This window comes from Phlebotomus papatasi, chromosome 3 (genome assembly GCF_024763615.1).
Source record: "Phlebotomus papatasi isolate M1 chromosome 3, Ppap_2.1, whole genome shotgun sequence".
NCBI classification, from domain to species: Eukaryota; Metazoa; Arthropoda; class Insecta; order Diptera; family Psychodidae; genus Phlebotomus; species Phlebotomus papatasi.
The window spans coordinates 84,210,226-84,332,121 of record NC_077224.1 but is presented as its reverse complement, the minus strand read 5'-3'; the positions used below and the strand labels follow the sequence as shown (position 1 = coordinate 84,332,121).

General features: G+C 33.2%; 1 protein-coding gene, 1 long non-coding RNA gene and 3 other non-coding genes across 7 annotated transcripts; 2 read left to right on the top strand and 3 right to left on the bottom strand.

The window, feature by feature from the left end:
* The first annotated feature begins 12,522 nt into the window (after window positions 1-12,522).
* LOC129806107 (inhibitory POU protein) lies at window positions 12,523-89,842 on the top strand. 3 transcript variants are annotated; one of them, XM_055854462.1, is made up of 6 exons: window positions 12,523-13,056; window positions 47,398-47,454; window positions 56,445-56,618; window positions 71,314-71,710; window positions 82,975-83,206; window positions 86,932-89,842. In XM_055854462.1, exons 1-6 carry the CDS (start codon window positions 12,931-12,933, stop codon window positions 87,119-87,121), a joined length of 1,176 nt encoding a protein of 391 aa, XP_055710437.1. In that variant the 5' UTR covers window positions 12,523-12,930; the 3' UTR covers window positions 87,122-89,842. The 3 variants fall into 3 exon arrangements, with proteins under 3 accessions (XP_055710437.1, XP_055710438.1, XP_055710439.1); XM_055854463.1 differs by lacking the exon at window positions 47,398-47,454; XM_055854464.1 differs by lacking the exon at window positions 47,398-47,454 and having other exon boundaries at window positions 86,938-87,591.
* On the bottom strand, window positions 74,918-74,988 carry Trnag-gcc (transfer RNA glycine (anticodon GCC)). Its single transcript has one exon. It is a non-coding gene; the product is annotated as a tRNA-Gly (tRNA).
* Window positions 75,271-75,389, bottom strand: LOC129808359 (5S ribosomal RNA). The gene has a single exon (XR_008752389.1). It is a non-coding gene; the product is annotated as a 5S ribosomal RNA (ribosomal RNA).
* On the bottom strand, window positions 75,686-76,414 carry LOC129806110 (uncharacterized). The gene is made up of 2 exons (XR_008752147.1): window positions 76,210-76,414; window positions 75,686-75,883 (listed from the first exon to the last, which is right to left on the bottom strand). It is a non-coding gene; the product is annotated as an uncharacterized LOC129806110 (long non-coding RNA).
* Window positions 76,772-76,890, top strand: LOC129808358 (5S ribosomal RNA). The gene has a single exon (XR_008752388.1). It is a non-coding gene; the product is annotated as a 5S ribosomal RNA (ribosomal RNA).
* Window positions 89,843-121,896: the final 32,054 nt, after the last annotated feature.

Genomic DNA, 121,896 nt, shown 5'->3' with positions numbered 1-121,896 from the left:
ATAAAAGATTTCAACCAGGAGCAGGTATATAATTCCTTATTAGCGTCCATTTTGGACCTTGTAACATACATTGTTTAACCTAACTTACTTTAACATTAATACATATTTTTTGCAGCTTCCAATCTTCTCAAATAATCTGCCCCTCTTCCATCTTCGTTCAGAATTTCTCCTCTATCTTCCCTCCCTTTTACATCCCTGTAGCACCCTACTAATACATGTCTTAAATCGTGTAACCAACCAGGAGCAGGTCCTGGTTGGTCCTAAACACAAGTAGATTTTGATTCTCCAATAGTGTCTTGGATAAAAGGTAAATGGAACTTTATTTGCACAAAAAGTCGTTGATGTTCGAAGAATTCAAATTCAATCTCGAATTTTCATAATAAATTTTCGAACAAGTTGGGGAATATTTATCAAATATCACACCAGAAAGCTCGCAAAAGAGTTACTCAGTGATTATGGAGTGCTTAAGTAATGGGACAAGAACAGTAAGTGTCGTTGTTCTGTTTTATTTCTCACAACAATGAAGACCGCCACATTTTGACACTTGAGCACTTCGAAATTCGAACAGGATATACCTTAGCCAACTTGCGGAATTATCAAGAAATAAGAAAGTCTCTGTTTTGGGTTTTCAAATATATTTTCGAATTTGTCAAGATCTACTTGTGAATGATAATACTTTCAAATTAAAAAATTTTGTTGGAGAGTAATGCCGGCTTCAGACCTAGGGTTTAGCCCAGTTCCCGAAAGTCTCAAATTTCAAAATAGTAACCAATTTTATTGATTTTTCAGTTTATAACAAAATCTGCCGAATAAAACGATCAAAATTACTAAACTTTATGTTCGGAAGCTGTGACGATTTTATATTAAATTTTAACCGTTTTGTGCTGAAGCTGTGCGCTTTTTATTTATAATTTGTAATTTATCCTCTTCATGTTGAAGTTATGAGTGCTTTACATACAAGTGAAATCATTTTAAGGTAAATTTGCGCGCAATTTGAACACAATATTAACCGTTTTATGCTGAACCAGTGCCGGTTCTGTGACAGCCTTTTTTTTAATTTAAGCTTTGCGGGTTTTATGCACAATTATGATCGTTTTTATTGAAGATTAATTTAAAAATAATTTATTTTGACTTTATTTTTTGCGTAGTTTGTTTAACGTAGTTTGTTTTAGTCTTAAGAAAGGATCGTTGGATCCAAAAGGCAGGAAATAAACTGAAATCTAACCACTTTTAAGAAAACAATGGCACATTTGCTTCTATAGCAAATGTACCATTTTTCATCCAATGCAGTTATTTTTGCAAAATTAATTCTCGTAAAGTCAACATCGCACTGATTTCTAACAGTGTAGCCCAAATACTAACACTAATATCATACTCCCAAAAATATTACCATGCTGGTAATGAGGGAAAAAAGTGAAATTGCAAGTGTATAGAATATTTATTATGTTTTGACGACCTTCATCACCATCCAAACTAAATATTTAACTTTGCGCCCGCAACCCCCTAAAAATGTCCCGTAAAATTTTAAAGCAGCTTTCACCTCAAAATTCTACATTAAAACCCATGGTGAATGAACTTGAATGTTTTGCAAAGTTCTTCAATATTTCGCTTAAAAAAAAAGAGTTTGCCAATTTGAAAATTCTACCCCATGAATATCTGTTGGATGAAGAATGACTTTCAGATTAGTCATGGTGAGAAATTTAGAATTCCATCATGTGGTGGATGGATTAAAAAATAAATACTAGAAGGGAGAAAACCTTCATTCTTTGGCACCACACGGCATGGAATATCTCTGCAAAAAAAAAAAAACTGAGTATTATTGATTTTATTTATACAATTTCTCCCTGAGTCTCATTGGAAGCTTTTGCATAATACAGCCACTTTGGCAAATTCTACTGTGCCATTAAAAATTAAACTCACATACGAGAAATTAAGCACAATTAGCAAGAAAGATAGGTTTTGCACCGTTTTGCAAGAAGTTGAACACCTGCGAAAATCCACACAGTCTATTTTCCACGATAATTGAGATGCAAATTGCCAGGGAAATTTATTGGAGTAAAAAATATTGTTTGCCAAGTGAAGTATTTTGCACCAATTTTGGAACACAAACTCGCTTGGTTCATTTACTGAGAAAGCAATACTGTTACCATGTGAAAGAAAAGATAAAATGTTTTAATACTTTTTTTTACATTTGAACCCAAAACATTCAGCTCACAAATGAGCTAATTGTAAATTAATTTACGATTTGTCTGTACCAAATAACGTTGTTAAATTATTTAGTACAGGTGGGTACTAAACTCAGGAAAAGATTATTGATTTTCCTTAAAAAGCATTTCAAGTAGAAGAAAATAACAATATTTATTGTAGATAAATAAATTAAATATTTGTACTAAAATTAAAAAGTGGACACAAAGAAATTAGGCTTAGATTTTTAGTACAGCTCAAATCTAATATAAGACGGATTAACCGTCAAGCAGCATTAAAAAAAGAAAACTTTTTATAAAGGCTTACAGATGCTAATAGAGTCATGATTTTTATTTAGATAATTGGTTTACTTGTACTAAAAAAAACTAGAGTTATGAAAATTATGAAGATGTAATAAACGTGTGATAAATACATTTGAAACTTGAAAACAATGACAAATGGTGCTAGTCCGATGAAAAAGAGGAATCTTTCACCTAGATATTTTTTTAGTACATGACTGCTCTCATGTGGTTCTGCGTAATCGCCTGTTCTTTGCATGGGTTTCTGTCACGACTGTTTAATGATTTTAGAACATAACTAGGACAGGGAAAAACAGTTGTAACAGGTACCGACATAGAGAAACGTCGATAACGCGGAATACATGAAAACAGTCATGTACTAAAAAGAATTCTTTGGTGAAAAAGTACCTCCTTTTAATTTTTCATGCACGGAGACCCTGAAACTGTACTCTTAATATTTAGAACATGCATGTACTACACTGACTCATTACAGGCTGTTTAAACTTTCTTACAAGGCATCGTAAAAAAATATTAGAAGTGTTTTCATAGCTTTTTTAGAAATAGCAAAATTAATTATGTTCGCATAAAAATCTTAAAAACCTCAGAGCCTTAAGTAATATCGCGTTTTGGAATCAAAAAAATCTTTGTTAGAGAAAATATTAATCAAACTGATGTAGGTATTTAAAACTTACCGACTTAACTATTTCGCATTCAAAATTTTCATGATCAGAAAGGTGTACCTGAGGCATAAGGAATAGTTTCGAAATTCATGTGATAATCTTATAAATTTTGTAATAAAATGTTCCTAAATTTAGAACCTTTTAAGTTACAAGTTTTGGTACTGCTAGAGTAAGATGAATAAAAGAAATATTTTACAGAATCTCAGATAAAAGGTTAGAAGAAGAAATTTCATGATGCAACATTTTTATCTACAATATTTGAGTTATTTCGTGATCTTGAAAGTATACAGTGTGTATATGTATCGTGTACTAAATCTTATTAAAAGTTCTCTTAAAAAGTCAAAGTGGAAAATTTGTAGAAATATTTAGGTTTACAACGTTATGCGAAACATTAAAACACGTCTTCATGCTCTCAGCTACATGTACTAAAATAAATAGCTACCTCTTGCATGTACTAAATAATTTTATGACATTTAAAAGTTATTTTAAGCGACGAATCTGGAAAATTATTAATTTTTCAGCACCAACGATTCATAATAGCTCCGGCACACCTTTTAGATCTGTAAAATTTCATGTGATCGAAATTCACATTCCTTTCTTTCTCAAAAGTTCTAGATATCCTAGTCTATCCTACACTTGCGTATTTTTCTTCTTCTTTTTTTTTGAACATCGCACCAAATTAAAATTAGTTCAGTCCAATTTTGAAAGCGAATGACTGGGAAAGACTTATGCACATCCTTTGAGAAAGAAAGAAAAGTGAATTTATTCTTTATGAAATTTTCCTGATCTTAAAGGTGTGCCAGCGCTATAAGAAATGTATTTCAAATTTACCGTGTGAAAAAATTGCATACATTTAGGGGAATTTCAAAAATTATTTATAAATGTGATCCTAATTGTAGAGTAAAGTGGTACAAGTTGGACAATAGTACAATTTGAGCAGGGCTTTTTTCTTGATAAATTTAGTACTTCATTTTTATGTGTATATTTTTAATGCTTTAGTTTCATAATTTGGTTCCTTGTACTTAAAAACAAATTTTGTACTGTATTTATCAAGAAAAACGCCATGTCCAACTTGTACCGACGAATTGTCTAACTTGTAACACTATGTCCAACTTATATCACTTTACCCTAGGCAATTCATATCATATTCTTTCAATCCGTTTTCACTTAAGCCGGAACTCTTTGTAATTTTTCTGAATTTACCACATAAAAATTCTGAATATTTTATATGACAATATCATACGGTTACAGAATCCCTTTAGGGGAAAGCGCGCTATCTTCGGACGATTTATGCTCCGCACAAATAATTTTTTTCAATGTGTAATAAATGAATTTGGCCCATTATAATATTATATTTTAATATGTAATATTTTCAGCTGAATTGCAATCGGTTAGCATTTGGTGCTCGCTGGGTAGCTGAAACAGGCAGACTTTCAGCTTATTTGCGGTCAGCAAAAATATGCTAACCAGTCAGCAGTTCTCGAACAAAGTGTTAACCGAATATTTGATTCTTCTCAATGGAACAGCTCCATTATTTTCTGCTAATCAACTTAAGCTTTCATGAAATGGACTAAATAATTAGTACCTTTTTTATCCTGTGGCATTCTTCATCTGATACACAAAAAAAACCGCGCCGTTTGAATTCAATCTCTCTGGCTGAGCAGAAAATCTCGCGAATGAAATGGTAATACAAAGTAAAACAAAAATCAGCAAAAGGATGAATAATTAATCGCGAAGAGTAGGTCTTTAATCTGATTGTGTGGTGATTTAACAATTTCTGCGAGATATTTCCCCAACATTGTTTCCCTCTCGCCAGTTTTCTTTTCCTGCATTTTCCATCTCACTTCAGCCGCCCGAAAAGCTTTTCCTGTGGAGCTTTTCTCTCCACACAATTTGGGGATTTTCTGCGATATGGTTTTTTTTTGGCTTGTTCCAGTGAGAGAACAATGCGAGGATGTTGAGAAGAATGAAGGAATTTTTTTTTCGGAGGAATTCTACCTTTAGGTGAGCTTTTTGGGAATTTTTTTTTGCATGGGAGCTTTTCAACCCCCCAAAAACACCCCCTTCTGGAGATCTTTCTTACCCCTGTTTGAGAGGGAATTGAAGTGAGTCCGATGTATGATGGTTTTTCACCCGTGAAAGTCCATTGGATATTTTCCACCACTTCCGGAAAATCTTCTATCCTTGTTGGATTGATAGGGTTAGGGAGAGATGGATAGATGTGAGCTTTCTAGGTGAAATAGTACACTTGTTTCGTGGTCTCTGTTACCCCTATGTTGTGGAATTGAAGATCCCAACATCAATGTTGGATGGTGTTTTCCACCAATCCTTAAATAAATGAACACAGCACAGGCGCTCTGACTCAATCTACAACTGAGAGTTCCGCCCTCGTGACGATGGTGATGGCTTCGTGAGGATTTTCCCTCGTCCAAGAGGGGTAATATTCACCCCCAGAAATATTATTCTGATGCTTGATACAAGAAAGAAGACCAACCTCCCGCGTCCGTCACTGTTCAAAACACCCGACCCTTCAGTCTCCTGGACAATTTTTTCCCGCACCTTTTCCTGTCCACGTTCACCCTCACAATGTCTCGAGATTTAGTTGCAATTGTGGTGTCTTTCGAGTGAGACATTTTAGTTCCAAAGCTCACACAGTTTATACCCCAAAAGAACTGATACAGTGCTAAAAATAAGCTGAAATACTGGTGAAGAAACCTTCCCATGGTGTGTGCAAAAATTCTCGTGATCACTCAACAAGATCTTCTCCACCCATTTAAGATCCTTTTTTTATTTAATTTTTGTTTAAATTCTCCTTTAAAAAAATACTTTGAACCACGCTAAAATAGCCTATCTCTCTCTCTCGACAAAAACCCTTCTCATGAATAAATCTCCTAGAACATCAGCTGACCACTCAACACACTCCCAAGGATTAAGTGATTTTTAATTGAATAAAAACGCACAGGGCAATAATTTGTGTCAGTGAGTCGTGGGGACAAAATGTTTTTGAATAAATAAAATGATAAAAATAGCTTTTTGGAATGTTAAAATGCAATTTGTCCGGTGGTGGTGAAAATTGAAAATAATTAATTGTCCCATGAATATTTCACTCAATGGGAGTCAACTTTTTTTTTATAGCTCTCATGACTTGTATAAACATTTCCTTTGACCAAGATCCCAAAGATAAATCAATCAAACTTGTCCAGTTTATCCAAGATTTACCGCATTAAGGGCTTTTGCGAATTCCAGCAGAAACATTGGCAAGACCTCAAGCCCAATTATCACCCAAGAAGCAAAATAGCTGCCTTATAGAACCAACTATTAAACAAGTCTTATAGTGCACTTTTAAAAGACTTACTGTGTTATCACACTTGCACATTTAAATTTTAATATGATTCACATTAATTGTCGCTGGTGAGAGTCCAAATGTGTAATTTGTGTTTTTGAATCATTTTATATTCAAAATTTGATCAATTTGTTGATAAAAAGGTAGACTTGACCCGCAAAATTTGATATAAATTGGTTTATAGCATTAATGCGAAAAATTAATGCGATTTTCTCTTTAATTTTTTAATGTGAAAAATATTTATGCTTTAGGTAATTTTAAACTTATTTTTGCAGGCCAAGTCCACTTCTTTATCAATAAATAGAAAAACCCCAAATATTAAGTGACTCAAAGACACAAATAACATATTTGGACGCTCACAAGCGACAATTAATGTGAATCACATTAAAATTTTAATGTGCAAGTGTGATAACGCCGTTAAAGTGAGTATTTTCTGTTGAAATTCCTATAGAAGCTTTTAAGATCCTTATGAGTGCGCCACTTTACTTATAGTAATCTCAGTGATGAAACCAAGAGCGTTATAAGCAAATAAAAATATTTTTGATTCTATAGTGCCTTAGGGGAGACTGGGGCAAAACTTGTCAAAACGCATATTTAATTCTTTCACGAGCTCTGAAAAAACTTATACGTTTTATAATGAGCATATTCTTATAGAAAATTTACTGCTCTACAACATTGCAGAAGACTATTTTCCTCTATCTCGAAAGAAATGTGATTTTCGAATAATTTTCTAAAAGTCGATTTTGTGGAGATTCTCAAAATTGCTTGGGCAAATTTTGTCAGTCTTCGGATAATTTGTGATGTTTTACTCTCGCAAGCGTTAAAAAAATATCAAATAGACATATTTTTATAGGAAATATATTCCTCTACAACTTTGTCGAAGATAATTTTTCTCTATCTTAACGAGAAATGTGCTATTGATATTTTCTGTAAGCCAAATATTCCAAAAATAGGGCTCAAAATTTCATTATTTTTTTATTTTACATAATCCTTCCACGAACCTCTTGAAACTTTGAAAGTTTAAGAAGGTTCATGGAGGCTATATATAATAAAAATTTCAAACCTCAGTCTCTTTTATTTTGGAAAATAGTGCATATTGAAATTTTCGTTTTGACAAATTTTGCCCCAGTCTCCCCTACTTAAGGAATTCAACAGGACTATATTAAGACAAAATTGCTTCTTGGGCAAACTCAAAATATTTTAAATTTTTAGTGAAAGTGTTCAAGAAGCTCCCCCAAAGAAATTATGTTCGGATGTATAATCGCATATTCAGTACAATTAGATAAACCGGGAATATAAAAAACGGTTAGGGTAAGATGAGGTAATTCGGAATCTATCTATTTTGGAATTGTAAGATTTTCTCGCTGATTCAGATAGCCAAAGAGAAAAAGAAAGCCACGAAGATGCACAAGACTTTATACTGGCTTCAGACTTAATGTAGGCTTCAGACTGGAGGTTTAGCTCTGTTCCCGAATATCTCAAAAATCTAAATAACAAGCAATATTATTGATTTTTCAAAATCTAATGGATCATTTGCCCTTAATATCCAATTCTAAAGAACAATTTCCCAAAAAATCGTGTCTGATAAGGAATTAGAGGAGTTAAGGCAGATGGTTAAGCCTTAGGTCCGAAGCCCGTATAAGGCTTAGTCATATGGCTTAACGGTTATAATTTCTTATCAGTCAAGATATTTTGAAAAATTTACCTCAGGATTGGATTGTAAAAGACAAATGACCTAATAGATTGTGAAAAAGCAATAAAATTGGTTGTCATTTAGGATTTTGAGACCTTTGGGAACTGGGATAAACTTCTAGTTTAAAGACCGCTTTAAGTGGTCTTCAGACTAGATGTTTAGCCCAGTTCCCGAAAGCTTCAAATTGCAAAATATCAATCAATTTTTTCGATTTTTGAAAATCTTGCGGATCATTTGCTCTCAATATTTAATACTAAATCAAAATTTTCCCAATAACCTTTACCAATAACTAGTTAGAGAAGTTAAGTCATATATACTACTTCGTTGTTTAGGGCCAAATTAGGACAGGGTCTAATTTTGCCACCTTTCAGACACATTTCAGACCTAAGACTTAGTCATATGGCTCAACTGGTCTAATTCCTTATCAATAACAATTTTTTGGAAAAATTTAACTTAGGATTGGATTATAAAAGATGAGCGACCTATAGATTCTAAGAAAAACAATAAAATTTCTCGCTATTCAGGCTTTTGAGACCTTTGGGAACTGGGCTAAACCTCCAGTCTGAAGACCGCCTTATACGGGCTTCAGACCTAAAGTTTAACTATCTGGCTTAACTCGTCTAATTTGTCATCGAGCACGGTTTTTTAGAAAATTGTTGTTTAGGATAGAATATTAAGGGCAAATGATTCATTAGATTTTGAAAAATCAATAAAATTGCTTGTTATTAAGATTTTTGAGACCTTCGGGAACTGGGCTAAACCTCCAGTCTGAAGCCGGCATTACATTCCATCAAACTAGATAAGTGATAAAATAATTAGTGAGTCCATTGCTTGCAGTTTACACGGTCTTCAAAACCTAGGTTTAGGTAATTGGCTTAAGTTTTAAAATTTCAAAGCAGTGTTTTCTTCGATTTCGTATTAGGCCGGACTTTCGGAAGAATTTTGACTTAGGACAGGATATGAAGAAAAGTGATCCATCAGATTTAAAAAAAAAAACCTATAGTTTTTTTGTAATTTGGGATACAGAATAATTCGGAAACTGAATTAAATAATGGCCTATCGGTTTGGGAAAGTGCCCAGTCCAGATGCTTCATTAGATCCGAAGCTTCATAATGACTAAATTTTTCCTATGTTTAAAAACTAAGGGAAAGTACCCATATGCGAAATCACATTTATTCAGAAACATAAGAAAAATGTAGTCATTACGAAGCTTGGGATCGTAAGAAAAATGGACACTTTCCCCTATTCATTTTTCTATAAATTTTTACGGGCACTTAATGGGTCAAGTGGTAGAGCACTCGCTCTGTGATGCAAGTGTCCAGGGTTCGAATCCCGTTTAAGTCACCTGGAATTTTTCTGGTGTTAAAGGTGTTCGGATTGCATCCAGTGAGCTTCACTGCAATTGATTCCACGGGGCATAGGAATGACAACCTCATCCCGTACAAGAAAAAATAATAATGCATGTCTAGAAATCCCTTTGCGGGAAGGCCTTGTTCTTTCATGGAATGTTGCGCCAGTATTGTTATTTTTATTATAAATTTTTACATAGTAACAGTAAACCTACTGGCAAGTTTTCCTCCAAAGACAATTCACTTATCACACTGATATTTTTTGAAATTGTGCATTATTTTTTAAAATACATTATTCATAATCCTCGCATGAATTTTTAAAACAAAATTCTGAGCAAATTTGTTTCAATCGAATCTGAATATTTTGTATAACTATCTTTAGAGACTTTTGCAAAAATAAAGTCTCCAAAAGCTTTTAATAAAATACTGAAATTTAGTATATCTCAAAATTTGAAGAGAAAGTAATAACTTTACCTTTTTAAATGATTTTTGACACAGCACAATTTTAAATTGCAGTCCAAGGGGTAAAATGATAACTTTTAGATAATAATGAATTGATAGTATCGATAAATCAATATCTGATAGATTTACAGAATAACAGATTTTTAAATATTGTTAAACCCCTGTTTGATACTGTTAACGCGTTAGTTATAAATTTCAATTTTTCAGAATCTACAGTCGATACTATCGAAAAGATGTTAGGCTATCACCCCAGGTGTTTATACGAAAAGTCTCCAAATCAAGAATTTACGTCAATTAATGCCGCTGTATTTTCAGAGTCTTATTTCTCTTTTAAAGTTCGAAAAACAATAAAGAATATTGTTAATTTATGAGAAAAATCAACAATTATCAGAGATAATTCATCAAGTCTCCAAAGTCTTGAAAATTCTGAAATTGAAAATTTTATTCTGAAAATAAGATTACTTAACCGTTAGCTATACGTAATTAAATGTACTAGAAAGTATTATTTCTCACTGAATTCTGATTGGCGAGAGATTAAAAAAAAATCAAAAGGTCATCTTAGCAAAGAATAGTGAGAATTGTGACTACATTGATATACGATTTCTTTCGCATATTTCTAAAGAAATCTGAGCCTTACAGTTATTTTATTTAATTCCACAATTATTTTGTAGAACTAAATTACAATACCTTAAAACCTAGTTTCTTTTAGAAATGTTTGGTAGATCAATATGACCGCAGTATGAGCTCAAAGTAGCCCTACATATCCATATGAGTCTTGAATAAAAGATCTTGTAGGATAAAAACTTAAAATTTTGGAGACAACGATTTTCTAGCACCCGATATGTCCGATCAGCAAAGGCCATTTTTAAGATAATGTATTAAAGCAAAGCTTATGAAAAGCAGGACTACAAAATCGGCTACGATTGAAAAATATTTAAAACTCTTTAGCTGTAATTAACAATTAATTTCAATTAAACGAAAGCACGTTACCTTCGGACGACTGAAGCTTCGCACAACTCATTTTTTCTAAGTCCTAATGGACTTATCCCATGATTCTTTTTAAGAAAATTGACACATAAAACTAGCTACTAAAACATAATATCATAATGCATTAAGTTTATTAAAGATATTGAAAAAAAATAATTGTTCGAAGCTTCAGTTGTGCGAAGGTAGCCCGCTTTCCCCTACCGTAGATGCGGCTAACTGTGCCCTCTTCCTGTTTGTAAGCTTTTCTTTAATTCTAGCACTTAAGGATGGTTTTATCGATCCGATCTGCCATGTATGATCCAGTCATGGGTCTGCCCATGTCTGCACCAGTCATCCATGGAGGGCAAAGTCACCATCGCCTACCATAAAGATGATAAGGTCTCCAAACTTTTAAAGCTTTTGCCATAAAAGATTCTTTATTCAAGAATAGTCCTAACATTTCATTGCCGTTAAAAAGAGGTTTCTAAAGACAAAATTGAAGCCTAAACGTTCTATGAATATTTTCACACATTTTTCCCCAACAAAAAGGGAAAGGAACGAGGTGGAAAATAGGACTTCATGCTGATGAATTCCAAATTTCTCTTGTGCAAACAAGTGGTCACGATCAAAACACATTTTCTATTTTACGTTCGATTAATTACCAGTCCTTTTTTTCCAACCTTGGTACTCGTGAAAAAGACTAGCTTAGAGGGTTGATGGGTGCTACCACCCTCAGTAGCAATTGATTAATTTTCCTGCAGTGTTGAGTGACATTTTTTTAATTTTTCCGCAATCTCTGGTGCGTTTGTCAATGCTGAGATTTTTCGCGTGTTTTCCGAGATCACGTAAATATTTTCCACCCTTTTCTTTTTTTTTTTTTGTTGGTGAGACCTGCAAGGCAGAAAATCAACTACGGAACGTACAAGAGATCCAATCAAAAGGCTTTCAATTTGTGTGGTTATGCAAAGTGGCGGGAAAATGTGATTTAACCATCCACATGCGCTTTTTCTTTTGAGCTTTCATTTTCTCAAGACCATCTTGTAATTTATGAGTTATTTTGCAACCAGGACGAACGCCAAGATACAGAAAGCTCCTGGTGAAAGTAACAGATGCAAAAAAGTTTGAGCTTGATGGTTTTGGAGAAAGAAAAAAGGGAGATAAAAAAGCGCCGGGTCTTGCGCGCAAATAAATTATTTACAGGACAAAAATAGTTTAAACTGTTTTTTACCGACGGGTAGAGAAACTTTTTCAAAGTTCCTTTTAACTCTCATTACATCGTTCTTCTGTGAGCTTTCTGGCCAGAAAAAAAGACACACACTCACACGAATCTTGTGCAACATCCAAGGTTGTAAATTACTTTTACGTAGTTTTTCTCCCTCGTTTCCCAAACATCTTTGAGACAAAATTTTCATCCAACTGATGGAGATAAATATCACCCTCTCCTGACGATCCTTCAATTTTAAACACTCACAACTTTTCCCTCAAAGCTCAAAAGTTTCTGCGGGAGAGAGAAAGGCACTATGACTAATATTAAATTACAGTGAAAGCTTTTTTCAACCCCTTTAAACCGATAAAAAAAAGACTAAAATGCATCACATTGAGCATGAAGACCACAAACATGATACCAATTGATTCCTGAAGACTTCAAAATCACAAAGAAAAAAAACAAACTTTCTCAGACTTTCTTGAACTTTTGGTGATCTCAGTGAATGGACAGAACAGGAACATTTTAGAGACAAAGTGGAAGAAATTCAGCTCAAAATTACGCGTCAGTAGATTTTTCTTCCCGCCTCTTGGTGGGCGGAAGGTAGGAAAACAAAAGTTTAAAGAAAGGACATAAAGCTGAATTGTTGTGTGTGCCATCGGTTGAAAAAACTGACTCAAAATTTACTCTCCGACGCCATTTGACGCCGCCAAGGCGTTGAAACTCGAGGAAGACTTCACGGGCGGCTGTATGACAATGTCCATGTATCCGTCGCCCGATAAGATGAAGATGGGAACACCAGGATGCTTCCCAGGACGCTACAGTCCCTCCTATCGGGGTCCTGATCAAATGCGAAGGTGTATGACAAATCCCTCGGTAAGTAATCTAACTTCTTATATCAGCTTTTCCTTGATACCTCAATCAGACTGGAGGTTTAATCCTTTCGACTGAGAAATCCGAAAAAGTTAAAATAACACTCCGGATATGTTTATTTTACCCTGCAGTATTGATCCGAAATCGGTGTAAATATTACACTTTTTAGGTGTATTAGGGGTTAAAGTTACCCTTTTTCATGTTAATTTTACCCTTACTATATATAAAAATTTATTTTAAGTTCAAAATATTTACAAATTATTTACAAATTTTTGTTTTACAAAGTTATATACAATATTTCCAAAAAAAAACCTTTTTGTTTCTATTGATTTACCCTTAAAAAGAAGTAAAATTAACATTAAATATGCTGATATATTCTGACACCTAAAAAGTGTTAAAGTGATGAGAAAAAAATGTTAATCACACTCTAGTTTTTTTCTCAGTGGTAAAAATCGGTGTGTAATCTAATGCATCATTTACACAGCAAAAAAATTTTTGCTACTTTACTATGATTTTTGTAAATTTTACATAAACATGCAATCGTGTGTACTGATACAAATTTGTGTAATTTATACACATTTTTTTCTGAAAACTGTGTAATCTTACACAAAATATGTAAAAAAAATGTACACAACTGTGTAATCATCGTAGTTGATAACACAGTTTACCAATTACATAAAATTTAAATTACACATTTTCAGATTACGTGTTCGGCTGAAATACATATTTGAATAGGGGAGACATAATTGAAGCTACTCAATCGCTTCAAAAATTTCTAATTTTCGCAGTTTTATAGAAAATTTACCGCTCTACAACTTTGTGAAAGTCATTTTCCTCTATTTTGTAAGGAAATACATTTATCGAGCTGTTTCGTAAAAGGTAATTTTGTGACCATTCTCAAAAATGTAGAGGCAAATAGTACCAGGTATGGGATATTATCACAATTTGATTTGCTTTATAACGGACTTCCATAAATTAAAAAAAAAATACTTAGATGACATATTTTCAAAGGAAATTTATTCATCTACACCTTTGTAAAAAAGCGTTTTCTCTATCGTTTGACCATAGACGAGACATAGTAAAAACGTTCCTTTCGCCGTGATACATCAGAAATTGCATCGGGTTTTCATACTTTTTGCTCCATACGTTTTGTTACTTTTTACCCCAAGTGGTTATTTTTAATAAAAGGAATTTCTGGAGATAAGAATCTTTGTAAAATTCTAAAATAGATAGCGGATTCGTATTCAAAGAATCCAAATCATTTTGGAAATGTTCACCAGTGCATCAATTTTGAAAATAAAATAGGTGAAAAATTGTATCTGCTGTAAGGAAATTATTACAAAAATAGGGCTAAAAATTTCAATATTTTTAATTTTCTAAATTCCTTGTTCGAATTCTAAAAAAAACTTACGACATTGAACAAGGTCAATGGAGGCTATTTGTGGAAAAAAATTAAGTTGCTATCTTTTTTATCTTTGATTATATTGAATTTTAAAATTTTCGATTTGTGTCTTTTTGTCCCAGTCTCCTCTAACGTTACAAATATAATCGTTGTAAAAAGAAACAAACCAACGATCATCCTTGTAATCTTTCTTAGCGTGTACCCAAAAAAAATCGCTAACACTTGATACTTATGCAGGCTTCAGACCTAATGTCTTAAACACACTAACGATTTAAAGCGCGAGACGGCTTAGTCAGAAACTGACGGAAGTGTAATATAAGCTTTGCAAAATGTTGTACGATGCTAAGCAAACCAGGGCAGCTTCGTAAAAACCTTCACTAAATTTTCATTTTCCTGTAGAGAAAAATCCAAGGATTTCCAGGAATTTTGTAAGACGAAGAATCGTAAATATATATTAAGGGTAAATAGACCTCTGTATTAAAAAAAAAAAACATAAAAGAATTGGTTGCTTTTCAGGATTCTTGGGCATTTAGGAACTGGGCTAAACCTCTAGTCTGAAACCGCATTTATTCAGACTTGAATGAGGATCGAAAACCTTTCCAATAAACCCAAACTTACCGTAATCGGTTGATAAATACGTTCCCTAAAGCTGTTTTAGCATTCAATCTTGAAAAATATGCATCATAAATTCTACAAAGAGTCCTGCATAAACTAAAGCAATAAAAGAAAGATTAACTAAAATATTTTTAAAAATATGTTGGGATTTAAAACTTAAACCTCCAGTCTGAATAAATTATTAGGCCCAGTAACCTCTGGCTTCTGATTGAGCTTTTAGATGGTTACGCCTGGTTAGACGAGGTTTGAATAGTAAATTTTATCGTACATATTGAATGGTGATTAATAACGATTGCTGGTAATGTAAATTAAGTCATTGTGCCTGAATAATTAAGCAATAATAATAATACGGACATAATATCCCATAGAGGAACTAGACCTCCCAATCAAAATTTGTAGTCATACATTAATTATTTAAAAAATGGTGTATTTAAGTATTTGCTATTATATTATTCATTGTGTTTCTTCTACATTTGATAGTTTTTCTAAAATATGATATCCCCATACAGGTGAATTTTAATATATGATTTCCAATAAAACTTAGGCAATTTAGTTCACTTTTACTTCATTTGTACTAAAAAAAAAAGTCATTGCGATATTTGCCCAAAAATGGCATATTTATTTACTGAATTTTTATTGTACTAAATTTAATGGGCTTTAATAACTTTGCCACTGTTCTGCGTCAAAACTCATTATTTTTATCAAGCGTTGATTTAGTACAATTATGTGCTAATTTTTTCACAAATATAATATTCATTGTGGAGCTTATGAAATAATTCCGTTTGCTCACCCTTGAATTTCACTTTATTTTATATGAAATGAAACGTTACTGTTCTGTCAGTTGTTCAACAAAGCCCTACTGCCAACTAAATATTTTAGTACACAAAAAAAATGATTATTCTGAATTTTTTCACAGCGAAAATTAAAAGAAAATACTGTAGATAAATCATGTATCATATTTCAATTCTCTGGTTTATTAGTACTTCATGCCTGACAAACTCTTCTGACACAATGTGATTTAGGACAGCCATGTGCTAAAATTCAATAAAACAGTCATTGTTTATTTCGGTTTTGAATAACAGTGTATATGGTTTATTCAGATTTTTATTATCAAGATATCCCTATGCTCACCCTTAGGTTTTCTGTCAGTTGTTTTAGAAAGCAACACTATTGTCATAATTTTAGTACACAAGAAAAAATTATTATACTGAATTTTCCGATCAGTAAAAATCACAAGGATACATAGAGAAATCTTCCCATCATATTTCGATTCAGTGATATTTTAGTGTTTCATATTTAATGAATTCTCCTGCATCAAGGTGTTTTAGAACAGTCATGTACTAAACCAAAAAGCTACTGTTTCTTTTCGTTTTTGAATATAAGAGTTTATAGGTTAACATTTGTAGTCGTATTCTAATTTTAAATCACAATATTTCTCAATTTTCAGCCATAAGTCTTCTTTGAGTTGTTTTACAAAGCAACACTGTCAGTTCAATAGCTTTAGTACATAAGAAAAACTAAAATAATTTGAATTTTCTGATCAGTAAAAATTACAAAGTAAGAAGATAAATCATCGTACTATAATTCAATTCTAATTTTTCCTCAGTGTTTCTATTTTAATGAATTCTCCTGCCACGAGATGATTTAGAACAGTCATGTGCTAAAATTAAAAAAGCTACTGTTCGTGTCGTTTTTGAATTCAAGTGTTTATGAGTTAACAAATAATTAATTAATATATTTTCTTATTTTGTTAAAGTATCTAGGGTGAAATGAACGTCTATTGACACTTTAACAACTCGTGTCAGCACTTATTGACACCCTACTCTGTACCATTTGGGATATGATATTTGAACATCTCTCTTTATAGTAAAAGGTATATTACAAAAAAAACGTTACAGAAGTTCGCTGTCGAACAGACGTTCCTCCGACCCTATTTTAATTAATTATCCAGGCAAAATAATGATTTAGAACAGTCGTGTACTAAAAGTATATTCTCTGTAGTTTACGTGATTTTAGAAGCCCAAAGCGAATGGGTTAACATTGAATAACCATTAGCAAAGCCAAGGAGCGACATTTCAAGAAAAATTATGGAAAATGTCTCCATAAAAGGGCAAATTTGATCTTTAATGGTTGACAAGAGAAAATGTGTGGATGACGTCAAATAGACTACAAGTGATGATAACAGCGCAAAAGATATCGAAAAGAACCTTTGATATGCAAATTTTCTTGCTCATGCAAAGATTTTCCTCTGCCAAGTTTTCAAGCACTTATTTCGATGAATTATTAATCACAAGTTGATGCAAATCTTTCACTGCTTTTCCCCGATTTTTCTCTCACTCTGTCTCTCTTGCACAGCTTTTCCTTGTCACCTTGTATCCCTCTTGCTCTATTCTGTGACATTTGTCACTACGAATTTTCCTTTTTATCATGCCTGGATATTGTTTTCTTGAAGATCACGGAGGGTATATTTCTTGTGTTTTTGTTTTTTTGGATACCAAGATAAAAGAAAATGTCATTAAGAGGAAAGATTGAGTGATTTAGGGTGGATTGTAAAAATAAAAATCTATTTACCAAAAGCAATATACACCAATTAGTTCAATGGGATTTACGAGGAAAGGAAAGCTTGTTCGCCTAAAACGCTTTGGAGTCTCATCCTAATTGAGATCTTTCTCTCAACTTTTCTCCCCCAAAATTATTCCATTAATTCACCTTGAGATATCCCTTCCTGAGAACCCATGAATTTGCCTTGTTTTCCAAACAGGCACCCTACTCCGGAAAATGCTCACCTTCACAGAAAGTTCTCCATAGTAAATTCTTAGCGATGGTGATTAGAACAATTTGTTGCTTTCATCTCATCTTCTATAAATTTTCCGCCCTAATTAAAATCTGATCCAAACCCGGAAAAACTTTCCAAGGGTTGACTTTACGATGGAAAATTGCGCGTATAACAAATGATTCTAATTGCAATCTTTATGATACTGTCAGGATGTGTTTTAATTTACTGTCAGATGATAAATAATATCTTTTAAATTTGTGGCTTGTTGATGGTTGTAATTTGTAAGTTTCAGCCCCTTTTCATTTACACAAATACCATTTTTGGGGGTTAATTCTGTATTATTCCGCATTTACCTAGAGGAAAATTGCAAAATTATTGTTTGCAGCAAATTAATCTCCCAAAAGGGATTAATTAATTCCCAATTTTTCTAAATTATTTTTCTTTCTATCTTATTTTTTTGCACAAATTTTCCCCAGAAAGGTACACATAAAAGTTTCCTGAAGGACTCCATTTGTTTTATTCCCATTTAGTGAATGAAATAAAATTCCCAAGTGATGGCGGGAAAATCTCAAAGGGATTCTGTTGGTAATTGAATTAATTTTAAAAAAGAAATGGCTGTCAGTTAGTTTTTAAAATAGTTTGAATTCATTGGAAGAGTTCTATTGGAAATAAGGGAATTTCTGGAAAAGGGCTATGCTCAATAGAGAATAGGCATTCGCCATTTTGTGATACTCATTGCAAAAGGAAAGACCGGAAAATTTTGTGAGTAGGAAAAGAAACATATTTTGATTATTTGTAATTGATTAATTTGAAATCTGTTAGGAACACTAAGGAGGGGACAAGGATAGAAAAAGGATAGGATTAGTAAAGGAGAAGCAAATTGCTTGATTATGTAAGTTTAGATGGATTATTCTTTTTATTTAAAATCTGACGCCATGTTCTATAATTTATTTTAGCCAAAACTAGATCTGACTCCAAAAAGGAAAATTATTTGTATTCTGTTGTTGGGAAATATAATATCGTTTGGAAAAAATTACAGATTCCGTGTATAGATTTAATCTTATCATACAACCAGCCATATATCCTTCCATTTCAAAAAAAAAAAGAAAGAATACCCATCTTCCGACATTGAGAAGCTCCCTTTTGCTTAAATTCCATGAAGTTATCCTCCATCCTATCCCCCCTATCAGCCTTGCATACAATTTTCCCTTAGAATTGCCATCCCAGAGCGTCACATCTGGTGGCGCATTTGGGATGATCTAAAGCGATGGATGAAATACATATGCTTTATTTTCATCCCTATCGCTCCCTTCCGTGCGGTAGGAAGTTTATCCCAAAAATAGGGATCAAACATCAATAACACTTCTCATGCGCTTCCTCATTCTCTCCTCGGTACTCTAGCACTCAGTTTCCCTGCATAATATTCTAAAGAAAATGCTTCTGAGATTGCATGAGACCACAATATTTGAGGGAGAAGTTGCGAAAATAGAGTGGGAAATTTTGCAGAAAAGTTGAAGTCAGTAATGCTAAAGTCAAAGCTAAAATCAGCTAAAATCTTATAGCGGTAATGTCAACTAAATTTTTGAGGTTATGTTCAAAATAATTCAACCGTTTCTACCTATAAATGCTCAAAAACAATTTAAGCATCCTATAAACTTTAGTTTGACTAAAATGTGTGAGGTTATGTTCAAAATAAGTTACAGCTTCTGACGCGATATACAGTTTAACAATGATTAAATGTACTATATAAAGACGAAACATTTGGTAAAGTTATTTCTTTACGTAAAATTAAGCTGGAACAAGAGGCTAGGGAAAAATTAAAATTTAAGGTTATGTTCAAAATGAAAATAATAACTGCATCGCCAAGGGTGAATCTTTAACAAACAAAAAACTGAATCTGAATCAGTTTAAGGTTATAAAAATAGGTCCCGCTTAAAATCCCGAAAAGCCAGAATCCCGAAAAGGCAAAATCCAGAATGTGCCAAAATACGGATAAGTCAAAATCCCAAATATTCCAAAATCTCGAATAGTTCAAAATTCCGAAAGCCAAATTTCCGAAAAGGCAAGATTCCGAAAAGGTAAAATCCAGAATGGGCCAAAATACGGATAAGCCAAAATCCCAAAAGCCAAAATCCCGAAAGCCAGAATCTCGAAAAGGCAAGATTCCGAAAAGGCAAAATCCAGAATGGGCCAAAATACGGATAAGCCAAAATCCCAAATATGCAAAAATCTCGAATGATTCAAAATCCTGAAAGCCAAAATCCCGAAAAACCAAAATCTCAATAAGCCAGAATCCCGAAAAGGCAAGATTCCGAAAAGGTAAAATCTAGAATGGGCCAAAATACCAAAAAAAAAAAAATATCATACTAGGTACCTCCACGATTTTACTTACGCTTGTTGGAGGAAAAGGGAAATTTTCTGTGTTTTGGAAAATTATTTTATAGGTACATTTTCCTTCGTATAATTGTATCCCTTTGAGGATTTTGACCATTAGGGATTTTGTCTTTAGGTATTTTGGCTTTCGGGTTACCGATCCATTCGAGATTTTGTCTCTCTGGAATTTTGGGTTTTCGGGATTTTGGACGACACCGCATAAAATTATTTATTAGAATTTGTCAAGCATATGGGCGTGAATCAAAATTCTTAATGCTCTGTCTAGACAGACTTACGACTTAAACTGACAGACGGTTTAGTATGAAACTCATGGAAATGTAACCTGACCATTATTTTTTAATTAGAATTACGTTTGGCCGTCTCTCGCCTTAAGCCGTAGGTATGTTTAGTACATAATTGACTCAGACTGATCCTCAAGAATATTTATCCCGTACAATTTGGCGATAAAAGATCACTATGAGAGTTTACTATGAGAAATTTAATATTATGTGCATAAATTTACATCTCTTATTCCTTTGCTGCAAAACTTTAAAAACTTATTCTTGAGGATTAGCCTGAGTGCATTTGAACCTTAAAGTTGAAGCAATATTTTAATGTTGAAATATCTTAGTCATATTAGCAATATTAGTCATATTAAGCCTTTTAAAAACTTAAATATTCTATTACGTAAGTAAGTTATTTGAATTAGACCGACAAATATTTCAGTGCACAGGAAATGAGTTAACTACTCTAAATAAATAAATAGTTATTTACTCAATAATCTTTCTAAGAAAAACTATAACACCTCAGTATCTAATTCTACTTCTGACTAATTCTGCCCATTCTCCCTATTAGAGTAAGATGGGGTAACTTGGAATAATGTCTAATTTAGATATTTGAGTTTTCCTAACGGTTTAAGACGGTAAAATATAAAAAAAAACAACGAAGAAGTAAGTACTCTTAAATGTGAAATCTTGTAGTTCTTCGTGGTTTGCTTATCTCTTTGACCATCTGAAAAATTGATAAAATCACATAATTTCATATTACCCCATCTTACCCTACACAGAGAATTTCATTCGCTGAAAATTTTGCCAAGCCCAATAGCTGAAAACAATTGGTAAGTCGTATTGATACAACGGATACAACCTTGTGAAAAGTGCTTCGCGAAACCCAAGAAACCCAATTTTTGCATTGAGTTGTCCAAGGATCCAGAAACCCTTACCAAAAATAGGAATATGTCACCCATTGGCTGAAACGAAAGACAAGCAGGAATTTCACGTTTTTAGTTATATTGAAAAATTATTTAGAAATTTTAGTACCTTAAGAAAGTTTTCAAGAATTTTTTATTGTTATAAAATAGGATTTGAGCAACTGAAAAATCAATAATTTTATTAGATATCAAATTCATCAAAGGGTAAATGTTTTGCAAAATAATGCACTATGCATACACAAATTTATGTTTATTTATTTATCACACGTGCTCTGGCCCATTGAATGACCAGATACATATATAAAGTACATAACCTCACATTCAAAAATGATCTCTTAGGTATTTCTTTCAGCGCTGTTTTATTATTAGTAAGTCAATAATCTCACTGTTTTTACCTAAAATTTCTTGCCTTAATTTGTATCACATAACCTCAATTTATTTAAGGTTAACCGTCACATAATCTCAAATTCGAAAATGGTCCCTCTTGGAGACTTCTTTCAGGGCTGTTTTGACATTAATCTATCAATAACCGCACAGTTTTTATATAAATTCTTTTGCATTAAATTAAAGAGGTTAGAAGTCACATAACCTAACACATTTTCAAGAAAAACAATCACAAGAGCAAGAGACATGGGAATTATAGCAATTTACCAAAAATTTTTGATGGAAAATAAACCCAATCTTTCCGTACAGAAGTAGATCTTGAAAAATTCGAAAATCTATTTGAAGATCCAAAAAAAGACTTTCTTACTTTTAGATAATTCCGCAAGATGGCTGAGATACATCCTGTTCGAATTTCGAATTCGAAGTGTTCCAGTGTCAAAATATGTGGGTCTTCACATTTTTGTGAGGAAAAAAACAGAACAGCTGTTCTTACTGTTCTTGTCCCATTATCTTATCATTCCATAATCACTAAGTAACTCTTTTGCCAGCTTTTTAGTGTGATATTTGATAAATTTTCTCCACCTTATTCGAAAATTTAGTATGAATATTCGAAATTGAATTTGAATTCTTCGAACTTCAACGACTTTTTGTGCAAATAGAGTTCCATTTACCTTTTATCCAAGACACTATTGGAGAATCAAAATCAATTTCTGTTTAGGCTCAATGTGGAGATATACTATCTTCAAAAATTCCTTCAAAAATAGGAATTTTTCTTTTAAAACTTTTTTAAATAATTTTTTATGAAATCAGATTCAATGTGATACGGACAAGCGGTTGTATATGAATAAAGATTCTTATATCAAGCAATAATTTTATTTTCGTTCCTAGAATTTTATTAAATCACCAGTTACCCAAATATTCTATTAAACTATTCACAGCACCACAAATAATTAAATTTATAGCTGAAAACCGGATTTGGTAAACCCCGTGAGTTATTAATACAATATTTATGTTATCACTTAATTATTGCATGATTAAAGAAGAAATTCTTTCAATATTTATTTGATGTGTATTCCCATTGAATAAGTAATAGCACAGATAAATAATGAATTTTGAATAAAAATCAGTAATTTCGGAAAAAAAAGATTTAATTAAAATAATCTTTAAATTCAATTAACATTTTAAATGAATTTTATAGTAACATTTTTATTTACCATAATTATAATAAATCCCCTAATGTTTAATGCAATTTTATCCATTTTATTATGGGGATTAAAATAATACGTGGAGTTTTAAAATGTTTGCTGATAGTTAGTTCATTTTGCAAATTATCAAAATAAATTGCCATAAATTTAGTTTCAAGGAATTTATGATAAAAATATGCTTAAATTCTCTGTATAATTCATTGAAAGAGTCTTCATGCATAAAACATAAATTGATGACAGATTTGAAAACAAGAATCATGGTAAGAATTCCATGAATAATTCTCAAGTTTTTTTTTATGCTCTCTCCAATTCAATTGTATAATCCTGCCGCGGAAAAAAAAGATAATCAAAGAACATTTTTTAGCATTCAGCGAGGTGGAATTTCTGTGGAAGTGATTAATAGTATTTGAGGTGTGGGTGGAATAATTTTCAAATGGGGCGCTTCTTTTTGTCTTTTAAAGTTATCAGAGGGGTGCGGGTAAGTTGGGAAAACTGGACTGAGAGATGGGAAATTTTTTTTCTGTTTCTGTTTAAAAAAAACCACGGGGAGACTGAGTGAAGAAAAAGGAATTATTGGGGTCGAATATGACCGCATATACATTTGCTTCTGTTCCCACACCAATAAAATATTAATATGAAAAAGTGTCTTCAGTGTGTCTGGTAAACTCAAAATGATTCAATATTAGCAATTGAAAAGTCCAACATATTTTCCTACCTTGGGATCATCCCACACTTGATTGGTAATCATTGCAAGAGTGAGTTGTGTGTCTGTGCCTTTGGAAAATGCTATATATGTATGTCTTTTTTCCTGGCGTGGAAATGATTATTTATAAAATAGCTCATCTATAAAACTTCACTAAACCTTTTATTTTATACCACCCCCCATAATATACTTTTATTGGTGTATCCGTCTGAAGAACAGCGAAACAATCATAATGGTGTGAGACAGCAATTACGATGTAATTATTGTAACTGAAGTCCAATTGAAATTTTCCCTCAATTAAATGATATATGCCACATTATTTCCTCTCCACGAAAGCCACAAAACCCGTAGAAAAGGCACAAAAACTGATGCAATTTATTTGATAATTTTCCACCCTCATACCCTATAGGACATGAAGCATTTGCCATCAATTTTTTCCACCTTGATCTTTCAATCTCCGACAATAAATTACGCGTAGATCAATTAACGATATAAAAGTTGATAATTGAACGTAAAAAATTCATGGGTCATTGGAAATTCATGTGAGAGCTATTTGTATAGCCGACTAGCAGCACTAAAGGGTGCTTCAAAGCTAAAAATACAAATTACAGGTGTATCTTTTACCCTTGTTTTTCAAAATCAGGGCTGGATTCAAACACTTTTTTCCGCAAAATTTTATACTCTGAAAAAATTCGTCTCAATTGCAAAATAACCAAGTGGATCTTCCTCAAATTTTGTCAAAAAGATCTTTTGTTGTCAAATTTGACAAAAGTTTTTCCCCATTTTATATAGGGGAAATTGGGGCACCACCGAACATGGGGTAGCACCAAACACTGCGATTTTTAATCAGATATTCGACTTCAAAAAACAAGACTTATAGAAATTTATAGGCATTATAGGGATGCTTGTCCACTGAAGAAATGGTCGAGATAGTCTAAGTAGTTTAGAAATAAAAATTAGTGAACAAATACAAACAAATGACAAAATTTTACGAACATTTTTTGTGTGTTTACGAACATTTACGAACAAATGTTTGTAAAAGTACAAAAAATGTTCGTCAAATGATCATTTTACGATCAATGTTTGTGGGAAAAGTACAAAATTTTACGAACTTGTTTGTGGGTTATATGATTCACGAGCATTTCGTAAGTCCTCCATAGGATTTTACAAACATTTACAAACAATTTTACAAAATATTTTTTTCTGTGAAGGAACAAAAAAACGTTTTACAATCATTGTTTGCAACATGATCATTTGACGAGCATTTTTGTTTTGTTTTTTAATAAAAAATTGCATGCATATTTTTGTTTGTCTGGCAATACATTACGAACAAGTGACAAAATTTTACCAACACTTTTCTCTTTGTTTACAAACATTTACGGACAAATGTTTGTAATAATACAGAAAAATGCTCGTCAAGTGATTATGCTGCGTGGAATGTTTGTGAAATCAGTACAAACTTTTACGAACTTTTTAGTTTGAAAGGCCCCAGTTTTAAAAAAGTGTTAAAAAGTTCGTAAAGCTTTAATAAAAATAGAAAAAACAACAATAGAATAATTTGTTTTGGACTGAAATCATTTTTGATTTCATGTGGATAATATTTTATTTACAAGTAATTTAATATTTGATCCAATTTAATCAAATAGGGTCAGTGTACCAAATTTCGGCATAGTTGCATGGAAGTACTAAAGTCTTAAGTTTTAAATGTAATATTTTTATTACAAAATGATTTTTTTTTAGTATTTCCTTTTAAGGAATAAATAGTTTATCGTCTTTACTATATAGATATAGCTTTGAGTACTATTTCGGCTATTTTGATTCTCATAGTTCCTTGCCCTTCCGGAATTCTTCCAAATTTTTTTTTTCATATCACATCATTCGTTTAAGCGATGCTTTTGTCCTTTCTTTTCATTTTATAATCTCAAGAATAATCAAAAACAAAAAAGATCATGGAAATTTGAGGAACAAAACAAGTGGCCGAAATTGCAAGGTGGCCGAAATTTGGTACAGTTCCCCTATTTCTGTCTTAAGTGTTCCCTAAAGTGGCTAGAGCTTGAAATCATACACAGATTTCAAAATTTCCCTCAATTCGACACCGCTCTTTTAATATCAAACCTACCGACCGTTTTTGGTCAAATATCAAACCGCAGTACGGTAGGATAATCAACAAATTTGTCTTGGAATAGGGCAACAAATTAAAATTTAAACACTGAAAAATATATTACATGCATATTTTAAGAAATTCATAAAGTTTGATAGTGAGATTGTACCGTTTAAATATGTGTTAATTTTAAACCGAGTCTTGGTATTTTTAGTGTTAATAAAATTGTTTTATGAAATTAAATATTTAAATAAGATTGGAAATAGAAATAGGGTAACGTGTGGTATTTCGGGGCATTTTTTAGCACTTTTAAGTTTTGTTGATTTGTTGTATTTGTTGATACAAATATTTATATTTCTTATGCTATCCAGAATAATATTCTTATGCCCAACGCACAATAACTTTTGTTTAGTAAACATGTTTTTGACTTTTAAATGAGAGTGAGTGAGAGCTAAATCTAGTCATCTCGCTCATTCTCATGGGAAATTTTTAAAACATGTTTACAAATAAAAGTTATTGTGCGCTGGTCATTATAGAAAAATGTTGAAAATGCATCATTTTTTTATACAAAAAAATAGAAATTAATTATAGAAATTATTAATTTTAATAATATCTAATCTTCTATTTAATATCTATTAATTATAATAATATTATAATAATTATCTATTATTAATAGATATTAATTATTAAAAAAAAGGCAAAAAAAGTAAAGAAGTAAGATTGGTATATTTCGGGACAGTTAGGTGGGTATTTCAGGACAGGCAAAAGTCGCTATTATTCAAATAAATTTCACTGAGTCTGATTATTTACCTTTAAGTAGAAGTTTTAAAATACACTCTTTCATAAAAAAAATTGTTTAAATTTCACTTTTAAAGTGACTTAAATCGGAAAAACTAACCACTGTTTGTGTTGACATCTGCAAAATTGACCACAATGAAGGTCTTGTGAAAAGTATTTTATGTTTATCTGATACGTAAAGAGCTTAATATTTCATATAGAACTTAAAAATAATTAGAAAACAGATATTTGTAGGATTTTTGATGTGTCCCAAAATACCCATATTATGTCCCGAAAAGCACCTTGTCCAGAAATACCACACGTTACCCTATTAACTGCAAGAAAAATAGGGTAAAGTGGTACAAGTTGGACAGTGGTACAAGTTGGACAATGGTACAATTTGGACAGAACTTTTGGTCTTGATAAATTTAGTACTTCATTTTTATTTGTATATTTTTAATGCTTTAGATTTATAATTTGGTTCTTTGTGCTTAAAAACAAATTTTGTACTGTATTTATCAAGAAAAAAGCCATGTACAACTTGTACCGGCGAATTGTCCAACTAGTAACACTAATTCCAAATTATTTCACTTTACTCTATTTATTCAGGGTTGTTAAAATGGTTTAATTCTTTTTAGAATTCAAATACCGTTCTACAAGAAATTTTCTTCTGTTTAAAAGATATTTAATGGTCGCTTTAAACGTAATCAACAAAATAGTATATTATTTGTCAATTCATTGGAAAGTATATGAAGACTGCAGCATTTCCCGGAACAGATCGTGAGGAAATGGCATTGATTGGAAAGCAACCCTCAATAAAGGAAAATATGGTGAAAAAGTCGATAAATAGATACGAAATGAAAACGGAGAAAAAATCAAATATTTATGAATTGAATTGTGCAAGGCAGTTGAGAGTAGATTTTTAGAGAGTACGATGAATTGCTTTCCTCGCTTGTTCCTGCTCCTTATTTCTCTTTTTTTTTGTTTTGTACCAATCCAGCTCTTATTGTAACAAATTCTTCGTTTTCTTCTTGGCTCTCAGTTTTTCCAATCTTCCGCCAATGACGGGAAAACAAGGGGTGTTTGGAAAAGTGGGAAGTCCGATAGTGTGGGAAGTTCATTGGGAGAATGTGAATTTTCTTCCTCTTGCATTCGCTATTCTCTGAGGTATTTTCCTTTCCCAATATTGTGTTGGTTCGAAGAATTGTCGATGGGATTGTGGAGTAGATTTCTTCGGTTCCGGGGGTAGAAGGTTAAAGATGAAGCAAAAAAAAACACAAGGAGCATATAACCCGAAAGAAGGAAAACGTAATTTGATTTTTATTCGCACATTTGCTAACCTTTTTTATTTCCCCATTTTTACGACATTGTTATAGGGTCGTATATGGGTAGAAATTTGGTTTTAAATTGCTCACCCGGCACTCAAGTTCTGCCAAGTTGGGAAAGATGGGGAAAATTTTTAGCAGGATATTGAAGAATTTGTGGAAAATTCATGGTTTTTGATTTTCTTCTCAAGTTAAACTCAATTCTCAGATTAAGACATTTTAAATTTAGGTGCTAAATTTCCATCAAAATTTCATCAACTGCTTTATTTTTTGGTGCTTTATACCCTTGACAGGTAGGATATGATTTTGTGTTACTTTTTTGCAATTTGTAATTTCGGCCAGCACTGAAAGTCGGACACCTCTCTTAAAACTTGATAAAAAAATCAACTAAATTATTTTACAGTCTCTACACTGAGAAAAAATCGGGGGTGCGATTAACTTTTTTCCTCAGAAATTTAACACTTTTTAGGTGTAAAAATATATCAACATTTTTTAATGTTAATTTTACACCTTTCTAAGGGTAAAATTAACATGAAAAAGGATAACTTTAACACCTAATACACCTAAAAAGCATAATATTTACACCGATTTTGGATCAATACTGCAGGGTAAAATAAACATTTTCGGAATGTTATTTTTACTTTTTCGGATTTCTCTCAGTGTATCAACAAATTATTTATCTTAATTTTCTGATTATTTTGGAAAGTTTCGTAATTTCGAAAGCAAAAGCATTTTTTTACAATCAAAGAATTACTTGCAAGAAGCATTAGATAAATGCATTGCAAACATGATATTCATAACCTTATCACTGAAGTTGACACTTTCCTTGCTTCTTACGGAAGTTGATAATAAAATAATCAATAGAGTTTATACGGTTATTGGTTTTTTAATGTAATTGATATATAGTGGAAGGTTTTGAAGGTTGGTATTAAAAAAGCAGTCCAAGATTTAAGTTTTTTTACTGAATGCCACACACACCAAATCAATTATATCACTATATCAAAAAAAATCTCTTACTTATTGGGTTCATAATTCTGCCTCACAAAATTCCTAGAAGTCCTTGGATTTTCCTCTACAGGAAAATGAAAATGTAGCGGCATTTTTTACGAAGGTTCCCTGGTTAACTCAGCTTCGTATTACCTTTTTCCACCTCTGTAGGCCTCATTTTCCCCGAAAACATTACACCGGACACAAAAATTTGGGCATCAAATCAAAAAATTTGTAGGAGGTATCACGCATTAAAAATCAATTTTAAGCTATTTTTCTAACACATGTTTTTTGACACTCGGAAAACTATTTTTCCCTGCATTCTGACAGTCAGTTAAGAGCTTGGTTAGGTATGATTCTCTCATAATCACACCTAATGTAATCCTCAGATTTTCTCTAACACCTCCAATGGGTCTTACAGAACATATTTCGGACATAACTGATGTCTAAAATGACCAACAATGTGGGAAGATCCACTTTAAAACAAGAAAAATTGAATGAGAAATATTCAATATACATTAGGGTTTCCAATACGGGATCCCGGGATCCCGAAATCCCGGGATTTCAGCCATATTTTGGATCGGGATTAATCCCGGGATCGATGCATTGATAAAACGGGATTTCGATATCCCGAAATTTCTAAATATTACGATCCCGAAATCCCGGTATCCTGTCCGGGATTTTCGGAGTACCGGGATTTCCAGGGTCCTGGGATTTTCGGGATCACGGGATTTTCGGGGTCCCGGGATATACGGGACATACACCCGAGACGTTGTCGTCACAAGAAGATATCGTCAGTTGCATCGACCATGGTCGTATCTGCTTTTCTGAATCTGACCTACATATGGTACATTTTAACAATTAATCTTACGTCACATAGGTACTTCCTGAAAAAATATATAAGATTCATCAAAAGAAAATGGGGCCAATATAAAATCAACAACTCACTCAGAATATAATTCGAACAACTTGATTTTTTTTACAAAGATCGTTTCATTCGCTTTTTGGATAAATTTTTATACCCTCTACCTTCCCTGTGAATATTATACTTGAAAAATAATTATTTTCAAAGTTATAGGATTGAATGAGGGCCTCTTCGACAGGGAATCCCTATTGACACTTTTGTCAAAATCTTAAAATTTATTTAAGCAGAGGTGTGCAAGAAACCGTTGAAACCGAATAAACGTCAAATGAAACATGTACGTCAATGGTCAAAACGCTACTATAATAAACTTATTTTGACGTTAATTCGGTTTCAACGGTTTCTTGCACACATCTGATTTAAAGTATCTAATAAAATGTAAATAATATGACGAAAAATAATAATAGAAGAAAATAAGAATAGATATTCAAATATCGTATTCCAAATAGTACGGAGTAGGGTGTCAATAAGTCCTGACACGACTTCTTAAAGTGTCAATAGGTGTTTCTTTCACCCTAGAGATTTTAAAACTCAGCTTTAAAATCGCTCTTCTGTAAAATTTGACGACTGAGAGTTTTCTTATTCTGAGCGATCGAAATGTTCGAATCCAGACTACGTGCGAACACTGAAAGCATTCCCCTATTACATGGAATTTTATTTAGATCATAATCCAATTAAATAATCTATCGTGAAAATATTTTATCCTATTTAATTAAATGTAGGATAGAAATCTAATTAGGGTGTTGGAAAATATTTCTGATTAATAATTCCCCATTCAATCACTAAATCAGCAATTTCTATGTCAATGTTGATATGAAGTGTTTAATTTTGTGAAAATCCCAAAATTGCATTTAATTTCGATATTTATTGTATTTTATGAATTTAATTGAAATTATTTAAATAGATTTTATTTGCGAGTAAAATGGCAAAAGTTCTATGACATTTTTGCAAAGCATTACACAAAACTTTCATCCAAAGTAAACACAAAAGCTCTTTTATTTAAAAAGTCTGAGCAGAAGAAAAAGAAAATTTTCCTGGTAGCCCAGAAAATGTGAGAGTAGAAACTTTGAAAAAAAAATTAACACTTTCCATTTAATAAATTAATTTGTTTTAATGCTTTGCACTTAATTGCTTCCAGTATGGTTCTTTCTGGAGAATTTTTATGATGATAATTTCTGATAATGACAAGCGAAGGTGTAATGAAGGAAAAGTCAATTGGGGAAAGGGAAAATACACACTTTTTCCATCCCCCTTTTCTCCCATCACCAAAGCATTTTCCATTGGCAAATGCGAGAGTGTGAGATATTCTCTATCTGATGCTCTCTCTCATTAATATTAGCATTATACAAAAAGCTTTTAGTAACATTACTGGCATTATGGAAGACCCTCTCGCACATAGACTTTTGTTATATTAGGATTTTCGGAGGGAGCACAGAAATCGATTATTATTAAAATCCCAAACCCCCTTTCGCTCCTCTAGCACTATTATCGCACAACATCATAGGCTCATCACCATTAAAATTCATTTTATTCCTTAAGGCCACCCAGGAAGGGCTTTTGGAAAGAGCTTTCAGTGAACCATAAAAATTCTCCCCCTCTCGTCCTTTTGGCGGGAAGCATGAGCAAGTCCAAAATTACAGTAGCAAAACATCAAATGACAGTAAAACATATTGGTCAATTAATAGAAATTTCAATTTCTAGCTAGACTATTTCCACTAAAGTAAAAACCATCCAACGGTCTCATTTAATGTAATAAATTCGATTGTGGTTTTCCATTTGTGGTACTCTAATATTGCGTTTGCAAGGAAAGGGGTTGTTAATTTTGAAAATTAGTTACACTGCTAAAGTTTGCATGCTAAATTTATGACAATATTAATCGAAACTTTTCTTTAATTCAAAACTCAATAAATAAAAGAAGAAAAGTTTGTCTTTAAGAAACCTTTAAGTCATTCAGAAAAGTAATTTTCATGGCTCCGGCCACAGCTTAAGGATCAGGAAAATTTCATGAAGTCGAAATTCGAATTCCTTTCTTTCCCACGCGCTTTGCGTATGTCTATCTCATTCTTTAGCACTCTTCTTCTTCTTTTAAACATCACAATAAATTCAATTTAGCACAATCGAATTTGGAGTGCGAAAGAATGAGATAGACATATGCAAAGCGCATGATAAAGAAAGAGACGTGAATTTTGATTTCATGAAATTTTCCCGACCTAAAAGGTATGCCGATATCAGAAAAAAATTTATATAAAAACTATAAAAATCATAATTCTTAAATTGGGATTGTTCAAAGTCTGAGGTAAAGAATTAGTTTTGTGAATCTTAGGTCCTAGGTTCGAATCTTACATCATCTTGTAGTCATCGTGACAAGTTAAGAAGCTAATGTTTACTTAAACATAGTATCATCGTACTAAATTTTCGAACAAGATGGGGAAAATTTATTAAATATCACACTAGAAAGCTGGCAAAAGGGTTACTTAGTGATTACGGCGTGATTAAATAATGAGACAAAAACAGTAAGCATCGCTGTTCTGTTTTTTTCTCACAACACTGTGAAGAAAGACACATTTTGACACTTGCGCACTTCGAAATTCGAACAGGATGTAACTTCCACCACCATACGAAAATATTAAGAAATAAGAAAGTCTCTTTTTTTGGATCTTCGAATAGATTTTCGAATATTTCAAGATCTACTTGTTGATGGTGGAAGTGGGCTCCGTTCAGTAATAATCTTTCGAAGAGACAATGCCACTCTAAAGTCAAACCTATTCGAAAATATACCAGAAGCCTAAACTGCAACATACTCGCTACTTTAGCGCTGATTGTTTCTCCATTTCAAATTTCAGTATTCTTGAAGCTTCAATCGTCAACAATGTCAACAACAGTGTGTAAACGTTTGCTGGGAAAAGTAAATTTTTGTACAATTTTATAAAAATTCAGGATGGCGGATCGTTTAATTTGCAATTTCATTAAAATACATGTCCTTTTCATGCATTTTCTCGACTTTATGAAACTCGTTGGTTTAAACTATAGGGGTGATACTAGCTCTGAAAAATGTGACCGGTTTTAGAGTAAATATTTTCCTGCTTTCGCACACATTTTACGACATATCTTCAAAACTACGCAGGTTGCTAATTTAGGGCTTTTGGTTGCCTCTTCACTATTAAATTGGCTTTTATTTTGTATTAGTATTTTTTTGCTAATTCATTCTACAATGACAGAAAACACTGAATAAACTCCAAAGTTTTCTCGGCACGCTAGAAACATATGGGAAACATAGGAAATGTCATGCCCCTGGTTTAAACGTTCGAACTTCCAACAGGTTTTTAGGTAAGTTCTCTCTCATATAGGGGAAAGTACTCTCCCTTCGAACGTTCATGCCTTCGAATAAGGTGATTTTCTTTTGTTTTTCGTAAGAGATTTATACTAAATTATCACGGAATTATCAACAATTGATGATAAGCCAACTAATATTTAACAGAAATGTGTAAGTTTCTTAGGAAAAATAAAAGAAAATTCACATTATTCGAAGTCATGAACGTTCGAAGGGAGAGTACTTTCCTCTACATTCGAATCGGTAAAGGAAAAATCTCAATCGGAGAGAGTCCTCCAATCGGGAAGATTATTACTGAACGAGAGGAGTCTGTTTAGGGTTATTGGAGTGACTGGAGCTTCATTTCGAGGTGTCCCCCGAGAAGTTTACAAAGGGGGGGGGATGTACATATTCTGGAAAAATGAGAACATGTTAACGATCCTTGGGTCGATTTATGGGGGGAAGGGTCTCCCAAAGGTGCCAAGACTTTATCTCTCACGAATTAACCTCTACAGCTGGTGACAGCTGGCCGGACAGACAGACAGACGAAAAAACGGCGTGACACCATTTCTCAAAAATTGTATGAAACACTAAGATATGTTGGTAAAAGTGGTCCCCGGGGGGTGCATGGTGAAAATTTTTAGGGGTAAAATAATTGAGGGATTATATCGACGACTCTAAATTGACTTGGAATTACATTACTCCGAGAGATATATTATTTCTGGAACCAGGATCTTACGACCTGTGAAAATTTGGTGATCATGCAATTTCTTTTTGCAATACGACAAGGTATCGAATCAAAGATAGGACAACATGAAGAATCTTTTTGGTGCTAAATTGACAACGATTCTTTTTCACGAGTTTATCAATTATTTATAGAAGTGTTATGGGCCTCCTGGCTCCTGGGTCATATTTCTACGATGATGCATAAAACCACCACACTACAGATTTATGATGAGACCAACTGCATATGGGTCTCCTATTATCTTTCTGAAATAGAATAGCATGAAACGGAACCTTTGTTATACACACTGAGAAAAAAAAGAGTGCGATTAACTTTTTTCCTCTGAAATTTAACACTTTTTAGGTATTAATTTTTTAATGTTAATTTAGACCTTTTTAAGGGTAAAATTAACATGAAAAAGGATAACTTTAACATCTAATACACCTAAAAAGGGTAATATTTACACCGATTTCGGGTCAATATTGCAGGGTAAAACTAACATTTCCGAAATGTTATTTTAAGTTTTCGGATTTCTCTCAGTATACTGCTCTATCTGTGGAGTTCTGTAAAATTGTGATTCCGTTTGCCAGTTATTGTTAATAGCCTACCGTAGATGAACCACTTTGCTGTTCCTAGGGTTTTCTTTAATTTTCTAGCACTGATCTTCACCTATCCGATCTAACGGTGAAGACCATCCTTGAGTTATAGAATTAAAGAAAAACTTGCGAACAGCAGGAGGCAAAATCTACGGTGCCGTAGATGTGGGTGAGTTTGACCGCTCTTGTTCGTAAGTTTTTTTTAATCCTAGCATGTAGGGGAATGTAGGCAGCCTTCGCACATTTTTCGTGCTTCATATTCAGGACTTTTTTCTGACTAAACTGTAAAATGGGCAGTGAATTGCACTATACAAAAAAGTTGTCAGATCTTTTTTCTATGCATGCTTAGTTCACTGTCATAGAATTGTTGGTTTTTCCTGGACAGGAAAATGAAAAAAATATGACGATTTGTGCGATTCTTGCCCCCAGGGGCAGCGTTCACACGATGGGGGTTTGGGTTCGCCATTGCTTTTTTTCTCGAAATAAATTTTATCTACAATTAAAAATTATTTTCCGATTGTTATACTGTAACCCTGTGAACCCGCGAAAACTATAACTGCACTAAAAGAAGATCTTTAAAACACTTTTTTCACATTTTCTGGAGCACTGTTTTTTCTTCCAAATGAATATTGAAAAATCGACTATGAACATGTTCACACTAGTCCCCGGCGAGTGGCCTTTAAAGTTGAAGCCAATTTCTTACTTTCACATACAAATGCGTATGAGAATTTTTCTGCACTCGTGATCGTTATGCTAAATATTTAAAAAGTGAGAAGTTTTTCCGTATTATAAGATACCTTTCCGTATGGAGGGATAAATATACTAAATTTTTGTATAAATTAATTTTTTCCTTGGAGCACTGTGAGCGGAGTCCGAGATCAATTTATGAATTGGCTTCAAATATCTCCATATAAAAAGGCCAACTTGCCAGGCGCTTATGTTCACACGGTTCACACTGTCAATAACCGTCGTCTCATGGAGATGGGAAGGAGACTATACGCCTGTCGAAGAATAAATGACCACGAATGTCTCACTGTGGGTTATGAGGCTTTAGTGAGGTTATGATTTTCAAGCTGGAGTTGTCTGATGGATGTGCGTACGTTCAAACATTCAGTGTTTGAAACCGCACACAGTGTAGTACTTGCGAATTTTCCGCCATCGTGAAAATAATTTCCCTCCGATGCAAAAAATTATTACGTAAATATCATCTCAAGTATACTCTTCATCCACTACTGTGTAAGTGATTTTTTTAGAAATGAGTTGAACTATGAGAACTCAAATAAAATGTGCGCCATCAAAATTACCCATTTTGGGCTAATTTTCTATATGTGATCCTAGCACCTAGGAAAGAAGGGATTGACTGCCTATTTTTACAATGAAGATAAGTTTCATAAATACTTAAATTATGGCTAAGAAATGCGGAACCAACTCTTTGGACACAAAGAGAAAATTCGCATCGTTCGAAAGCTCACACGTGCAAAGCCTGCCTACATTCCCCTACTGATAGTTTTTTATCGATCCGATCGACCATGTCTGATCGGTGAAGATCGTTTTTAAAGATTAGAATTAAAGAAAAGCCTACGAATTTCTAGCCTAGATTGTCAAAGTCACAAACGGAGGTTAAAGTTATACGCATCTACGGTAAGTCTTACGTTGTTATCTTTAAGAAGTTAAAGAGCTTTAAAACAGCGTTCCACAAAGAGGAAAACAGTTGAAAAGCGAATGATTGCAATCATTTGCTTATCCCATAAATTATCCACAAATCCATCGTAGGTTCACAGAGATCTCTAATGAATACCCCCCTGGGCTCTCTAGTACTTTCCACTCCCTATGTTTTTGGAAAATCTATATCACCACAGAACATTTCGTTAGGACTTACAACTGCACAGGGAGTTTTGATGGTAAATTGGCCAATAACACTTGAAATATATTCGATTGGAGTGGCTTTTGGGGTTGTGGTAAATGCTTTGTTTTCCTATCCTCTCCTAATTGTTTTACTTGCCATTCACTATTGCAGTATTATTACAAATAAATTTCACGACACTCCAAATTACTCTGTTCCCCTCAATGCCAACCGTCTCCTCAGCTAAGTGAACTAACCAAATTGACACGAAATAGGACAAAATGTTATATAGATATCGAACCGAATGGCCAAAGTATTGCATGTTAGAACCACAAGAGAAAAACTTTCATTGCGCAAAATATTGCGGGGGTTTGTGGGTTCAGGGGGGCAAAAATTTGTCGTATATTGATGTGATTTTCCTCGGTTTTTAGCCAGTATTGCATGCGAAATCAATTAAATTTTGGGTATTGGAACCAAATTAAATACAATTTCCCAAGTTCTATTGCACAAATTTGTAACTCATAATCACATTTCATTGTCTCTCCCACAAAATTGAGTATCGAATTGTGTGACGATTTTGTATCAATAATAGAACAAGGACGAGAGTTGTTATTTTGACCAATAAATTTTTATCAGCAGACACTCTGTGCTAAATTTTTCAAATACAGAACCAAAACATCAGATAAATTGAAGGCGGGAGAAAAACGGAGGAAGCAAAAAAGAAGCATATTTTCCACGAGGGTACTTCTTAATAGAGTTGTCCCAAAAGTGATGAATAAACATAGCGTTGGGTGTTTAGAGAAAGGTGAAAAGAATTAAGGAAAAAAAACAGCTCCATGGTGTACAAGAGGGAAAATTTTCGGGGAAAGTCGGAATGGAAATGGCGACAACTTGGCGATCGATAGTCATGCCGTCGTGTATGATTGGTTGTGGGGCGGAGATAGGGCGATTTTCTCCACATGGAAAAGTCTGTGCAGAGAGCGAGAGTGAAAGAGAAAATGTTACCATTTTCCTCTTCACTGTCACTGTATTTGTATTTGTACACCAAGTCTCCCTTTTCTACACTTCAATTTCCCAGTGTACACATTTTCTTGCCTGCCTCGTGCTTTTCTTTTGCATTTTAGACAAATACAAAATGGTTGGGAAAAATCTCATAAGAGAAATACGAGAAAAACTTTAATTAAAAAAATAACTTTTCATTGTTATACGTTATCTGTCAAATAAAGTGACAGCTGTCATTTCAATATTGATTTTTTTTTAAATTACTTTTCACAATTAGCAAAAATTAGCCTTATTTGTTTTATTCTTTATTTTTTAATAATATTGTAAAACTGTACAAATATTGAGAGAATAACTGTCAAACAGGTGAGTGACAGCTGTCATTTTCTTTTTCATTATAAAGTTAATCAAAAAAATGAGTTGTTGATATCTTCAAGACTTCTGAATACTACAAAATCTAAAACATTTAGGGGAAAGTACCTATGCTTCGTACGATCCCAAGCTACATAATGATTAAATGTTCCGTAGGGTAAAGTGATATAATCTGGAATTAGTGTTAAAAAATTGGACAATTCGCCGGTACAAATTCGACATGGCTTTATTTCTTGATAAATACAGTACAAAATTTGTTTCAACGCACAAGAAACCAAATTATAATACTAAAGCATTAAAAATATACAAATAAAAATGAAGTACTAAATTTATCAAGGCAAAAAGCCCTGTCCAAATTGTACCATTGTCCAATTTGTACCACTTTACCCTATACAGTAGAGTTCCTCAAATTTGAACATTTGGGGGGTATAAATGGCATTTCCCACTCCTCAAATTTGAACAATATTTTCAAAAACGTAACGGAATTCATGTGAAATGCACTTTCCCTAAATTAAGGAAAAACCTAGGAGAATATATTAATGTAATTTATTGTGAAATAAATGGAATTTGTTACGGAAGTTAATATAATACGATAATATTGAGGTAACACTAGAAAAAAATGGTTCTGATTCAGACTCTACACAAAACTTTCTTCACGTAACCTCAAATTTTGCACTTTGAATTCAACCGTCGTCGTTCAAATTTGAGGAACTCGACTGTATTTCTCAATAAATGTGTTTCATTGCACCTATATTTTAAAAACTGAGGGAAAGTGACCAGTGTTTTAAATAACTAGCGGAGTCACATATATTCAGAAACATAGAAAAAATTACAAAGGTTGGGATCGTACGAAACATGAGTACTTCCCCTAATGTATGACCGATAAATAATAGCTATAACTTTGACAATTTGTTCTTTAATTCTCTTACAGATTAGCAATAATTCAATTGATTTTAATCACCAGTCATTTAAAATTATGAAATACTTCAAAAATTGAGGCATTAGTTGTAAAATCGGTTAATGACATATGTCATTTTTTGAATTCTGTAGAATTGAGACACAACTGTCAAATTGATAAATGTCAGTTGGGTCGGTTAATTTTTTTCTCTTAAATTTTTGTATTTAATGTTAAATAATTAACAAAAAAAAGAACTTAGTTGCTACTTGTCAAACTAATGAATGACAGCTATCATTTACATGTAACTTAGGTGGCTGTAACATCTTTTTAAACGCCTGTACCCATTAGGAACAATTTTTTGGCTACATGGATCCGAGTGAGTCCGGCAGCCTAAACATAAAATAGAAGGAGGAACAATTTTTGTCAAAAATTGCATTTTGATAAAATTTTTGACGTTGCCACTCTGAGAAAAAAACGAGGTTGCGATTAACTTTTTTTCCTCATAACTTTAACACTTTTTAGGTGTAAAAAATATGTCAACATTTTTTAATGTTAATTTTACACATTTTTAAGGGTAAAATTAATATGAAAAGGTGTAACTTTAACACCTAATACACCTAAAAAGCATAATATTTACACCGATTTTGGATCAATTCTGCAGGGTAAAATTAACATTTCCGGAATGTTATTTTAACTTTTTGGGATTTCTCTCAGTGTAGTGACTTGTGATCTTCAGGAGATTACCCCCGAAAACAGTTTTGACACTTTTCAATATGTTTTGGAAATTGTCCAGTTGGACCTTCCATGTTTATTATTATTATTAATCGTGTCTATACACTTTATTTTGTATTACAATCACTGAGAAAAAAAAGGGTGCGCTTAACTTTTTTTCCTCAAAACTTTAACGCATTTTAGGTGTAAAACTATATTTCAATTATTTCAACATCTTTTAATGTTAATTTTACACCTTTTTAAGGGTAAAATTAACATGAAAAGGGTAACTTTAACCCCTAATACATCTAAAAAGCATAATATTTACACCGATTTCGGATCAATAATGCAGGGTAAAATTAACATTTCCGGAATGTTATTTTAACTTTTTCGGATTTCTCTCAGTCAGTGTAATGATTAATTCTGCTTTAAATATCGAAACATTGCTGTAAAAGCCAAAAATGACAGCTGTCATTACTTTTATATTTATATTTTTATAAAGTGGCAGCTGTCATTTATCCATTTGACAGTTCATGATTCAATTTAATGCTATATCCAGTCAGTACAGTTAGCTGAAAAAAGATGCGTGTTCAGCATATTTTTGCTGAATCCATCAGAAAAAATGTGCTGACCGTTCAGCAGTCACCGAACAAAAAATGCTAAGAAAATATATGGAAAAGGCAATCGCAGTTAGCATTTGTTGCTCGCTGAGTATCCAGAGAGCAACAGATTTTCACCTGAATTCTGCTAACCTGAAAACCAAACTCTGGTTAGCACTTTTTGTACGAGAACTGCTGACCAGTCAGCATATTTTTGCCGATCGTTTCAGCAAAAATATGCTGAAAACTCTGCTTTTTTCAGCTAACTTCTTATTTTGAAAATAAATATTCCATTTAAAAATAATTAATATAAAGCGTTTCATGTATTCAGAATAAGAGGTTAATCCTGTCTAGTTAGTCCTATCCAGTTAATTCGGGTAACCTAAATAATGAAACGTTATACATAAATTCTTTTAAAAATATTATTTGTTTCAAAATAAGAAGCAGGGCTTCAAATTGAATAATTAACTGTCAAATGGATAAATGACAGCTGTCATTTTCTTTCAGTAGGAGAAGGCTTTAATGAATCTAACCTAATAGCTAAGTTTAAGTCACACATTTTCTTAAAATATAGGTCAGATTCGTTGATGTAACGTTAAGAAAGTGTAAAAGTATGTGTTGCCTTCTTACTTGAGTTTCCTAAAATTTTAAAGATAATCTCACATTGAAAATTATTAATAACATCCAGCAGTATCGAAAGTTCAACGTGAAAGCTTTCTTCGCAAAAGCAAAGAATTAAATGTTGGTCAATTTTCGTTATGTTCACGAGCTCCAAAGCACAAAAAAGAAATCCAAAACTTTATCCATCAACGAAAAAAAAGTAAAAAAAAAACGAAGTGAGTATGGAGCATATTTTTCGATTTTAGAATGTTTTTCCCGAAGAGAGTTTCACTCTTGTTAAAACCCATAAATACACTCTGTAATATAATCTGATTTATAATTCATCTTCGACATCGCGTGATGCAAAACGAAAACCGGTTTAACTAACAATTACCAACACAGGTATTATGTATATAGTACCGGGTGGGTTGGATTTTCGGGCGGAAAATCACCTCCCACCCCTCCCACTCTTGCTTCACTACTTCCCATGTACGGGAAATTGTGTTCTTCGTTGAAAAGCACAAAGTTGTTCGGTCTTCTTTTCAAGGAAAAACTCCAAAGAGACACACCACCAATTTAATCCTCGTAATATTCTTTGAGCCTTGTGCCTGTCTTCCAACAGGAGACAGAGAGACTTTCTTGAGACTTTAATAGTCACTTTGATGGAAGTTTTACTTTTTACTGGGGTAAAAACCTTCCTCACGAACAACACTCAAAAGCATGCAATTTCCACCCCAAACGGGGTATATTTTCCAACCTCCACACAAACTTTTAATGATCTGGAAAATTTCAAAAAACCCTTCTCAAATTACATGTCTAAGTGTTTTGAAAAAAGTAGTTCTAGAGAAGTGTGGGGCAGTTTTATACAGTAATTTCGACAAAAACTTTTATACTAGTTGAACGTAAGCAGGCTGAAAATTTTTGTATTCGACTAGCTCGATACAAAAGCTTATTAACACTAAACCTACCAAGACCCGGTCAAATTGACCGGTTTAAAATTAACATACATTTAAACGGTACAATGCCACTATCACACTTTATAAATTTCTTAAAATATGCATGTAATATATTTTTGAGTGTTTAAATTTTAATTTCTTGCTCTTTTCCAAGACAAATTTGTTGAGTATTCTACCGTACCGCGGTTTGTCATTTGACCGAAAAACGATCAAAAACGGTCGATAGGTTTAGTGTTAACAAAAAAATTAATTACTTTAATCATTTAGTGCTAAAGTCCATAGATTCTTAACTTAAATAAAAATAATTTAAATTGAAAGAACAATGGGGAAGTTTGACACACATTTTTTTGTAAATAATTCAATTTGTTTAGGATAATTATTTAATATTTCACTAAAATATGAATTTTATTTCAGTTTAAAAAAAATATCTGTTTGAAACTGTCCCCTTTCCTGTACAAAATAATCTATTTACCAACTAAATGGTTCTATTTTTCCAAATTCAGTCCAATTTAGTAGCAATTTTCATTTAGTGAGAAGTAGGGCACCTTGAAATGGGGACTGCTGTGAGATTTAATATAATTAAGTCTTATCATACTCCAATTTAACGTCGCAATTAGTTGGTAAAGCCATATTATATCATGATAGGGTCCAATTTAATTAAAAGTAAGAGAAAAAGTCCGATTTCAAAACTGCCCCAATAACAATTCAAAGGTGCCCCACTCTCCCTAGTGCCGCAAATGATATAAGAATTCTAGAACTAGCTCCAAATGGATATTCATTAGAGAATAAATTTTTTTTAACTTAATAACAACAGTTTTAAATTTTTGGGCAAGGGATCAAAAAGGACAGATAATCCTAACCGGCTTATGTAGGTGAGATTCTTAACGTGAGCTAACTCGGAATGCATGCAAATTCGATTTAGAGCTCAAGTTGGGGGACGCCATTCAGTTATCTTGAATCAAATTCGTGAAATTATACAAGTTTTGTATTTGAACCAAAATGTCAAGGATTTGGATGAACTGACAGAAAAGTGTTATATGGGTGAAATGTAGACCAGAATGTTCTCTATAATTTTGCCGTAGAACTTGAACTCATCGATTACTCAGAAGCCAAGATAAGCGAGGTTTTTTGTTTCTTAACTCGTTTTTTCATCCAGAGTGCCCCAAGTAGTCATTTGTTGAACTTCAACTAAATCAAAGAATTGTTGTATTTTGCGGGACTTTCCATTTAAACCCCTATTTTAAGTGTCTTGGTGGAGTAGAGGCAGTCAAATTGGCATCTGAGTGATTTCAAAGCGTTATTATGGGAAAAATCATTTTTTTCACACTTAAACGGCAAAATCGGAGTGATAGCGTAGTCTGACCGGAAAATGATGTATGGACGAAATGTAGAGACAAATGTGATCTACAATTATGTTGAAGTAATCATCAAAATCGGTTCAGCGACAGTCGAGATAATTGAGGTTATGTGATATTGAAATTGGTTTTTCGACTGTGGCGCCCCTGGTGTTGGTCCCACGAAGTTCAAACATTCTAGAAAGTTGTAGAATTTGGTGAGATCTTTCGTTTAAGCCCTCATTCATCAAAATCGGTCACATAGAACCGGAGATATGATTTTTTGAATTTCGTGAACTTTGACCCCTCATATCTCCGGTTCTATTGAAACCACAGCGCACATACGCACCATTTTGGAAACGTCCTAGACTGGACTACAACATACTAAAATTTCATTAACTTGCACAATGCCGTTTTTGAGAAAAGTGACTTTGAATTTCGATGAATTTTGACGCTATCACAGCGCCACCTGTGGTGACTTTTTGAACTTCCATCTGAAAGTGCTCATCGAGACGAAACCAAAAAGGTAAAATTTAGGTCGCTATGTTAATTAGAACCGGAGATAGAGGCCGGTCAATGTTCGAAATGTGACCCCTTATAGCTCGGGTCAGGGGTTATGGATCGACTTAAGGTTTTTTTTGTTTGATAGGTATAATCAGCGGCTACAACATACTAAAATTTCAGCCCGATGCACAATGGAATTTTTGAGTTATTTAACTTTTAAGATTTAAAAATTTTCTTTTTAAAAAAAGCGCCCCTAGCGGTGGTTTTATGAACTTGCGATGTTAGAAGGGGAAGTGGCATTTCACGAGAGCTTTCCAAAAAGCCCTCACTTTTTAAATTCTGACAATTAGAACCGGAGTTATGGCCATTTTAAGAAATTTTTTTTGGACCCTTATAGCTCGGGTCAGGGGGGTCGGGGGACCTTAAGTTTGGTATTGATGGAAAGCTCTAAGGCCCAGCTATAACATACTAAAATTTGAGTCCGCTGAATGCCATAGGGGCGGAGCTATTGAGAAAACAAAAAAAGGGGGGTCTTCAAAATGGCGGAAGGAGGGGTGGGGGGTGGGGGGTCTATGCACCAAGTTGCAATTTTCACCCGATATATAACCTTTGCCGAAAACCGCAAGTCGATATCTTTTTTAGTTTAGGAGCTATTAAGCTCCAAAGAGCGGCCGGCCGGCCGGCCGGCCGGGAACGTAACTTAGCCACATGTATATTCGTGATCAGGAAGTGGCGAAACACATTTTGGCCAAGTTTGAGGTCGATCGGACGACATGAAATTTTGTTAGGATTATAGTAGGTGAGATTGTTAAGAATCTCACCTAATATTAGTGGCAATGGAGGAAGTGGGGCACCTATGAAATAGGAACCTTTTCTTCTAAATAATTTTGATCATCCAAATTTTAAAGTATAAAAAATGTTTAATTTTTTTTTTTAAAATAGGGTAAGTGTGCCAAATTTCGCCATAGTTGCATGCAAGCGTCAAAGTCTCAGGTTTGAAATGTAATATTTTATATTCAAATTGATTTTTTTATTCTTTCTTCTTAAAGAGTGTTGCTTGGAACCTTGTAAAGAGTTTACCGTCTTTATTTACTCTAAAATCATTCTTAATACATTTTAAAATGAATAAAAATATAGACATAGCCTTGGTGCCCTATTTCGGCCACCTTCATTCTCATAATTCCTTGCTACATTTTTTGTTATTCTTTTGCATTGTATAACCTCTAGTGTACGTAAAAACTAAAAGTTCATGAAAATTCAGGGAACAAAAAAGGTGGCCGAAATTGCAAGCTGGCCGGAATTTAGCACACTTACCCTACAATAAGCTTTTAAATAAATTAAGGTAAGTGTGCCAAATTTCGGCATATTTGCATATAAACACCGAAGACCTCAGTTTAAAATGCAATATTTTTAATTCATATTGATATTTTTTGTTACTTCCTTTTCGGGAAGGTTGCGTGGAACCTTGAAAACTAACTTATTATCATTGTTATCTTTAAATCACTTCCTAAAAGATTGAAAAAATAATAATAATATGGACATTGCTTTGGAGTGAAATTCCGACCACCTTTTTTCTGACCACCTTTAGTAACGCAACGGATAGAAAATTTCAAAACGTCAAACGGAACGAGTTTAATATTTAGTTTAATACGTTTATATGGCCTACATACCCTGAGATCTTCCGTGTAATTTGTCCTGAAGACCTGAAGAGTAGCATCTCAAATTTACGCGCAGATTCCCGTAGCAATTTGCCCTTCCTGAACTCTTCCAAGGCCTTTTCCACATCATCTTTTTCATAGAAGCGATGGGTTTTTTCTCTGGACATTGTAGAACTCAGAAATTGAAAAAAAAAACAAAATGAATAAGAAATTTAGAAAAGCAAAAGATGTTGCCGGAATAGGCAACACTACCTCACCGGAGAGACGCTCACAAAGTATATACTTTTTTACGCGAAATACAGGATCCAGCTGGGAAATTTTACCCGAAATTTAAAGATTGATTCACTATTAACATAAACAGAAACAATCTTTAATGAAAACTAATCAATTTTCATGAAAAAACACCGAAGGAAAACCTTCTGCACTTCACCACAAATCGTAAGACTGCTAGAAACACAATCGATCTGTCACATTTTTTGTAAGACTCTTTCCACACTGAGTTTTTACAACGCAATTTAAATTCAAATTATACCTGAAATTTAACGGTCTTTGTGTTAACCCATTCCTTACCATAGTATTATATATCATACGAAAATTTAGATGATTTTAGATGATTTATTCCTGGGCAATTGCGATCCGAATTGCTGTCGGGAATGAATTTTTAGTAACTTTCGTCTTTTAATTACTTGGGAAAAATAGTCCGACAGTGATTAAAATACGTTTTGTTATTGTTTTGTTGCTTCGCGGAAGGTCATACAAAATTTTTGTTCAAAATGGCGGACGGAAAATTCGACATCCCGTCAAATTTTTTAAAATTAACCTTTTTCCTCTTTCCTGATGGTAATTCTAGTTGCTAATTTGTTTTCTTAGATAGGTACTCTATCTAAAGCAATAGAATTTGTAATGAATTAATACACAGAATTTAAATTCAGTGACCGTTAAGACGTGTGTTTGACAGAGGCTCCCCGCGCCCTCATAATAGATAAAAATTCTTTCTTTTCAAAAAAATCATCTATTAATTTGTACGAATCTGATTCCAAATTATGAACGAACATTCTATCTCAAGTATTTATGGTACATTGACTAAATGGGTTAAGACATCATAAAATGAATAAATATTTAAAAGCAAAATGAATTCATTGATTATTCGAAGAATACAGACATAATTTTAAGTAATTTATTTGCATAGCCGAAATTACACTCAAAGTGGCCGAAATTAGAAGTTGGCCGAAATTTGGCACACTTCCCCTAGTAGTTTGCTCAATATTCTTTTTAAGAAAAACTGTAACACCTCTCTGGCACTGTCTCATTCTACCCCTGAGTAATTCTGCCCCGATCTCCTCTAAATTTTGACAATATTTTAAATAAGAATTATTCAAAATTAATTTCACTTTGATATTTTTTTTAGGTCTTAAATCTAAATTTTAGATTTTACCTCATTCTTCTCGAATTATTGGATATTGGTGCAATGTATGATACTACCCCTGTACTTGGTACTGCTTCTAAAACTTAGCCCTGTCATTCTTAATGAAAGTAATTAATTTTGAGGACCCAGTATTTTTTTCCGGATGGAAAAATCGCTCAATTATACGAGTACCTCTTCCAATAATCCAAAATGTAATGGAATGTTACACGGTAATTACAATTCAATTAAATGTGTTGAGAGGAATCATTTTAAATCACATTTTGGAGTAACGTGCTGCAAAATCGTTAAATATTTGTGCACAGGAAAATTCAATGAATTGTTCGAAAATCCAATTACAAGTCTAAAACCAAGACCTCTCTCACAAAATTTTATATATATATCCATGTGAAAAGTGCGCACTCAGAGCACATGTAGTTAATTTTTAATGATCAACGATAAATGTCGCTACTTGTGAATACCTAAAGTTACAACCCCCACATAAGCTTTATACATAGGGCTTTCCTTTTTTTTATAGGATCCTTAAGGGGACACTGTCTTAACGATCGTCTGGCAGAACTTGGAAGATCAATAGACATTTTGTAAATAAACAATTCATCAATTATTTATTAATGTAATGCTAACGACTCGTCTAATTGATTAGGCAATAATAGTGTGGAAAAGGGGTTGAAATGATGATGTTTACTTTTTTTTCTTCTTCCACACTCCGTCTGTTTACCATAAAAAGAAAACTATCAACTTTCCATGGAAAGGCTTAATTAATAAAATTCTTCATGTATCCCCAAACTTGGGCTTCTATTTCTCAAAGAAAAATTCTGTCTTTGAGAGAATATCCCCCGGAAGAAATATTTATATTCCTTCCACCTTTCTCCCCATTCACTTTCTTTTAGTCTTAAATCCTTCCTTACCCCCCAAACCCCCCAAAAAGGAGCATGCGGAAAATAAAAGCTGTGTGTCTTAAAGCCTCTTTCATTTTGAATAATAAATTAATCACTCCTCACTTTCACTCCCTTTTTTCTATTTTCTTCTACTTCCAGAGTCGATTATTAGAAGACGCTTCAATAATGTGTAATTCGTGGTCTCCCAGGCATAATGTGAGTGTCTTTTAAAGCATTTTCTTATAATCCAAATGTATGTGATTTATTTTTTATTTTTTAAATAGAAAATCCCGTCAAAAACACAATATTATTTTTATTCTTAAAATCGCGTGCATTGAAATCTCGTGGTTGTTAATTCAATTAGGAAGTTCCTTCCCCTATTTCGAGGGTGGCATATTGTGGGAATTATCCACGTGATTACCAGTAGTGTTCGCATATGTTTCCCATTTTCCTCTCAACCGTCCACTCTAAAAAGGGTGGAACGCCTTCTTCCGAAAAGCCCTCAATGGATATCCCATCAATTTCTCGAGGAAATACCTAATTTTCCGTTGAAGAGGGTGATGAATGAAGAAAAAAACCACAAACAACTTCCGGTCACGTGCGAATGACCACGACGATTTAATGAAAGACATCGCGACAGGTTTAGGAAACACTTTTTAGGGGGGAATTTGAAGTATATTTCCACGTGTTGTTTCACTTGGAAGTCCAGAAAAGAATTTCCAAAGGGGGAATGATTGAACCTTGCTAATATGGTGATGAGTTAATTAGCAATATGCAAAATTAGGAAGAAATGGGGTAACTTTAAAATAAAAGGGTACCTTTATAGTGCTATTCCAATGAAAAATGAACATTTTTAGCACTTTACTGTTCTAAAGTGCTTCTGTATTATCGACTTCTCTTTGCATTTGCTCTCACGACTGTTTTATAGTTTTAGAACACAGCGAGGACTGGGAAAAATAGTCAAGACAGAAACCGACACGAATAAAAATCGATAAAGCAGACGCACTTGAGAACAGTAAAGAGCTAAAAACATATGCTCATAAAAATATATGAAATCACTCTGTATTCTATATATACTTTCCTTACTATTCATTCAAATATTTATCAGCCTAATACAAACATTTTTTTACAAATTATACGCAATGAAAAATTTCATTTGGTGGCTAATTCTACCCCGGTCTCCCCTAGCGCAATTATTCTTTAGTTCCACAAACCATGAAATATACCAAAAATGTGCTAAAAATGGTAGTAAATGTGAGGGTAGCTTTACAGTACTATTCCAATAAAAAATGTACATATTTTTAGCACTTCACTGTTCTAAAGTGCTTCTGTTTTATCGACTTTCCTTTGCATTGGCTGTCACGACTGTTTTGTATTTTCAAAACACAGCGAGGACTGGAGAAAACAATAAAACAATCGAGACTGAAACCAACACAAATAAAAGTCGATAATGCAGGAGCACTTGAGAACAGTAAAGAACTAAAAGCATATGGATTCAAAACTTCCGGTGTTCGTCAAGGGCAGCTTTTTCCTCAACTAAAAACGCAAAATTTTTCTCCAAAGCTTTCGATCCTTGGTCTGGGCATTGGAAAAATATTTTTAGTTTTTAATTGAGGAAAAAGCTACCTCTGACGAACACCGAAAGTTTTGAATCCAATATAATCCGTCAGATACCCCACCTATAAAAGCATATGTTCATTCTAAATTAAAATAGCGCAATTATTCTTAAGTTCCACAAATCATCAAATGTACTAAAATGTATTTAAAATGTTAATAAATGTCAGGGTATCTTTATAGTGTTACATTCCAATAAAAGATTGATATAATTCTTCTAGCGCTTCACTGTTCTCATGTGCTTCTGCATTATCGACTTTTCATTGCTTTGGTTGTTGTCACGACTGTTTGGTGATTTTGGAACACGGTGGGGACTGAGGAAAGCACTTAAGACGGGAACATATACAAAGAAAAGTCGATAATGCAGAAACACTTGAGAACAGCAAAGTGTTGGATATCATGTTTGTTTTTTTATTTGAAAAACACCATTATTCTTTAGTTCCACAAACCTATTGTGCAGTTGAATTGTATTATGATAAGATCCGGTTTTATTTAAAATTAGAAGAAAGAAGCCTTATTTTAAAGATGCCTCAATTCAAAAGCATTCATAGAGTTCTTATGCTTAATAAGGTAAAGTGTCCTCACTCGACCGGATTCCTCGACTTGACCGGTGGGTCAATTTTTGAATGTTTGATCGGTTTGATGGTAAATATCTATGAAATTGTCACTGATTCGTATTATTTATGTAGTAATTGTCCTATTAATGTTATATCATGCGCTAAATATTACAGCAAATATAAATAAATTGATTAAATAACTCTGGCGGTCGAGACGATGAACCGGTCGAGCAAGGGCACTTTACCTTACTCGTTTTTTCATGAAGTATTTTATAATTTTTACATTTTTTTTAATACTTGTTGCTCTAACTTACCTTTTACTTGATTTTTAATTACACCGCTCTCATTTTCTGAAAAGAAATTTTAAAAAAAAATCCATTGTTATGCTGAATTGTCCATGGAGTTTCTTTAGAAGTTGCAATAACATTCCAGATAATAATTAATAAAAAGTAGAAGTAGTTTTAAGGGAGAGTTTCAAATAAAACTCTTTAAAATATAGAATTTGTCCTAAAAATTGCCTTTTACTTCAGAAATATCTTCACCCTTTAGGGACGAATGGGGCACCGGTGTCGGTGTTGCAAAAACAAAAACCAATTTTCTGACAAAATGACTTTCTATAGTGAATAAATAATTTTTTGTTTTTAAGACACCGGTGTCCCACTCGTTTTTTAAGGTTAAAGATACATTGTGAGCTATTTTTTTAAATTTCTTTTTGAAGAAAATTTTCCTTATGACTCTACGCAGAAACATCAAATTTAAAAAGAGGATTTTTTTATGAAAGTAGCTTCCAATGTGTAGATAAAGGGTTACGTGATAAGTCAAAAGAAAATGAAAAACAGCATATTTTCTCTAATTCTTTTCAAATATTTTATTATAAAAAACTTATTAATTTCAAATTCTTAAGAATATGAAAATCCAACATTTTAACTATATTTTCTGAAATTTTCATTTAAGTTTTTTTTTTTTAATTGAACGGTTGTGACCTGATTTTAAAAATATAAAAATGTTTGGTTTAATATTTTTAGTAGTTGATGTTATATGGTATTTTTTTCTCAGTCTGCGTGACCCATATAACCCCTTAAGTCAGGATATTGCCTTTAGACTTTCATTGTAATCTCCAATGATGTTCCAAAGAATACTCTATAGAGAAAGTTTACGGATTAATTTTTAAACAATTTCAAAACAAAAACTATCTGCTAAATAAACAAATTCCATTCCACTGTATAAAAATTGATATTACCTGTTAAAAAAGTAATTAAAATTTTAACAAAAAATTGAAAAATTAAACTGCTTAAAAAATATTTTTTTACAATTTATCCATCTGATTTCTCGAATATAACATTGTCAACAAACTTTTGACCGGTGCTGTGCCTGACTCATGATAGCAATTGAAAGGAAAGGAATTGAAAGTAAAGGGAATACACTTTTTTTTAATATTCTAATGGGAATAGTTTACTTAACATTTTCTGTAAATAAGTCACTTAAGGTAAAGTGCCCTCTAGTCGACCGGTGGTCAATATTTGAATGTTTTAATGATGAATTTCTATAAAATTGTCACTGATTTGTATTTATTTATAGAATAATTGACCTAATGAACTGGTCGACTTGAGGGCACTTTACCTTACATTCCATATTTTTCAAGGTTATTTCTGTCGTGAATTGCATGGTTTGGCTATTTCTTTTTTAGTACAAGCATGTGCTAAAAGTTTTAATACGGAATTCAATATGCCTGTTAATCGAAAAAGATTTTGAAAACTTTAAGAACATATTTTTTGGTAATTCTTGATAGTTCCTTGTTGATTTATGAAATTTACAAAAGAAAAGAAAATCAGTTGATCAAAATGTCCCTGACATAAGTACATTTAGAAAGCATGTCCAGCGCTAAGCTCTAGACTAGAACACAATAGTGAGAGATAGATGATATAGTGCGGGAAGTAGATGGAAAGTGAGTAAAATATTGTTGAAAGTGCTATAATTAATAGAAAATGAATAATTGAGAGATATTGAGGCAGACTTGCTCCAGACACTTCATCAATCTAACGAGGAAATTGCCTTCTATACGTGTGTGTTTGTCTCATAAAGCACTTGGGTTGGAAATCACAAGATGATGCCTTTCTCGAAGGATGAGGGAGGAAATGGTAAAATGAAATCGTCTTATGCCCCATTCCCATTTCCCACTAAAGCATCCCTCTGAAGCTTTCCTCTCGAAACCTACGCACTTCCATGCGATTATGAGACTCAATCCTTCATCACATCCTCCTCCTCAGGCAAGCATTAATCAATAATTCCTCTTTCGCAAAATCTCACGGATGTGAGTGAAAGAGCATCCAATTCTCCCTGGAAAATGCATTCGATTTTCCACCTCATCCCTCCCCCCGCCCCAATATACTCCCTTGAGGGAGACAATCCATCCCATCCAGTTTTGCCAGAAAGCTTTCTCCGAGACGTGCCTGAAGTCTTCCTTTTTTGGGTGATCATACATGGGAAAAGCTCCCCCTTTCTCTCTCACTCTCTCTCCCACTCATAAGATTTTCACATGAAAAGCACACACACAGAGAGGCACCCTTGAGGAAGAGATGTTAGATTGGTGAGGGGTTTGGGAGCGAGTCGGCCTTATTAAAAATTGGCCAGACGTCTCATAAATATTTCACGGGGCGTCCGCTACAGAAGCACCCCTCAACCGTTTGAATGATGGATGACGAACGATGTCAATTTTTAACACCCCGCGCCGAAGAACTTCTCTTTCGTTCAACCCCCCTCAAACATATATGACTTTTCCTTTTTCACTCTCCCAACATCCATCCTTCAATGAATATTTCCTGCCTCCCTGCATTGAGAGCAAAAAAACAGATATGACACATACTCCACGGAGCTTTTTTTTCAAAAAAAAAAAAAAATGGAAAGAACCAAAAGGGTGGCAAGTTGATACAGCTTTGCAGAATGCTCGAACTTTGGACTATCATGCATTGCCCTTAAAATTGATTGCGTAATTATGATAAAAGAATCCTCTTAGATATGCAGAAGCTTTCCGCAAAGTATTTTACCATTTCGTTAATGTGTTTTACCGGTTTGACCGATTTTGAATCGATTCATAACCGATTTAAACCGATTTATAGATCAAATAAAAAAATGCTCAAAATCGTATAGGTATAATTTTGGACAAATGCAAATAGGTTTACAACTAAGCGGTTCATAACCGTTTGCAAGGGAGTAATGAGGAAGGGGTAGGCTGCCTCTCTAAACGATTTTTAATAAATAAATAAAAAAACACACTGAGCCCAAACAGAAGTAGATTTTGATTCTCCAATAGTGTCTTGGATAAAAGGTAAATGGAACTCTATTTGCACAAAAAATCGTTGAAGTTCGAAGAATTCAAATTCAATTTCGAATTTTCATACTAAATTTTCAAACAAGGTGGGGAAAATTTATCAAATATCACACTAAAAAGCTGGCAAAAGAGTTACTAAGTGATTATGGAGTGATTAAATACTGGGGCAAGAACAGTAAACCTCGTTGTTCTGTTTTTTTTTTCTCACAATAATGTGAAGACCGTCACATTTTGACACTTGAGCACTTCGAAATTCGAACAGGTTGTACATCAGTCACCTTGCGGAATTATCAAGAAGTAAGAAAGTCTCTTTTTTGGATCTTCAAATAGATTTTCGAATTTTTCAAGATCTACTTCTGTACGGAAAGACTGTGTTTTGAAGAACTCTTGATTGTCACGCGTGAGTTCGAAACCTGACAATGCCATTCGAGCTTTTTTTGTCATATCATATGAGTACGAAAATGCAATTCATTGAATTTTTAATGAAATCCCTTTACTTGATGATTTTATGAATATACAGTACGTCCAGGTAGCGTTTTGACGGATAATTTTCATTCGACGTTTATTTGGTTTAAAATCGTTCTTCCTGATCTTTGTCTTTTGGAATCCCTCATTTTTTTCACATCTGACTAAAATAATCAAAATCGGTCCACTATATGATTTTTAGTGGATTTTTGAAATAAGATTTATAGAAAAACTTTTGAGACTCAAAGAGCATTTTCCATTTAATTTTTGAGCAATTTCTCGGCATTTAGGCAAAAGGTTTTCTTGATATATTTAGCAAGTTTTCGTCTTACGAAATTCAGTAGGTTAATCAAGATTAGGTTTAGATTAGATTTTAAAACACTTGACAGAACATTTTTCTTTACGAAAATTTCCACCAAGAAGAGCCTATCATTTAGAAACATTTTAGAGAATTTTAAGTAGACATGTTATCGTTTGGGTCTATTCAAACTATTTGAATTTATATTAATAGGTTATTTTAAAGCAGAAGAATCTTATAATTTTCTTATTAAATGAAGTTTTAACGGAAAGTTCAAGCTAAAGGAGAATGGTCAAATCCGGTCCCGGAATCGCCACGAACGGGACCTATGTCATTGGATAGACATTAGTATAGGTAAAAACTTTTGTTCTGGGATCAATGTTCTAAACCATGGAGGAACAGTTCTAGAGCATAAAAACTATTTTTTACAATGATGAAGAATGATCAAAAGTATATGGGCGCTGGTTCATCTTCATACAAAGATTAGAGTAGACGCATTTTGAAGATATTGATATAAGGTTGAGAAAAATGCCGGGACCCAGGACGATAAACGCTGGAAGTCCTTGTAAAAAAGGCCATTATCCTTCCGAAAAATCGTTGTTTTGACTACGAATTATACAAGAACTGCTAAAGTGATCTTGATGAAATTCGGTATAGGGTCAGTGTATGTTTTAAACTTTTTATTTATGCATACCACCCCCTCCCTCCACCCACCGTTCTGGTAGCCCTCATACAAAATGGGGGCACTTTACCTTATAACTCCTTTCTAAGAGGATGTAGAAAGCTGATATTCAACAAGGGAACAAAGCTTATGGAAGACACTTCAACCATGCATGTTAATCCCCTACTCCACCACCCCTTCTAGTAATCCTATACAAAATGACCTCTTTTCTGAGAAGAAGTAGTTTGTTTGTAAGAGAATGAAAAAAAATGAATAACTAATAACGTTAACAATAATTTTCTAGATTTTATATGCATTTATAAACATCTAGTCGAATTACAGCACTATGTCTCCTCTTAGAAAGGAGTTATAAGGTAAAATAGTCTTATTTTGTATGGGGGCTACCAGAAGGGGTGATGGACGAAGAGTTTGGGCAGTATGGTTAAAAAGTCTTCTTTAAGCCTTGTTACCATGCTGTATTTCAACTTTCTATCTTTTCTCAGAAAGGAGTTATAAGGTGAAATGCTCTCATTTTGTATGAGGGCTACCATAAAGGGGGACAGAGGAGGGAGATATTATACATGGTTTAAAAGTCTTCCCTAAGCTTTGTTCCCTTGTCGAATTTCAGCTTTCTACCTCCTCATAGAAAGGAGTTATAAGATAAAGTGCCCCCATTTTGTATGGGGGCTATCAGAATGGAGGGTGGGGGGAGGGGGGTGGTATGCATGGATAAAAACTTTAAGTCATACAGTGACCCTATACCGAATTTCATCAAGATCACTTTAGCCGTTCTTGCGTAATTCGTTGTCAAAACAGCGATTTATAGAAAGGATAAAGGCATTTTTACAAGGACTCCCAGCGTTTATGGTCCTGGGTCCCGGCAATTTTTCAATCTTATATCAGTACCTACAAAATGCGCCTACTCTCGTTTGTGGCGATTCCGGGACCAGCGCCCATATACTTTTGACCATTCTCCTTTGATCCCTTTAATTCAAATCAGAAATTCTGATATTCTCTCTTTGAGTAAGCAATGAAAGAGTTTAATAAATTTCCAAACCACTTAAAATAATCAAAATCAGATTCAAATTTAAAATAGAATTTATGTCGATTTTTCAAGTTAAGTCTAAAGCTGTTTTAACCCATTCCTTACCATGGTATTATACATCATACGCAAATTGAGTGATTTTTGATGATTTGATGATCGGTTGTGAACCGGTAATGAACCGGTTATGAACCGATAAGTAATTTTTGTCCGAAAATCAATTCTACTACTCTTAAAACTATTTTGAGGGATCATTTGATTGATTAATGATTCGGTTCAAATCTTTTGAGAACCGCTAAACAGTAGATGATGTAAAGTACTTTTGAGGTATAGCATCTAAGTTACATCTTTGAGTATTTTGCAAAGTCTGGGACGCCCTGCCACCCTTTTTTTTTTAACTGTTTTGTTCTCTCAATGGAGTTCGAGCAAGGCAAAAAAGAGTCGCTATGCCCCTTTTTGGAGAAGGCATTCTCAGGAGAAAATGTGTAGAGAATGGGGTGGAAAAAAAGAAAAACAAGAACAATGTCAACCAACTAATATTCACATATGAGAGACACATCCCAGGGAATTTTATGTAAACATTGTAATACACGATGTGTCGCATATCACAAACTCACATCGAAAACATACAATGGGGTGCCTTTGGGGTTGGATGAAGAGGGTGATTTGTCGTGCCTCGTTTTCCAAACCACCATCAGCATTTTTACATTGTTCAGAAGCCTCAAGTGGAGGTTTTCTCATTTTTCCTCCAACAAAAGGACATACTTTCATGGAAATTCATTTGTATTGACTTAAAGGCATCTGTTGCTAATTTATATGGTTCAGCAGCGCCACTGTTGGACAATTTGTAAAGTACAGATTCACATGGAAACTTTGACCATGTAAAACTTTGGTGGAAATTAAGTAAAATAATAAAGTGAATAGTGTATTGTACACGTTTTATCTGAGCATGCATTTTGGGATCATAACTTCACAAAAACATAGCCTCAAAAACTAAAATTTCATAACTTTCCGAAAAATTGTGAAAGTTGTCGTCCTCGTGACAAGTGAAAGGAGTTAGGGCGAAATTGATGGCTTATTTCCCGAGGGAAAACACCTTATCATGCCTGTTGAAGTACACTTGAAGTGAAAAAATAGTGAGAGGGAAGTTTTCCGTGTTGGGGTGTGAAAATCAAAATAGAGAAACATGTGTGAGTCCCGAGACAAGGTTGATTAACGATTTTTTTCCTTCTTCCTTACAGGGTGATATCTTTTCGGGACTGAACGATGGCATTCTGAGCAGAGCTGAAGCTCTGGCCGCTGTGGACATCCAGAAGCACCAGAGTAGTCATGCTCATACCCAAATGTCCTCTCAACTCAAGCACGATGTTATGTATCATCATGGGATGGGTGGACCACCTCAGAGGCCACTGCAAGTGAGTCAATTTAGAACATCCCTATTTCCCTCAAACTCCGCTAATAACTGGCGCATGATAAATCAATTGACAATGAGAAAATCGCTTAACTAAATGAACAACCACTCGATTGGCGACAGAGAGAGAGAGTAGAAATTCTAATTTCAATTCTCGTTACAACTATGAACCAAGCTTTACGACAGCGCAAGACACGTGACCACTTTGGCACGTGTCAACACCCTCGAGACTCATCGTGCAATCACTATTTCGGTCACAGGAAAAATAGAACCCTTGAGCTAGCGTATCGAGAAAATTGAGATAAGAACACGACACTAGAATTCAGTGAAAGTAATTTGAAGTAATTTAACTACCATGGGAAAATGTTGTTCTGGAAACTAAAAGATGGAACATTAAATCAATTTTCCACCCAACAATCTTCGTCGTAAAAATATTTATTAGTATATTCTCAAATTGGTTTTACTGTCTAATCCTAGATGGCGGTATAATTAATCTAATTGGAAAGAGTAATTTGATATCGTTTTACTTGTCTATTGGTTTGTCTTTGTAAAGCGGTAGTAATGCCATTTAAAATCAATGTCAAGTGTGAAATACATATGGTTCCACGACATTGATATGATAATTTCGTATTTTTTTAAATTTATTTTAAACAAAGGATGCGCTTTCAGTAATAACCTTTCGAAGAGACAAAGCCACTCAAAGCCAAGCCAAACCTATTCGAAAATCTACGTGAGTCTAACTGTGTTATCACACTTGCACATTAAAATTTTAATATGATTCACATTAATTGTCGCTGGTGAGAGTCCAAATGTGTAATTTGTGTGTCTGAATCATTTTATATTCAAAATTTGATCTATTTGTTCATAAAAAGATAGACTTGGCCCGAAAAATTTGATATAAATTGATTTATAGCATTAATACGAAAAATTAATGCGATTTTCTCTTTAATTTTTTAATGTGAAAAATATTTATGCTTTAGGTAAATTTAAACTTATTTTTGCAGGCCAAGTCCACTTCTTTATCAATAAATAGAAAAACCCCAAATATTAAGTAACTCAAAGACACAAATAACATATTTGGACGCTCACAAGCGACAATTAATGTGAATCACATTAAAATTTTAATGTGCAAGTGTGATAACGCCGTAAAGGAAAGTTAACGTACTCGCCGCTTTAGCGCTGATTGTCCTGTAATTTCGAATTTCGGTATTCTTGGCACTTCAATCGTTAACAATGTCAACAACAGTTTCAAGAATACCGAAATTCGAAAAGACAGAACAATCAGCGCTAAAGAGGCGAGTACGTGAACTTGAACTTTAGGCTTCCGGTAGATTTTCGAATAGGTTTGGCTTGGCTTTAGAGTGGCTTTGTCTCTTCGAAAGGTTATTACGGTTATTACTGAACGGAACCAAAAAGTAATGCCTTAGACACACAACTTAAACCGAGAAGTGGTTTAACATAATTATAATCACAATTAGGGTGGAAGGAACACCTATTGACACTGTATGAACTCGTGTCAGGATCTAGTGACACCCTACTCTGAACCATTTGAAATACGAAATTGAAACACTTATCCTTATCGAAAAACGTAAATTGATGAAAAAACGCCATGTTAACTTACATTTTATTAGATAACATTAAAAATTTCAACATTTTGACAAAAGTGTCAATAGGGGTTCCCTGTCGAAGAGGTGTTCATTCGACCCTATGATCAGATTACAATTCTATCATTTTCTGACTAATGCGTTTCTCGACTTATGCCTAGAAACTGCTTATTAGTTAACTGATGAGAATTTAGTCAAATAATTAACTTGATTATAACTACGTTAAGCCGTGTCTCGGCTTAAGTCGTAAGTGTGTCTAGAGCGTAATATTTGATTGATTGGATGTGTGGCAAATTGATTGAAGTGTGACCAGTCTTAAAAATTAAATAAAACATTGTGGGAAATTCTTCAAAGAAATGTAAGTGAATGTGAATTTGGATGGCTACAAGTGGCTGGGGGGGGGGGGGGGGGGGGGGGGGGGGTTAGGCCAGGAGCCGCCACAAAAAAAAATTAAATAAATTTAAATTTTAAAAATTTGGTAAAATTTGGAAGTGAAGCATCAAAGGTCAACTTCTCGAACGTAACTAATTACAATTGGTTACTGGTTTTAATCTGAAATTTAGCCATGACCAAAACCAATTACCTCGTACAACACTCTATTTTGTATTAATCCGAGACACTTTTCCTGCTTTTAAGCAGGAGGCAAAATTATCTTTATAAAATATATTAACTAATCAGTTCAAAAATTATATGGTTAGAATCGTGAATTTGGACTCAGGTGAAGGAAATTTATGGAAAAGCCTTGTAAACTATGATCGACCAAATTTTGCAAGCTTAATATGCTCGAAGATCAGGTTCAATTTATTTTGTTATTTAGCATCCGCCGCCGTTTTAGCATTGGTGACCTGACCAACCGCTAGATCAGATGTGCGCAAGAACCGTTTGAAACCGAACAAACGTCAAATGAAAATTATACAACAATGATCATAACGCTACCTGAATAAATTTATTTTGACGTTGATTCGGTTTCGAACGGCTCTTACTCACTCTAATCTCTATAGATTAAAATGGAGAAAACTATAAAATGAATTTGATATAGTGAATTTTCGATCGGTTTTAACATATTTTAGATTTGAATTAGACGGATCAGTCAAAATATTACATTATTAAGCTGAGACTAGTAAGAACTAGTAAGACTAGTAATAAGTAAATGAAACACAAGAAGTTTTATTCACAGCGTCGTCGTATATTATTCTAAACTTCTGCAATTGAAATAATACCACTTTCTAACTATAATGAAATTATGGGTATGCTTACAGCCAGTAATTGCTTCTTAAAAAGTGTCTTGGCTGAAAGGAAAATAGCAATATATTTCCATAAAATGTCGTTTCGAAAACCTCAATCAGAATTGCGAATTTTCGAATTTACGAAAATGACTGTGAAAGACTTCAAATCGTTTGCAGATGATATAAAACATTTATGAAATCCACGTTTATGTTGCAAACATTTATGAAATACCACTGGCAAACTGTTCAAAAAGGTTAAGAGCGCAATATTATGTGCGATGTTGCTTACATTTTCTTCAACACTAACAAAGCGAAGATTGACAAATAATGTTGATCCTCAGGGCACCTCGAATTTCGAACGTAAAATGCTTCAGCCGCCACGCGGTCAAAACGAGAAGTAAAAATGTCTTGCCTTTAGTTATCGAAATTACATGAACTGTACGTTTGCGGTTCGTGTCTTTGCTAATTCGCTAATTCAGAAAATTTAATCAGGAGACCGATCTTTCTCGGTGTTTTCAGTATTTCTCAATCTTAACTTTAAGTTTTAATTTGTATCTTGGTTTTATGATAGTATCTTATAAAAAGCTTAATGATCTCAAGCTTTATTTGAATATTTAGTTAATATTTATTTTATTTTTATTTATTTATTTATTTATTTTGTTTTTTTATTTCAAGTACTGCTTTTGAGCTAGAGCTCTTGAAAGAAAAATTTAGACAGAGATATAGGTGTACGAAGAATTCAATGTTTGTTTGATAGCGACCACCGCCGTCTTAGCGTTTGTAACCAACCTCCAGAGTAAAACGGTGGAAAATTCTTTCTCAGGTTGTATGAGCCATATGCATCAAAAAACAGGAATAAGATATATATATTTATGAGAGTGTGGGTAGGAAAAGAAAAAAAAGCAAAAAAAATAAAAAGCAATCTATTTGCTTTTTGAATTTGAATTTGAATATATTGACCACTTTAAAATTATATTCTGCGTAAAAAAAAATTGTTTCTTTAAAAATCACAATCCCAAATGGACTAAACATCTAGTCTGAACCCGCATGATAATTTTGCTCACAAAACAAAGTTTAGATCAAGACTGGTTTTCATTGTCCCAGATGGCGCCACAAGCGCACTATTTATATAGGATAATAAGTAGAATTTTGCCTAGCGCAATATAGGGCTTGAAGTAATTTTGTAGAGTACTACTGAAGGCCAATAACTGGCACATTTCCACAAAATTCCTCCACTTTGACACTGATAGACACAGCCAAAATGGTAATATCCCAACCCCTTCATTTAGCTGTTTTTCTATATTCAGAGAGTAACCACCCCAAAAACCTGTGAGTGATCATCTTCGGGAGGGAAAAAGAGTGTCACCCACCACCCTCTTGTGAGTGAAATATCTCGCAATCATAATGCAACCATCACTGGCAACGACACGTGACGGATAATTTGATTGGTAACAAGTGAATTAACAATTGCTCAATTCTGTTTATACTAACTCACACTCTACATTTTGCATCTCCTATGAGTGAATTATGAGGGCCAGGAGACAAGGGCCAAAGTAGGGTATTTTGTAGTGGAATTCCAAGCCCCTGGGATGGGAACCGAGATGAAATTCAGCGACGCCGCCGTATCAAATATATTAATGAGAGTTTATGCAAATCTCTTTTTAACCAGATTGATGGTGTATTTTGTATATCAAATAACACCCATGTATCAATTCCTAATAAAATTTTCATCCCTATGTTCAACACACATGAAAATTGTCACATAAAATGTTGGATATTGATTTCTCGCGCAGACCTCCCAGAATTTACCTTCTTTTTGTCGACAATCATCAATTTCAATTGCATAAGAAATACACATATCGTATTGATTTGGGACAGAAGGAGGGAAAAACAACCGATTGCGAGACTATGAAGGTAAAAGTATAGAGAAAAGCTTGAGAATGGGCATATATGAGTAAGGGGCATTTAATCAGAGAATACAGAAGGATATTTCTGCGAATATTGTAAAGATAGGGTATAACTTATTACCGGAAACCTAAAACGGTCTAGACAGGGAGTGCTTGAAATCCGAGGTTAGGAAGCCAAGGACCTGAGAATCAGAAGAACTCCAGGGGATGTTCGTGAACTCGAACAATACACGGAGATTCCGAGTAGCCTGAGAAAACCATTAAGAGGATTCTAGGGAACCTGAGAAACCCTAGAGATTCCAAGAAACTCGAAAACCCGTAAGATCTAGGTGATCTTAAGGACTAGTAATCTGTGAAACCCAGGAATCCGAAAACCTTGAGAGCCCTAAAAATCGGAATACCCAATAATCCCCCGAGACACCTAACAAATTCATGAGGATCCTAGCGACCTGAGAAACCTTGAGAATTCAAATTGCTCCAAAAATTCATTAGGATTCTAAGAAACCTAAGAAACCTAAGAAATCCAGAAATCTTGGCGATTCCAAGAATTCAGTAAACCTACAATGATCCCGAGAAACGTGAAAACCCCATGTGGATCCTAAGTACCTGAAAATCCTTTAAAATCCCAAAGATTCTAAAAACTCTGGGAATCCAGAAAATCCTAAAACCCATAAGGATCCCAGGTGCCTGAGAAACCTTAGAAATCCATGGAAATCTTGGGAAGCCTGAATAGCCTTGAGAATCTTACGACATTCGAAAAACCTGGGAATCGAAAACCCATAAGGATCCTGATAAATATGAGAACCAATAAGGATCCCAGGTACCTGCGAAACCTTGAGAATCGCAAAGAATCCGAAAATCCTCAAATTTCCGATTAATCCGAAAACCCATATGGATCCTGAAAAATCTCAGAAGCCCACGGAAATTCCAAGGAACCTGAGAAACTTTGAGAATCCTAAGAAATCTTAAAACACTGGGAATCCAGAGGAATCGGAAAACCCATGATGATCCCGAGAAACCAGAAAACTCTACAAGGATCCCAGGTGTTTAAGAAACCTTAAGAATCTTAAGGAATCCGAAAATTCTTGAAATTCCGATTAATCCGAAAACCCACAAGGATCCTGAGATATCTTAGGAGCCCACGGAGATCCTGAGGAACCGGTGAAACATTGAAAATCCTAAGAAATCCGAATATCCTGGGAATCCTGAGGAATCAGAAAACCCATGATGATCCCGAGAAACCTGAAAATTCTACTAGGATCCCAGGTATTTAAGAAACCTTGAGAATCTCAAGGAATCTGAAAACCCTGGAAATCCCGAAGAAGACGAAAACCCATAAAGATCCTGAGAAATCTTAGAAATCGATGGAGATTCTGTGAAGCCTGAGAAACCATGAAATCCCAAGAAATACGATAACACGGGGAATTCAGAGTAATCCGGAAACCCATAAGGATACCAAGAAACCTGAAAAAGTCATGAGGATCCTATGGAACCTAATGAACTCTGAGAATCTCATGAAACCCGGTAAGCCAGAATCCAGAATTTGAAAACCCGTTTGGATCCCGATAAACATGAGAAAATCTAGGAATCTAGATAAACAAATGAAATGGATACTCCGGAAACTTAATAAAACCTTGAAAATAATATGCAGAAACGCCAGGAACCAGGAAACTTGACGAATCCTAGGAAGCCACAGGGAACCCTAAAAACCTCTGGATGATCCCGGAGAACTCATAGGCTTTTTCAAGGAATCAGCAACTCAAACCAAATTAATTACTCCTTTATATTGAGAATATTACAAAACACAAATTTTTCCTCAATGAAATGCCCTTTGTTTCCCGTAATCCAATAAATATTGATTCCGTCGGATAGAAATAAATCTACCTAAAGGCGGAAAATAGAAAAAAAAGGCACAACAAAACAATTCACCGTTAAAAGAGGAAAGGTGAAAACTCATGCATTTCCCGAGGGTTGATTTCTTGACCAACCAACCCCCAAGAAAGTAGTCAGCAAATGCATTTTTCCACTTTTATTTTTTTTCCCCAAAAAATTGCACCCCAAGTGCAACTATGGAAGTTTTATTTGGTTCTAGGGACCAGGAAAAACAATCCCCTTGGCAATAATATTTTCAGATAAATTTCACATTATGTCGCAGAAAGAGGGATGATTTTCTTGCAAGGGGGATGCCCAAATTGGGATATAATTTACTCCATCCTGTGGCTTTTCCCATTCTGCGGCTTTCTCAATCAATCATTCACCTCACACGAAATTTTCTTTTTCCTGCCTTTTTCACAAATGCACCATCAAAATAAATTAATTACTTTGGATACTTCTATTAATTGCATAATTATTGTCTGAGAATTACCAATGGATTAAATTTGAGTGCCCTATGGGGCAATCACAATTAATTTTATTAGAAAAAGTTCTTAAATTAAGTGATGTTGCTATTGTTAGATTTTTTTAAGAGAGATATAATTTGAAATATGAGCAGAAAAATATATGTATCTTATACTTTTTTATGGCAATTAAATATTCAATAAATACAAAAAATTAAACTATTAAATGTTTTTTCTTTTATTTAATTGAGCTTAAAATATTAATTTTGCCTAAATTTATCATCTAAATTTCATTTGTACTAAAAAATTGAATGCACTATTTCTAAATTTGTCTAAAATTTAATACAAAATTGATACGATATGCTATATATGGCAATGAATCTCATTTGAAATGTACTAAAAATCAGCAGGATTAAATTAGTACAAACATAAAATAATGTGTCTAACCAAAAATTGTGACTCTTTCTTTAGACAAAATGGGAAATAAATAGAAAAAAAACAGGATTTTCTTCTACTTAATAATTATATGATTTCAAGACAATCATTCGCTTAGTATAGCGATGTACTAAGTACTTGTCTTTGCCCTCAATGGCTTTCTTATATCACAAAAATTATCAAAGTTGCTTTAGAACAGTCAGATACTTTCAAATCTTATGAAAACAATTTTTTAATGTCACAGTTTTAGTAGATGTTCTAAAAGCTATGAAATTTAAAGCTATTTACATTTTGTCCTTATTACTTTAGAACTTTTAATCATTGTAAATTCAAGATTATACTAGTTTTCATGAGATTTGTTATCCGAAAATTTCAAGTAGCTCCTATGGGTTTATTTAGTACAGTCTTGTACTAATTTCTTTGACTTTTCCCTAAAACAAATAATGGGAATAATCAGAAGGTATTGAGAAAAATGAATACAGAACAACATTTTTACTTCAATGAGGTGACCATTGAGTAATACACATTTAGTACATTCATGTTTAAATATCTATATCCGACAAGAGTTCTAAAATCTAAATAAACTAATGAATTCACAGCGCAATTTGTAAGGATATTAAGCATAATTTTCGAGGATTTTGTGAAAAAACGAATACAGAACAACAATTTTGCTTCAATCAGGTGACCATTAATTAATACACATTTAGTACATGCATGTGTTAAATATTTATGTCCCACAAGAGTCCTAAGAATATTGCAAATAACCAGAAAGAATTTGGTAAAAACAAATACAGAACATCAATTTTGCTTCAATCAGGTGACCATTGATTAATACAGATTTAGTACATGCATCTGCTAAATGTCTATGTCCCACAAGAGTTCTAATTTCTAAACAAAATTTAATGAATTCAGAGCACAATTTCTAAAAATATTGCGAGTAATCAGAAGAAATTCGGCAGAAACAAATTACAGAAGAACAATTTTGTTTCAATGAGGTGGCCTTTAATTAATACACTTTTAGTACATTTAAGTGCTAAATTTTTATGTCCCTTAAGAGTTATAAAAATATTTCAAATAATCAGAAGAAATTTGGCAAAGCCAAATTTCAATACAACAATTTTGCTTGAATGAGGAGACCATTGACTAATACACATTTAGTACATGCATGTGCTAAATATTTATGTCCTACCAGGATTCTAAATTCTAAATTCTCTAAAGAATTCAGAGTAAAATTTCTAAGAATATTTCGAATAATCAGAAGGAATTCGCCAGAAACAAATTACAGAACAACAATTTTGCTTCAATCAGGTGACTTTTAATTAATACACATTTAGTACATTCATGTGCTATATATCTATGTCACACAAGAGTTCCAAAATCAAAATAAACTAATAAATTCAGAGAATAATTTCTAAGAATATTGTGAACAATCAGAGCTAATTTGGTAGAAACAAATTACAGAAGAACAATTTTGCTTCAATCAGGTGACCATTGATTAATACACATTTAGTACATGCATGAGCTAAATATTTATGTCCCCAAGAATTCTAAGAATATTGCAAATAATCATAAGGAATTTGGTAAAACCAAATACAGAATAACAATTTTGCTTTAAAGAGGTGATTCTTTATTAAACCACATTTAGTACATTCATGTACTATATATCTATGTCCCCCAAGAGTTCCAAAATCAAAATAAACTAATGAATTCAGAGAATAATTCCTAAAAATATTGTGAGTGAATAATCAAAATGAATTTGGCAGAAATAAATTACAGAAGAACAATTTTTAACACACATTTAGTCATGCGTGTGCTAAATATTTATGTTCCACAAGAGTCCTAATAATTTTGCAAATAATAATAAAGAATTTGGTAAAAACGAATACAAAACATTAATTTTGCCTCTATGAGGTGATTTTTTATTAAACCACATTTAGTACATTCGTGTGCAAAATATCTATGTCCCACAAGAGTTCCAAGATCAAAATAAACTAATGAATTCAGAGAATAATTCCTAAAAATATTGTGAGTGAATAATCAGAATGAATTTGGGAAAAACAAATTACAGAAGAACAATTTTTAACGCACATTTAGTACATTCATGTGCTAAATATTTATGTCCCATAAGAGTTCTAAAATACAACTAAGATAAAGGTCTAATGCTCTGAAATTTTGTGCTTTTCAAATTCTAAAGAGCGAAAATTAGTTATGGTCATGATTTAATTTAGTACAGCCATGTTCCAAATATGTATATCTGATACATATTTAGAACACATATAAAAAATTCGTCTATCTAATTCGATATCGTCTCAAAACTGTTATTTATTTATATCCACAAGTCAATTTAGTACAGCCATGTGCTAAATAGCAGCTTTTGTTCAAAATAAATCAAATTTCCGAACACAATTCTTTTATAAGGCATTCAAAAATCAAATAAAGATAAAAGAAATTCTGTAATAAATTCCAAAGCCTCTTCTCTTTGTTCATTTCTATTTACTTTGTAAATGATGCATAAGAAACGTCTGGAATTACGAATACCATAATTAATAACAAACAATTTTTGCAAATTGTTTACCGAATATTCCAGTGAATTGTGGATTCTTTTTGAGCTTGTGAGATGGCTCAAGAATTTCGGGGGGATGGAGTGAAGGGAGAGCACTTCATCTTTTATCCCATAATTCTGCATTAAATGGACTGAAGTCAATTTTATGGAAGATATACGACCACATAAGGGGTCGGTTAGACTCCACCCCGTAGGAATATCGAGGTAGAAATAAATTTTTATAGCTGAAGAGATAAAATCAGGGGAGAATAATTCCACCTGCACCTGTCAGTATTATAGAATATCACTTAAAAAGCCAAATAATACTCTATATGGAGTAGATCATGCGAGGGATGTGAAATGGGATGGCATGGGGTGTGGGTGAGAACAAGGAAAATCGAGAAAATATGTTAACATAGGAGAAAATTATTTCCCCTTCTGGATTTTTCAGATACATATAATCATGTGAATGTCGCAAAAGTATCACATATTTGCAACAAACATGACAATCATAGCAATAAATCATATAAATATACATCCTTCTCAATTTCTATCACACTTATTTCATACCCTTGTGCACTTTCGAGGGTTGAACAAATCGACAAGAAACCCTTATGATTTTTTTTTGTTGTTGTTCGTTGTAGTCTGGGTGTTTTTAGTACAAGAGAAATGCACAAAAGGGATGAAATGATTTGCCGCTCGAAACGCCCTTCAAATTACAAAACAGGGAAATCATAACAAGAACACTTTGTCCCCCTACAAACTTAAGGGATGGTGAGCAAAGTGCCATGAATGCAGTAAAGGGGTTTTTATTCCCAATAATAATTTTTTATTGTTGATGTTTGCAAGAGCATCACTCGCCATTCTGCAAATATATTTAACGCAATTTGTACCGATGAATTTTCCCCTTTACCATTTGTACTTTTTTTCCGGGTGTAATACTATTTAATGCATTAACAGATGGTTTGAAAGTGAATGTGCATCCAATGGATTAACCCCGTGTATCACCCCTTGTGACATTGCACAGATAATTCATCTATAATGGATTTTTCTCTTCTATACTTGTTTTTTGCACCGGCAAATTCGAAAGATATGTTACAAATTTTCACAATTCACCACCCCAAAATAGGGGAAAATTCCACAATAATTCACAATATTCTCCGTACTACTAAGAAAACTGAATTCTTAAATGTATTATGATCATGCAAACATCATTATATCTCATTGATTTCACTACCATCAATTCATGTGAATTGTTTAAACTATTTTCCCAAGAGGACAACAGAGACAAAATGGTAAACTCCAAAGACAAAGAACGTCAAACAATTGAGAGAAAATTAATTTACATGGAGTCAATCATTTGTTGATATTTACCAAATTATGGGAGTATTTCAGCAAAGTTCTATAAACCAACACAAAAGGTCCCTGATGGATGTCTAAATATTTGGTCACAGTTCGCATTTGCAACATTGTTGAGAGAGAAATACGTTCCAATGAAATTAACAATGGCTAAAGAGTTAGCAAATTGAATGTAGATTTGAAATTTATTGATTAGATCCCTTCAAAAAAAATTAATAAAATTTTAAATAAAAACGGGGTTATGTTCATGATAAACTTAACCCTTTTTTATAGGTAGCATAATCTATAAGTTTATAGATTTAGTCCCTCAGAAAATTGGTATGTTAACATAGAATTAGAGCCATTTCATTTAATTGACATAACCTAGAAATGAACTGAGACCCTTTTCGTTAAGCGACATAACCTAGAAACTCATCGTTTTGATGCTTGAGAAAAGTGGAATCAAAATTCTATGTCGACATAGAACTAAGACAATTTTCTTTAAGCGACATAACCTAGAAACTTATTGAGTTGATGCTCGAGAAAAGTGGTATGAAAATTTTATGTCGACATAGAACTAAAACCATTACACTTGTAATCGAAATAACATAAAAATTTATCGATTTCATGCTTAAGAAAATTATAAAGAAAATTCTACGTTCACAAAGAACTAAAACCAATTTCCTTTAACGACATAACCTAGAAATTTCTCATTTTGATCCTTGAGAAATGTAGAACGGAAATTTTAATGTTAGCATATAATTGAGACACTTTTGCTTAACCGACATAACCTACAAATCGATTTGAAACTTGATTTGATGCTTGAGAAAAGTGGAATGAGAATTCTATGTTGACGTTGAACTTAGACCATTTTCTTTAAGTGACATAACCTAGAAACTTATCGATTTGATGCTTGAGAAAAGTGGTATGAAAATTTTATGTTGACATAGAACTAAGACATTACACTTATAATCGAAATAACATAAAAACTTATCGATTTGGTGCTTTAGAAAATTATAAGGAAAATTCTATGTTCACAAAGAACTAAAAGCAATTTCCTTTAGCGACATAACCTAGAAATTTGTCATTTTGATCCTTGAGAAAAGTAGAATGGAAATTTTAATGTTAGCATATAGTTAAGACAATTTTGCTTAACCGACATAACCTACAAATCGATTTGAAACTTGATTTGATGTTTGAGAAAAGTGGAATGAAAATTCTATGTCGACGTTGAACTGAGACCATTTCCTTTAAGTCACATGACCTAGAAACTTAATAATTTGATGCCTAAGAAAAACATAAGGGAAATTCTTTGTTGACATAGAACTGAAAGCACTTTTTTAGGTGACATAACTTGGAATCTTACCGATTTTGTTCTTAAGAAAAATAATAGGAAAATTTTATGTTGACACAGAACTAAAATCATTACACTTATAATCGAAATAACACAAAAACTTATCGATTTGGTGCTTTAGAAAATTATAAGGAAATTTCTATGTTTACATAGAACTAAAATCATTTTCCTTGAGCGACATAACCTAGAAAATTGTCATTTTGATGCTTGAGAAAAGAAGAATGAAAATTTTATGTTACCATAGAATTGAGACCATTTTCCTTAAGCGGCATAATCTAGAAACTTATATATTTGATGCTTGAGAAAATGTATGGAATATTTTATGTTGACACCATTTGTTTTAAGCGATATAACCTAGAAACTTGTCATTTTGAAGGTTGAGAAAAATGTAAGGAAAATTCTATGTTAGCATAGAACTTAGACCAATTCCGTTATGCGACATAACCTAGAAACTTATTCATTAGATGCTTCAGAAAAACATAACAAAAATTCTGTTAACATAGAACTGAGTTAATTTCAATAAGTCGACATAATCTAAAAAAGACATTAAAAAAAGACAGTATCATGACATATAGAATTAATTGACATAACCTATCTATTTTCAATGCATTTTTTTAAAGTAATATAAACAATTTAACCACTGAAACATGTTTCTCAATATATTTTTCATTTATATGACAATAGCTGGCAAAGATAACGATATCATCTTATACTCCTATTTGGCAACACGATTATATTGCAAAGTGAGGTTATGTAAAACATAACCTTTAAAAATCTAAAGACAGTGTATCTTTAAATAACTGATCATTCAGAGGATTTTGTTTCTATAAGTTTTAAAATTATGCTGTAACTAAATCCAATTTTGAAACATAACCTCTTTATTTGCAATATTTGAAGTTTAGATCAACATAGAGACTGCATAGTATTGCCATAAGCTACAAAATTCCATTTTTCTAATCTACCTCTTACTCACAATATCAGAGACAATATCACAATATCACATTATCTTTTTTTAAAAATGTGTATTTAGGGGAATGTAGGCATAGTTCGCACAGAGTGAACCTTAAAACGATGCGAATTTTGTCTTTGTTTGCAAAGAGCTAACCTACCATTTCTTATCTCGTTTCATAAACCTACTCTGAAAAAAATGTCTTGTTAAACGAACAAATGGATTTTGATGAAATTTTGTCAAAATGATGTTATTTACCAATTTGACAAAACTTTTTCTTGCATTTTATATGGAAAAACACCCTTTTTGCAAACTTTTAACAAGATCCAGTTGGCCGCCGATTTGACAAAACTTTTCCATATTCTGTATGGAAGAACATCCTATTTATAAACTTGTCTTGTTAATTTGACAAAACATTTTTTTCAGAGTAATAAACCATCTATCTTATGGCTAAGAAATGACGAACTAGCTCTTTGCAAACACAGAGGAAATTCGCGTTGTTTGAAGGTTCACTCTGTGCGAACCATGCCAACATTCCCCTATGTATGTATCATCATAGTATTTTTTTTCTGTTATGATAGAAGCCTTATGTCAATGTGGTTCACAGGTCAAATTCCCAACAAAATTTATAGAAACATCAGTAAAATGATTTTAAAATTAAACAATCAGAAAATCTAATTACACTGTTCAAATACCAAGGAAAATCTTGTCTTGAGGCATTTTTTCCCATGTTTATCCACGACGAACAGTCTGCTAGAAGGCTAGAACAGGAGTTTAGATAAGCTGGTGAATTTTTGTTGGCTGAGAGAAAAAATAGCAATTCCGGAGAAGTTTTTAAATAAATTGCATCTCCCGGCTATTTGTAGTTTATCCATGAAAAAAAAAACACGCGCACGACTTTAGGGCAACCGCAATCAAGCTAATAATCTTATCGTTTTCACCCACCAATTTTGCATCCCTATGTTCGGTTTGAGGTAAATCTGAGAGAAGAATCTTGGTCGATTTCAGATGCATCACACAATGGATGGCCTCGATATGCTGGACCCAGCCAGCTCCATGACAACCCTCACCCCAATGTCTGATACCCCAATCACCTCGTCCCATCATCAGCTCCATGGTTCGTACCATGGCATGAATCACATGATGGGGCACCATCATGGGGGCCCACTCAGTGGACATACGACGGGTGAGTCAGAAAACCGCGGCAAAAGTCCCCAAGGCGTCCCACTGTGGCAAGAGAGAAAATTCTGGGATTCTCTTCCAGGACACCATGGCCACCCGGGCGCCCATCATCCCGCCATGGCAGCCGCCGTAGCGGCTGCCGGACTCCATCCGGACACCGACACAGATCCCCGGGAATTGGAAGCGTTTGCAGAACGCTTCAAACAAAGGCGGATAAAATTAGGTAAGTCTACAACTCTCGCACGACAATTTTATCCTTAAGGTTTCCGGAATCCCATTTGCGTTAATTTACAAAAAACTTATTCATTTATCCATTGGCTTTTGGTTTTTTTTTATGAATTATTATTAGGAAAAGGTTACGTTGACATAGGCCTGAAACCGTTTTATGAAAACCACATAACTTGAAAATCATCAATCCGAATTTCCGATTTTGAATTTTTTATGTTGCAAAAACCCCAAAAACCTGATCAGTATTCTAAGCTACTGAAAAATATTTTTTTTTTTAAATCTAATAAAGTAAAATTTTGAAATTTTCTCTCACTTTTGATTGATAAATCTGTGCTTCGTGTATCTGAAACCGAAAAATCGAAAAAAATAAAAATAATGTAATTTTTTGGGGTTATCTTAATACTTTGAAGACCAAACGGATATAGATAACAACACGATATCTTCGAGGACCCCCAATAATTCAGTTTTATAAAAGTTTTATAAAACCAGAAACTCGTAAGGCATAAACTTTTATACAAGAAATAGACAATGAACACTCATTATGCTCCGTTGTAAAAGAAACAGCATAGGGGGGATGGGACTGTCTTAGACAACTAGAAATATTCTAAAAACATTTACCAAACGTTTATGAATCCCCCTTTCTAAGATAAATGCAGTTTTGCGTTAAATTTGGAAGGGCAGAGACTAAGAAAGAATTCAAGTTTAGATTTGTATGCTGAAACTAACTTTCAGAGTCCGATTTTCGATGTGTCCGATTTTCAGTACTGTCCGACTTTTAGAAAATTACGTCAAAGGTTTAAGTTGACTTCTTAAAGTCAAATTTAAAGATTTTCCAATCTAAGTTTAAGCATAATAATGCTTCAGATATTACTATCTTACTCAATAATTTTCAGTATGTTAGTCCATAAAACTTTAAAAGGTTCTTACGATCAGATTTAAAAACGGAAAAAGAAACTTTTTTTTAAAAGTTTAGGTTTTTCCGTTTTAGGCTCGATCTTCTAAAATTTGATACGTTTCAACATTTAAAAGCCGATTGAAGGTTTTTAGACTTAAAGATTAATTAATTAAACTCAGAATTCGGGGGCATATTCGAAACTAAGTCTAGCTAGTTTCCCTTAGGTATTAGTCATTTCAAAATAAACAGTACAGCACGTTTAAATTTTTGAAAGTCATGTATACCTGAAACTGCCCCATCCTCACTTAATTTATTACAAGAAGTAACACAAAATGTAATTAAAATGGTTTATTTCTTGAGAAAAAAAAGTACCAAGGGCTGACTCATTAGAAACCTTTGTGAATTGCCCGAGATACGCTTCACGAAATTCAAAAAACCCGAAAATGTCATCTCGAAATCCTATAGAAGCCAAAAATTAAATCATTAAATCTTAGAAATCCCAAAACTGTATCGCAAAACCAAAAAAAAAAACGAAAATTGTATCACGAAACCCTAAAAACCCAAGCATTTTATCGTTAACCCTTTAAGGACGATTGGGTCACCCGTTACTCAAAAATGAAATTTTTCTACGGCCTTCTAAAGCTGTATTTTAGTCCAAAAAGTTAGAAAAAAATATTTTTTCTGACCCTCGTATTTTGATCTTCTCGTCATTAAAGGGGTAAACCGAAAAAAAAAACAAAAATGGCTTGTCGAAACCGGAAAAACGCAACAAGGGCATGTAAAAACTGGTTCAATCCAAAAATTGCATCGTGAAATCCGAGAAATCCAAAAAAAAATCTAAAATCGTATCATGAAACCTCAGTTTCATAGCTAAACTCGATAAAAGCAAAAATGTTATGCCAAAATAGGTGAAACCCACAAATATCATCTTAGAATAAGTTTTTAGAAAATATATAGCTAGAGCTTCTTACACTAAGCCCCATAAGATATTCAAAATTGAATATCAATATTGAATTTTAAAAGAAACTTTTAAAAAGTTTTTGAGATAGCATTTTACACTCCATTTTTGATCAATTTCCCGCCACTTTCTTCAAGTAAGTCTTCTTGAAGGCCTTAGCGGTCTTTAAATTAAATTTTAATTCTAAACACATAGAAGAACTCTTTTTTCTTTATCGTAATTTCCATCCAGGAAAAAGCCCATTTGGAAATCTTTTAGACATTTTAGAGAACTTTTTGTGGAAGTGTTTTCGTTTTTACAAATAATTTGACATCATAAAAATGCGGTAAAATAGAAATGGCTTTATAGTGAATTTTAAGCAGAAGGCTTAATCTTCCCAAAGAAGTTAAAAAAATGAGCTTGCTTTTGATTCTTTCTTTTAAAACAAAAAAGCTAAAATTCGTTTAAGGAAAATTAAAAAAAAAAACTGTCTATGAGCTATCTGAACCACTTAAAATCATCAAAATCGAATTAAAATAAGATTTATGCAGATTTCTCAAGTAGAAAGTCTAACAGCCTTTTTGGTCTACTAAGAACATCGTTCGTTTTGGGACTTTATTCTCAAAAGATTAAAATGCAATTTTCTCCAAGAAAAACCTATACTCAGATCCATGAGAACGTTTTTGTAACCCTTGTTTATATCCGTCAAAATTGGTGCAGAAAGAGTTCTTACAGGACATTTTCTTTTTAAATATTTCTAAGTCAATTCATACCAAATTGTACAGTAGATTCTCGCTAATTCGGCTCTTTTAAAATCGAACTACTCTTTAATTCGGGCGGCAGTTAAATTCGAAAAAAAGTTTATCGACATTTTTCAAGTTTGACTATGATTATCGAATGAAGCAAATATATCCTTAAATTTGCCATGGTTTGTCTTAGTTATGATGTAATTTTGCATTATTAAGGTATATTCATGAAATTTACAATAAATATTTATGAGTATGTAAACTTAATATTTGCATGCAGATGAACAAAAATCATTACACGTTCAAACAGTTTGACGCCCGAATTTCTCTCTAATTCGAGTGACATTTCGGTCCCAAATGCCCAAATTTGAGAGAGTCTACTGTAATCAATTATTTTCCTGGTTATTCTACAACGATCCAGTTAAGACTTAACGAAGAGATAAGACTTCTTAAGGAATGAGTCTCATTGAGTTTAGAAGAGAGTGTCTACTAAACCTTCCTGTGATGTAACAATTACAGCCTGCAATCAGAATTCAAAGGCTTTATTGATAAATATTCAGAAAAACATAATAATAATACGTTCTTACCCAAAAATTATGTAAAAAAAAAAGAAAAAAAGAATCCTGCATCGGCCGGGAATCGAACCCGGGCCGCCCGCGTGGCAGGCGAGCATTCTACCACTGAACCACCGATGCTTGATGACTAATAAACCAATGTTCAAAATAGCACACAAGGTCTTCCGTGATAACATACAGGGTGTTCCAAAAAATACAAGCTGATACAAAAGTTATTTTCCTCCAAAGCACTCATTTTCTCTTCATCGCAAATTTAATGTCACCCTGCATTCATCATGCGTTGGCGATACATTTATAATAAATAGACTTTGATATGAAATAATAATAAGGAAAATATGTGCTTAATTTTGCAAGGTAATTTGGAAAATTGTTTTAAATAAAAAAATCAAAAAAAAAAGTTGATGCCAACGGCACGCGGTGTTCCCAAGCGGTCCCCCATCCAAGTACTAACCGCGCCCGATGCTGCTTGACTTCGGTGATCGGACGAGAACCGGTATATTCAGCATGGTATGGTCGTTGGCAAATGCTCCCATCAAAAATAGTCTGCTGATTTCGTCACGAAATCGGCAGATTTAATCGGCGCGTCGGCAGATAATATGCCGACCGTCCTCATATTATCTGCCGACGTTTGTTCTCGAAGTGCAACACGACGCTGTTCTAAAAGTCGGCAGATATGTCTGCAGATTTTATGCGTCTGTCTCTTGCGATTAAAGGCAGACACGACGTCTGAAAATCTGCTGAGACTTTTAGTAGCCTGTCTACACATATATTTCACTCCCCACGCCCCCAAAATTAGTAGGAAAATACTTTATTTCAATTCAAATTGATTTATTAACAACACAATGTGTACATGTGTGAAGGTGTGTTGTGTGAGCTTAGAATTCTGTCCTGGAGATGATGTTCTCTCGTGGAATCTCTAAGTTGAGATGGGGCTTGCTCCACGAGTTCCTTGAAGTGCAGATAAGACCCTCTGGAAACACCTTTCACCTTTTTTCCGGACTTTGAAGATGATTTTCTGGAAGTGTACAAAATGTCCAAAATTGGATGTAAATTAGGAAAAAAATGTCTAAAACTTGTCTAGATGAATACACAATAACTTTATTTATATAAATAATGCATTAGGGAATTATTAAATCACAGAATTATCGTGAAATTCACGAGAAAATAAATTGACAAATGAAAAATTAAAGATGGCGAGCACTCGAAAATTGCACAAAGTATTTTTTCTCGCGAAATTGAGGAATAAAACAACCACACAATAAAAACAGCTTTATGAAACACATCTAGAATCTTTGGCTAACATATTCCACTAGTTCATTTGAATGAAAATTGAAAACTTACCATGAAAATTGGTGAAAAACACGAAGCAACACAGAATGCACCTTTTCAGCTCGAAATGTCAAGAGAAACTAACGCCTCTCGCGGTTTTCACACGCACTTCGCATTTCTTGTCAACAGTTCATCGAGAAACCCGTAAAAGTACAGTAAAATTAAATCGAAAAATCGGTGTAATACCGACAAAATTTTCGATGAGGATCGATGAGTTGATGGGCTCTTGACTTGAATCTTCATCTCAAGACGATTTTTCAAGAAGTTTTTATTAAAATTTCAAGCTGAAAATCAAATTTGAATTTCTTTACTCTGTCGCACGTGATTTAAAATTACGATAACCTTTCTTTTAATAGAATATGAAAGGTTTCAAACAAGAATTGCGCTGAAAATTATTAATTATGAAGTTTTAAAACCATGATGAAGAAAGATAAGTCTTTGGAAGGTACGTAGTTACATGAGATAGAAGGACAAACGTTCAAATAAAATATATTTTTCAATTTCTTAATTGATTTTTACCCAAAAAACTGCTTGGGTAATCGTCTTGAGATGAAGATTCAAGTCAAGAGCGTTCGCCAACGACCATACCATGCTGAATATACCGGTTCTCGTCCGATCACCGAAGTCAAGCAGCATCGGGCGCGGTTAGTACTTGGATGGGGGACCGCTTGGGAACACCGCGTGCCGTTGGCATCCACTTTTTAATAATTTTTTATTTATTTTAAAACAATTTATAATTTTTCGTAGTATAATGAACTCTAGATTAATAAAAGATTAATATGCATATTTAACGGGGCGTGAGAAAGTTTGCAACGATGTCTAAATCTAATCTTGCGTGCTGCAAATAGTATGAAAATTGCCTTTAAAATTGTAATTAATAATAAATTATAATAATAATAATAAATTAAATAATAAAATATTAAGTTCCAGGTGTCGTTTGTATACAAAAGACAGGAAGAACACTGTAATTACTTGTTTGAATTAGCTTTTGGAAAATGACTAAAAAGCATATTTCTCATTAAGATAGAGGAAGGATGGTCTTCGACAAAGCTAAAGAATAAATTTCTTATCTCAAAATATGTCAATTGACTATTACTTTCATTTAAAAATAAGACAAGTGGATAAGGAAAATTTAGTACACTGCTGTATGATTATTTAGGATAAAAGAATCTCTAGAAGGAAATCTTCTCACTATTGGAAAACAGATTAAAATTGTTCAAGAATGAACATGGATGGACACCAACACTCAAAAATATTTAAGAAATTGTTCTATAATCATTAAAGCCCAAAAAACTCTTATTAATGGAGTAGAGACTTTATCATCCAAATTTACTAAATATCCCGATGTATCCTTAAAATAAGTCATTTAGACTTAGAAGGTACTTCCTTTAAAAATCCTTTTAGAAATGAACTATAGCAGAATAGATCATTAAATAATATTGCTGAGTGAGTGATTTCAATGCCTGTACTATCAGGATTTTTTCAATCTGTGAATTCAATTTAATTTTCAGATGAATTGTTTCTGTGCATTATTTTACATTAAAAACCAATTAAATTGACAGATCTTCACTTATTTATTAATATAAACTAATCCTTGATCCACAAAAACCTGTTTAAATATGTTTAAATAGCATAAATGTGGTTGCTCAAATTAATGTGAATTCAGCAAATTAAAATGTTAAAGTTGCTCATTAATTTTAATTTTATTGCAGTTAGACAAATAGTGTTTTGAAGAAAATTTATTTCCTCGTAATTAATTATTAATAAGATAAGTACAGCGATTTAGTGATAAACTTGTACGGGAATGAAGCTTGAGTATCCGGGAGCAATTTGCTAAGTTCCTCCAAAACCATTCGAAAGAAATTGTTGTGCCCAGATATGTCCAGTTTGCATGACTTCATACAGATTTTCAACAAGACCTTTTTAATACTATCACACTTTTTCCGGTGTCATTCACAATAAAAAATCTCGTGGCACTATTTAAAATTGAGCAAATTTCTTGCAAAATGTGTCCTGGCTGTGAGAAATTTCAAGTAATTCTAGGAATCTTAATGCTCAATTTAATTTTAAATTAAAGTGTCAAAAATCCTAGTGTATTAGCACGGTTCTTTCGGCGATAGCACGGTGTTTTTTACTACTCTACTGCACAATCTGCTGAAGCGCTATTTATTTCCTTATTGCAGGCTCAAATCTCTTAAATATTACTCCACTCGTTCCAAAAAAAAGGACATACGTTTGAGGAAAAATTTATGTTTAATAAATATGTAGAAATTCCTTATTTATTGGTAAAAACCTTAAATATCTTCGTACATGAGACATTTGCGAAACATTAAACATTCACCTTAAAATATCACTGATTCTTAATGATTTTACCCGCAAAAAACAACTCTTCCTGAGATAAAAATTTTTCCCAAAAGAATGATTTTTTTGGGACAGAGGGAGTAAACTTAAGATTGTAAGCCTGGTTTTCTTTAATTATAAATTATTGAACTTTAAAAATTCAAGATTATTTTTCAAAGCTCCACTAGTATACCTTACTGTGATAAACAAAGCTTAAAGATTTAGGGTTAATATTTAGTGTAAAAGTTAAAAATTTCCTATCTTGAGTTCAAGGCTAATTTATAATTCACCTAGTCAGTGTCAAAATTTCAAAAATAAAGTTTTATTTGAACTTCGATATTGTGAAGTATCCCGTCTGACCAGTTAAGCATCAATTAAAGCCTGAATTAATCCCTATCTTTCATACGTCACTTTTGAGAGGCTCCCATACAAAATACCCTTTAGAAAATTACGTAAAGGATACTGTTTTGCGCTCGTAGCGGCGGACATTGGAACTACAAAAATTATCTTGCCGGCCGTGTTGCTTAGTTATCAGTGATAAGATGAAATATTTCCCAAGAGGTTTTATTTGATTTTAAAATTACTGTAAAGATTCTGAGTGATTTTTGTGTTTTTATTATTCTAAAGTGTTAAATCGTTAATACTGGTTAAATAAGAGAAATTAGGAGGTGATTTTGACAGTTTCATTCGACCACCATTGATGTACGGCAAAAGCCAGTCTTTAATTCGGGCCTACTACTCAGATCTTGCAGATAAAGATAAAGTAGTGCCTACAACAAAGTGCATGAAACTCCAAAAACTGTTAATATTTTTCTTAAAAACGAAAATTAAATTAAATGGTATTAAATTAATTAATTTAATTAAATTGTTATCACTTTTTAGGCAATTTTTGTCCCTATCGTTCATAGAGGCAAAAAATACACCGAATCAGATTCTGTTGGACTTAGCAAGGTTAAATGAAAGGCGTTTCACAAGTTTTGTTTATCGGTTTCATTTTTACTGCTAATTTTTGGCCCATTTAAAGTGTCTCGTCCCTAAAGGATTTAAAAACACTAAATTGTAAAATTAATGATCTTTACCGAAGAATACGAATCATCCTACTTAAAGATTCATCTTAAAATTTAGTGGGTGACCTGTTATTTCCTTAATTTCTATTTTTTTTTCTTTTGACCAAGAGATGATAATTATAAAAGGGGGTGGCAAAGCGTCCCAGGCTTTGCGAACACCTCAAATTCGTGACTTAGATACTATACCTCTAAAGTATTTTCGCATCATCTACTGTTTACCGGTTGTCAACCTATTAAAACCGTTTCATAAATCACTCAAAAGATCAGTCAAAATAATTTTAAGGGTAATAAAATTGATATTCGTTTAAAATTACTTATTGGTACATTAACCTTTGCACAATCAATTTAATCGGATTAATAAATCACTCAAAACATTGCCTAAAATATCTTAGATAATGAACAGGTTCATTACTTAAGCATTCATTAAGCTTTGTATATCATGAGGGGTTTTCAAAGCTGCAAGTATAAAAAGTTTTTTAAGATTATTCAAAAAAAATATTCTATTCTCTTTAAACATATCTTTTATAGTGTGACTAATGCTAATTTTTAGATTAGGACACAGAAGTTCAAAGGTCATATTGAAAAATAAACCCTCCAAGTTGATTGACCTTTTACGTTGAATAATTCAAAATAGCGATTTTTTCGGTCGTAGGTATGTTTGGACGAAATGTTCGCCTAGACCAGGAGTATGCAAGAACAGTTTGAAACCGAATAAACGTCAAAATAAGTTTGTCCAAGTAGCGCTTTGACCATTGACGAAGAATTTTCATTTGACGTTTGTTCGGTTTCAAACGGTTCTTGCTCACCTTTGGCCTAGACTACCTCTAACACATATCCGAAAATGAAAGAGATTTATAGTACCGTTTTCAAAATAAACCAAAAAACATGGGTTTTAAACTGGATGGAGGGGGTAATGGAAAAAGGAAAAAACGATTAGAGATAATGTTTTTTTTTTATTGGGGGTTACCGAAGACCTGTAGTTGATATTTTTACCGTTTAAGCTTCAGAGCGACGATAAGTTGGAAAAAAACTGATTAGATAAGTACTATCTCTTTGAGTTCGAGATGTAGATAAACCGATATTATGTCCGGCAAACCGGATGATCCGAGGTACATGGACGATATGTGCTTCTATCTATGTTTGCTAAAGTTAAAAATTAAAAAAAATTAAAGGAAAAACCTTTTTTAAAAAAAAGTGAATAAATTCTGAGCCTGAAAACTTTCACTTTTTGAGATAGGAACAATTAATGATAAAAACGTATATCTTACGTAGGTATTAGCAATCTTTTACATTACGACAAAGAAAAATTGAAAAAACAAGTTTTACGTAATTGGTTAAAAAACAAGTTGATAATATTAGACTTATTATATGGGCCAATCCATCTCAAGACGACCATAGGGGTACCCTTCATGGTCTTAGATGTTTTTGAATTTTACATATGTTAAAGTACACGATAAAATAATATACCCCTATTTTTTTTTCGTCCGAAAAAAAATCCTGGCCGGAGATACATGGCGTCAAAGATGGCGCCTCGCGCTTCATTCCTCAATTGCGATTTTGAGCAAATATTTTAAAATGCTCTATTTCGGGAACGAGTTGAGATTTCTTCTTACTCTTTTTTTTTATTTGAAAGATAATTTTATACTCTTTAAAACGATATACTTGATTTTGCATTATCTGCTTAAGTTTTTTTGTAACGGTCTTTTAAAAAAATTTTGAAAAAATTTAAAAATTAATTTTTCTCAAAAACCCCATTCTCAAAAATTTTGATTTTTTTACTGTTGATCAGTAACATTGAGTACTACATTCCCTGAAAAGGCGAGCTTCCACTTTTGCACTTACTTTTTTTTAAAAATATTTGAAAAATTACCATATTTTCAAAATTAAAAATAACCAGTTAAACTCAAAATTTTGAGTTCAACTTTTCAGGGAATATAGTACTCCACAATACTTATAAACAGCCAAAAAATCAAAATTTCTCGAAATCAAGTTTTTGAAAAAAAATTTTTTTTAGAGTTTTAAATAAAAATGTCTTTTATTGACAAAAATAAGCCTTTAAATTATATTAAACACATGTACTAATTATGTTTTTTTTTGTTTTCTTTTAGTTTTTCAAAAAAAAATTTTTGGAAATTTTTTTGGATTATTTTTGAAAAAATACAAAAAAAAAATTCTGAAATTCCGTTTAAAAAAAATCTACATATTGACACATGTGTCAAATGTATCTTAAAGTTTTATTTTTGTCAATAAAAGACATTTTTATTTAAAACTCAAAAAAAAATTTTTTTTTCAAAAACTTGATTTCGAAAAATTTTTATTTTTTGGCTGTTTATAAGTATTGTGGAGTACTATATTCCCTGAAAAGTTGAACTCAAAATTTTGAGTTTAGCTGGTTATTTTTAATTTTGAAAATATGGTAATTTTTCAAATATTTTTAAAAAAAAGTAAGTGCAAAAGTGGAAGCTCGCCTTTTCAGGGAATATAGTACTCAATGTTACTGATCAACAGTAAAAAAATCAAAATTTTTGAGAATGGGGTTTTTGAGAAAAATTAATTTTTAATTTTTTTCAAAAATTTTTTAAAAGACCGTTACAAAAAAAACTTAAGCAGATAATGCAAAATCAAGTATATCGTTTGAAAGAGTATAAAATTATATTTCAAATAAAAAAAAGAGTAAGAAGAAATCTCAACCCGTTCCCGAAATAGAGCATTTTAAAATATTTGCCAAAAATCGCAATTGAGGAATGAAGCGCGAGGCGCCATCTTTGACGCCATGTATCTCCGGCCAGGATTTTTTTTCGGACGAAAAAAAAAATAGGGGTATATTATTTTATCGTGTACTTTAACATATGTAAAATTCAAAAACATCTAAGACCATGACCCCTCGATTTGCGATTTTTTCGGTCGTTTTGAGATGGATTGGCCCATATGTAGATTTTAATTTGGAAAGCGGATTTAATCGAATTGAGTCTTCACAGTATTCTTAAACTTCTTATTTCATCCTAAATAAAGCTGTTTGGTAGTAACATTAAATTTTAGGACAGTCACAATGATAAGCAGTTTTCTCTTTGTATCTTAATCTATTTCCAACTTTCATTCTTCCATACAACTCTACTGTGGAATATTTAATAAACTTTGCTATGTAATTTCCGGAAATATATCCTTCTTATCCCTTTCGTCCCCTCTACCCCACGCTGCATAGTGCAATTTTTCTCATTACCTATTCATCCCATTTCCGCGCCCTCATTATGCATTAGTCCGAGGAAAAATCTCCATATCTGTGGGTTGTGTCCCGAAGGGCATTTCCCAGTGATATTGAAAATTGTTATAATTACCTTCGATCGATTTTCCCCTTTTCTCTCTACTGAAGGTGTAACGCAGGCTGATGTGGGAAAAGCTCTCGCTAATCTCAAGCTACCCGGAGTTGGAGCCCTATCGCAGAGCACCATTTGCAGATTCGAGAGTTTAACGCTATCACACAACAACATGATCGCCCTAAAGCCTATCCTTCAGGCATGGCTGGAGGAAGCTGAGGCTCAAGCCAAGAACAAGAGACGAGATCCCGATGCACCCAGTGTCTTACCAGCTGGAGAGAAGAAGAGGTAGGCTGAGGCTCTATTCTAGTACCTCTAACCCTTTTTTCCCATTTCAATTTTACGCACGTGGCGCATTGTCCCAACACCCCCCCAAAACACGGACAGAAAAAAAAATAATTCACCAAACCCGAAAAAAAAATCTTTGCTGAACAGCAAAAAAAATTGCATGAAATTTTCATTAAAAATGTAATTGGGATTTTATTTGTTTTCCTCTGACGTTTTTTTTCCATATTTCTGCCTCATTCTGAGCCCAGAGTTTTCTATTTTATTAATATTTCAAGTGAAAATTGGAATAATTTCTCTTTTTTTTTTGTTCCTGTCCAACCCCACAACTATACATAATTCTCTCCATGATTTTTCTCCCTTGGTGCAATTTTTCCCCAATTGCATTTTCCCCACTTATGCCAGGGACTCTAAAAAAAAGTCCACATTCAAATACACCCAGATGGAAAATTAATGCAACAAAAAAGTCACAATGCGATGGCAATAATTCTCGCTAAAAAAAAGTGCTCATGGATAAAAATGAAATGCCTGAAATTGTCATTTGCATCACCTGCTGTCGTATCTGCTTAATGACAGGGATATTTTAAATTAAGCCCCTTTCTCAATCAAATATTCAATTATTTTTTGGAAAATTGAATCCTTTGTTTCCTTTTAGAAATACTCAAAGATTCGTAGAAGAGATCCTGTAAATATTTCATCCCTGGGATTCAATTTAGAGATAAAATTTATGGTATTGCGATCTCAGATTCGAATTTGACTGACAGTAAAAAAATCAGTAAGAAAATGTTAAAAAAAATAAATAACTAAGTTTCAATCCCACAACTACATTCTAAAATCCTTAATTCGGAATTAGATGATTGGGATGTAATATCAAAAAAGTGTGGGATTGATTTATGAATATATTTTGAAATACTATAAAGAACAAAATTATTGTTTTTCAAAAAACAATTTAAATCCCACAAGGAAAATATCAATCCCATAACTAGAATCACGATTTTCAATTAAGTGTTTTTGGTATAATTATTATAAACTTGTGGGATTGATTCTTGAATACATTTTAAAACATTGCAAACAAAGAAAAAAAAATTACAAAATACTGTTTCGAAAGATTATCTGAATACCATAAGCAAAATTTCAATCCCAAAAAACTATACTAAAACCTCGATTTTTAATCAAGTGTTTGTCGTAGTGTTATTAGAAATTTGTGGGATTGATTTTTTAAATGTATTTTCAAAGATTATACAGAAAAAATTAGAAAATTATCAAAAATAAATTTCAGATATAAAAAGCAAATTTTCAATCCCATAATACAATTCTGAATTAAAGTTTTTTTATTTACAAAAATAATTAATACTGTCTAAATTCGATTAAAAAAGTGTTCTCGTACTAACATTAAAAAATACGGGATTGATTTATTTTAAATTCATTTAATACAAAAAGAGATGAAAAGGACGTTTTTCAAAATTAAAATCGAGTCCCACGAGTAAAATCTCAGTCCCAGTACTAACTGAAATTCTAAATTAGAGTTTATTTGATTGCCCATAAGAAATATGTCAATCCCATAACGATTAAAACCGTCAATTCGAGTTTAAGTGATTATACTATATACTGCTGGAACGCTGTGGGATTGATTTTTTAGTTTCATATTCAAATATTATAAAGAAAAATAGTAAAATTGTCCTTCAAAATAAATTTTAAATCCCACAAACAAATTGTCAATTTCAAAACTATGCTAAAGTCTAAATTTGAGCTAATGTTATTGTCATATTAACGTTTTAAAAAAAATATAGATTGGAGCATTTTTAAATACAAAGAAAAAGCTAAAAAACACATTTTTAAAATAAAAATCGAATCCCACGAACAAGATGCCAATCCCAAAACTAAGATTCTAAATTTAAGTTTATGTGATTTCCACGAACAATATCTCAATCCCATAACTTTATAGTTATGTTTTTTAATTCAAGTTTGAGTGATTATACTATATATTGGAATTTTGTGGGATTGATTTTTTAATTGCATATTAAAATATTATATAGTAGAATAGTAAAGGTGTCCTTTAAAATAAATTTCAAATTCAAGCTAATGTTATTGTGGTATTAGCGTTTACAAAATATATGGGATTTATATATTTTAAACACATTTTGAAATATAAAGAGAAAGCTGACAAAAAAAACGTTTTTCAAAATAAAAATTGAATCCCAGGGACAAAATGCCAATCCCAGAACAAACTAAGATTCTAATTTGGGATTTATATGATTACTTACAAGCAATATCTCATTCCCGTAACGATTAAATCCCAAATACGAGTTTAAGTGTTTGTGGTATTAGTATTGGAAACATTGTGGGATTGATTCTTCAATTTCATGCATACCTATACTAAAATCTAAAATCTACAAAATGTGATAATCATTTAAATATTAAAATATTTATTTAAAGATTTATTTTAAATCCATTTGAAATATAAAGAAAAAGTTGAAAAGTATGTTTTTCAAAATAAAAATCGAGTCCCACGACTAAAATGTCAATCCCAAAACTACCTAAAATTCTTAATTGGAGTTTATGTGATTATCTCTATCAGAAAATCGTAAAATTTAGATTATAAACATACTAAAATATAGCAATTTAGGAAAAGTGTAAGAAAATGTCTCTATAGAAGATTATTACTGAGTCCCACGATGAAAATCTCAATCCTATAACCATATACTTAAAACCTAAAATAGTTTCAAAAATTTTGTCATATTATTATTAAAACATTATTGTGGGATTGAATTTAAAATGGATATTTATATAAAAAACAGTAAGAGTATTTTTCAAAAAAAGATTGAATCTCAAAAACAAAATTTCAATTTCAATCAAAGAATTTGAACATTTGTATCCTGGAGTTAAGTGAATAATTCAATCCTATTTGTCAGTCATATCGTTTTATAGAAATGAAAAGAAAGTGATAATGGCTCCGGCACACCTTTTAGATCAGGAAAATTTCATAAAGTCGAAATTCGCATCCATTTCTTTCTCAAAATTATTGCATATCGTCGGTTGCGGCTACCTCTGTCGTATCTACATTTCTTTTGTGTCAGCATTTCACGCAAAAGGGGACGTTTGTATTGTAGTTGCTCCGAATACAGATACAAAACAAATGCAGATACGACAGAGGTAGCCGCAACCGACGATATGTCTATCTCACTCTTTTGCACTCTTCTTCTTATTTTAAGCATCACAACAAATTCAATTTAGTTCAAACGAATTTGAAATGCGAGGGTATAGGATAGACATATGCAAAACTTTTAAGTATGAAAGGGATGTAAATTTTGATTTCATGAAATTTTCCTGATATAAAAGGTGTACCGGAGCCATAACAATTGGTTTTGATGATATTGAAAACCGTTTACGAGCGCCATCTTTTGACCAAAACGCTTTTTTCCTACTCTCTTAACAAATTGTAGAAGTCTCAAACCCAAGACCGCTGCATTATTAAACCAATGATTGGTTCTTTTAGCTACTGAGAGACCCTCATTGTACTTTGATACGTTCGCTGATACGTCAGTAGTTGATGCAAATGGCAAAATATGAGTGGATAGGTGGGAGAAAAAATCAACCAGGCACTTAAAAATAAAAGTCCACCTCCTCACCACGGTGATAGCTAAAAAAAAACGATAACCGAAATGAGCTTTTAAATAAAATGTGGAGTGAAAAAATAATTTGAGATCTATATCGAGTCTTTTTTCAAGAAAAAGGACTTCCATCGCAGCACCAGAGAAACGCTCCCTGGAAGCATATTTTGCCGTCCAACCACGACCGTCTGGTGAGAAAATTGCTGCAATTGCTGAAAAATTGGACTTGAAGAAAAATGTGGTACGTGTGTGGTTTTGCAATCAACGACAAAAACAAAAACGTATGAAATTTGCAGCTCAGCACTGACAGCCAAATAATGCTGCAACACAACTGGGAATCGTAACAAGTGTGACTGCCTCAATGGCAGCAGCTGCAGCGGGTGGGGTTGTGGGTGGTGGTGTGCCTGGAAGTGGTTCCGTCACGGGATTTGGGTTCTAAAAAAAAAGAAACCCCAATTCCCATTTTCTCATTGAGAAATGCAAGAATTCCACTTTTATTTGTGATCTCCTTTTCGGTTTATTTTTGCATTTTCAGCGCCAAAATACCAAAAAAATCGTTTCATGGTTTTGTTTCGGGCATGTGTTTTGAAATGGTGACTTATGCTGCATACACATTGGAGGTTTAGGTTTAAACCCGAAGTAGTAACAGGTTTTGCCATCTTCTTTATCTGCAACACAATTTCACCGAGTTTTTTTAATAAAAAAAATCACTAGAAATCCAATGATCGTAAACTACAAATTAATTCTGACTTTAGACACATTAAGTACTTATTAAGTACCTAATAATTTCTTAACTCAGTGACCTAATTTTAATGAGTTGTAGAACATAGAACTGATTAAAACATATATGAAAATAAGACAAATGTCAGCGCATTGTGGCGAATAGTGAAACTAATGTGGCATGACGGAGCCTTAACACTAAGTACTTATTTAAGGTCTTTGTAAAAGTACTAAGTAATTTGTGTTAAGGAGATCAAAAGTAGTTTCATTAAGTACTTAATTAAGGCCATTCGACTAATGACTTTTAAATAAGTGCCCTAATGCATAAAAAACATTTTTTTTTAATTTCTGAAGTCGAGTTCTTCGAATCCCTCGGCAGAAATTCGAATTGTGTTTGGAACCAAAAAATACATAATTAAAAATAATTTTGAAAATCTGGCAGTTAAACTCCCGGAACTTGGGTTTTTCGGGCTATAACGACTGCAATTCACTTTCCTGGATAGTTAATTGACCGCATCGAAATTTGGCAATTTGACCGCAATTTTTTAATTTTGACCGCATCGGATTCATCGAAATTTGGCAATTTTGTAATTTTGAAATTTGGCAATTACTGAATTTTACAATTTAGAAAATTATCATTATCACTAAAGGCAAGATAACTTTATGAAAACATTTCACGTGTTTACCCGTCAAATAATTTCGTCAGATATCTTTAAGATTTGTGCAGAAAATATCTACACCTCTGCCGAAAACCTGCCGAGAAATCTGTAGGTATTCCTACGAATTTTATTTGGACTTGGGACAAAATTCGTCAGAAATTTTTGCAGATTTTCTGACGAATCCTGGTGCATACTCTGACGAATTTCTGTAGATATTTTGCCGATTTTCTGTAGATTTTTTTCCTACATTCCAGACTTTCCAGACAGCTGTGTCAGAAAAGATGGAATATTTTTCAGTGAAGTTTGCAAAATTCAATAGAGTTATTCTTGGTGATATATCGTAGTGTTTATATAAAATAAAGAATTCTGCGACGCCGTGTTATAAGTAGTGAATAGTGAAGTGAAAACTTTAAGCAGAGTGTCGACCTAAATTTCGTGTTTTTGTATCATTCCATAGGCGATTTTTAAGAATCTAGTATTTTTGCTCGCATTTTTTTATTTATCTAAAACGTTTAATCGGTAATGCTTGTTAAGCAGAGCATACCATTTTCTTTGTAACTTCTACAGTTTCTTGATAAATCAACAATATTTTTGTTGAAACAATACAGACTATGCAAATTTACTATGCAGAAATTCTGCTGAGAATCTGTAGATTTTCGGAAGAATTTTTGCCGAAAATCTACAGATTTTCTATGCAGAAATTCTGCCGAAAATCTACAGATTTTCTCTGAATGTACTAGAATATACGTTACAATTCAAAAAACCTCCGAGTAAAATCGGCAGGTAGAGCAATGATTTGACGGGTAATAAGATTTTATGGTTATGTTTTACTGAAACGTCAATTTGTTTCATCTCTTTCTATCCAATAGTTAACAAGTGTCCGTCGCATTCTCTATTCCAGTTTCCACTTTTTGCCACCAGATATCACTATTTTCGCTCAAAAATTCCTTAATTAAGTACTTAATAAGTACTTATTAAGGATTTAATTTATGAACTTGGGCTAAGTTATTATTTAAGAGCATGTAATACCTTTAATTATAGCTTTGCACTAGTAACAGCTTACCTTGTGTTAGCCGAATGTGTTTTTTTTTTCAAGGAATCATGATCGGCAAATTGGGAAATCGTTGCCGATTTAGTGTAAAAAACGATTTTTCAAACTGATATTTTAATAACTTCGTAGTGATCGGCAGGTTGGTAAGATTTTAACGAAAAATTCAAAATCGAGCACTTGAACCTTAAACCACTTAAAGGGTTTATATTTAAACCTCTAATGTGTGAAGAGCATAAAGTCCTCAGTCCTCAACGATTAAAATTGGTTTTCCTTGTTTTTTCAAAGTTTTCATCAAGAACCTATTAAAAAAATAAAAAAAAAATAAAAAAAAATAGCCACCACCATTCACAATACTTTTTGCTAAAGTATGCAAGGAATGTGCGAATAAGAAAAAAAGTGTGCAATTCATGATATTTTCTTTTTTTTTTTAGCAAAAATCGAATAAGTTTCCTATTAAAACATTTTTTACCAGTGAAATTCTTTTGAGAAACGTGCAATATTGGTGAACTTGTGAAGTGAATGTGAGGAAGAACAATGTAGTTTAGTGAAAAAAAATTTTCATAAAAAAAGTATTGTAATTCAATTTAGTAAAGAAAAAGATGAAGAAAAAAACGTAGGAATTAGCGAAGAAAATGCTAAAACATCTCTGTAAATATTAAGGTTAGGATTAAGGAAAAAAGGATAAATTTCTGTTATATTTGTAAATAAGAAGAAAATGAGAAGAAAACTGGTAAAATAGAGAGAAATTTTAATTTCATTCAACCTCAGACCAATAATTTAATATATGGCTGTGGGTAATATGATAAAAACAATTACTGTAATAAATATTTATTAAATTAAATTATTGACTTAATTCTTATAGATGAAGAAAAAAAGGAATGTAACAGTTCAATATTAGCCATTCTCCCTGCTTATTATCAATGATATTAGAAATGAGAAATAATTTAAAAAAAAAACCAATCTGTCAGAATTTTGACAGGATAATGACAGAAAATTATTGTATAAATTCTTAAAGAAAGAGACACACGACAAGAGCAAACATTTATCGATGACATTTATTTGAAAAGAACCCTGTAAATAGTATTTAACTGTAACGAAAAAAGAAAACATTATGTAAGAAAATAGTCTATCATTTTAAGGAGATATTTAAGGAATAAAGAAATAAAAAGAAGTCATAATTGAAAAAAAAATGTGTAAAAAGCAATATAATAAAGCGGAAGAGGTGACCAAAAATAAATGAATGAGACACAATCTTCATGTTAAGTAAATTAATTTATTGAATTTTCTCCTGAAAAATTAATTTTCATGGCAGACAAAAATCACTCTTTGTCACCCTCTTTGAATTGAGAGAGGTCATAAAAATTGTTTTTAATTGAAATTATGACACACTGAATATTTAAATCAATTGGTACATTAATTAAATTATTTATATATCAATATACAATCGAGCAGAGAGAGAATCAATTAGCTTTAATTACAAAATCGTTTAATATACTAATTAATTTCACTATCCACTTCTCCTGATTTTTTTTCTCCCTTCTCCCCCCCGAAATGACAACTCAATAAATAAATAGGAAAATAAAAAAAAATAAATAAAAAACAGAATCTGCAAATTTACCAATTTCAATCAATGTACAGATTTCTCGCAATTAACAGGGTATTAAAAAAATCTCTCTCTCTATCCTAACTTATTAACATTTTATAAAAAAAGCTCACTCTCTCTCCTCCCACAAGAAGGTACATACCCCCAACCACCCCCCGAAAAAAAAACAGCGATCAACAATTTTAGATACATGACTAAATGTACACCCAGATAAAGCATAAAAAAAAGCAAAGCATGGAAAAAAGTGCAGAATTAAACAAATAATAAAATTAAATGAATGACAGTGTAATTGCTGTATCAAACATAAATATAGGTAAAAAAGGAGTCATCAATTAAGCCAATAGATTAATTACATTAATTGTTTACGCATATTTAATTCACATGGAACGTTTGCAGTCAAACAAATAGAAAAAGTCACATTCGCAAGTGAAGAAAATGCAGATAAGTTGAATTAAAAACATACACCAAAGAATAGACAAAATATTTTTATTTATTTATAAAAATTTCGAAAAAAAAACATTTAGGGAGATTGCTATTTATTTTCGAAAAAAATTGCACAAAAACAATATAACCTTTTTTGAACATAACCTCAAATGAAGAAAAATCTGAGTCATATTCTTGCCAAATATTCCTAAAATATTCGAATTACAGTAGACTCTCTCAAATTCGGGCATTTGGTACCGAAATGTCACCCGAATTAGAGAGAAATTCGTGCATCAAATTGTTTGAAATGCAACGATTTTTTGTTCTTCCAAATACTCATACTAAGTTTACATATTCGTATTTATGGTAAATTTCATGAAACACCCTTTATAATGCAAAATCACATCAGAACTAAGACAAATCATGGCAAATTTGAGCATATTATCTTCATTCGAAAACTTGAAAAATGTCGATAAACTTTTTTTCGAATTAAACTGATGCCCGAATTAAAAAATAGCCCGATCTTAAAGGAGCCGAATTAGCGAGAGTCTACTGTACTTTCAAAATATTCATGATATTCTGAAGTACTAGATCGATATTATTTCAAGAGTAGGGTTATGTTTGAAAACATAACCTCAAACTTTAGGATACTCTTTGTATAAAGAATATTTTCCTAAAGTTTTCAATGAGATTAGGGTAGAATAGTCAAATTCGGTATCTGCTCCAAATGGGAATTTATCACAAAATACAGAGTCCTCTCATTCAGCAATAATCTTCCTGATTTGAGAGCTCTCTCCGGTTGAGGTTTTTCCTTTACCGATTCGAAGGTAAATCAGAGAAAACTTACCTAAAAACTCATTGAAAGTTCGAACCTTTAAACCGACGAGTTACACAAGTTCATAAATAAAAGCAAGTTCATAAAACAATGAAACAATGCAGATTTGACAACTGAGAATGTACGAAGTGAAGTTAGCGTCGCCTATTAAAAATAGATAGCGACAGGTGGTAAAATCAATTCCAGAAGATAACCACTTTTCGCCATGCTTCATTTTTATTTAAAAATAATATAAACAGAAATATTAATTAACTAAATACAAATTTTATGTATTCCACAAGTGTAATTAAATATTCAATAGACAAATTATTTATCCTAGAAGGTATTTTTTGATGGCACTTAGTATATTTGGTAAGAAATATTGGATTCGACGCACTTGCTTAAAATATTACTCTAAAAAATGTTCAAAATCGTAAATCTAAAAACAATAATTATTATTTTTCGACTCTATACGTAGCAGCAGTAAAAATACAAGTAACTTTGCGGCTCATTTATTTCACACATCGCGAAAAATAGCGATTTCAATGTAAGTTTCGAAAAGTGGGGCACTGGCGAGAAGTGGTAATTCCACCGAGTGTCAAGAATATCGAAATTCGAAATGGCAGAACAATCAGCGCTAAAGCGGCGAGTACGTAAACTCGCACTTTAGGCTTCCGGTAGATTTTCGAATAGGTTTGGCTTGACTTTAAAGTGACTTTGTCTCTTCGAAAGGTTATTACTGAACGCAGCCAGTTTTTCCTTAATAACTATGGTTCTTAATTTCAAATTAAAATAAGGTAGGACACCTTTAGGGATTTTTCTTCTAAAGAACTGATCCTTATTGTAATATAATTTAGCTTTAGAATTGGTTTGTGGATGAAGAAATACCAGAAAAGCTATGCAAACCATTATGGGAAGGCGTCGACCTAGGAGCAGACCTAGGGCAAGGTGGCTCAATCAAATTCAGGATCTTGCCTTGGGGCGCCTTGAGATCGAACCTGAACATCTTCCTGAAGTGGCGGAGGATCGACAGCTGCGAGCTGTTAAGTAGTCTTCAGACTTGAGGTTTAGCCCAGTTCCCAAAGGTTTCAAATTCCTGAATAGCAATCAATTTTTTCGGTTTTTGAAAATCTTGTGGATCATTTACATTCAATATTTAATCATATATCAAAAAACTCAAAAACCTTTACCAATAACTAGTTAGAGAAATTAAGCCATTTGGCTAAGCCTTGGGTCTGAAGCCCGTATTATTTTGGATGTCTTGGGCCCGCAACCCTAATATGGATAAGCGATTGAAAATAATGATGATAATATTGAATTGGTTTGTGGATCTAAAATATATTCGGTGCCAAAATCTCGAAGAAACAAAATCCCGAATGGATCGAAATCTCGAATGCTAAAATCTTGAATAAGCCATTATCCATAAAAAAAAATCCCGGAAAACCAAAATCTAAATGTCAAAATATCGAAAGCTAAAATCCCGAAAAGGAAAATCCCAAAAGTCAAAATCCCAAAAGCCAAAATCCTGAGTGGTCAAAATCCTGAAAGGGTCAAATCTGTTTGAGACATTTTCGAGAATTCAGAATTTTAGCTTTTCGGATTTTTGATCCATTCAGGATTTCGATTCGTTCGCGATTTTGGCTTTGTGGAATTTTGGCTTTTCGGAATATCGACTCGCTCGGGATACTGACTTTCGAGATTTTGGCGTTCGAGATTTCAGCTTTTGCGGAATTTTGGCTTTTCAGGATTTTGACCCATTCGAGATTTTGGCTTTTCAGGATTTCGACTAGTCGTGATTTCGACTTATTCGGGATTTTAATCGAATCAGAATTTTAGTTATTTGAAATTTTGACCCATTCGAGATTTTGGTTTTCAAGATTTCGGCTTTTCAGAATTTTGACCCATTCAGGATTTTAGCATTTCGGGATTTCGGTCCATTCGAGATTTTGAATTTTCAGAATTTCGATTCATACGGGATTTTGCCTTTTGTGTGGTAAATTGTAAAATTGTAAAATTTTGTCCACCCTGTAATTAATGTAGGAAAATTTTCCAATCCAGAGCACCCTGGAACCCTCCCGCCAAGGTTACACGATCCCCCAAATAACGAAACCCAGTGATCTTTGACATCACTCGAGTGAGTTCAAATTTAATACACTGTTAAAAACAATGAAGTGATTTCTGAATAAAATCTTCTTCCCCAGCCACTGAGGAAGACACGGAGCGTGTCGAAAGCTCTGGTAGAAGAGTGAGTTTTTTGATCTTAGGGTTGAAGACTCCACAGATTGTGTTGCCGCGTCCGGACGGAGCTTCCCTCCAAAAATTTCCACTGAGGCTGAACGGCAAATTTCCCCCACGATTTTGCCTTTTCAGGATTTCGACTACTCGGGATTTCAACTAATTCCGGATATTAGCTTTCGAGATTTTGGTGGTCGAGATTTCGGCTTTTGATTAGATTTTGGCTGCTCATGATTTTGACCCATTCAAGATTTCGACCCGTTCGAGATTTTGAATTTTCTGAAATTCGATCCATACGGGATTTTGGCTTTTCGGGATTTTGTCGTTCGCGATTTCGGCTTTCATGTTTTTAACCGGGATTCATTGTATCATGGTAAGTTCCGGTTGTACTTGAAAATACGATCTTACTTAATTCTGTCGTCTCTGAATAAATCGAAAACCTGTTCATATCGATTTTACAAAAAATTCCCAAACGTAAATTGAATCAACTCATGCATTCTATGCTTCCAGTAACACAATTAGGCTTTTCTACCCTACAATTCTTATCTTTAATTTCGCCACTTGATAGTATCGATTACTTGTTATTTTCTTTAAGTAAAAATGTGTAAAATGTCCTACATGATAAAGAAGTGATCATTACGGAAATTTCTTCTTTTTATAATTAGGACAACTTCTAAATTTTTCAAAATAAAAAGTTTCAAACTAAGAAAATGGTTTAAAATGGCTATAAAAATATAAAAATATCTAAACTTATCTCTCAGTGTGTTTCGAATTAAAAGTTATATTCCATTATACCAACTGTTTCAACCCGCTACGATACTTTTCTTAACAACTTTTTTCTGAAATGAGAGAATTTATTTCAAAATAATAGCAAATAAAAGGTAGACTCATGAGGATCAGGCTTTCAAATTCCTTCAGTATATGATTTTTCAAACCAAGAGATATACTTCAGCCGAGAAAAAAACGTACTTTTAGATAAATTACGAAAAAAAGACAAAAAACAGACTTCAGGCAACTTTATGGAACAGAAAATAGGAAAATTCTAGTAGGTGGTTAAAAGTTTAAGATTAGTTAAAGGTTTTATTATTCCTAATTCTAAAGAAAATCCAAATAAATAGCAATTTCTCTATAAATGTTAACGAAAACTTTAATTTTCTATTAAATAAAAAAAAACAACAGAATAACATATCATAGTCTTAAAGAGCTTTTTTTAAATTTATGTTGACGTTGAGAGAAAACGAAAAAAAATGGATGGAAAGGAATTTATTTCGTGAAAAAAGTTCTTTTATTAAGAATTGTGTAAAAAAAAACCAAAAGAAAATTTGTCATTTTCGGAGAAAATCCCTGAATTTTTTTTATAAATTTTTATCTGAAAAAAGGACTATATTGTAATTAGATATTCACATTTTATTCATTATAAACTCTTTAAAAAAAATGGAATGAAAAAAAGGAGCTAAAAAAGGACAAAATATAGAATCAGCCAAATACGAATCAAATGTATTTTATTACTTGAAGAAAGTGGTTTATTTTTGCTGAAGTAAGTTCTACCAAAAATACGGTATTAAGCCAAGGATGTGAGGTCTTTCTGGGATCTTCTTCGAAGGGTAGACGAAGAGGCTATTATAGAGCAAGAATTGAAGGAGAGAAAATAAAACAAAAATTGTTCACGGACAGAGATAATATCCACTCTTAAGGAAATAGGTTTACTTATATCCTTTTCAACGTTGTAAGTCTGTTTATTTGATTCTCTCTCCTTTTTTTTCTTGCCCACCTCCAGCTCCCTTCATCTCCCATGTGGCATCATGTACTGTAAATTGTATTTATTTATTCATTACTGGCGAATGGTGGGCAGCAAATGTGGGAGGGTGAGGACTTTGAGAATAAAAGTGAAGATGAGGGACTAAACCCTGTCTATATCCCATGAAAAACCCGGATCATTTTCATCCTCACACCCTTCCTCAATTTCATCTTCACTGTCCCTTTTATAATTTTCCCTTTTTTTACCTTATGGACGCTTTTTTCTACCCCTTGATTCATTCACCTTTTTCTCTGGTATCATCGCGAGAGAGGAAATTCATCAAGAAGAAATTGGTCAATTCGTCAGATTGTTAATTTTCCCCGTCACGCAGAATTTGTTACGGATTTATTTGCCAAAGGCTACCACAAGGAAGTGCAAGTTTTCGAGAGATAAAACATTAAACGTGACGTAAGTATTTATTCTTAGAAGAGTCACTGGATAGATTGAAAACTAATTAATTAGTTTATTTAAAAAAAAGGAAATTTACCCTTATTAATGACCATTAAGAACAGAAAATAAAAAGAAATAGCTATTCATCCCAAGTAGCACATCATGGCAACTTTAAGGGGTTGTATGATATCTAGTTTAACGCATAAAATTAACGTTTTTTGTGATTTTTTTAGGACTTTGCTAATCAATCGTTCAATATGAAATTTCTAGGAGTTGTATTTATCGGCTAAAACTTTCTTGACAAAACTTTATTAGAGAAACCTGGTAGAAAAAATGCTAAATAAATAACTGTCTTAAATTTTTCTTGTTGCAAATGAGTTGCCTGTAATCCATACGTGTTATTTATGTATTTTAAAAATTTCTAATTATTTGTTTTTCATATCAAAATCCATTATTTTCCCAAAGTTGATCATTTTAAATCGGTCAAAAGTTTGTTGACACACTTTTAACTTGGAAAAGTTACTCAATATGGTAAAATACATGCATTTCTTTGAAATTTTCAAAGTATAGAAACTAAGATAGATTCTCTGTAGAAGTATATACAATTGTTAAGATTGATAACCAATTAATTTTGTTATAAACAAGTAAATACTATTTATTAACCTAAAAATCATGTTTTTTTTCTTCAAGGTTTAGCCAAAGTTATGAAAGCTTTCCTGATAATCATGTGTACTTCTATAGAGAATTATTATTAAGCTACCCTAAAAAATTCAAGTTAATCAGATAAAAAAAATCGAGTTCTGCTGCTAGCCGTGAAGCTCCGAAAAATCGACCTTTAGTACGTACATTACTGCGCCGCCATTTTGTATACAAAATCAAAATAAAAAGTATTTTTGTGTTCCTCAAGATACATGTAATAACCCCTGAAGATTTCATATTGAACAGTTTATTAGCAAGGACACAAAAAATTCACGAAATATCCCGCTGATTTTGAGTATTCAACTAGATATAACCGTTTAAGGGAGTTTCCTTAATTAAATGATCAAAAATTAGTTGTTTTTCTCGATTTTTTTTTTTTTTTTTTGAAAGATAGAGGAACAAACAAGCTTCTTAAAATTTTTTAAATATATTTGTGCATATTTAAAGTGCTTAAATTATTTTTTTCTGATAAAAAAATAATTATGTCCTAAAGTCGTCGTTTTACAGTCAGTACTACGTCAGCATGACCAAAATTTTACTACTATCACAGAAATAACTTTATGAACTTGAATTTGAATTTTCTCATTAGCAGAAGCATTAGCATATTTTATAATTAATTTAATAAACACAAAATTCAATTGTAGAAACAATGTTTATGGGATATCCACAGCAATGAGCTCACCATAACCTCTTGACAAGATTAACGAACGTGTTTGATGAGCCAAACGTGTTTCATGATTTAAATCTTCTGGTTAGAATCAATAATTATGGAAAAGGTCGTGTTTCTTCTTGACCATTTTTCATTTTTAGTTGACTCATTCGCATCTATAGCATTATCACTATTACTGAATTTTTAGTTATTTTATTTAGTTATTTTTAAGTTACGAAAAGGATGTTTTTTTTTTCAAAACTCCAAAAATCAGGACCCAACGACTGAATTTAAAATATTTTTAATTGAAAATTTCAGAAAATATAGTTTAAATGTTACAATTTTAAATTCAGTAATTCAGAAAATTGAAAAATTAACGAAAATTTTAGCCTAGTACCCAAAAAATCAACTTTTTGTAAAAATAACCAATATTTTACAATAAAATCATTCAATTTGAATTTCTTCTCCAAACGTAGGCCAAATAAATTCGAGTGTGTTATAAAGAATATTTCGGGGGTGAGATGTGAGATTTATGAAAGCTCCTTAGTCCAAGAAGACCGACTAACCGAGATGACGAGGAAAAAGTATCGCAGTTGAAGGGATAGAAATGGTCAGTTTGATATATGTGATGCGGTTTTGCATACACATTAGAAATTTAACTATAAATAATGAATATCGCACATTTAGGAAAGATGTAGCACACATTTTACCCTTACACCTTCAACCCAACCATTTTGTCTTCATTTTGACTCTTGGCTATCAAGCTGAAGGAGAATCGCATGCCATATATCTCATGTGCACAACCCAAGCATAGTGTTATTTATGCAAACCGAAAATACCGCAGATTCTTTTTTCAACTGGTCCTAAAACTTTACATGTGGGGGGGTAGGGGTGAGTTTAAGAAATTTGAGGGGTTGGAAAAAAGGTTTTCCGAGTCTCACGATGCACGGAAAAAAATGTAATTGAATCCTTGAGAGACGCAATTAATTGCAATATCTTGACAGTTGAATGGTCCTTAAGGGGACAATAGACGGTGGATAAAATTGACATGAAAAATTGTCCAAATTCCACCACTTTGTCACTAACATCAAATCACACAGGGACACTTAAGGAAGTGGATAAATTCTGGAATGAAAATATTTCGTGAGGAAATTCTTCAGGAAAGGGACTTTGGTTGTCAAGCAATTTTAAGCGTAAAGAATGACTGAACAGGACTTAAAGGGTATGAATTATAAAAATAGGCCACGCCTTCTTTATGGCACGCCTTCTTTACAGCAAGTTTTCTTTTTAACAATCTAGGAGCCTAGGACTTATGATATTATAGCAATTCTAATAATTCTAATTCTGCTCTAATTAGAATTAGAATCTCTCTCTTGTCCCATCAAAGGATATTCCTGGAGTGCAAAGTGGCCGAAAATATCAACCTCTGATATTTTACCCTTCTTGGTTATCGTAGATGCGGGTGACTTTGTCCTCCGTAGGTGACTTTGACTCCCTCCTGTTCGTAAGCTTTTCTTTACTTCTAGAAACTAAGGACCGTCTTTACCGATCCGATCCGTCTAAACGGTGAGGACCATTCTTAAACATTAGAATTAAAGAAGAGCTTACGAAGAGTAGGGGGTTAAAGTCGTCCGCATACGGTATAAGAAAAGCTATTTTATGAACTTCAGCGTTTGAGCAACTACTTAAAAAATGCGTAGTCGAAACCCCTTAAGTACTTACAAGGAGTTCCGCTTAGAGTGACAATGGACTGATAGACTTTCATGTGGATTGCCTATTATTGGGAGCTAATGTTCCGAAATGTATGCAATTTTGTTAATGCGGTCAGTTTGATCTGTTTTTTTATGAACCATTGGCGCTGAAAATAGGCCGAAAAATTGGTGCTGAAAATGTTTTGCATACATCTCCGCGTTTCTATAATACTGTAATACTACTGTACTACTGTAATACTACTTAATTAAGGACTTTTACAATGACCTTTTTTAAGTACTTAGCGTTAAGGCTTAGTCGTGTCATATTATTTTCCGTATTCGCCACAAAGCGCTGACATCTTGTCTCATTTTAATGTCTTTTTAAGTAGTTCGATGATCTACTCCTCATTCAAATTAAGTCATTTAGTTAAGGACTTTTTAAGTTCTTAATTATGTACTTAAGGTGTTAGTCAGGTACATTACTTAGTTCTCAGTTCTCACATTTAACTTGTATTTTTAATTATTGTATGCACAGTAATCTTTTTTTTAATTTACGTCAAAGTTCTTGTAGGATTCTCTTCGATGAAAACCTCACAATTTCATTGTATAAATCGAATGATAATATTAGTGTTCCTATTAGAGTTCGTCCAATAAAATATATTAATGCAATAATTGTGCCAAAAAAGCTTGAAACACTGCCAATAAAATGGCCCAAAGGAAGTAATTTTGTATTTTATCTCAGGTCCTTTGGGAATTTTCGTGGAAAAGCCGCGAATAATTTTCTATTGGTTGGTGGTGAATTAATAAATTTACATTGTTTCCACTCTATGTCAAATAGGATTTCCCTGGAGGATAGAAGGAATCTCCCCGTACCTCCGCCTCACCCTTTATAGTAATTCTGGATGTGAAAACCCCTGCCAAAAACCCAAACACACACAACTATATACAATAGGAAAATTTCATTGCATATAATATAGGAAATGCCCCATGTCGCATTCATTGATAACACAATATATCCATTGTGTGGCCTCTTTCATGCCACATTCACCGAATAGGATGGAAAATCCAAAACCACCCCCTTTGCAGCACAAAATCCATCCCCCTATTTTGCAATCACTCTCTAACATGCAATTCAAACAATTGAACTCTCTGTCCCACACTTCCTTGGGGACCTTCCAATATACCAAAATAATATTGAAAGCTTGGTTTTGAGAGCTTCAGCCACCACCGCCACATTTTCATCTATGCACTACACAGTGCAAACATATATCGACTTATGCGGCTGCATACATTGCTTCCGGATTCCATTACATTTATGCAGTAGAGCTCCACAAAGCGCACAGAGAGAGAAAATCCAGGGAAAATGTTTAATCACGGAAGTTAAAAACTGCCTTTGTCAATCACATCCCGTCCCTTGAAAGTGCCTCAATTTATCCTTTTAAGCTTAAATTTAAGTCTAAATGTGTAATAAGCTCCGCCCAAAAACGTTCTTCGAGTAACTTCTAACCAAATGAAAGTTTATAGACGATTTCAACACTTATCAAAAAGACAGTATTAAAAATTCCTTGGAAATATCCCATTCATTACAATCTAGGATGAGGCCTTTCGCGTAGTTCTCAAGAAAAAATAGGCCACACCCCCTTCAAATACTTTTGCAATAAGCTCCGCCCAAAAACATTTTTCGATCAACTCTCTTTCAGGAACATCCAAATGAAAGTTAATAGATAATTTCAATATTTATCAAAAGTAGTTTAATAAAAATTCCTTGGAAATATCCTATCCTTTACAATCCGGGGAGAGGTCTTTTACATCGTTCCCAAAAAAAAAATAGGCCAAACCCCTTTCAAATCCTCTTATGACTGGTAAAGAAATATACTGCAAGATATATCTTTACCCAGGCTTTTACACAAAAACTTTAATTAAATATCCAAATAATATAGCTCTCCCTATACAAAGTACCACTTTTTGTCTGTCACCCTACATATTAATTTATTAATTTGTGGAAGGTGCTACAGGGCATCTCCTGTGAAATACACCACTCCCCATTTATAACTTTTGAGTGATATTTAAAAAAAATCATTTTTCTATCATTCCCAATTGAAACTACAGTGCCCGCTTTGTAATCCGGATGATTGGGAGACAATATGACAGATGTCCGCTTCGTAATCCGGATGGATTTTTTGAATTTTTTCAACGTCTCGAAAATATAATACAAGATTTTTTTGTAGAATTAGAATAAAACTTTCAAAGAAGTTTAAAAAGACACAATTGGAGAAGTCTATTCTATTTATACTTCATTTATTAAACAAAAACATCACAGGATAGTTAATTTTCATTGCTGAACACGCATGCATACATAACCTCAAAAGTATTTTAAATGTAACCGTCGAGAACTTGTCCGGATTACGGCGATCCGGATTAGAAAGCGGGCACTGTATAATATTATATACTAATTTGAATTGTATTTCTATTTGATGTTCCATATGAACTTTGTCACACGAAAATCTTCTTGACTGAAGTATATTCTTAAAACAAAAACTCTTAAGCATATACTTCGGTCGAGATGAAATTTTACATCGAAAAAGCGTAATAATTACATCGATATTCTTCGAGTTAATTCAACTCTGCGATAGAGTTGTTCCAACTCTACAGTTTTTTTTCTTAGTATACGAAAAACTTTTAACTGATTTTTTTTATCCATTTTCACATTCATTATCACGACATTTTCTTATGTTTTCTGATCATTTTCACAGAGCGATCGCGAACAGCTGAGCTAGCTGTTGTGTTTTTCACAAAACTGAACGAAGTTTCGAAAAGTCCGGGAAGCTCGTTGGAAAGTCTTTCGAAAGACGCTATTGGACGCCATTAGAAGCCATAACGGTTCTTGAGAAAATTTGCTAGAATTGTGTGAGTATTCGAAGTTTTCCTTAAAGATTCTGTGTTAAAAGCAAGAGGAATCCAAAACTTTTTGGCATCTGAGTTTGCTTTTTTTTGGTTTTACCTAAACGTCAGAAAGACTTTTTTTTCTTCTTTCAAAAGATGCAGATGACTTATACAACCTGAGAAAGAGCATTTCCACCGTTTGGCTTTGGAGGTTGGTCACTAACGCTAAGACGGCGGTGGACGCAAGCATTGCTTTCTGACAAATCTTTATCTTTCTACATATCTTAATAAATGTATCCTTTTTCTTATGTTTTCAAGAGCACTAGCTCAAAAGCATGGTTATTAAATAAATAAAAAAAATAAATAAAAAATAAGAAAAAGGAATATTAAGGAAAAAAAAGAATAGGGTCGGAGGAAGGTCTGTTTGACAGGGAACCCCTATTGACACTTTTGCCAAAATATTGAAAATTATTTAATGTATCTAGTAAAATATAAGTAATACAACGTTTTTCTGTAATATACCTTTTACTATAAACAGAAATGTTCAAATTTCATATCCCAAATGGTACAGAGTAGGGTGTCAATAAGGTGCTGACACGAGTTCTTAAAGTGTCAATAGACGTTCATTTCACCCTATCCAGTTCTTTAGAATTTTATAAAAAATATCATAGTTAGCTTGTGATTCAAACAAGGAAATTCAGTGAAAATTGTGAAAGTTTTCTTCTCAGGACAGACGTAGCTTCAAGTACCTTCTGTCTGAGGCCCTCGTGTCCGTGTTTACATTTTGGCCATTTAAATTTTAAAGGGTCTGAAGAGAGCCCTTTATTTTTTTTCATAATTGTGTCATATAAGTGTTTAAAACGCATTTTCTTGAGGATTACAGGATTCAGCTCCAGAGCTTCTACGTCATCCGAACAGGTTAGTAAAATTTTCTTATTTATCCATCAAAATTCCTATTAGAAAATATTTTTATCAGAGCATCCCTTTGTCGGGAATAGTTAAATCCTCATTCGCCTCTCATCTTGACCATTTAGAGATGCTGGAAAGCAATAAGATGGGTAGTCTGTGGTAGAGAATGTCACAAAAGCGTAAATTTCCTTCAGGTGAATTTTCACCGTGAAATATTGATGAGAGAAAACGGTTTAGTTGTCAACTGATTTAAAAAATTCATTGCAGAATTCTTTCTTCAAGTTCCTCCTTCCTTCCCATCTCAGTTTTTTTTTACGTGATTCTGAGACAGTCGAATGGGTTAAGAAAATTAGGGATATTTTGGGGATTGTGGACAGAATCCATTTCCATTTAATTTTCTCAGTAGAATGTCTTTATAAACATCCTTCGACCATTTAAATATCCTTTTGTTGGGCACATTGCATGTCTTCATTTTCCTGACTCCGAGGAAAAATTAAAAATTCCACACCCACGTGAAATCCTCCCCTTCGAGGAAATCAACATTTTCCTCGTCGACATTTTCCACATGCTCCTCCTGCAGAATATCTTTGGTGCTTCCTTCCCAAGAAAAAGAGAAAAAAAATACAGAAAGTGGAGGAAAAGTGGAAATAAAATTTTTTCCTCCTGTTTCATTAGAAGAATAGGGGTGGTTTTTTTTTCTGCCATTCTCCTGAAGTGTCTTCCTTTTGTCAATTTGAAATCCTAATTGGTGAGTGAAGACAAGTGAAATTAATCCGGGGATTTCGCCTCCACAATTCAGTCTTGGTTCTCCTTATAAACACACTTTTATTATCTCGTTAAATGTCTTTTTTCACAGACTGTTAATTTTTCTATTTGGTGGAAATTCGTCCCTTCTGCAATAAATTCGTAGGGGTATCTTTAGGGCTTTTAAAGTGCCTTAAGGGATGCTTAAGTACTTGCACAAATAATTATTTAAAAAAAAACACAGAGCTTTCAACGAAATTTTTGTTAAAAATTATTTATTAAATAAAATCAGGTGAATAGGTTTATTTAAAGATTAATAATTTTTTTAATAATTAAATTCATAAAATATTAATTTTTAAATTGTAGTTTTTGAAAAAAATACAAACAACACTTTAATAGTGAATGCTTTAAATTTAATTAGTTTTTAGGAAATGCAATCTAACCTCAAAACTTGAACCTAATCTAAAATTCTGTTTCAAGAAATTTTACAATTCTTACACCTGTGAAAGAATATATGAAACCAGGGCAACAATAATAATTCTTTCACTCTGCCGTAAGTTTAGTTTAAAATTGTAGGTTATACTGAACATAACCTCAAAACGATCGTTATCAAAAGATCGTTTTTGGTCGTTTTTTTCTAGCGCGCTCTGACAAATGACAGACCGCGCGTAGGATATGTAACAATATTTTCTTGGAAAAGGCGATAAAATTATTATTGAAATACTGAAAACCAGTGATAAACCCAGATATGCGGTCTTTCTCAAAATAAGTCTGCATAAAGGTGTCTACACATTGAGCACAATTTTCGTCAAAAATTACTTTTTTGAAGGAAATTGGCTGCAGTGCTGTGGGCAGAAACGTCAAAATTCTGTCAAAAATGCAATTTTTGACAAAAATTGCTCCCAATGAGTAAAGGCCTTAAGTCTGTTCCACACTTTCGGCCTCAAAATTGGACTGAACTAAATTAAATTTGGTGTGATGTTCAAAAGAAGAAGAGTGCGAAAGAAAGAATAGGATAGACTAATGCAAACAATTTGAGATGGAAAAAGATGTGAATTTCGATTTCATGAAATTTTCTAAATCTAAAAGATGTGCCAGCGCCATAAACAACAAAAATGCAGTCCAGTCAGGACATTTTTGGTTATAGCTTTAGTCACGGAACATCGAGGAAGGAATGCGACCCACCGTTGGAAAGGTCTCGATTTCAGCTACAATACACTAAAATTTCATCAAAATTGAAAATGGAAGTTCCGAGATATTCGACATAGAAATTTCGAAAATCGATTTTTCGATTAATCGGACTTTCAATCAAATCGGATAAAAATTCGATGTTCAAATAGTTGTTTTAAATCACAAAAAAAATTCAAATTCTGACATCGCCAACCCGTCTGACACAGGGTAAGGGGGCCCAGCGTTGAGCCATTAATTAACACCCAGCTTTAGGCACTTCTTTAGCCCTCATCGGCTAAGTGGTATAGGCCCGAATAAAGGACTCAATTTAGCCACGTACATCAATGGCGGGCGAATGAGACTATCAAATGAACCTCCTGATTTCAGTTCCGAATATTGTACAAACGGCAGAAGCTACAAGGATAGTGATTTGCTTTATTTAACTGTTATTAACGATTTAACACTTTAGAAAAGAAAAAATCATTGAATAAAAAATCGTCTCCTAAAAATACCAGCGAAAAAGAAAAATAAATATAATATTATATATAATTAAATACTCAAATCTTGCAAAATCACTAAAAATATTTGAATTAGATTTGAAAACAAATAAAATGTTTTGGAAAATATTCCATCTTGTCACTGACAGCTGAGCAACACGGTCGACAACATAGGGGAAAGTCCTATCCCTTCGAACGTCCATTCCTACGAATAACGTGAATTTCTCTTACTTTTCCTAAGAGATTTCCACATGATTGTCACATAATTATCAATAATTGGTAATAAGCTAACTAATAATTAATAGAAATGTTTAAGGCTCTTAGGAAAACTTAAAGAAAATTCACATTATTCGAAGGCATGAATGTTCGAAGGGAGAGAACTTTCCCCTAATTTTCGTAGTTTCGCTGCTCACCACCATGAACGTAAAACAGTGTACTTCACATTTGGTAAGGGGTATTTTATAAGGAACCTTCTTAAAAATCAGGTGTGAAAGAAAGGGGTTAATTCAGGCTATAATTCACGCTTACCTGGTCAGACGGGAACTTCTAGCCACCTATCGATATTTAAACTTTGCCGAAAACCGCTTATCGATATCTCCTTCCGTTCTCTCTTCAGAAGCGTTCGTACCCCGAACGGGACAGACGGGACGGACGAGACGAACGGACATCTACGAAAATCGATTTTTGGCGCATATGATATTCGTGACCTATGAGTGTCAAAATGTGTAAATCCAAAATTTGGGCCCGATCTGACGAGGTCGGATTCCACCTGTGACCACAAAAGCTGAGATTGTAAAGAGTCTCAGCTAAAAATGAAAGAAGATATATCAAAAATATATGTTTTTAGAAGAGAAGGGGAGGAGTTCCCTGGGAGGTTAATCCCAGGGTTGACTTATGGGGGGTCCTTCGAACATTACAAGTGGCTGACTCTCGTTATTTATCACCTAAATCTCATTTGAAAAAAGTATCAAAATATAAGACAATTTTAAGACATTTGGTTCCTTAACTTTACAATGGCGGTTCAACCCCAATATTATCACTAAATATGGGGAATAGTTCATAGAACACAATTATTTAGCATCTGTATGACTTTTTTCGGAGCAGAGGGAGTAATGGTGCTATTCCAATGAAAAACTGAGCATGATTTTTTAGCACATTACTGTTCTCAAGTACTAAAACGACCCTAACTGTTCCCACATGTTATTTCAATTAATGTCAGATGGTATTGTGATCGGATGAAAGCTTACTCGGCGGGAATATTCGAACTCGGATTTCAGTTGGGAAATCAGCAAGATTAATTTAATGTTTTCATCATAGTATTTTCTACATTTTTTTTAACATGATTGACAAGATGTAAGGTTCTTCTCTCTATACAAAAACTTCATATTTTCCCCAGTCCTCGTCGTGTTTCAATTCCCTTCGAGCAAGCTTTCACCCGATCACAATGCCATCTGACATTCAGTCAGTGTGGAGTAACCTGTCATGTCAGCTTGGTGGAGTGATGCAGTTGGATGGCCGGGAATTGACAACTTCAGCTCCAACCGCGGGTTTTCCCAGGTTTTCCATGAGTTTTCCCGTGAGTTCTCAGTGGTGAAAAGTCGGCGAGCAGCATTAATATTCTCAACTCATTATTTTCCTTGAAATGACGTATGGGAACAGACATGGTCTTCTTTAATACTTGAGAACAGTAAAGTCCTAAAAAAAACATGGTCACTTTTTCATTGGAATAACACCATAATGTTCAATTTGGATAGGGAAAACAATTGAGGATCCAAATAATTATAAGGACTAGCTTCATTTAGAAATAGGCGAAAAAATCAGATATCGGTGTAGTCCCACTGCTCAAAGTAGCCCCACCTCCCCCTATTTGTTAAAATTGTTATCCTTTCATCTTAATATTGACTTGAAGCACCTATTGACCAATATTTTATCATTTTGGGGTTTATCTTGGAAAGCTTTTCTAGAATGACCTTGAATGATTCCTTATACGAGCTTTTTCAAGGTCAAAGATTAATTACCTCCAATTAGGCCGAATTTAGAGTCGTTTTACAGGTGCTTGATGACTCTTTGATATATTTGGTCTGTTTGTATTTTAATTTCACTTCTTTTTGACAAATTTATAACAAGATTTTTTTTATTAAACTTGCTTGGCAGTTTCTAAAACGACTCTCAATCATAACCTCTTGAACAATTCTGCAATTTTTTCCATGAATAGGAAAGAAAAAGAATCGTTTAGCAGTTTTTCCAATAAAATTCTCATCTAAATTCTAATTTTTATTCAATGCTCGTGAATTTATCTTTTTATTGGTGAAGCAATTCTTTGGTGAACTTTACTCGAAATCCCAAAATTGACATTGGATGAAAAGACAGTGTGCTCAGACACTTCTATCAAGTTCCTTTCCAAAAAAGGTTCTTCCTTCTATTTACGGAAATTCCAACCACCCAACACCCTCACCATCAACTGCCCCTGCCCGCCAAATCACCCTCGCCAGACCCATCCAAACGCTTTTATATGTTATGTGGCGAACCGAGTTGGACATTTTCTGGCCATCGCTACGTGAATTTTTAAAATCGTTTGACTGGCTAGTGCCGATAGCCATTTGAGCGTCATGGCATATAAAGAGCGTCCAGGTGAGGGTTTTTGGGGTGGCAAATAAAATTACACCAAGGAAGGACACACAACCCCCAAAAGGTGAGACAACCCCGGAGAGCTTTTTTTATGGTGGGAATTGTGTCTGCATTTTTCCTCACCAATGCATTTAAAGTCACTGAAATTCACAAGTATCCCTTCAAGAGATATTCCTTGAAAATTTCTTGAAAAAAAATATCCTACAAACCTCATGGAACTGATCACTTTCAAAATGCAATTTTCGAGCTATTTTGCAATGGAGAAATCTGTCCAAAGCCCTGATTAAACTAATGGTGGGTACTTCTGCTATAATGTCACGATGCTAATCCACATCTCAAATCAGGCGACGGCTTTGATGGCCAAATCCACCCACACCATTCGCTCTCTCAGAGTCAATCTCTAATATCTAGCGCTAAATTAAACACCATTCCCAAAAACCAAATGCAATTGCTGCAGATTGCATTTTCGCTTTTGAAATTGGGATTATCTAAACAGGGCTTGCAGCAAAATTCTCGTGAAATCCCGGGAATTAGCGGAGATATTGATTAAGGTGCAATAAAAGAAGTCTTTTGCACAAAATATTAAAGATATTAAAAATATTAAAAATATATTTGAAATACAAAATGAAAGCAATGGAGTAGAAGTGGTACTTCACTGAGAAAAAACTTGGGTGCGATTAACTTTTTTTCCTCATAACTTTAACACTTTTTAGGTGTAAAAATATATCAACATTTTTTAATGTTAATTTTACACCTCTTTAAGGGTAAAATTAACATGAGAAAGGGTAACTTTAACCCATAATACACCTAAAAAGGGTAATATTTACACCGATTTTGGATCAATACTGCAGGGTAAAATTAACATTTCCGGAATGTTACTCAACATACTTTAGAAAAAAGTTTTGTCAAAAAAAGAAGAAAAGTTTGTCAAAAGGATGTTCTGCCATGTAAAATGTGTGAAAAAGTTTTGTCAAATTGGTAAATGACATCTTTTTTACAAAGTTCGCATGAGATCAATTTGTCAGCTTAACAAGATTTTTTTGTTCAGAGTACGAAATGCTCGTAAATCGTATAAACCACTAAAAAGTTCGTAAAAGTTTGTACTTTTTGGTTTGTAACATGATCACTTGACAAGCATATTTTGTTCCTTTACAAACATTTGTTAGAAATGTTAGGATTTTATATTAAATTTTAAATTAAGTTCAATTTCTGAGGTTAGATTGCATTATCTAGTAAGTGATTACATTTTACACATTATTCTTCAATTACTATTTACATTTTTAAATTAGGGTATGTGTGCCAAATTTCGGCATAGTTGTATGCAAGCGCAAAAGTCTCAAGTTTGAAAAGTTATATTTTAAATACAAATTATTTAAAAAAAAAAACAGGACACTTTCCCCTAGTTTTCAAAACACGGGTGCGTTGGGTCACATTTGCAGAAAAACAGATGGAAAATTTTGTAATTACAAAGCATGCTTGGAATCGTACGAAGCATGGGCGCTTTCCCCTACCAAGCCTAAATTTCTCAACTTTTTGAAGTGCAATATCAGATGAGATTCACTCTATTCAGTAATAATCTTTCGAAGAGACAAGTTCACGTACTCGCTGCTTTAGTACTGAGGGCTAATTTTTGAAATTCTCACTCGCACCCGCGAGCTCTTTAGTGGCCGAGAGAACTTGACTCGCACACCCTGCAGATTCTTGAGTACGTGCAACGAGTAGTTTATGTTATAAAGAAGTCGTTACAGAAGGATTTGAATCTGCGGGATGTGCGAGTCAATTTCTCTCGGCCACTAAAGAGCTCGCGGGTGCGAGTGAGAGTTTCAAAAATTAGCTCTCTGATTGCCCTACCATTTCGAAATTCGATATTCTTGACATTTCAATCGTCAACAACATAGTGGTTCTGGTTGATTCTCGACTACTCTCAAAAAAAGTTTTGTTAAACGAACAAATGGATTTTGTACAAAATTTGACAATCGCATTTTATATGAAAAAGCCCCCTTTCACAAACTTTTAACAAAAACCAGTTGGCCGCCGATTTGACAAAACTTTTCCAAATTCTGTATGGAAGAACATCCTTTTGACAAACCTGTCTTGTTAATTTGACAAAACTATTTTCAGAGTATGTTTGCTGGCTTTTGGAGTGGCTTTGTCTCTTCTAAAGGTTATTACTAAACGCAGCAATAATGTTTCGTTGTTTTGTACAGAACATGAGGAAGTGATCAAATAAATCACAAAACGTCGCTTTTAATTTTTGGCTGCAATGTCGAATGTTCCATCTTGTATTAAAATCTTTTAATATTTTGTAAAATCTTTCTATATTATGTGAGATTCTTAACAATCTCTCAAACTTTCATGTCCTCCAATCGGGTCCAAACTTTGCCAAAATGTGTTTCACAACTTCCTGATCACGAATATATGGGTGGCTAAGGTACGTTCCTGGTCAGCGGTCCTTTGGAGCTTAATAGCTCCCAAATTAAGAAAGATATCGACTTGTGGTTTTCGGCAAAGATTATATATCGAGTGAAAATTGCAACATAGTGCATTGACCCTCCCGCCACCCCTCCTTCCGCCATTTTGAATATCCCCCTTTTTTGTTTTGTCAATAGCTCCACCCCTATAGCACCGATCGGTCTCAAATTTTAGTATGTTATAACTGGGCCTCAGACCTTTCGATCAGTACTAAATTTAAGGTGCCCTGACTCCCCTGACCTGAGTTATAAGGGTCAAAAAAATTTCAAAATGGCCAATAACTCCGTTTCTAATTGTCAGAATTTAAAAAGTAAAATAAGTCAATGAATCAATTGTGCATCGGGCTCAAATTTTAGTATGTTGTATCCGAAGATTATACCAATCAAACAAAAAAATACTTAAGTCGATCGATAAGATCGATAATCCCAGATCCGAGCTATAAAGGGTCAAAGATCGAAAATTAGCCGGCCTATATCTCCGGTTCTATATCTGGTGAAAACGGAGTAAGACCTTTTTTTCGCTTCTTTCAATTTTTATTCGCTACAACGTTTCGGGAATACGATGTACCCTTCATCAGGTATAGAATAATTAAGGAAGAAACACGTAAGGTATATATCGTTACACTTAACTTGCACTGGGATTGGTGGACAAGATTGGATCGTGGAGCTCATCACCATGGAGAGGATAGACCGGATAGACACAGAATCACAGAATCCGTTTTCACCAGATATTGCACTCCGCCAGACCGTACATAGTCGAATAATCTCCGGTTCTAATTAACATTTTGACCTATATTTTAGGTTTTTGGTTTCGTCTCGATGAGCACTTTCAGATGGAAGTTCAAAAAGTTACCACAGGTGGCGCTGCAATAGCGTCAAAATTTAAGCTAATTTTCTTCAAAAATGTCATTGCACATTTTGATCAAATTTTAGAGTTGTGTCGTCCAGGCTATTAAGTTTTCAAAAAGTGGCGTAGGTTCAATGTGGTTACAATAGAACCGGAGATGTGAGCGGTTCAATTCAAGAAATTCAAACCGCTATATCTCCAGTTCTATTTGAGCGATTTTGACAAATAAGGGCGCAAATGAAAGGTCTCGTAAAGCACTACAACTTCTGATGCAATGTCGACCATATTAACCTTATGCCATTGTAAAACCGTTTTAGAGTATTAACTATTAGCCAAATCGGGCTAAAATAATAATTTTACCCATGTATTGACGTGAGCATTTTTCACAAATTTCCCAATCAACACGAATTTATTTATGGGAACATTACCACAAAAGTCCGTCTTAATATAGGTTTCATCGTCTGTTTAAATACATTCATTGAATTTCGTAAAAATTCAAGGGCCGGTTTTGATGTTTACTACACTGTTGGACCTATAACCTTCTTTTGCGAGGATATGTGCATGGTACCCTCTATCTAATCTATCCCGGATAGATGTACCAAGGATACACAGTCAAAAATTTTTGGCTGCTTTACCATGATTTTCATTGTAAATTTTACATTAAACATGTAATCGTGTGCACTAATACACATTTGTGTAATTTGTACACATTTTGTCTGAAAACTGTGTAATTTGTACAACTTTTATTTGGAAACTGTGTAATTTTACACGAAATATGTAAGAAAATACATATAACTGTGTAATCATTCCCAGTTGATTACACGCACAATTACATAAAATTTAAATTACACCTTTTCAGATTACACGTTTTGTTGAAATACATAATTTGTGTAACTTTACAAGAATAATCGTGGTAAAAAACAAACCAACGATTATCCTTGTAAATTTTTTTTACTGTGTAGTTTCAACGCACTTCGGTACTGTCCTTCTTAGTCCTCGATCGCTAGTTCTAGTTTTCTTGAGTATCCATTTAGGTTTTTCTATACCTCGGTTCTCCGTATAACTCATGACTATGTTGCATTTGATGATTTCGACAAATTGGGCATTTTAGCTTAGAGTCTACTACTCCGGATTTTTCAGGCTTTTGACCGACTTCAATGGAAAATGTAATTTTCTTTGAATTTTATCCTAAAAAATAAAAAAAAAAGAAAACCCCATTTGACTGACCCTTCAAAATTCTCTTCATTTGCAAATTCACCCCTTTAGTATTTGAGTGATGGGGATGATGCGTTCAACCATTTCATATATTGAGAGAAAGTCACACAGAATGAGTTTGAGTTAATTTAGAACCCTTTCTGTTCTAATTTCGATTAAACGCCATGAAAAATTCATCAGATTTCGAGGGTAAAATCCTGAACACAAGTCCTCTTACCCCTTTTAAATCCACTTTCAACTCAAAATTCGCTATATTTCACATTTTAGATCTATTTTGAAGTCCGCACTTTATCTCTGAAAGATTTTTTTTTCTTCAAACAAAACATTTTAGAAAGAACTCCAACATCCTCTCAACTTTGCAAATATTCCTTCAAGTGTTGCCATTATTTTTAAATGTTTGTGCGTATTAAATGGAAATGTAAAACAATGTAATTTCCCCGTCATTCACAACAAAAAATCCTGAAACATGTTCTGAATGCCAGAAAAATGGTCAACTTTTCCAGGATGTGAATGTTATTGAAAAAATTGAATGTGCGTGTGGAAAAACCAAACAAAATGTTAAACAATACACATATATAAAATGCGGGGAAAAATTTTGAGAGAGAGGGAAAAAATTGTTGCAAAAATAATTAAATGCAAACATGAATTTCAATAGAGCAAAAGTCCAATAGAAAGGGTTGAAGAATTTGAAGGAATTCAACGGTAGAGTGGAAATGCAATAAATTGTAGAAAAATTGACAATTTCCATTTTTATACAGAAAATCTATCATTAAATTATTACTTTAACTAAGATATTGCAATTATTGCCGATTCTAATAATTAAAATAGCTCAAAATAGCCTTTCAGGGGGTTACTGATCACTTTTTAATTCGGTTGAGGGTACTGATCTTTTCACAAGAGGTGACTCATTTTGGGGAACTCGAACCAATCGGACCCAGGGAACAAACGGGGAAGCGGGAGATTTCACGGGGAACCGAGGGAATTCACGAGGAACCCACAGGGAACTCGAGGACCCTAGGGAACCCATATATTTTTCAGGGAACTCTCGGGAAATCCAGGGAACCAATACGTTTTTCAAGGACCTCTCGTAGAACCCAGGGACATTTTTCAGGGAACTCTCACGGAACCCGGGGAACCAATACATTTTTTCAGGGAACTCACGAGGGACCCAGGGAACCATTATGTTTTCGGGGACCTCACTGGGAACCCGGAGAACTAATAATTTTTCATAGAACTCTTGGGAAACCCGGGGAACCATTACGCTTTTCAGGGAACTCTCGGGAACCCCGGGGACCCTATATATTTTTTCAGGGGACCTTAGAAGCCAATACTTTTTTCAGGGAACTCACGAGGAACCCAGGGAACCATTACGTTTTCGGGGACCTCACGGGGAACCCGGGGAACTAATATATTTTTCAGAGAACTCTCGGGAAACCCGGGGTATCCATCCATTTTACAAGGAACTCTCAAGGAATCTGGGGAACCAATAAATTTTTCAGAGAACTCTCGGGGAACCCGGGGAACTAATACATTTTTCAGAGAACTCTCGGGAAACCCGGGGTACCCATACATTTTACAGGGAACTCACGGGGAACCCGGGGCCCTATATATTTTTTCAGGGGACCTTAGAAGCCAATACCTTTTTCAGGGAACTCTCGAGGAAGCAAGGTAACCATTATGTTTTCGGGGACCTTACGGGAAACCCGGGGAACTAATGCATTTTTCAGACAACTCTCGGGGAACCCGGGGAACCATTACGCTTTTCAGGAAACTCTCGGGGAACCCGGGGAACTAATACATTTTTCAGAGACCTCTCGAGGAACCCAGGGAACCATTACACTTTTCAGGGAACTCATGGGCAACCCAGGGACCCTATATATTTTTTTTAGGGAACCTTAGAAGCCAATGCCTTTTTCAGAGAACTTTCGGGGAACCAAGGGTACCTATACATTTTTCAGGGAATTCTCAGAGAATCCGGGAAACTAATACATTTTTCAAGAAACCCAGGGACCCCATATATTTTTTCAGAAAACCCGAGAAACCTACATATTTTTTCAGGGAACTCACGGGGAACTCAAGGAACCTCAAAGGCGCTATCAACTGTTCTCAAAACAGTTCAACTGTTCTACAAATTATCCAATAAAATACTTCATGTGAATAGATCATAAATCGTCTATTTTTGGACAAATTAAATTAAGTTCAGTCGCACTAGCAACGAGTGGCGCTGGCATCTGTTCTCAAAACAGCTAAACTGTTCTGCAAATGATCCAATAAAATACTTCATTTGAATAGATCATAAATTATATATTTTTGTACAAATTAAATTAAATTCACTCGCACTAGCAACCATTTCCTCCGCTTAAGGGCACTATTTTATCCCGTAAGTGGCGCTGGCAACTGTTCTCAAAACAGTTAAACTGTTCTACAAATTACCCAATAAAATACTTCATTTGAATACATCATAAATCATCTATTTTTAGACAAATTAAATTAAATTCACTCGCACTAGCAACTATTTCTTCCTCTAGAGGGCACTGTTTTATCCTGTGAGTGGCGTTGTCAACTGTTCTCAAAACAGTTAAACTGTTCTAAAAATTATCCAATAAAATACTTCATTTGAATAAATTATAAATCGTCCATTTTTGGACAAATTAAATTAAATCCACTCGCACTAGCAACTTTTCATCCGCTTGAGGGCATTATTTTCTGTCACGAGTGGCGCTGGCAACTGTTCTCAAAGCAGTTAAACTGTTCTAAAAATTATCCAATAAAATCCCTCATCTAACTAGATCATAAATCATCCATTTTTGGGCAAATACCGAAATTTGTAACTTATTAAAGTCGTCTTGAAAAAAATTTTCCAGTAGAAAGTTTCTTCTTCTGCCAAAAATGCCTCACACTCTCTCAATTTTCTCACCCAAAAATGTTCCACCACTCAGTGAAGTTGTGTTTAAACTTTGCAATTAAAAATTCCAGCAAATCCCTTGTTTTTGAGATTTCGATTCAATCATGAATAATTAACTTGGCCATCATTGTTTTGTGTGTTAAGTCAGCGATATATAGTTGAAGGTATGGATGGAGGGAAAAACAGGAGTACAAAAAGCACAGAGAGAGGATGAAAATGCCAGGTGATGAGATGAGAACGGAGAAATTTAACTCATTTTCACTTGAAAAACAACATATAACTCCCCCTTCACACAGCTTTCCCTTTTTTTCTGGAGGTGGAGATGTTGGAAGGTATTTGTGTGAAATGTGAAAAGGGTTTCATGAGATTTTTCCCTTTTTCGCATGATTTGAAGTCCTCCCCTTCCTTTAAAAAAACGAATTTAACCACTTTTTACTACCAATGAAGAAAGTTTCTATCTTTCTCTCTTCTGTTTTTCTGCACAAAATGTTTGAATTTCGTTGAATATTCTTTAAAAAAACAACAGACAGGGGTTATTTTCCAGTCAATTGCATAAAGTTTAAAGGTTAGAAAGTTGAAATTATGAAAATTCTCTAATTTTCTTTGTCATAATTTGAAAGTTTAGCGACAAAAAATTGATTTCTCAGCGTAAAAATTCTTAGAAAAATTAGAGGTTATGTTGGAAAGTGAGGTTAGGGTCTCAGGTGCCACTAGAAGCAGGTCAGTTCTTTTTTGACGAGGTTAACTCTAAATAGTTCATTTTAATCTCTAATAAAATGCAGTGAATTTTTTTCTCACCAAGGAATATTTCTACATTTTTATCCAAAGATATTTTCCACAATGAGGTTATGACAAATCACAAAGATGACGTTTTAAAATAACGATTGATCTAATTATTTAGAAACAAAAAACAATCCTAAACTATTTTTTGAATATCAATATTACTCTGACGTTTGAAAGCATTTTTATTGGGCTACATCTCATATTTTATAACTTGAAAAGAGATTATGTTGTAAAAGAAGTAGTTAGGAAAGAGAAGTTCAAAATAACATAACCTAAAAGATATATTTCTGAACTAAACATAAATCCGAAATATTTTGGAGCCTTTCCTTAAAAAAAATACTTCTTTAGGTTATGTAACTTTAAGGTTATGTCATCATTATTCGTGTTCATGTGTTTCGTTTGAGTATATGTAGTCAAAATCGGGTTACTGATACCAAGAAATGTAGTTTCTGCGACTTTGTATAAACAATCCTTTATCCAAATTAATTCACATTGCATTTTAAAAGATTTTTGTACTCAAAAAGAGGTTAGGTTGTGAAATAATGCCCTAGCAGACTTATGGCTTAAACCGAAAGACAGCTTAGTAGGAAACTAAGGGGAATATAGTCTAATCTCTTATCATTTTTTGGTTATAATTACGTTAAGCTGTCTCTCGGCTTTAGCCGTAAGCATGTCCAGTGCATATGTTTCTCTCAAGGGATAACATCAAAGTAGAATAACCTAAAACGTAGAATTCTATGTCGCAAATTACTGTCAAGTTTACTATAAAAGATTTTCATACTCCAAATAAATTTCAACATAAAAACGTCGCGGAAAATTACATGAATGGTAATAGTGAATGGCTTTGAAGTAAGTCCGTCTCAGGAGTTAACCTCAAAGTAGTGTAACCTGAAAAGCAGAATTCTAGGTTACAAATTAAAAAAGAAAATATGTGAAATTCATTTTAAAAGAATTTTAAACTCAAAATAAATTTCAGAAAATAAAAATAACACAGCAAATTACATAAATAGTAAGAGATTATGTTGGGAAGTAAGTCTGTCTTAGGAGATAACCTCAAAGTAGCATAACCTGAAAAGCAGAATTCCATGTTGCAAAATATTGGCAAGTTGATTTTAAGAGATTTTTGTACTCAAAATAAATTTCAGATAATGGAAAGAACGCGGAAAATTACATGAATGGTAAGAGGTTATGTTGGGAAGTAAGTCTGTTTAAGGGGATAACCTCAAAGTAGTATAACCTGAAAAGGAGAATTCTAGGTTGCAAGTTAAAGAAGAAAAATCTATGAAGTTAATTTTAAAAGAATTTTCAACTCAATATAAATTTCATAAAATAAAAAGAACACAGGAAATTACATAAATGGTAAGAGGTTTGTTAGGAAGTAAGTCTGTCTTAGGAGATAACCTCAAAGTAGAATAACCTGAAAAGCAAAATTCTATGTTGCATATTACTGACAAGTTGATTTTAAGAGATTTTTGTACTCAAAATGAATTTCAGATAATGAAAAGAAAACGGAAAAATACATTAATGGTAAGAGGTTAGGCTTTGAAGTTAATCTGTTCTAGGGGATAACCTGAAAATAGCATAAACTGAAAAGCAGAATTCTAGGTTGCAAATTAAAGAAGAATAAACTGTAGAGTTTATTTTAAAAGAGTTCTCCAGATTTTTCAACTCTAAATAAATTTTATAAAAAAAAAGCACGCGGGTTTGGATTTGAAGTAAGTCTGCTTCGGGGGATAACCTCAAAGAGCATAGCATAACCTTAAAAGTAGACTTTTATGTAGCAAATTACAGTAAAGCTCCTCAAATTATAAACATTTAGGAAGAATAAATAATATTTCTCACAAAAATGTAAACAATATTTTCAAAAACCCAATGTAATTAACCTTAAATTCACTTATCCTTAAATTAAAAAAAGTTTCAGAGGGTTTAGAGAATTTATCTTAGAAACTTAAAGTTAAATAAATGGTATTTGTAGAGGAAGTTGATAAAAAGCGACAATATTGAAGAAACACCAGAGAAAAAGACTCTACAGAAAAATTTATTAACATAACCTCAAAGTTTTTATTTTAAAATCAACCATTGTGGCTAGTGTTTGAAGCTTTCGTATTTGAGGCACCAAACTGCATTGTAAGTAATAGTGTTTAACTGAAATATTCTACTGCTCCTGAGCAGAAATTTATTTTTTAGATTATTTTTTATAGGTTATACAGTAGAGCCTCGCTATAGTCCATATTTGGTTCCAGATTTAACACTTGTGTCGCACTATAGTCCATGTCATTTTTTAAAATTATCAACGACTTTCAGTATTGAAATTGCTCGACTGCTTCCAATTTCTTTGCGATTGTGGTACTTACCCTCCCTCTCTTCATTATGGATCACAATTATCACAACTACTCAATAAAGTTTGCCAAAAATAATTAAATAATTATGACAACATTCCATGTCGCGTACTAAAAAACATAACCTAACTTAAAATCAATGTTTTGAAATCAACGGACGATAAATTGTGGACTATAGAGCGATGGCCTAAAACGGGGTTCTACTGTATAGGTTTTTTATATAGGTTCATTTTTAAGGTTATGAATCATGGTGTCTTTTTTTAGATAATTTCTAGTATATTTAATATGTTTCTACTAGGAAGATTGCGGAAAATTGTAGTGATAGAAATTGAGGTTATAGAAAAGGATAACCTCAAAGTAACGTAAGGAAAAATTACAATTTTCTTTGGACTGAATAGCTGCAAAGGCTGTAAATATTGCTTATCTAGAGAAATAATTTAGAAGAACTTTTTCCTTTAAAATCTACAGCAGAGGTGTGCAAGAAGCCGTTAAAACCGAATTAACGTCAAAATAAGTTTGTTATAGTAGCGTTTTGACCATTGACGTACATGTTTCATTTGACGTTAATTCGGTTTCAACGGTTTCTTGCACACCTCTGATCTACAGGTTATGTTACTTTTGAGGTTATGTTCAATTACAGAGCATCGTTTCAACATAACCTATTTACCATTTTATACAAAGAAACTTACTCTGCAGTACTTTTCCTTAACAATTCATAAGAAATAAATTTCAGTGAATAAAAAGCATTCAATCTTGCAAAATTTCACGCATTTCTTAACCAAAAAACCCTTTGGGAAATAGGTGAAAAGTATTTGTAAGTGTCAGAAGGTGTCTCTTGAAAAAGAAGACTCTGTCGATCAACTTGAAGTGCTATCTTTTTTTTCCGCCAAAAATTGCCAACTCCTTCGAAGCTGAAGGATGAGTCTCAGGTTTTTGGGAGCACAAGAGAATGAGAGAGTGTACCTTAATTAGCTATTAAATATTCATGTACGCAATCATAATAAAGACGAAATTCACGAATTTCTCATTTATTATTATTAAATTAACATTACAATCGTTGTCAAACTTTTGCAATGTAACCTGTACCATGGGATGTTTTTTTGACGATAAAATCCACCTCTTTTTCGATTTTCTTCATTTTCATTTTAACATCTTTGGGTGGTAAAGATGATGAGTTTAATTTTCTTTTCTGTTTAATGGGAAATTTTGACCGAAATCCCTGCCTTTTGCATGTGGTAGCATAAATTGAGCAAGGAGAGAGATGGTTAAATATTAAATTAAAATTAGTCATGGGTTGATATTTGACCCCAAAATCACATCTAAATGGGGAAGGAGGTGAGTTGTTGATGAGAATTTGAAAATCTAAACGATCCTCAAAACATCATTCTCATCTATGATGCCAAACATATCCCAAAATTCACAAATACACTGCGATGGTAGAGTGAGAGAGAGAAAATCTGACGATATGATGACGATGCCACAAGGACAAATTCGCATTAATCTCCTTTAATTAGGAACGAGAATTTGTGCGTGAATATAAATGATGGCATTAAATACCTAACTGCTCCAGTGTATTCTCAGTTCAAATTATACCCAAATATATTGTACAACATAAAGCCACCTCCCCCTATGCACAAAATCATCCACAAACACCAAATTTTAAGCCAAAATCCTCCTTCCTGGGAAAATTATCAAGCTTCCAAAATTGGACTGGTAACCAGAGAGAATCTCCATGTATCACAACAATCATTTCAAAATTTCCTCTCACACCCCCAACATCAGGATTTTCCATTGGTGCGCATGAGAAATTTTCCATAAATGACAAAATAGTCATGGTCAAACATTACAATTTCCGGGAGTTGCTTACATTTAAATATACCACTCGGCAGACCACTTTTCATCCCCAGACATTTCCTTCTCTCTCATTAAGAGTTGCATTTTAAATGGACTTACCAAATTACCAAAAAGGAAAACTCACAGTTGAACTTTTCCACCCAGAGAAAATCCCAAACAGAAAACCCAGGAAGGAAGTGCAGAGGAATGCAAGAAGTTGCATTTGATTCTTTTAGGTTAAAACACGATTGCTGAATGTGAGGTTATGTGGAGTCTAACCTCAGAATTTGAGCGCGTAACCTAACATTATCTCTTGCATCTGTTTAAGTTTAAATTGACGGATGTCCCGTGTTTATTAAAAAAAATAACAATTATTTCGCTTAAATTTGAGAACAGTCTCTGTAAAAATGAGAACAGTTGTGGCGTGGGGACACTGGGTTTCAGAAAACTTTAATATTCGAGGTGAAATGGGAACAATTGTGGCGAATTAAGAAAACAAGTTTTCGAAAAACTTTAATATCCCCGCGGAAATGGAAACAGTTGGTGGCGAATAGGGGAAACTGGCTTTCAAAAACTTTAATCTTCGCGGCGAAAATGGAAACAGTTGTCGCCATTGAAAGAAACTACATATTTAATATTCTTTAATAATATTATTTATTAATAAAATATTCTTTAAAAGATTTTTAATAGAAACTTTAATATTCGAGGTGAAAATGGAAACAGTTGTGGCGAATAGGAGAAAACTGACTTTCAAAAAAATTTAATCTACGCAGCGACAATGGGAACACTTTTCGCCGTTGAAAGAATCTAGATATTTAATATTCTTTAATAATATTATTTATTTAATAATATTATTTAATAATAAAATATTCTTTAAAAGATCTTTAATATAAACTTTAATATTCGAGGTGAAAATGAGAACAGTGGTGACGAATAAATAAAACTGGCTTTCAAAAAACTGTAATCATCGCTGTGCAAATAGGGGCAGCTGTGACGAATAGGGAAAACCAGGTTTCGGAAAACTTTTATACATATTCGCTGCGAAAATGAAAACAATGGTGACAAATAGGGACACTGGATTTAATAAAACTTTAATATTCAATGTAAAAATGGAAACAGTTGTGGT

What these genes read in the sequence shown, in the direction of transcription:
- LOC129806107 (XM_055854462.1), top strand. Translation starts at nt 12,931, where the DNA reads ATGACAATGTCCATGTATCCGTCGCCCGATAAGATGAAGATGGGAACA. An exon ending in CGTGGTCTCCCAGGCATAAT is followed by an intron (nt 47,455 to 56,444) that starts GTGAGTGTCTTT and finishes TCTTCCTTACAG; the next exon opens with GGTGATATCTTTTCGGGACT. An exon ending in ACAAAGGCGGATAAAATTAG is followed by an intron (nt 71,711 to 82,974) that starts GTAAGTCTACAA and finishes TCTCTACTGAAG; the next exon opens with GTGTAACGCAGGCTGATGTG.